At 42.5% G+C, this 110,831-nt stretch overlaps 2 protein-coding genes across 3 annotated transcripts; both read left to right on the forward strand.

The window, feature by feature from the left end:
* Positions 1-4,982: 4,982 nt before the first annotated feature.
* Positions 4,983-44,547, forward strand: LOC127033830 (interleukin-18 receptor 1-like). Of its 2 annotated transcripts, none has more exons than XM_050922079.1 (11): positions 4,983-5,085; positions 11,226-11,310; positions 12,925-13,165; positions 17,214-17,388; positions 19,357-19,510; positions 20,438-20,503; positions 23,783-23,933; positions 31,141-31,277; positions 36,803-36,964; positions 39,739-39,897; positions 42,340-44,547. In XM_050922079.1, the coding sequence occupies exons 2-11, from the start codon at positions 11,253-11,255 to the stop codon at positions 42,741-42,743; spliced, it is 1,707 nt and encodes a 568-aa protein (XP_050778036.1). In that variant the 5' UTR covers positions 4,983-5,085; positions 11,226-11,252; the 3' UTR covers positions 42,744-44,547. The 2 variants fall into 2 exon arrangements, with proteins under 2 accessions (XP_050778036.1, XP_050778046.1); XM_050922089.1 differs by lacking the exon at positions 42,340-44,547 and adding an exon at positions 41,054-41,167.
* An 18,519-nt stretch (positions 44,548-63,066) lies between these two features.
* Positions 63,067-97,196, forward strand: IL18RAP (interleukin 18 receptor accessory protein). The gene is made up of 11 exons (XM_050922040.1): positions 63,067-63,203; positions 69,512-69,691; positions 72,644-72,914; positions 73,171-73,345; positions 74,985-75,159; positions 75,727-75,795; positions 76,061-76,184; positions 82,592-82,746; positions 83,166-83,303; positions 91,475-91,645; positions 96,190-97,196. Exons 2-11 carry the CDS (start codon positions 69,622-69,624, stop codon positions 96,600-96,602), a joined length of 1,761 nt encoding a protein of 586 aa, XP_050777997.1. The 5' UTR covers positions 63,067-63,203; positions 69,512-69,621; the 3' UTR covers positions 96,603-97,196.
* The last annotated feature ends 13,635 nt before the right edge of the window (positions 97,197-110,831 follow it).

Genomic DNA, 110,831 nt, shown 5'->3' on the forward strand with positions numbered 1-110,831 from the left:
TTGTTTAAGATGGGGTGAGGGATGCCCATACAAGGTGTGCTTGGTCACGGAAGGAAGGGGTGGGGATGCACTGTGTGTGTGTGTGGGGCGAGGATGTTTGTGTGAATTTCCTATCTAGCAGGCACCCTGCTGGGAACTTCTCTTTGATGAAGTGCCTTGAGAGTCCTGCCATCGCCCCGATGTGCTAGTCATGGCAGGATCCAGGATGAAATCTATAAATAGCAGTTGTGCATTGCAGGCAGCCATCATGTTGAGAGTGTACATTGTATATCTATTAATGTAAGATATGCATCTATACTCAGCTTACTTGTGGTGAGATAAGTGCCATCCTCAACTCTGAGTACAGATTGGAAATGCAGTAACAAACACTCACATATTGATCAGTTTGTCTATGCATTGGGAAACCGATGTAGTCAAGGGTGCAGTTCAGCAGAACCTCAGGAACTGGTGCACTATGAAGGAGGCAGTGGACTGTGGCCTGGCCTATGAGTCTCTGGAATGGTCCAGTAGCCAGAATACCCAAGGCAGGTGTGACCCTGATGGGCTCTAGGAGTGCCTGGCTTCACTGTATGATGGTGTAGAGATTATCATTGGGCAATTTACAGAGGTCATTGATGAACTTGTGGGTCAGCCTATATCTCTGTATGCAGACTTGCTCAGGAAGCGCAAGGAAGCTGCTGGGATGCTGGTAGGTGTGAGGGTGTGGGTATCTCCGTGCCCCCTCCAGCTCAGCACTGGTCTCCATTTGCACTGTCTCCTTCATCTCTATTAGGAATGGTACTATGGAGCTGTTCCAAATGATTTTCTGCTCTCCAGCCTCCCCGCCTCAACCCAGCAGCTCAGTCCCCTTCTTACTCCCTCTTCCATCCACTGGTGACCCTCCTCACTAGTTCTGACCCAGCCCTTTCCCCACTTCCTGAGGATGCCCTCGCAGCTTCCTGGCCCTAACTGGCTGGGTTCCACCTGCCCCACCTTATCTGACTACCTGAACTTTCCTTACACTCTTCTCTTCCCCTGCTGTGTCTCATTACCCGCCCCCCCGCCCTGATCACCTAACCCAATCCTCATTCCTGAGCAACTAAACTCTGTCAAACTCAAAAATGTCTCCTCACACACATCTGTTTCTCTGGCTCCTGCCGATAACTCTCACATTCACCCTGAAGTTCCTTCCCACCTTGTGTCTTTTGAATGAGCGTATTGCTGTCACTCACCTATTAGTGGCCCACATGTGACTCTTCTGATGCAGGCCATGGCAGGTGACAGGTGTCAGGTTTGATCCCTCTATGCCCATAATGAAAAGTCCAAATAGGCACTCAGGGGATTTTCTTTCAGCAGGGGGACTGAAAGATGGCAGGTGCATCTGCGCACATGTTCTGATGGTTCAGGCTGGGACCGCATCTAGGAATGAGCCCCAGATCCTATGGCTGTGGCCCTTTGCCATGGGGTACTGGTTGTCTTTTGAAATGTCAATAGGTACTGACAGGTGGGAAAATAGGTGCTATGGGGACTTTGGTGTGGCTCTGAAAATGTCAGTAGTGCTTAAGCAGTTGACTTGGGCACCTATCTGCATTTTCAGGTGCCTAAATACCTTTACACATTTGGCTCTGTGCCTACATGGTAACATTTTACCAATTAAACCAATATAGTTATACTGGTATGGTTATACTAGTCTAACCCTCTGTGGGGAAATTCTTTTATTCCGATATATGGGTAGCTTTTTTTTTATTTAGCTTAAACTGCTTCCCAAACGCTGTATGCTAAAACTGGCCATCTTATACTGGAATGTGTCCATGCTGGGAATTATGCTGGTATAATTATATTGGTTTAATTTCATATCTTAGCTTATACTAGTATAACTTTCCTGTGTAGACAAGCCCTGAGTAAGTCACTTACACTGATGCCATGTCTACACTACAAAATTATGTCAACCTCAGTTACATTGGCATACAGCCGCTGCAGTTATTACATCACTTGTACATTTGAACACTTTGCACCTTGTGTCAGCAATGCATGTCCTCACCAGGAGTTATTATATCAATGCAGAGAGCAGTGCACTGTGCATAGGTATTCCACTGTGAAACTTGCCACCATCCAGTTGGCGTTTTGGAAAGTTTTTGCAATGCCTGATGGGGGGGCTGAAACAAGTTGCGCAGGGGTAACTGAAAGCATGCTATCAATTTCCCATAATGCAGTGTTCTCCATCCCATAATTTCATCTGCATACCATAGTATATTACACCTTCTTTTCAAAATCTGCACAAACCTGCATGTCCCTCCCCACTGTTTGCCATTTCTGACAGAATCATGGAGACTGCACAGCTCTGCACTATTGTCAGGAGCATTGCAAGCACAGGGTGCATGTTCCTCCAGTATTTGCAGAGCCACAATAGGAGCCGTGGGGAACATGACGATTCCTTGGAGGCTAGGTTGCTGTGGCACATAGAAAGAGACAATTTCAAGGTTGTTAGTGGCACTCATGAAGCAGCTGGAGATGGAGTGCCGGTTTTGGGCCCAAGAAACAAGCACTGACTGATGGGATTGCATTGTCATGCAGATTTGGGATAATGAGCAGAGGCTGCAGAACTTTTGGCTGTGCAAGGCCACATTCCTGCCAAACTTGCCCCAGCAAAGGGACATCAAAATGAGGGCTGCATTAACAATTGAGAAGCGAGTGGTGATTTCACAATGGAAACTCGCAATGCCAGATTGCTACCGATCAGTCAGGAACCAATTTGAAGTCATGAAATCCACTGCAAGGGACATTGTCATGCAAGTGTACAGGACCATTAATCACCTTCTGTTATGCGGAACTGTGACTCTAGGTAATGTGCAGGACATGGTGGATGATTATGCAGCAATGAGGTTCCTGTCGAGGGATGATAGATGGCACACATATCCCCATTTTAGCACCAGACCACCTCATCACAGAAACGGTTACTTTTCTATGGTAATGCAGGCACTGGTGGATCACCAGGGACACTTTACCAACATCAATGTGGGCTGATCAGGGAAAGTATATGGTGTGTGCATCTTTAAGAACACAGGACTATAAAGAAAGCTGCAAGCAGGGACTTTTTTTCGCAACCGTCAGATTACCATTGGGAATGTTGAAATGCCAAGAGTGATCCTGGAGACCCTTGCTTCCATGCTTCATGAAGCCATATATTGGCCACCTCAACAGCACCAAGGAATACTTCAATTATACAGGCTCAGCAGGTGCAGGATGACAGCTGAATGTGCCTTTGATCATATGAAAGGTCACTGGCATTGTTTTCTTACAAAGTTGGGCCTCAGTGAGAAAAATACTCCAATGATTATAGCTGCATGCTGTGTCCTGGAAAATATATGTGAAGCAAAGGGTGAAAAGTTTCCGCTGGGGTGGAAGACAGAGGAGGAACAGCTGTCTGCTGAATTTAAACAGCCAGATATAGGGCTGTTAGAAGAGCTCAGTGCGGAGCTATCTGGCTCAGGCAGGCTTTGAAAGACCATTTTAATAGTGAGCCAGAGTAGTGTGTGTTGCTGTTGTGTGCTGTACCTGACCTTGGTCTTTTGCAACCTGGTATGAATCTTGCAGTGACTGCTCTGCGTGTAGGAATATAATATTGTTAATGCACCTATTAATATTGTCTGTGAATGATGTAATGGGTTCTGTGTCAAAATGAAGTAATAGCATATTGGTGGGTGTCAGACCAGCTCAGCACCAGACAGCATATAAAGATTAAATAATAATATTATTTAATAATAAAGATTAATTTTTTCCAAAAATAGAATTTAATTCTGTAACATGAACCAGGCAATTAAAAAAAACATTTTAAACTTGATAAATTAAGGGAACAGAACTTATGAAGGGGAAAGAAAAACTCCATTTCAGGTACACATACATCAACAATGGCTTTCACAGGTCACGATATGTGAAGCTGTGATTGTCTTTAAAGTCCCTCTAGGTGGAGTGGTAAGCATGGTGCTCTGACCGCTGAGGTTACATGGAATGTAGACGGGGGTATAGGGATGTCCTAATATTGAGATTTCTATAGGCTGAAGAGGGAGACACACACAGGATTGTTGAACCTGCAGAACCACCAAAATCTCCAGCATCTCTGTTCTCTGTCTGAAAAGTGCAAGCATGTCCTGCTACACATCCCTCTCCTTTTCCTACTCCTTTCTCCTCCCCACTTTATCCTTCTCTAGGCTGTCTGCAAGGGTGATCCTCCAAGCTCTGGTCTCGTTCTCTGATGCAGGACTGGCTTGTTGGATCTCCTGGAACATGTCATCCCAAGTCCTCTTTTTTTTCCTCCGTATCTGGATGCTATGCTACAAGAAAGAGAAACAAATTGGAGCGTCCCAGAAGAGAATAGCAAAAATGATAAAAGGTTTAGAAAATATGACCTATGAGGAAAGATTACAAAAATCTGGGCATGTTTAGTCTTGAGAAAAGATGCCTGAAGGGGGCCCTGATAACAGTCTTCACATATATTAAGGGCTGTTATAAAGAGGATGATGATCAATAGTTCTCCATGTCCACTGAAGTAATGGGATTAATTTGCAGCAAGCGTTTAGGAAAAACTTTCTAAAACACTAAGGATAGTTAAGCATTGGAATAGGCTTCAATGGGAGGTTGTGAAACCTGTCCATGGAGGGTTTTAAGAATGTTAGCAAAACACATATCAGGGATGGTGTGAATTTACTTGGTCCTGCCTCTGCACTGGGGTCGGGCCTTGAGAGGGTTGCCCGGTGTCCAGTTTTTGACAGGTAAGTCCGGTTTTACGGGGTCAGAAGTATTGACTGGACACCAAAAGTCCAGTTACTGCATATCTGTCGTGCCCCTGCTCCCACAAGCCCAAGACCCCTTTAGCCCCCAAGCACTGGCCCCAAGACCAGGGAGGGGCAGAGATGGAGACACCTGAGCCACTAGTCCCCTCCCAGAGGGGCTGGGGAGGACACTTCTACACAGGCTGCTCCCCTGGGCCTGGTCAGACAGGAACCTCCCACAGCTGCAGGAAGCTCCCTGAGAACTCTTTGCCTTGAGCTGCTGCTGGCAGGAGCAGGAGAGCCATGGTCTCTCTTCAGCCTCCCTCTTCTCTTTAGGGTGAGTTGAGCCTTTGAGTCGGGGTGCGTGGCTCTGAGACCTTGGAAAGTTGGCAGCCAGAGGCCTGGATGAGCCCTCAACGTCGCTTCCAGCCCTCCAGCTCCAGGAGTCTGAGGTCAGGGAGGCAGGTCGGTGGCCCTGCCCCTGGTCTCGGTTAGAATAGCTGCTGGGGCTGATACCTAAGCCTGCACTGCCACGGCCAGTCAAGTCAGGGGGCAGCCAGCTTGCCAGGGGGCGCCTGACTGGCCTGTACTCGGAGTGGAGTCCGTGCCTCAGTTTCCCCAGCTGGACGTGGGGCAGTGACAGCACTCCCCCGCGCAGCCCGTCATGTTACTCGGGGAGTGTCTGTAAAGCAAGTGGGGCCGGGCCCCTGTCTACTGAGAGCAGCCGCAGGGGCCAGGGCTCCGCGCAGCAGAGCGCGGCTGGTCCCGGCTGCCCGCGGATGGCAGTTCCCGGGTTAGCAGCAACCCGGCGCGGCGCGGCCGCAATGCCCTGGGCCGGCAGCAGCGCTCTGGCGGGGACCCTGCCCGGTAACGCCGGGAGCGAGACGGCGGAGCTTGGCGGGCGGCTGCTTCCTGGCTTGCAGCCCCGAAGGGAGGCTGCTCCTCTGCCGGCATCTGCTGCCCGGCCCCGGGGCGCGCTCCCTGCCCGGGCGCCTCTGCGGTTCCCGGGGCGCTTCCCCTCCCTGCCCGGGGCGCTTCTTCTCTCGCCCGCCGCGCCCCAGGCCCCGAGTGCAGCGCGTCTCCCCGGCAGGCCGGGTTTCTCCTCCGCTCCGAGGCGCTGCCGCCCCAGGAGCCGAAGAGAGCTGGGCCCTGGGCTGGGTGAAGCACTTTGGTGCTGACTGGGCTCCTCTGAACCTACAATGACACTCACACTTTACAGCGCTGCAACTGGGGTGTGAAAAAACACCCCCCTGAGCGCTGCAAGATACAGCGCTGTAAAGCGTCAGAGCAATCAGGGCAGCAGTGCTGGAAGCGCGACTCCCAGCACTGCACGCTACACCCGTAAGGGATGTGGTTTACATGCAGCGCTTGCCGCTCTGACTACACTCACCCGGCAGCGCTTTGAAATTCCAAATGTAGCCAGAGGAGGCTCTGTCGCTAGGGAATCCCCCCCGGCAGTTCCCAGGCCGGGCGGGCCCAAAGCACCCCAACCCCTCCAGCGAGGCGGTTGCCAGAGCTAGCCCGTCCTCCAGCCCCCCGCCCCGCCAGGAAGGGGGAACCCTGCCGGGCCCCGCCAAGCGAAGACACGCGGAGACGTATTCGCTAGTAAAATCAGCTATGTGGGGGCCTCCTCACTGATTTGAGACAATATGTTACTTAGGGTGAGCAAGGCTTTCGCTGTAGGTGAGCCTGGGGAATCCCCTCCCCCCATCTCACTGTCAGTTTCCTGACTGCTCATTCAGCAATTTAGCAGGCGCAGATTATTCATTTTTTTCTCCTTTTAAATATGTGTCTGCCACTTAAGTGATCGTTTGCCTACATGATACACTACTGAGCAGCGGATAGCTCTGAGACCTCATTGTGACTGTCTTTGCTGATCCTTGGCACCAAAGAAATGTCACAGAATCAAACTGGCTTACAGAAGGGCTAGTTCAGGGGTGGGCAAACTTTTTGGCCTGAGGGCAACATCTGGGTACGGAAGTCTATGGTGGACCATGAATACTCATGAAATTGGGGGTTGTGGTGTGGGTTGCGGCTGGGGGTGTGGGCTTTGGGGTGGGGCCAGAAATGAGGAGTTCAGGGTGTGGGAGGGGGCTCTGGGCTGGGGCAGGAGGTTGGGGTACGGGGGTGGTGGTGCGGGCTCTGAGCTGGGGCTGGGAATGAGGGGTTGGGCGTGCAGGAGGGTGCTCTGGGCTGGGACCGAGGGGTTCAGAGGGTGGGAGGGGCATCAGGGCTGGGGCAAGGAGTTGGGGCATTGGACGGGGTCAGGAGTGCAGGCTCTGAGCAGCGCTTACCTCAAGCAGCTCCCAGAAGCAGCAGCATGTCCCCCTTCCAGCTCCTACAGAGGTACAGCCAGACCGCTCTGTGCACTGCCCCGTCCACAGGAGCTTGGGTCGGGGGCAGTGTGTGAAGCCCCTTGGCTGCCCCTACACACAGGACATGCTGTTGCTTCTGGAAGCCACGCGGAGTGAGGCAAGTCCTGGACCCCACTCCCGAGCAGGATCTTGAGGACCGGATTAAAATATCTGGAGGGCCGGATGCGACACTGGACCTGTACTTTGCCCACTCCTGAGCTAGTTTAATCAGGCCAGCTAATACCATGCAACAAGGAATATAACATATCCCAGGACTCCGGTATGTTATATTCTCCTTAAAAGCATTGTAACGGCAGCAAGAATGGTTGCTTACTAAGAAATTTGGATTGCAGGTCCCTTATTCACCAATTCAGAAATGCTAACATTCTTGACTGCATATCATCCATTGGGCAGTGAATTGGTGTTGATAAAGAGATTTAAACTCCCTTGCCTCTTCTAGTGTTCCCTGCAAGTCAGCAGTTCACACAGAACCGCTGAGCATTCTTCCCTCTTCAGTCTTTAAAGTCTCAATTCAGCAAAATGCTCATGAATATGCGTAATTTTAAGCATATGTCTAAATGCTTTGCTGGATTGAGGCCTGATATAAAGTAATGAGAATTGTTTTTTCCTAGTTTCATCTGGAAACCTGTCATTCCCTATTATTAACATGTCACTTAGCCTGGTGAGTTTTCCTGTATTCTTCAGATATCGGACCTGATGTTTTATTGATAGGAATAGTTCCCTTGGTTTGTTCTAGTACTATTTTTAAAAATAGTTTTTCATTCCTTTCTGAACATCACAACTTCTTTCTCTTTTTTGAAAGAATCTCTTTTTATAAGATAAATTTCAGTGGAAACAATTCCCTCCCACATTTTTCCTGATCATGACACGAAGATGGTTGCAGATAATGTGGCTCAGGTGCTACAGTTTGCTAGCATGAGTGGGAGAAACCCAAGAGAAGCATTTAGATCTAGCAAGCTGAGATTAAGAGTGTGTGTCTTGCCTATGAGTAGCAATTACTAGTCACAAATCCAGATATGATGAAGTATTTTGCATACCACTCTGTACCTTAACCTCTTAAAATATGCTGCTAAGAAGGAAAAAACAACAACAGCAGCAACAAAACTGTGCTACTAAAGGAATGGATGAGAAAGTGAGGTTTAAATAGAGTAGAAATTAAATGGTGCTCCTGAGTCTATACCAGAAGTTAGACTCATCATACTGGTGTGATCTGCCAAAAAAGAATAGTATTTAAGAACCATAAATTGTCAGATTTCAATTTCAAACCTTAGGTAGCTGTCCACATTTTCATTTCATTTTTCAAAGGCTGTCTATGATTTTTGTATCTCACCTGGTCAGGTTGCCTGCCTCTAGAAAAAAGAAGTTCAGCTAGAAGATATGAAACCCAATATAAACTCAAAGAATTAAACAACAAACCAACCTTGCATTAGTTTTTATGCATAATCCCTGAGTCTTTATATTCTATTCAGGATAGATTTTTTATTATTCATGTAACTTTTGTTTTTTAGCTCAGTGGTTCTCAACCAGGTGTATGCATACCCCTGGCGGTATGCGGAGGTCTTCCAGAGGGTACCTCAACTCATCTAGATATTTACCTACTTTTACAACAGGCTACATAAAAAGCACTAGCAAAGTCAGTACAAACTTAAAGTTCATACAGACAATGACTTGTTCTATATACCAGTGGTTCTCAAAGCCAGTCCGCCGCTTGTTCAGGGAAAGCCTCTGGCGGGCCGGGCTGGTTTGTTTGCCTGCTGCGTCCGCAGGTTCGGCCAATCGTGGCTCCCACTGCCCGCGGTTTGCCACTCCAGGCCCATAGGGGCTGCAGGAAGAGTGGCCTGCACATCCCTTGGCCTGTGCCACTTCCTGCAGCCCCATTGGCCTGGAATGGTGAACCGTGGCCAATAGGAGCCGCGATTGGCTGAACCTGCGGACGCAGCAGGCAAACAAACCAGCCCGGCCTGCCAGAGGCTTTCCCTGAACAGTTGGCAGACTGGCTTTGAGAACCACTGCTATATACTATTCACTGAAATGTAAGAGCAATATTTATATTCCAATTGTTTTATTTTATAATTATCTAATAAAAAGGAAAATAAACACATTTTCAATAATAGTGTGCTGTGACACTTCTGTATTTTTATGTCTGATTTTGTAGGCAAGTAGTTTTTAAGTGAGCTGAAGCTTGGGGTACACGAGACAAATCAGACTCTTGAAAGGGGTACAGTAGTCTGGAAAGGTGAGAGCCACTTTTTTAGCTAATTACTGGTTTGAGTGTAGGCAACTGTCAAATTTCTTCCCTAGCTAACTAGACATGAATCAAACAAGAAAGAGCAAGTGCTCCCAGCACTTCAGGAAATTAGCTGCTTCAATGCAAACACTGTGATTTCGCTCATGGGAATAGGACATTTATGTAAGGCTACAAAGTGGAGGTTCTGCCTGGGAATAGGTAGCAGACTTTGGGCCTGCTCCTGATGAATGTAATAGAAGTTTTCCATTGACTTTCAATGGGTGGGATCAAGCTGTCCATGACTAGTAGCTCAGGAGCTGAAGAAGTCACAATAGCCCAGCTGCTGTGGAGATGAATTTGGGCTAGGTATTGTCCTATGGAAATAGGTTTTGTCTTCTTACCAATTCAGTATTTCATTATTACTGGAATATTTTAAAAGACAATAAGCTCATGCTGTCCTCCTGAAGAAGAATCCAGTCTAAGCAGTAGGTAATACTGGCTCTCAAAGATTGGAAAATAAACTTATTTCTTCTTCTTTGTAGGTATGTGTCTGAGGCAGGTGGTGGAGGGGGGGAAGGGACAGGGAGGAGACAGTGAATCTTCATAATGGATCAGAGAGAGCAAGTGAAAGAGGGGGAGAACAATTACATCTATTTGTATTATTATTTTATTTTTAAGAAGTGCTATTTTAATGATACAAGAGCTTGCAGTTTTAATTCAAAATTGTGTATAGCTGTAAATCTCAGTGGCAAGCTTTACAACATGCTTATGCTAAAATTGCAAAAGGTTTAGTTAAAATACCCCCAAACAAACCTGAAATCAGAAATCTGAAATCTGCTTCTGTCAGAGCTGTCCACAGAGTCCTAAATTATACCATGTTCATTGGACATGTGGCCCATAGGTCACAAATTCAGGCATGTCTGTACATGTGGGTTAGGGAGAGGGACTGGGTAAAGTTGCTTCACCTGGCTGTAGAGGTATATATTAGAGTTGGTCTTAGTTTATTATTCTGAGTGCACATACTGTTTACATTAGTAAAGCACAACAGTACAATATTAGAACTGATCCTATTATTAGGTGCTGTGCTGACTACCGTGTGCTGTCCCACTGAACAGTCTCCACTCCAGTCTTATTTACTAATGTTTTACGCTTGCTTTTACTGGTGGAAATGTCAATACATGATGAAAAGCATTGAACTCATGCCTCCTCTGCTCTCAAGTAGTGAATAAGGCAGTTAAAATAATATGGTACCTCTGTCTAAGTGGCATGTTAAAATAAAATCTAATATGAAGAAAACTGAAGACAGCTGGCATGCTTCCTGGTTTGCCAACAGATTTTTGTATTTTTAGCTATAACTACAGATGTGTCCAAACTATGGGCTTGATCTTATGTTCATTGAAGTCATTCACAAAATTTCCATTGACTTTAATGGTCCAATCCTGCAAACACCATAGTCATGATGGAAAGCCCTAGCACACAGTAATTAAGGTTTGCAATATCAGGTCTTTAGTTTGGATGCATATCTAGCTAGAATGAGCAGCATTTTATAATGTACAGTACTTAATCAGATATGAGTCAAAAAGAAATGATATAGAACATCTAACATGAAATATAAATAGTGGAAGGAAAAACAACCGTTCTTTCCAACTGATATGAACCTTGCCAGTAAAACTCCTGGATTATAACCTTTTACATGTAAATACGCTTTGATGATAAAAAAAAATTCTGGTGGAAATCCCATCTTCACTACACATTTGTTATATTACTCATGAACTTAGTTTTAGACAAATTTGTTATATATGTGATGGATCACATATATTTGTTTTTCTTCCAAAACTCTGTCAGTTAAACGAAGAACACTTCCCTTTTTTCCAGAGAAGAAGCTACAAGTAAGTCAAGAAAATGGCTTTTGAAAGTCTGATTATTCCATTTTTAATGTTCCTCAGCAAAGCTACAACTGGTAAGCATAAATCACTTTGACAGTAAGACATGGAATAATTTGGTGAATATTTGGTATACTCTAGCTGGGTGAATTTTTTTTGAATGAATAGTTTATTTGTTGAAAAATGCACTTTTGGGTTGACTGATACTATTTGTGAATTTGGGTCAAATTTGGCAGATAGTTTGGGCCAAAACAATTTTTTTTAATTGAAAATGTCTAAATGTTTCATTTCAAAAATGTCAAAATGAAACATCTCAACTTTTTGTTTAAAAGACATTTTATTTAGAAATTTAGTTAAAGAAACAAAGGGTAACAAATACTTGAAAACAAAATGAAAAAAAAAAGTTGTTTGTTTCAGTCAAAGAAAACATTTTGTTCAACCCAAAGTGAAATTTTGTTGGATTTTCATGTCAGCAAGAAAAACTGAAGAATTTTTCATTTTGGGTTGATTCATTTGGCCACTGAACTGAAAAATCAGTTATTTGCTCAGTTCTAGTGATGCAATGATATTTTGCTCCTTCTCTCCGTTGCGATACTGGAATTTACAGTACATATCAGGAATTAAGTAGAACAGTGGATAGTTATTCTAATTAAGTTAGTAATGGGTCTGACCCAAACACTTCCAACATTTGGTAAAGTTCAGATTCAGTTCCAGACTTTGCAGTTTAGATGGACCCATCTTTAAATAGCAAAATTGTGAAAGGAGAGGAAAAATATTCTGCTACCTTTCCTCACTAAAAGTAGTACCTTAAGTCCTGATCCAGAGTAATTACAGTCAGCAGAACAATTCCAATTGACTAAATGGGATTTGGATCAGGGCCTTACTCTGCAAGTAGCCCCACTGAAATCAAGTATCTATTGGGTTTCCAGGCCCACTGAAATCAAGTAAGGAAGGTACTATCCCAGCTGAATAAGGATTGCAGAATTGGGCTGTGACAGAAAACTGGGAACCAACAGCTGAGCCAGCACTCTGATCACTTGAACACCAATTAAATCCATCACCACCAGGCTGGACCTGAGTATACCTAATTAGTGGATTAGAATGGGCTGGACTAAGAAGGTAATTAACCCATTAACACAGAGGGTAGAAGAAGGAAAATGCTGTGATGTGGCAAATGAGTGGAACCAGAAACAAAACAGGGTCTGTGGATGGAGAGATTTCTCCCCTGTACTTGGCAGAGGAGAAATTGATGCTGTAAATGATGTGGTCAGTAAAAGAGTGTGGGGGGGAGAGCAATGTAAAAAATTATAGGGTGGCGTTTAACAGTAGAAAGTCTCTGACTGATCTATGTAGAAAGAGTAGAAGACAGAGCATGGTCCTGCTCCTATCTCACAGGCCCTTACAGAAGTTTCCTGAAGTCCATGGGGAAAAAACTCCCATTTCCCACCTTCCTCTAGGCATGAAAAGTTTTGCCTGAGTAAGGGCAGAATAAAGACTTGAAAACTGGGTCCTCAGGTTGGGATAAATATTGATTCCCTGATTATGGCCACACTCTTCAGCAGTTATTAGGTCTGCTGAAAGAAAATCTGTTTAGAAAGAAACCAGCTAGACAGCAAGTGTCATTAGAATCAGTCCAGTCTCATTATCTGAAAACAGTGTTTTGCTTCCTAACCATTCTTTTTTCTGCGAAGAAGAGCTGTGCCCCTTGCGTCGCTCCATTGATGTCCTCGAAGGGGAATATTTTTCCCTTTGCTTCCCTGGATCAATAAGAGATCATCTTCGCAGTAAAACATACAAAGTGACCTGGTTGAAAGAAAGCGAAGGAAAGGTGAATTTGATCCAAAAAACACACAGACTTGTTTTAAATGGGAGATTTCTGGAATTTTGGCCAGCTGAACTCAGTGATGTGGGGAATTACACATACACATTCAGGTGGGTACACGTGCCAAGTGGATAATGTAGAGTCTTTGCAACTGTATGAAAATAGGACCTGATCCTCTATTACCAGAACCTTGTGTAGTTATTAGCACTTATGCAAAGAGGCACAGAAAGCTACATTTACCCAAGTAGTATCATGTTACATTCATGTGCACAACTCTAAATAACTACACAGAATGCAAGGCAGTGGAGAATTGAGCTCATAAAATTTACAATTAATTGCAGGTAGACAGAACCTAATCTAAACATTTAAGCAAACCTTTTGTTAAAGAAGACTGGTGGTTGTTTTTGTTCCTCCTGGACACAACACATTGTCTATGCTTAGAAACTGATTAATAGCATACTTCTTTCAACTGATATGGAGAGGCTTACTTGTGTTGAGTAAGTAACTGAGTGTGTGTGAGTGTTCCCATTGAAATCAATGGGACTAATTGTATGTTAAAGTAATACACAAAATGAGTAAGAATGGCATAATTAGGCTCTGGCTTTTATACAGAACTTTACATCATTGGAAGTATTAAAAGCACAAATGGAATGATTATATTCGATTTCTAGCTGAGTATGTCTTTCACCTCAGAATAGTTTTTACAAAGCAGTGACTCAAAGGGAGCTGTAAGACTAGTGCACTCTGAGTTGTTGTATTGTTCAGTAGGGCAGGAAGAAAGTGTGGTTTAAGAATGGCTAAAGCAAGTTTTGAAAAGGTGAAGATGTTTCTATTATAACTGACTTATACTGAAACTGCAGTACATTTCAAGACAAAGGCTAAAAGAAAAATTCCTTTCTCATACTGTATTATGTAAGAAATGGTTTGTGCTTATATTACCGGAAAATTTTAAAGGTCCTTTCCTGTTTATAAAATACAGGGTAGATGTGTGACTGCAGATATATAGCACTGAAAAATACAAAACTCAGTTCTCCAGTAATAAAAAGGGTTAGAATTTCATGGACTACAACTTTATATTAGACTTAATTTATCAACAGCCTCCATTATTTTTTGAAATGCCCAAGAATTGTAATTAGTTTAGAATATGATTTTATTTGATTTTCAAATTAAATTTATTTAAATATGAACTTAAAAATTATAGGAATAATTTTTGGAAATTTTTTTTTGATATCAAAATGGTTATCAATTAAAATGTTGATTAAAAGTATTGACATTTTTCATGAAAAGTTCATTATAGAAAAAAGTCATTTTTGGTTAAAAATTTGCAACTGGCTCTAATGGACAATGTACTAAAAGAAATAGGTGAAATTGATTGAAGTATTTGTTCATGTTATATTCTTTACTCAGCTCTTTTGACCTGAAAGAAAAATAAAAGTTCCTTAGATAAAGCAGAAATGCACCAGTGAAACATTTTCACAACAAATCACAGTGTTCTGATGGGAAAAACAAACAAACAATAAAAACAAAATCAAACAAGCCAAGCCCCCTCCCTCATTAAATAAATAAATGAAATGAGTGAAGATTTGTTTATTGAGTCAGTTTAACAGTTTAGCACAGTTGACCACAGTTAGCCCTATTTCTTGTCATGAAGGTTCCTGCTACATTTGACATGTGGAGTTGACTGACAATCTTTGCCACACATCTGTGTTGTTGTTTGTATGGTTTTGTGCAGCACATATCTTAAATTCCTGTAATTATTGGAAATCAGGTCAAATAAGCTCTTCCACAGTAGTGACCTTGTAACTAGGTAAATTGTAAATACCTAAAAAAAAAAAAAATAAAAATTAGAGGTAGAAGTCAGTGACAAGCAAATGACACACTTCAAGGCTCTGATCCTGCAAACACATATGCCTGTATTTAGCTTTATGCATGTATGGCCCTGTTGAAGTCAATGGGACTATACCCATGCTTGAAGCTGAACCCATGCTTACATGCTTTGGGAACAGAACACTCAGCACTCAACTGTAAAGTGGTAATACTACATCAAAATCTGACCTTGATAGTGAAAAGGCTGAGGGGTGATTTGTAATCTAATATTCAGTGTATTCTAGTATTCAGTGGATTTTTTTAGGTAAAATCTTAATTGCTACTTTATGAATTTTCACTCGCCAATGTGCTTTGCTGAGCCAGACTATATGTTTTGAGTTTTAGCCAAGTAGTGATTTTTGTAATACCATATTCCCCTCAAAGTACAACCAAAGAACTAAAATGAAAGCCAAGACAGAAAGATAAAAGAGTGTAAGAGACCAGGATGTCTCTTAATGCATGTTGACTAAAATCTTATGAGGTAGGCTGGATTGGAGATGCTCCAAGCCAAATTCATAACTCGTGTAAGGCTCATCTTCTGTAGAATTACACCTGTTTATACCAGGTCTGAATTTGGCTCAACATCTTCAGTGTGTTGTACAACTAACTATGAAGTCATTTCACAGAATGTGTTACCACAGAGGCCTCTCATTATGCTGAGGGACTGTCTAACTGGAGGAAGTACGGCCTTGCGGTTGAGAGCTGTGCTAGGATTAAAAAAAAAAAAGTGGGTTCAGTTCCTCATTCTACCATAGGCTTCCCATGTGATTTTGGGCAAGTCAGTTAGTTTGTCCATCTCTATCCCCCATCTGCAAATTCTAGATGATAATACTTGCCTACCTCACAGGATTGTTGTAAGGATAAATCTATTATTAATTCTCAGCTGTTGCTCAGACAAAGGTCATTTTGAGCATATAAATATATAGGTTAAGTGTTCTTGCTTTCTTAGTTTTCCCTTTGTGATACACTAGTAATATTTAGACTGTGCCAAGCGAGTTTTTTTGGATTGGTTTACTCTGACCCCACATACATTTATTAATCAGAACATGAGGTCAATGTTTAATCCACTACCTTCTTCTGAAATGATTGTTATGATATATATCACATATTTGAAAACAGTATCAATGAGTATTTCCTTTAACAGAACTATCTCCAACTCAGTTCAGACTAGATAAAACAAAAGTAGCATATTATTTGTTTTAGGATTCAACAGAGAAATTATATATAAAATAAAGGAAGTTTAACATTAACAGTGTTGTTGAGGGTCATATAGAAGGCTGATAAAACTACAAAACATATTTGGCACACTAGAATTGGGAAAACGTTAAAATATTTGGGAACATTTAATTGAGTAAAAACTGAATTCGCTTTGATGGTTTTCATGACTCTTTTTTATTGCAAATATTTTTATTTGTAATTGTTTTTTGTTATCAAGTATGTTAACATAAAACAAAAGCTTGTGAGTACTCTTGCAAATCAAACTACTTGTTTAGATGCCTTAATGTGTAATTGAGAGCTTCACTTTAGGCACTTTTTTTTGAAATGTTGATCATTGCCTTTCAGTAACATTCATCTTTCTCCAATAATGTAATTACCCTAAAACTCCTCCAGCTCCCTTTGGCCCACACTTATGTACGTGGGAATATTCAACAATGAAAGTGTTTAAATATTTTATCAAAGTAATTAACTCTGCCTTTTGGGTAATATGTAACTATGAAACAAAGTGCCTTTGCTCAGTAGTAATTTGTGCTTCTGCATGAAACCCTCAGGATTTGTGAACATTTTCACAAATACTTTGGTGGCTGTCTGTATGGCAACAAACAATGAATAATGTGACTGCATGAACAACAAGAGAGTGAGCCTGCCAAGTTTATTTGTTCATAAATATTCACAAATCACTTTTTAAATTATTATCTCTACATCAAACCTTAATGAATTAGATGAATATATCTCTAAACCGCCTAACTGATCATTTTAAACTACTTCAGCTCATTATGCTAATTTGTATGTATACTTGCTACCATATATTGTTATATTATTATAAATATGAAACTGAATGGTTTCATGACTCTGTTTTGATATGCTTATCTGTTACTTGAGCTGGGGCGTTACTGAAAATAACATCTAGTTTATGTGGGGAAGTAAAGAAAAGGAAGTAAAAGAAAACGGGGTAATATTATAGGTATGCTTTTTTTTTCTTCTAATGATTGTATTTTAGGTATATATTTTTTATTTTGTTGTAAAATTGGGTGACTTTAAAGAACACCCAAAACTCTTTGTTTTATTTCATAGCAATGGAACATACGTCACATCACAAAAGTGGTTCCTCAATGTACTCAAAAGAAGTAAAGACACTTGTTTTAACACAAATCATTTATCCAGGCAAGTTAAAGAGGCTGGAAGAGCTCATACATTGAAATGCAATGCTGTGCCCCACAATAAAAATATCACCATAATGTGGTACAAGGTAAGTACCAAAAACATCACCACCCAAATTAGAAGTTAAAAAAAAAAGAAAAAGAAAAAGAAATGTTAGACCTTAGGAAAGGTAGATTACAAACTTACAGACATCTAAAAATATCTCTACAGTCATGTAAAAATCTTTAGTAATTCTGGTAAGTGACACAGTTCTTAATACAGGCACACAAAAGAAAACCAATTTGTCTACTTGCACAGATTTGCAATATAAAGTATACTAGCAATCAGGAATTGCCCGTGATCTCAGGGTTTGGGAATGGTAAAAGAGTTGGTGCTTGAACCTACCTGATAAATTGCCCAGCCTCAACTCTCTTTATGGGATCCTGACATTAAAAGGCGTGCGAAGGGACTTACTGAGTGTTGGGATTTGCTTATACAGTAGTTCGCAGCTTGGAAGTTTTGGTGTTTCAGATTATTTATAGCATTAAGTGATGTAAAATAAATTCCATTGTTTAAAGTGAACCATAAATCTCTTCTGTACTTCAAATACACCAGATCAGGGGACCTGGTTACAACACAGTTGCAGTTGTAGTGAACTGTGTTCCGTAACTGGGCTAAAGCCTTGGACACATTCCTTTAGTTTTCCTATCTCTTCACCATGTTGGGTAGCCCTCTCCATTCCTCCATGGATTTAGATGGATGATATTTGTCAGCTCCCAACAGTTGGGATTAGAGATGTCTCATGCTCATGCTCATTTTGTCATACTAGATCAGATCAGTGCTCTGTCTGTCCTGTCTCTTGACAGTGGTAAATTATCATTTGTTTCAGAGGAAAGTGCAAGAAATCCTGAAGTAGTCAGTTATTAATTAACCTGCTCTAGGAAAAGTTTCCTCCTATCCCACACTGGTTAGAGTTGGTGTGTGCCCTGAAACATGAGGGTTTATATCTCTTTCCAAACTCTTATTTACTTCTTAATTTTTATTTTATAACTCTGGAAATATTTATTACCCATATATATGTCCCATCCTCCTTTGAACCCAACTAAGTTCTTGACCTCAGTGGTAACTCTTGACAATGAGTCCAATGGGCTGAGTGTGCATTGTGTGAAAAAGTATTTTCTTTTATCTGCTTTATATATGCTGCCTTCAGCATTCATTGAATGTCCCTTCTTGTATAATGAGAAAGGGTGAATAGCAGTGCCTTATCTACCTGCTTTGTACCATTCATTTATAAAGCACTGGTCTAATTTGGGAATAGTGTTCTACCAAACAGAATTTTTTGTGAAATTCTTCACAACAATTTAAATCTTTTTTTATCAAAATCATTATTGAAATGGTTAAAACTTTTGAAAAAAATAACAAAAGGGTTGTTTTAAATCCTAGAAACAGTTTTGAAATGTTGATTCCCCTCACCTTCCCCCTCATTTTTTTGACAAGTTCTATTTCCATGTGTACGTAAATCATTAATCTTTTAACAAATTCCAACTGAGGCAAGGCTCAGATACACACATGGCACACTAGTGAACAACTTCTTTGAATAATGCATTGGCTAAGCTTGCAGAGCCTAGCCAAATTTTTGAAAAATGAATATTTAAAATTCCATTCCTAAATCTATTTTTAGACCCCTTGAGTAAATGGCCTGATTTCAGAAGTACTGAGCAACCATGGGGGGAAGGAGAGAAGGGGGATTTGAAAATGAGATGATAATTTTTTAAAATCTTCTCTCCAGTTTTCAACATGGGACTCTGTCTGGTGCCCAAATCATGTGATTGAGTACTCAGTTGGGTACTTAATCTCCATGAATATTTTAGATTACTCTGATTTCTTATGTTGTGTGCTATATTGTCATTTGGATGTCCCAATGCTGTATTTGGGTGCCCATGTTTGAAAATTGGACCTCAGCCTCTCTTAGCATTTTCTCCCCAAAGGTTTCATTTTAAAATATTTAATTTCTCATCTGAAGTTTCAGAATGTATCCATAGCATGAAAATCATTTAATTTTTCTTCATTGAAACAGAACTGTAACATCCGTAACTCTGCAAATGAGGAGGAACTGCATTTTCCTAGTTTAACAATTGAAGACTCTGGGAATTACACATGTGTTGTTTCAATTAGTCATGCTGGAAAGGCATTCAACACCACAAGTGCAATAGAGCTGATGGTGAAAGAAGGTAAGATTGTTTTCTTAGGAGTCTGAAGACCATATCATTACATGTTTAATGGAGACTTCCTATGCAAAGTTCATTTTCTCAGACTTTGTGAAGAAGAAAGGATGTAGATCTCTAACTGTAGATATCATTAGGTCATGTAGTTAATTGCATATTGTGATCAGTTAAAATTGGACAATGTTGTTCAGCCTAATTGTTGAACAGGCACCGTTTACCAGTATAGGCATGCTGAATATTTTAGAATTCAACAGAAAAAAAAAATGAAGATGGGCTGTGGAATAGAGAGAAGCTCTTCGAAAAGAAGTAAAATCCTCTGAAATATGCATCATTTCAGAAAAGAGTGAACTTGAAAAATGTTCCAATCTATTGTAGTTCTTGTTATGTACTGTACACTATACCTCTCCTCCCCCATGGAATGCAAAACTCTTCGACTTTGCACTTTGACTTATTTTATAAGTAAGCTTCTTAATTTAAAAAGCAAAAAGAGACAAGCAAAAAAAAAATCTGATTTTATTTAGTCTTATATGAATGTTCTGATTTCTTCTCCCACTTCCACCTCTTCAGTTCTATTAAATTTAGCCACAGTAATTAATGCAACAATTTCAGAAGCGGACTTGGAGGTGAATCTTTGAAGACCTTGTAAACTGAACACTTTCAGTTCATGAAAAAAATTCAACAGGACATACCATTTTGCTGCTTTAAACTACTTGGTAATGCCAGAGCATCAGCCTACTGTTATTGTCATGCTGTTGTTACTTGGATGAAATTATACTGCTGATTCATCAGTGTTCATAAATATATTAGTAATAGACTGAAATCTATATGAAATGCTTAAGCATGAGTTTTTGAAATAGAGCCAATGTATCATTTTACAGAAGTGAGATGTTAAAAAAATAGTATTTTAAAGTATTGCTTTTTTTTTTTCTTTAGGTGCAGCTGAAGTTGTTAAACTGGAGATAATTGAACCTGGAGAAATTTATGTTGAAACACAAATAGGTATCTAATTATATGAGTAATCTTTGTGAATGTATATTGTTTTTTCTGATCTCTCTATGGTGTATGTTCTGGTTGAGTTTAGTGAAACTCAGAACTGTCTGCAAGTTTTCGTTGCTCAGATCCATAGCTCCCTACTGGGCCAAGTGTTGATATGTGGCTTCCCTATTTCAGATGAGCCATCATTGATAGTAACGGGCATAAACAGTCACTGAGTTCAGCCACCCTGTTCAAGAGATGCTCACTATGGCCAGCAAAAGGAAGTTCTAGTTGTGTTTCCTGGTTCTGTAGATCTCAAAGCTCCATGGGATGGCTGACACAAGAGGAATAGGTTGTCAAGTGGATAGTAAGACAGAGCAATCCCTTTAACGTGGTTCAGTGTGTTTTAGGGTATTTTTCTGTACAAAGACATGGGAAGTAAGAAGGTTGGCAAACCTGTCAACACAGACAGGCAGATCTGTCTGAACTGCACAAGAACTACCGTAGTACACCGAGTTAGCTTATTTAAAAACATGTTAGAGCTACACTGTAGGTGAGCAATGGATATACTTTTCAGTCCCAGCAAACTGTGATTCAGTATTTAATGTGTGTAGCTGAGTAAACAGATTTTAATATAGATCCTATAATGAGAATTCTAAGAAAAATTCCATTTGAACCGTGTGCTGTGACAATGGTTCTCAATCTAGGTCAACTTCCTATAGCCATTTATTTAAAATGTGCTGCACAAATCTTACAGACTACCTTATAAAATGTGCAGAGATATTTTAAATGAAGCTACTTTGTGGCTTATGAGGACACAGTACCTCGGAAGTGTGGATGAATACTGACACTATTGCATTCTTGGAATGATGATTTAAGTTAAAAAATAGCTGCAGATCAGGCTTCATGTGACAAATTCCTTAGAAAACTGGGTTTCTAGTAATACCTGAATCTCAGTGGGTTAGAAAATGATCTCCCTGAATTCTTTGAGAACAGCATACGCTGTCCTGTTCTATATGGTGTCCTTGATCCTCTACAGATGGGGGGTGGGGGAAATACTGAGTTGTCTTGGTACAAGAACTGGCTCAGGGACACAATTAACTTTTAGCACAACTGGTCCTTTGATTGCAGTTTAGTCCGGACTCAGTTTAGCCTCATGTACATTGATGCAGAACTTGGTTCATTCTTATTGGCTGCGAAGCTTGGAGGAGGTCAGCAACACATACTTCCTGATCCTGGAGTCTGAGGCCTGGATCCAGAAAAGGACTTAAGTGTGCAACACTGAGCATCACGATGCCTAACTTTTCAGTGCCTAGAAAATTGCAGGAACACCACTGCAATCCACAAAGCCTGAGTTAGGTTCCTAGGCTCCCTGTGCAATGAATGGGGAGATATAGGCAGCTTACAATGTGAGCCACAAAAGCCAGCACACTAGGTGGGTACTACCTAAACTATCCAATAGGAGATGCTGATGAGAGGATGTGTTCTAGGACAGGGAGGCACCAGTCTCTGCTTAATGATCCATGAATGGGAACTCACCACTTGGAGTCAGACAGCTTAGGTACCTAAGGCATTTATTGAGGTAGGTACCTGCCTTCACACCAGATGGCTGAAGGAGTGGTGGTGCCCACTTTATACCATTTGTCCCAATGGTTAGAACACTTGCCTGGGATGTGGGAGTCAAAGGTTCAAATACCCCCATCTCTGCCAGAAGGGAAGAAAAGATTTTAACAGGGGGTCTCCCACCTCTCAGGCAAGTGCTCTAACCATTGGAATATTCTTGTCTGGCTTCTCTGTCTCTCCTATTGAAGCTCTTCCACTGTGTTTAAATGATGATCTCTTTCTCTCTCGCCCAATGACTATTTAAGTATTTACCCACAATGGAACTGCCACTGGGCGAGAGCGAGCGAGAAAGTGAGCAGAACTCTGTAGTTTGGTGGTTAAGGCACCCACGTGGGAGACCCAGGTTCCGGTCCCCTGCTCCAGTTGTTCCTTCATTATTTATCCATAGTACAACAGGAGAGACTGAGAGAACCCCACATCAGCCTGTCTCATAGCTTGGTGGTTAGAGCACACTTCTATGTGATGGGAGACCTGTTTTCAAATCTATTCCCCCCTTCTGGCAGAAGGGGGAATTGAATTCTGGTCTCCCATGTCCTAGATGAGTGCGCTAATCACTGGGCTAAAAGTTACAAGAACCACAGCCACCTCTGTTCAGATTTTGAATGGGGCCCAGTTTCGTAGATGGCCACTAGGCAAGCCTACTGGGTTCGGCCCCACACACGACTTGGGTGGATGAATGTCTGTCTTTCTCAAGTTTGTGAATCGCTCTGTGGCTTAAGTGGGAGATAGGTGTCCAGGTGCCTAGAGAGATGCAGTATGCTCAAAGGCAGAAACTTAGGCACCATGGGAACTTTTACTCTGACATAGGCGCCAAGTGAGTTTAGGCACCTATCAGGTTCGGCAGGAGTTTTGAGGTTCACACTGTTGCCCAAAGTGGAACTTAGGCACCTAAACCCCAAGCCTGTGTGGATCTGGGCCTAAGCCACCAAACAATGCCCTCGGAGTTCTAAAATCAGGCAGCTACTTGACCTCTAAGTTTACGTTGCATACAGTGCATAACAATAGCAAAACCAAGAATGTTTCTCTGAAAATGAAACGCCTGTGCTATTAAATTAACCTTACAGTATTTGAGAGTCTCTAAGCGGATTGCTTTCACAACACATTGGCAAATGTAGTTGCAAAATGTCAGCACCTGGAGCTGACACAGCTACAACGCTTCATCATTGCACAGAAAATAGCTTGTGATGTAGGGATATAAAAATGGGGGAGTATTTCTTCTAGTATGGAAGAATTGTGTGGAGATGTGAGAGAAGACTTTTGTAATCTGGTGGGCCACCTACTCATCACACACCTGGCTTGAATATATATTGTTAGTTACAGAAGAGGGGCATAGAAGGTGTTAAGAAGGAAATGGCTCATCACCCCTCAACTATAAGACATCTGAATGTCTATCAGTTGAAAATTAGCATCAATTGCAGCCATCCAAATTCATTGCTAGTATCTCAGCTGTTAAGGGCTCAAAATGTTTTAAAGAGGACAGTTCAGTCAATTTGCAGTGCACTTGCATGGATACTGTAATACCCAGAAAGGTTGGCTGTATTTCTCGATATGCTGAGAGCCACACTGAAGGTTGTCCTATGACATCCAGATTGCATCTCTGGCAATCAGACGCTCCATTGCCTTGTGAAGGTATACGCTAGTCATATGAGTGGATGTTAATTTTTATATTGTTTTGCCTAGGTAAAGAGGTGATACTCAACTGCACAGTTTTCTTGGGTTACTCGAATGCTGCCAAGCCAGTATACCTCCTGCACTGGATAGACAAAAGTTTAAATTCATGTTCAGAGAACACTAAGGAGGAACAATCAATATGTGAAAAGGAATATAATTTGTAAGTATGTTTACTGCATAATATTTTTCTTCAGTGTTTGTGCAATATAACATACTGCATTTTGTGGACTGCTAGTTAAGTATAACATCTGAGTTTCCTTCAGTCCTGTCTCTTACAATCTACCTATCAGCTGGCCATAGGTTTCCAAGAAGGATGTCTGTGATCATGACTTTTAATGTAGCTTAACATTTTTTTAAGAATGTCTACCATGTTTTCACTGTATTTACATGTGCAATGCCCTAGGCATAATCCAATCCTCCACTTTGTCTAGGTCACTCTGGACTCTGTCCCTACCCTCCAGCATATCTACCTCTGCCCCAAGCTTAGTGTCACCCATGAACTTGCTGAGAGTGCAATCAATGAAGATGTTGAACAAAACAGGTCCCAGGGCTGATCCCTAGTGCACTGCACTTGATACCAGTTGCCAGTTAGACATCGAGCCATGGATCACTACCCGCTGAGCCCAATGATCTAGCCAGCTTTCCACCTTATAGTCCATTCATCCAATCCATACTTTTTAAACCTGCTGGCAAGACTACTGTGGGGACCGTATCAAAACCTTTGCTAAAGTCAAGATATATCACGTCCACCGCTTTCCCCATATCCACAGAACCAGTTATCTCATCATAGAAGGCAGTCAGATTGGTCAGACATGACTTGCCCTTGGTGAATCCATGTTGACTGTTCCTGATCACCTTCCTCTCCTCCAAGTGCTTCAAAATGGATTCCTTGAGGGCCTACGCCATGATTTTTCCGGGGACTGAGTTGAGGCTGTAGTTCCCCAGATTCTCCTTCTTCCCTTTTTTAAGGATGGGCACTATATTTGCCTTTTTCCAATTGGCCAGGACCTCCCCGATCACCATGAGTTTTCAAAGATAGTGGCCAATGGCTCTGTGATAACATCAGCCAATTGTGCTTTGGCCTTCCTGATTACACCTCTGCACACTCAAGCAATATTTTTATACTCCTCCCTAGTCATCTGTCCAAGTTTCCATTTCTTGTAAGCTTCCTTTTTGTGTTTAAGCTCACCAAAGATTTCTCTGTTAAGCCAAGCTGGTCTTCTGCCATATTTGCTATTCTTTTTGCACATTGGGATGGTTTGTTCCTGTGCCCTCAGTAAGGCTTTTTTAAAATACAGCCTGCTCTCCTGGACAACTTTCCTCCTCATATTAGCCTTCCAGGGGATTTCTCCCATCAGTTCCCTCAGGGAGTCAAAGTGTGCTTTTCTGAAGCCCAGGGTCTGTGTTCTGCTGCTCTCCTTTCTTCCTTTTGTCAGGATCCTGAACTCAACCATCTCATGGTCACTGCTACCCAAGTTGCTACACACTTCTACTTCCCATACCAATTCTTCCCTGTTTGTGAGCAGCAGGTCAAGCGGAGCACGATCTCAAGTCGGTTCCTCCAGCACTTGCCCGAGGAAGTTGTCCCTAACACCCTCCAAAAACTTTCTGGATTGTCTGTGCACTGCTGTGTTGCTCTCCTAGCAGATGTCAGGGTGATTGAAGTTCCCCATGAGAACCAGGGCCTGTGATCTGGTTGTCCGAAGAAAGCCTCATCCTCTTGGTCTGGTGGTTTATAGCAGATGCTCATTATGACATCATTCTTGTTGCTCTCTCCTCTAAAATTAATCCAAAGACTCTCAACAGGCTTTTCTTCTGTTTCATACTGGAGTTCTGAGCAATCATACTACTCTCTTACATACAGTGCAACTCCTCCACTTTTTCTCCCCCACTTGTTCTTCCTGAACAGTTTATACCCATCCATGACTGTGCTCCAGTCATGTGAGTTACCCCACCATGTCTCTGTTATTCCAATCACATCATAGTTGCTAGACTGTGCCAGGACTTCCAATTCTTCCTGCTTGTTTCCAAGGCTGCTTGCATTCGTGTACAGGCACCTAAGGTAACTAGCTGATTGCCCTACTTTCTCAATGTGAATCAGGAGGCCTCCCCTCTTGCACCCTCCTCCTTGTGTTTCCTCCTAGTATCCCACTTACTTCAGGGCTTAGGTCTCCATTCCCCGGTGAACCTAGTTTAAAGCCCTCCTCATTAGGTTAGCAAGCTTGCCTGTGAAGATGCTCTTCCCTCTCCTCGTTAGATGGATCCCATCTCTTCCTAGCAATCCTTTTCCTGGAACAACATCCCATGTTAGAAGAATCTAAAGCTCTCTCTGTGACACCACCTACACAAACATGCATTTACCTCCACAATTTGATGGTCCCTATTTGGACCTTTTCCTTCAACAGGAAGGATGGGCGAGAACACAACTTGCACCTCAAACTCCTTTATCCTTCTTCCCAGAGCCACGTAGTCTGCAGTGACCAGCTCAAGGTCATTCTTGGCAATATCATTGGTGCCCACATGGAGAAGTAGAAAGGGGTAGTGGGCCAAGGGCTTGATCAGTCTCCACAGACGCTCTTTCACATCCTGAATTCTAGCTCCAGGCAGGTAGCACACTTCTCAAGTTTCCCAGTTTGAACGGCAGATGGATGACTCTGTCCCCTTTAGGAGGGAGTCCCTGACCACCACCACCCATCACTTCCTCTTCATAGTGGTGGTCTTGGAACCTCCATCCCCCAGGACAATGCATCCCATGCCTTCTGGCCAGTGGGGTCTCTTTCTGATTCTTCCCCTCAGATGACTCTTCCAAACCATTCTCCACCATAGCACCTATTCAGAGAGCTTTAAAATGGTTTCTTACCTCTATCTGCACTGGGTGTACATGCGTTCTCCTCTTTCTTCTTCACATGCTACCAGTTTTCTTCCCCATTCTGCACTGCCCTCTCTGATTCTTCAGCATGCTGTGCCTGCAGTATCAAACGCTGACTTCTATCCAGAAAGTTTTCATTTTCTCTGATGCAACACTGCGTTGATACTTGGGTCTCTAGTCCTTTAAACTTCTCTTCCAGTATGGAGACAAGCTTGCACTTCGTATACACAAAGTCACTTCTATCCTCTGGGAGAAAGAGAAACATGGCACATCCTGTGCAGGTCACAATGACTGATCACTCACTATGCATATTGTCTTCTTTCCAAGAGCCCCTTTAGATATTTTATTTACTGCTCACAGAAGCCTGAAAGACGCAAAAAAAAAAAATCACGGTAACACTGGAACACTATAACAGACTTACCATGGAGGCACAGCCCTTAGACCAGAGATGGGCAAATTATGGCCCACAGGCAACATCCGGCCTGCAGGACCGTCCTGCCCGGCCCCTGAGGTCCCAGCTGGGGAGGCTAGCTCCGACTGGGTGGCGTGGCAGCCAGACATGCTGCTCTGAGCGGCATGGTAAATAGGCCTGGGCTGTGACCAGAGGGTTGGATATGGGGCGGGGAATCTCAGGGGACAGTCAGGAGACAGGGAGCAGAGGGCAGTTGGATGGGGTGGAGACTCTTGGGGGGGTAGTCAGGGGACAGGGAGCAGGGGGGTTGGATGGGGTAGGGTCCCTGGGGGGGGTGGTTAGGAGCGGGGGGTCCTGGGAGGGGGTGCTAGGGGATAAGGAGCAGGCGTGTGCATGTTGATGGGTCAGGGGTTCTAAGGGGGGCAGTCAGGGAGTGGAAAGTGGGAGGGGGCAGATAGGGGGTTGGGGCCAGGCTGTTTGGGGAGGCACAGCCTTCTCTACCCAGCCCTCCATACAGTTTTGTAACCCCAGTGTGGCCCTCGGGCCAAAAAGTTTACCCAGCCCGGCCTTAGACTCTGCAGTCTAGCTTGTCATCCAGGCAAACTAGACTTAGTGATCAATGGTCACTTACACCAAAGATCACAAAATATTCAGGTTGCTTCCAATCTCAAGAGACCAGTCACTTACCCCAGATCAGTTGGTACCCTAGATCTTACACAAAGACGACGCCTGTAGCCACTTCTGTAATAAACTAACTAAAAGTTTATTAACTAGGAAAAAAAATAGTTATTTACAAGTTAAAGCAAGCCAACATATACACACAAATGAGTTGCAATTTAAATTCTAAAAGTGGTAGAGTTCTAGAGATCTGTGCATTCAAAATGCCTTCCAGGCAGACCTAGGGGTAACCTCTGGGGATCTCTGGCTTCAGTTTAGTGTCTCTAGCTCCATGAGAGTTCAAACAGCGAAGAGATAAAATATTTTCCTATGTCTTTGTTTTATTTCCTTCATTCAGCCTCCTAGTCCATAGGATGAGTTTTCTTGCACATAGCATTTCCAAGGTGCCATCGGGCCATTAACCAATCTTTAATATTGTGTCGTTCCTTGATGACTTATCTGATTTTAATAGTCCTGGATGGACAGGAAGAAACACTCCTTCCCATCTGAGTTAACAAGTTTAGAGCAAACATTTTCCAAGTGATACAGCAAAACGTACATATTTTCTTATAGCATGGAATACAGACATTACATTAATACACACAGCAACTTAAAAACAGTCGATAGACTCTAAACACTAAATGCATTCTTATAAGACTAATACCTATTTTGAGCAACACTAATACATAAGTGAACTGGTCTGGTCTCCAGCTATGAGTTTGTCAGCTCTTAGCTAATGCCAGCTACCTTGGCAAGAGCTGGCACTTAGCCTGGCAGCATCAGAACATCTAATAACTTTTTGGCACAATCAGCTCTGGTAGCCTCCATTCCCTGTTCCCTTCCAGATTGGTCGGCAGGATCCAGTGAGGAAGTTGACCTTTTAATTGATCAATAATGCTGTAATAAAGTACGAGGGGAGGATTTTATCCCTGTAGAAGTATTTAAGGAAAACATTGACTAGTGGGCACCTGTTTTGGCTAAACTTTTCCTCTAATATAAACAATACAAGGATGTTCTCCTAAGGTTGGGCTATCAACATTATTATTCCACTTTATAAAAGAGGAGGATAGAAAAGATTCTGGGAATTGCCACCTAGTTAATTTATTGGACTTACACTAGGTGTCCTTTAATGAGCCTAGAGAACTGGGCAGGAAAAAGTAATTAATTTGCTGAGGAAAAAGCTGGTTTCCAAAAGGGCCGCTCCACTACAGATAATTGTTTTTTCTTATTTGATTCACAAATATGTGCCTCCTTCAGGAGAGGAAATTGTATGCAGCTTTGTTGGTCTATAATTGACCTTTGATTGTATTGATGGGGATTGTCTTTATGGCAAACTGGAGATTACTGGAATAAACCCTGGTTACTTTTTTCTTTTAAGAGCTCTTCGCAGACACAGTGACCAAGATTGGCATAGGCCTGTGGATAATTAATTGAAGAATCCAGTTATGAAGGGGGTTCAACAGAGCTGTCTTTTAGCCCCTTTTCTTTGTAATTTTTATATTGATGATTTTGTTCTAGCATTAAAAGGGGCTCAGTATTTTCCCCCATAAAATCATAAATCACACTGTAACTATCTTTTTATATGCAAATATGGTTTTACTGTCACAGACACCTTTGTGACTGAAATGTTTTTTAAATGTTTGGGTTATACTTGCAATGGGAAAGTCTCTTGATAAATTATGCTAAAGTAATTGTCTTTAGTCAGAGACGGAGGTTGCATAAATGGAAGTTTGATGGCATTATATTGAACAAGTTAACTCTTTTGGCTATCTGGGTGTCTGGTTCTCACAAAATGGCTTGTGGGATAAGCATATTCAGGTAACTAAAGAGAAGGTCTCAGATTCAGTGTTAATGTTTTATCCAGACTCCTGGGGTCCATTTAAGTGCACTAGTCCTTAAAGTGTTTGAGGCTAAAGTATGAGCTCAAATTTTCTATGGCACAGAAATGTGGGAGCAGAATGAGCCCTGGGACTGGAAGTGATTCCATACACATTTCTTAGGAAGATTTTTGGTCTGCCAAATAATGCTGCAATCATCCTCCTTAAAGCTGAGACAAATATGAACTCTGTGCTGTCCAAAGTCCTAAATTGTAGTATTAATTTTTGGATTTGAACAGGATGCACCCACAGCATTTGCCAAGGTTATGCTCAGAGGAACAGCTCATCAGGACTCTCTCACTTAAATTTCCTTGGTTAGAGCATTTTCAAAATTCTTTGCATTCTCTAGGTTTCACAGAATGGAAATGATTAGATTTAAGTTTAAAAAGGTGAAATCCCTGATCAAATCAAAAATAGAGGATATTAATAAGCAATTGGATATGGCAATTCTCTATTTCAGATGTCACGTGGTTTCCCCTTGCTAAAAAAAGACTTATGGGTATGCCAGATATTTAGACAGTCTGTGTAATAACACACTGCCTTCACAGCTCTCCATTACCTGTTCATGCAGACAGCTTATTTAGAAGACTGATATGCTGGCATTGAGAAGTGTAACCATCTTTGTCTATGCAGTTTAGGGCAGGTGGAAGATCTAGCCCATCGTTTTATTACACTGTAATTTGAATTGCTACTTGAGATCAAAAAGATTTCTGTATTTTTGTCCTGGATGCCTTGTTCTATGACCTCTCAAAAAATAGAATATTTGTTAGGAACTGATGGTGTGCCTGTGATTCAAGTGGTCAGCCTATTTGCATGGTCAGCCACTAAAATAAAACAAAAGCAAGTGGCATGGTGATCATATACTCACTAATGATGTATGTCCTTTTTAAATCTGCATTTATGAATATTGTAATATATTATAATTTTGGATTTAGTTTTAAGTTTTGTTGTACTACTTTTTTTTTCTGCGTTGGCCTAAGGCCAAGGTGCTATTAATAAACTACTATAGGTTTTAATTTCTAATAAATATTGGATTTTCTCAGGCATAGGGGCCTATGGAGAACACGACCATGCTGACTCTCCTCCACATCTTACTGATAGAGTATATTGTCCTCACTGAAAAGATTAATTTAAGTTTGACAATGAGAAGGAAAAGGGAAGCAATGTAGTTATATATGTCTAATGTGTGAGTTGGCTTATTCATTAACCATTTTTTTTAAGTACAGAACAGCTAGTTTATTTTGATCTGCAGTCATAAAGAATCATAAAAACTTAGTTTCTTATTGTAATGATCTGTTAAACATCAGGTCTTATATCTTAACTGGGAGGGTGAAGAAGACTATCTTGAAAGGGTTATTTGAAAGCTTTGTTAGTCTATTTTTAGACTTATAAAATCCATACTGGGTGTGAATACTAAGTAGGCTATTGGAAACAGCCATCCCTTTAAGACCACATTACATATATTTGTGCCTTTAAATGTCTTTATTGAAATGAATCCTTCGGATATAGTAATGAGGAAAGACTGTTCATTAACTCCGCACCTCTGTTGTAGTGATTCAGGAAACAAGAAGTATACCTCAAAACTATTGTGGATTAAAACAGTTAAAGAGGAGGACCTGAATTGTAATTATACCTGCTTCTTGCAAACTACACATAAGCCGCAATTAAAAGTATTTAAACTGAAGAAAGGTACAGTATGATAAAATACTCTTACTTCTTCTATTTAATGACTTACAAATACTATATGTAGGCTTGGAAGGATTTGATTTTTATTGGTAAATGTCAATTTCACTGTACACACAAATTGATGAAAATATATTTCCATCGATGATAATCAAAATGTATGGATAGGCAAAGTCAGAAAAATGCTGCTTGAGAACTTATTAGAGTTTGATTTAAGGATATGTACTATGTATATATTGACATGTGATGTTGAAAATTTGTATTTTAATGGTTATAAACCTTTGCCTTTTTGAATCTGTCTACTGTTGTTAAAATTTGTCTGAACCCCTTCCAATAATTTCCCACAATTGTGAAAATTTAAATCCATAAAAATAAAAAAAATGCTTAAAAATAGCCATTGATATCATCCATTGAAATTATTTCCCCCCCCCCCCAAAAAAAAAAATTATGCCAAGCCTACTTATATCCTTTAAGAATCAGCACTTTTTAAGTTAAAGCCTGGGAGAGGGATATTTCTCTGCATTCCTATTAGTACCCCTAAAGATCCCATCTCTACCATTTCCTCTGTGTATCTCCTTCCAGCTGAGGAAAACTGGTTTCAACACTACATGGCACACACATTGTCATGTTTACTGGGCTAACTATACCACTGTCCCTTCTCAGGGTCTCTCTGAGTGGGCCCCAACTTAGTAGTTACAGAAGTAGATTTAAAATAAGAGTCATACAGGCATATTCCCTTACCTAAGCATAACCTCTCTATCCATAGCTTAGGCAGACCTGACTTGTTCCCCACCTCTGAGTTCAGAGAAGTTGCCTACACTGCTTGCGATCTTCTCCCTCTGTCTCTGTGGGTATGTCTACACTACAATTGAAGAGTATTATTGCAACTCAAGTAGACGTATCTGATCTAGCTTTAAGATAGCTAGTGAAGCTGCAGCAGCATGAGCTTCAGGACCATCTAGTTCCACAAGAAATTACCCAGGATCCCAGGTGGGTTTAGACTGCCTGTGCAGAAATGCATGCTGCCACAGCTTCACTGCTCTGGTACCCAAGCTATCTAGATTACAGCTAAATTGGGTATGTCTGCTCGAACTGCAGTTATACCTTGTGACTACAATACAGACATACCCAGTGTCTCTCTCATATTGAGAAGGTGGGTGCGTTAATATCTTTTATTGAGCCAACTTCTGTTGGTGAGAGAGACAAGATTTCAAGGTTACACAGAGCTCTTCTTCAGGCTTGTCTCTCTAACCAGCATAAGCTGATCCAATAAAAGACGTTACTTACTATCCAGTTGTGTAGCCAGGTGAAGGGTACAGGGGGAGCGATCAAAAAAAAAAAAAGGCACCACCTGCTGAGGCACTTTTACTGACAGGGCGGTGCTTTTACTCACACAGCGGCGCTCCAGGTCTTCGGCAGCACCTCAGCGGCAGGACCTTCACTTGCTCCACAAGTCTTCGGTGGCATTTTGGCGGCAGGTCCTTCAGTGCCACCAAAGACACCCGGAGCAAGTGAGGGCCTACCGCCGAAGTGCCACCGAAGACCCAGAGCACTGGCTGCATGAGTAAAAATTAAAAAGGCGCCAAGAAATTGACAAGGCACCACTTGTGCTCCATGGGGGAGTGGCTGCTGCCCTGCTCCCACGCTAGCTACGCTACTGTTACCTCACTCACCTAGTCTCTCTAATATCCTGGGACCGATACAACTAAAACAACACTGTATAAAGATATCCGTCAGACTGTCGGCATTTTCATTGACATATCCTGGCTATCAAAACACCTGCCCTGGATAGAGCTAATTAGGTCAGTTCTCCCACCAACTGATGGGCCAGCCATTGTTCTCTTCTAACTCTTTTGAATCTGTGTATGTGAGGCTCACTTATCTCTGTCATCGTCTTATCTTTCCTCCCAGGTTCTGTAATAACCCCTTTTCAACCTCCTGTGGTTTAGCTCTATTCTGTCAAGCAGCATTACAAAGCTGAATGGGGAAACTGAGACACACAATATTCTAGATTGGAATATCCACTATGCTGAAAAATAGAAAGTGAGACATTTTGGGGTTCTCCTAGACCAGTTGGGGGTTCTGTCACTGTCTTCCTTGTGCCTTGTAGCAAGGATTCAATGTCCTGACATCAGTAGCCTGCCCACAAGCATAAAGACTCACTCTAGTTCTTACCAGCCTAGTTTCTTTCTGCAGGGTGACACCAACAACCCTTTCAGTCCTGGGTGTCCCCACATACATCCTCCCTGCATTCTTAATTAGTAACAGTTGGACCATTCCCCTCTGGCTTGTCACTCATGAAGATGTGAAACAGCCTCCCAGTTATCAGGTCATTTTGGCATATACATTCCACATAGTTTGCACAACAGAGACCTGCTTGGGATAAAAATACGAAGTTTATTTCATAGAAAAACAACAAATTCAAAGTTGAAATCAGAAGGGAAAGCAAACATAAAACAGCTCCACAGTCTACCCCCCTGGGAATCCAATGTTCATGAACAGCCTCCCGCCTCCAGACTGTCCTTCCAGTTCTGGATGCTCTTCAGTTCAAACCCTTTTTCCATTTTAAAGGGGTTTTCAGTTTTTTTCCTTCAGTCACTATAGATATTCGAAGTGGGGAAAACTCTCTCCTTTTTTAGGCTATGTCTACACCAGTGTTTCTCAAACTGGGGCTGCCACTTCTGTAGGAAAAGCCCCTGGCGGGCCAGGTCTGTTTGTTTACCTGTCCTGTCCGCAGGTCTGGCCAACTGCAGCTCCCATTGGCCGCGGTTTGCTCCTCCAGACCAATGGGGGCTGCTGGAAGTGGCATGGGCCAAGGGACTTACTGGCCGCTGCTTCCCGCAGCCCCCATTGGCCTGCAGCAGCGAACCGCGGCCAGTGGCAACCGCAGTTGGCCGGACCTGCAGACAGCGCAGGTAAACAAACTGGCCCAGCCCACCAGGAGCTTTTCCTACACAAGCTATGACCCCAGTCTGAGAAACACTGGTCTACACAGTACACACTATGCACATCCGTGCCATTGTAAGGCACACAGTGTAACTGCTCTTTGTTGGCAGGAGAGAGCTCCCAACCAGGGGCGATAGATTTCTCAGTGAGAGAGCATCTCCTGTTGACACAGCGCTGTCCACACTGGCGCTTTTTGTTGGTAACACTTTTGTGTAGACCAGGGGTAGGCAACCTATGGCATGCGTGCCAAAGGTGGCACACAAGCTGATTTTCACCGGCACTCACACTGCCCGGGTCCTGGCCACCAGTTTAGGGGGCTCTGCATTTTAATTTAATTTTAAATGAAGCTTCTTAAACATTTTAAAAACCTTATTTACTTCACATACAACAATAGTTTAGTTATGTATTATAGAAGTATAGAAAGAGACCTTCTACAAACATTAAAACGTATTGCTGGCATGCAAAACCTTAAATTAGAGTGAATAAATGAAGACTGGGCACACCACTTCTGAAAGGTTGCTGACCCCTGGTGTTGACATAGCCTTCATTTCTGAAGACTGGGGTTTTCCTTTCAGTTTCAAGTTCTTACCATTTGTTCTGATGATTCCTCAATGTTTTTTCCTGAGCTGGACAATGGCTAGGTGCTTGAAATCAGTTTTCTCTCATTGGGGAAGTACCTCCTCCCTGCCTGTTTTTTTCACCGTCCTGTTGGGAGGTGATGCTGAAGTTACGCCACAGTTACAATGACAATTTTCAATGTGTGTGTGTGTGTATAATATAATGGAAATACATATCTTCATAACCGTAATCTGGATATATATATATGTATGTCATGATGACTGTTAAGTTCAGTGCATTACAAGCTTCCATAAAAGATCTATCTTGATATACTCTTCCAGTACAATAACATAGTATGAAATCAGTTGGTCTAACTGCTTATTTTAGTGGGTTTAAACCTACTGTTCTCCTTTGGAAACCTGAAAATCTGCAAGAGTAGAAGAAGAGTGTGGAGTCCTAAAAGGCACTTTATAATAAAGGCATAATAGATGGAATATCCGCTATGATGAAAAATAGAATACAAGGAAAATGAAGTGACCAGCTAGCTTCCCAAATAACTGCTGAAAGATATGTGGGTTTAAAATCTGTACTTGGAATGGAAAAAAGGAGGGGAATAACCAAACTAACTATAAAGTCAGGTAGTGTAAGGCTTATATAAGAAAAAGACAATGGCAGCCCTCCCCACCCTCAAAAAAAAGAAAAGGGCAGAATGAGTTAATGCTAGCCAAAGAGATTAAAGGGAATAAGGTGGGCTTTTATGCATACCTTGAGGAGAACTAGGGAGAAAAGTAGAGAGAAAATCACCTATTAGTGTTCGAAATCAGTGCCAGTTCAGAAGTGGCTGTTACTTAATTGCTTAGTTAAAATCTGCCTTTAATTGACACACATGCACACAAAAACGATGTGAATAGCTAGAAAGAAATAAAGAATATTCATAAATACCTATTGATAAAAACAGGTGAGAGGAAACTTGGGAACACAGCCATATTGGCAATTTGGGATGATATGCATCCTAGAGTACTGTGATGGGGCAAGGCCAGATGGCTACAGTAAAGTACTGAGGAACAGGTATGTTAGCCCCAGGCTAAACAAATCCTTAGGACCATGGTAACCAAGTGGCAGTTGCTCCAGGTTAATCAAGGAACCTGGGGCCAATTAAGATCTTTCTAGAAGGCAGTGGAGATAGCTACTTTGATTAGAACACCTGCAGCCAGTCAAGGCAGGCTAGTCAGGGCACCTGGGTTTAAAAAGGAGCTCACTCCAGTCAGGTAGAGAGGAGCCAGAGGAGAAGGAGTGTGTGTGAGGAGCTGGGAGCAAGAAGCAGAGACTGAGAGGGTGTTCTACTGGAGGATTGAGGAAATTATCAGACAATCAAGTGTTATCAGACACCAGGAGGAAGGTCCTGTGGTGAGGATAAAGAAGGTGTTTGGAGGAGGCCATGGGGAAGTAGCCTAGGGAGTTGTAGCTGACATGCAGCTGTTACAGGAGGCCCTATAGACAGCTGCAATCCACAGGGCCATGGGCTGGAACCTGGAGTAGAGGGTGAGCCCGGGTTCCCCTCCAAAGCTCCCAACTCCTGATCAGACACAGGAGGAGCTGACCCAGACTGTGGGTTCCACCAGAGGGGAAGATCACTGAGGTGAGCAAATCTGCCAATAAGTGTAGGACCCACCAAGGTAGAGGAGGAACTTTGTCACAGTACTCAGAGTGAAATTCATTTCACCCAGCTATTGGGCTTTATGTGGGTGAAGTGTGGGGCTGAGGGGGTAAAATACATCTCCTAATTTGGGGCCAAGGGCAAGGTGGCAGCCTACGGAGTAAACCTTAAAAGCTTTGTCCTGTGTTTCATTCCCCATTTCAGTAAAAACTGATGGATTGCCACATGAGACACTACTTCTAGTGTGAATCCTTTCCTGGTAGAGTTCTCTAGTTCTAGCTGTCAGATGATAATGACTTTCACTAAGAAAAATCATGTCATGAGCCACTTGTGTCATGAAGTTGTAATTTCTTGGGATTTTGTTTTACAGGGAACCCTCCAGATCTCCACCCACATGTATTTACTACTGGAATAATCATAGCTGTATTCTTTTCCCTTGTTCCTGTGCTCCTGGTGGTTCTCTCTGTGATATTCAGAGTTGACTTAGTTTTATTTTACAGAGACATCACTGGAAAAGATGACACAATAGGAGGTAGGATTTGGCAAATGCTGCTACTGAAACAAGTTCATTTAGTGATATAGAACTATTAATAAAATAGTGTATTCTGGCTTCAGGTAGGTCCTATAAGATAATGAGATGGAAACAAAAGAAAATCCAGGAGAGGAGGATATTGCGTAGGAACAGATGGAGAGGGGGTAAACAAGGCAAGACTTGGCTAGGAGAGAAGTGTCTAGGAGTGGGAGAAAATAGCAAGGTAACAGATAGCATTCATCATCCTATAATGCTAACAGTATGTAATGTGTCCTGATTTTTTTGTTCTGAAAGTCAGAGGTTGGTTAGTGGAGGAGAGAAAGAAGAGGCAATTCTGAAAAGACAAGTACCCTAGAGCTGCCAAATTCCTTCTGTGCTCACCTGACTTGTGCTCTAGATTCAGGGGCGGCTCCAGGCCCCAGCACGCCAAGTGTGTGCTTGGGGCGGCAAGCCGTGGGGTGCACTTTGCTGGCGCCGCGAGAGCTGCAGGCAGGCTGCCTCCGGCGGTTTGCCTGCGAAGGGTCTGCTGGTCTCGCGGCTTCGGTAGACCTCCCACAGGCCTGCGGAAGGTCTGCCAAAGCTGCGGGACCAGCGGACTCTCCGTAGGCAAACCACTGGAGGTAGCCTGCCTGCTGTGCTTGGGGCAGCAAAATCCCTAGAGCCGCCCTTGTCTAGATTCATGTGCTTTCTGGAGATCACTGGAGAGGTGCTGGTCCAGTGTTAATAAGGGTTGTCAATGTCAACCTTAAGGAGGGCAGGCTATCAAAAAAAAAAAAAGCCATCACTTGATGTTGGCAATTGGCCAACTTGTTTTGGGTCAGATCTTTCCTTTGTGGTTTAGTTTCTGAGAAGTTTTTGGTGAGACAACTCTCAGTATCTGGGTGCCTCAGATTTCCTTAACCCTTGTCAGTCTGTATATACAGTACCTAGACTGCACTAGTTGCATTGGTTGGTAATCTCTTACAATGTATCTTCATGTATTATGTGCCAATATTTTTTTCTATTCTAATTCTATTCTTGATCACAAGGCATTGTTTACTCACTTGAGGACCTCTAAGTGCATGGCTGGAGCTACACTTGAGTAACCTCATTCCCATCTCTTGAGGAGATCCTAAAGAGCCCTTAGGGCCTCTCTCATGTGGAGTTTTACACTGGTTTTCACTTTATGTTCCCTCCTGTTAAACATGTATAGGAGGACATTAGGAGGCTTAGTAACAAAACTTGGGTGGTTATGTTGACAACTAGTTTGGTGTTTGTGTCCTTTGACTCAGATGTCACCGTGCAAAGCTTTTCCCAGTGTCTGGTTGAGATCAAAACATGGTAGAGAGTGAGGTGACTGACCTTTAATCCAGATAAATGAAAACTGATGTTAGTAGGTTGGGGAGAAACAGTGGAACCAGGAAGAGGATTATGTCCATTCCTGTGATTGCAGATGTGTGTCCTTGACTTGCTTCTTGTCTCCACAACTTGGGAGTCTGGTTAGATTCCCACTTTTTCCTGGATGATCAGATTTCATCAGAACTTCTTCTTTTACCTCTGGCTAGGAGGTTGAAGCTTTTACTTTTGGATACAGACCATGCTAGTGTGATTTCATGCTTGGTTTACCTAACTGGTAGATTACTACAGTGTGCTTTAATTGAGTCTTGATCTTAAAGCCTGCTTGTTAAGGGCGAGAATCTCACCAGAAACATGTTACACTGGTGCTTCATAACTGATAAAGGTGGCTTATTGGTTTCTGCATGTACCATAAAGTTTTTGTTCTATAAAGTCCTAAATAACCTAGGACCTGCCTACTTGAGAGCCCCTCTTTCCCCATATCATAGTGCCATAGCTGAGATCAGTTAGAAGGGTTCAGGATGGAATTATCTCAATAGAAATGAGGTGGACCACTTTTTTGTGAAGGCCCCTGAACTCTGGGACTTGCTTCATGGCCCTTAGTCTGAGGTAGCCTGAATTTGTTGAGCTATCCTTTGTTAAGCTATCCTTTTTACAATGGATTTTGGGAGGTGCTGCTTGAGGAAACTATTTCAGGAGCACAGGGTGCTATTTTTTATTGTTCAGTTATAAGGTTTAATTAGTTTCTATATATGGTGGCAGTTGCTGCTGGATTTGTCTTTGTTTTAGAGGGGGTGGTGTGAGAGAGAGACTTACTGTCAACACCACTTACGTTCTGGGAAGGTGCCTTTTTTGTTGTGCTATTATAAATCTAAATAGATAGAATAAAATATCCTGATTTTTTTTGTTCCTTTTTGACAATCTCCACACTGCAACACTACCCAATAGTGGAGTAATAATAATACCTAGCTCTTATAGCACTTTTTCATCAGCAAATCTCAGTGGTTCACAGTCTTTAAGTAGGAGAAGAACTGAAAGAAACCTAGAATCCCACAATGGTATTTTTACAGACTCGCTTTTCAGAGTAAAACCACATTTTAATGATGCAAGTTTCTATCAATAAGTTCAGTTTAACTAGGGATGATTAGTACTGGTCAAGAAACTTCACATTTCAATAATTTTCAACAAAAAAGGGACACAGCTTTTGCAACCTTTGGGAAAACAAAGTGGGTAGATCTTTGTGTCAGATTGAAATTGATCCTGGGTATTTTGTATGAAAGGTGACTGGACAGATGGATAAGAGAAATCTCTTATATCAAAATCGTTGCCAGTGGGGCAGTATTATAAGGGTCAGGGTGAAAGGTCAGCTATCATATGTGTAGAAAGGATCAGATCTATTCAGTCACCAACAGGACAAAAATTGGTCTTTTTTTTTCCAGATGGAAAAGAATATGATGCTTTTGTGTCTTATCTGAAAGACTCCATATCTACCAATGTAGAAGAGAGAAAATTTGCTCTGGAGATATTGCCCAGGACATTAGAAGACCATTTTGGTTACAAATTGTGTATATTTGAGCGGGATGTGTCTCCTGGAGGAGGTAAGCAAATGGAATGTCCTGGATATTAAACTGGTACAAAATTCTCTCTCAGATGCCAGATCTGTAATTAGAAACATCTCTGTAAATGTGGGAGTTTTGCTTAAGTGTCACATTTTCAAAGGGGATTCTATTTTGGAGTGCAAATGACAGAATATACACATCAAACGACATGCATGCAAAATCAGAGGCTGTTTAGAAAGTTTAGACTTATTCTGTCCTTCACTTCAGTGTGTGGAGGTAACCAAAAGAAGTTTGATCCAAAGGACATGGAAATTAATGGTCTTTGGATCATCCATTAGGTACATCTTAGCCACAGTGCATAGAGGAGGATGTGGGAGTACTAGCTCTATGACATGCTCTTTCCCTTCCTAGATCGTGAAAGGCCTGCAGGATTGGGCATCCATAGCTTTCAGAGCAACAAAGAATCCTGTGGCACCTTATAGACTAACAGACGTTTGGGAGCATGAGCTTTCGTGGGTGAATACCCACTTCCTCAGATGCATGTAGTGGAAATTTCCAGGGGCAGGTATATATATGCTAGCAAGCAAGCTAGAGATAACGAGGTCAGTTCAATCAGGGAGGATGAGGCCCTGTTCTGACCAAAGACTGTGAATGGCTTGCCAACTACAGAACCAGTTTCTCCTCTCTTGGTTTTCACACCTCAACTGCTAGAACAGGGCCTCATCCTCCCTGATTGAACTGACCTCGTTATCTCTAGCTTGCTTGCTAGCATATATATACCTGCCCCTGGAAATTTCCACTACATGCATCTGAGGAAGTGGGTATTCACCCACGAAAGCTCATGCTCCCAAACGTCTGTTAGTCTATAAGGTGCCACAGGATTCTTTGCTGCTTTTACAGATCCAGACTAACACGGCTACCCCTCTGATAGCTTTCAGAGACAAGAATGAGAGAGGGTGGAGCATGGTAGCAGCAGCTCTCTGTGCCCATGTTCTTTTCTGCTCTCAGGAATACAAACTGGGACCTGATGCTTCTTCAAGCATCAATAACACCCATAGACTGTCTACTTGGCTGCTACTGTGCAGCTTGAGGGCAGGTCAACCATTGACAAGACAGTCATCAGATTTCCCAGGATTTGCACAGATTTTATAAGACCCACTAGCTTTAGAGGGCTAACACCGTTTTCTCTTTCCAGCAGTGTATGGAATTGGAGCAGATTTTGAGCCCAGATGGAACGAAGACCATAAAATTCTATCAGCTAAACTATGTCACTCTGCATCCCAAACAAGAATAATCTGTGCAGGGTAGAACATTGCTCTTTATCTAGTTAAATGCTGAGATTAATTCAGAGGAGAAAAACAATTTAGCTTTGGTGTTACCACAGAATGAGTGTGAAGTTCTGCTTTTGGCTTTCTTCCTTTCCAGAAAGCTTTCTGCTTACAGCTTCTCAGAAACCTGAGAGATCTTAATGATTTGAAAGTTAAGTTTGCCTTTACAATACAACTGCTTTTGTTGTATCTGTGCTATGAAACACATTTTCCCCATGGCACACTATATTAACTATTTCTGTAATCTTTAAAATGTAGAAGACGAAGCAGCTTTTATTAAAACTGACTCAGAGTTATAACTGACACTATATGATGGGTACTGCAGAAATATTTAAAATAGATGCAATAACTTGGAATTTTGGATATACAAAGTCTATAAATGACCCTTTACAAAGGCTGCACTTCTCAGACAGTACAGTAGGATTCCATGTAGTTCTGAGGTCTATAGGGAAAAAAATCTTAGGTAAAGCTATGGCCCTGCATGAGCATATTGTTACATATTGCTTGCAGGATGTAGGGCTTCTCCATTTAATTTCATTCACTGTTTTTAATAATAAAATTATTCTGCAATCCTTGTTTTAGGAAAGCACTGTTTTTGAAAACCTTTGAAATAATGGTTTGCTAGATGTCATTCTATAGTAATCTATACCATTACATGTGATAGAAGGTGCAAGTCTTACCCAAACTTGGTTATCTGTGGTACTGGTATTACTGAATAAGAAGGTATCTGGTGGTACAAAAGGTAGTAAAGTGAGGGTTAGAAGTTTAGTGACTGTTACAGGAGGTGGTTAGCTGTGCCTGGCTGATGACTTAATTTGGAGGTACTCTGATGCTCAGGATGGACCTTTGTGGATGACCTTATCAGTTAAATAAGGAATAATCAGAGCTGATATGTTGGTTTGTAATTGCTTTCCAACATGAAAGAAATGTATACTGACTACAGGCAAATTAGGATTTGCATAAACTGATGTGAAAAAAACACTCAGATGTTTAATTCTTATTACTTAGTAGTGAGATTAGGAAGGAACAAAACATACAGTAATTTAGTCACTTTGAAATGTGTACAATATTATTACTACTGCTAAAAGATGTCCTGAGTCAATGTATGTACTTTCAACTGATTTTAATAATGACGGTATCTTTCAATTTACAGCTTTTATTGATGATGTCCAGTCATTTATAGACAAAAGCAGAAGATTAATCATTATACTGAGCCAGAACTACGCTTCTGACAGAGTCATGTATGAACTTGAGACTGGACTCCATAAGGCACTGGTTGAAAGGAAGATTAAAATAATATTAATTGAATACATGCGTATAAGTGATTATAATGTGTTGCCAAAATCACTAGAGATTCTACCATCCAGGAGAGTTGTGAAGTGGAAAGAGGATAAGTCTCTTCCTTTGAATTCTAGATTTTGGAAGAACCTTAGATACCTGATGCCAGTGAAAGCTTCCAAGTCAAACATCAGATGTCACAATAATTCTGTGAGCCCTATCTCAGAAGAAGGAACCCAAGCGACAACTATGTGTTGGGAGTCTAAAACATTCTTATAACCAAAAATTGGAAAAGAAACATGCTGCAGAAATGAGCACATGCTGTTACTTAGAAGATATTAAGTGCACGTGTTTTAGGGAAGCAACATGGTCCAGTGAATAGAGCAGCGGCTGGGACTTGAGAGATGAGACAAATCCTCAGCTTGTATAAATTGTCATAGCTCAGAGAGCTAGGTTAACCCTGTCCCTCACCCTTGGGGCTCAGACAGTTTACACAAACTGAGGAACTTCCCCAAGGAATCTAATCTGACTCTGTCTTGGATTCATTGTGTGACATGGGGCAGATCAAAAACTTAGTCACAGTTTCTTCATTTCTCATAGAAAACATTAATTCTACTTGCACACTTTTTTGTAAAGCAATTTGAGTCCTGTGAATAGTCTATATTAGAAATGTGATTACTATTGTTTGTTTATGCTTTCTATTGTGATAGCATGTAAGGACTCCAATCAGGATCAGAGCCGCATTGTACTAGGCACAATACAACCATATAACACACAGACAGTTTCTGACCCTAGGGAGCTCAACATCTAGGATTTGGACAATATAGCACAAGTAAATAAAGTGACAAATGGGAGGAGGGGAGTGATGAGTTGGAAGAAGGGGATGGGGAGGACATGGTAATAGTAGAAATGTGGTGTATCTGCATATATCAATCCTAATAGTAGTCTCAATAGTTATAGGTGGTCACTGCCATGACCAATGTCAGATTGTGGCTTTTTTAGGCATCATGGCAATATTTTAGTCCCTGGATTAGTGGTGGTCAGCTCAGAGTACTCTAAATAACTGTTTAGGTGAAGGGAGTGGGGAATAATGCTTTTTCCAGAGAGGCCAGTAGGAACGACTTGTATCTGAGCTGCTTCCAGGCGAGGGGCCTGAGGCAGTAGAGTTGAGGATCTAAGGTACATAGATAAACAGAGGGAAAAATAATTGCCAATATCTAAGATACCAGCCTTGGTTCGCCAGTGCCTTGGCATTGTGAGTAGTTATTTACACCAAGTCAGACTGGTAGCATTTTATACAGATTTTCACAGATATAAATGGTGACGTAAGTGTGACATTGCACTCCATAATTCTTTATAGAAATATACTTATGAGTGTAAATATGACATAACTGGAATATCTTTTAACTAGATATGCCATGTAACATATCTTTGAAAAGGTTATGGTCTACTGAATATATTCATCCTGTTTGTATGCATGTATCATTTTTATATCTGAAGTTATGAGCATTGGCTCTATGCTTGTATTTAAAGTGTTTTGCTGTAGGAAGAACATAAGGCAGATTTGGTCAACATAGTGTGAAGGGGTTATTCAAGTAATTGTGAGTACTTAACTAGCAATGGACTTTGGGAGACCCCAGTCCACATCTGAGCTTTCCTGGGAACATTCAAACTAACATGTAAACAATGGTACCTGCCTGCGAAAAGCTGAATCATTCATAGACATGTGACTTGTCCAGGTGGCTAGAGACTCATCTTGTGGCTGTGATGTTGCATGAGAGAGAATATAAAAGGCCCTGAAAACCCCTCCATTTTGTCTTCAGCTGGCTCAAAAGATAGCCTCTCCACCCCAAAGAGATGCCTAAAGGAAACTGGAACAAAGGACAGTAACTACTGGGGTGTGAATAATTGCTGGACCCAGACTAGGAAGGAGTCTAGTCTGTGAAAGAAGCTTATTGGAACATCTCTGAGGGTAAAATTTACTTGCATTTAGTTCCCTACTGTATTAAGATTAGACTTTCGTGGTGGTGTTTTATTTTGCTTGGTAATTTACTTTGTTCTGTCTGTTACTACTTGGAACCACTTAAATCCTCCTTTTTATATTTAATAAAATAACTTTTTGCTTATTAATTAACCCAGAGCAAGTATTAATACCTGGTGGAGCAAACAGTTGTGCGTCTCTGTGTGTGTTAGAGGGTGAACAATTTGCGTTTACCCTGTATAAGCTTTATACAGAGTAAAATGGTTTTTTTTGTTTTGGATCCCATTGGAAACTGGGTGTTTGGATTCTAGAGACAGGAGCACTTTCTAAACTGTTTTCAGTTGAATCTGCAGCTTTTGGGGGACGTGGTTCAGACCTGGGTCTGTTTGTAGCAGGCTAGTGTGTCTGGCTCAACAAGACAGGGTACTGAAATCCCAAGCTGCCAGGGAAAATGGGCTCAGGTGGGCTCAGCCCATCAGGTGGCAGTCCCAAGGGGGCCTTTGTGACCCAACCCATCACAATAAGATACAAAACAGTGGTGAATCTAAGCCTCTATTTTGGCTTCTAGAGTAGCAGATCTTCCAAGCTTATTCAGTATTTACAAGATCCAAAGTACGAAGTTGTGCAGTTGCACTTGGTCAAGGTTTCTATGATTGTGTTTTTGAACATGGCTTTCAGATATGCACATAATTTCTTCTTTATGCACATGAGGACTTTTAGGTAAGTCTCTAAACTGATGCTGAATATTATGAAGAGCCCTAATCAAGTGCATAGTTGATAGTAACTCACAACAGCTGGTTTCATGGAATAAGGTGAATTTCTTTTACTTTGTTCAACCTGATGCTCCTAAATCCTGCTGCTACTAGAATGTTCTTGCCCAGGCCTGGTCTACATTATGCGTTTAAACCAAATTTAGCAGCATTAAACCGATTTAACCCTGCACCCGTCCACACAACGAGGCCCTTTATATCTATATAAAAAGCTCTTTAAACTGGTTTCTGTACACTCCCCGACGAGAGGAGTAGCGCTGAAATCGGTATTGCAATGTCGGATTAGGGTTAGTGTGGCCGCAAATCGATGGTATTGGCCTCCGGGCGGTATCCCACAGTGCACCATTGTGACAGTTCTGGAAAGCCATCTGAACTCGGATGCAGTGGCCAGGTAGACAGAAAAAGCCCCACAAACTTTTGAATTTCATTTCCTTTTTGGCCAGCGTGAAGAGCTCACCAGCACAGGTGACCATGCAAAGCTCATCAGCACAGGTAACAATGCAGTCTCCTGAGAATCGAAAAAGAGCTCCAGCATGGACCGCATGGGGGAGGTACTGGATCTGATTGCTGTATGGGGAGAGGATTCCGTGCTAACGGAACGCCGTTCCAAAAGACTAAATGAAAAAACATTTGAAAAAATTTCCAAGGCCATGATGCAGAGGGGCCACATCAGGGACTCAGTACAGTGCTGTGTGAAAGTTAAGGAGCTCAGACAAGCCTACCAAAGAAGCAAACGGAAGGTCCGGGGCAGGGCCGAAAACATGCAGCTTCTACGCTGAGCTGCATACAGTTCTAGGGGGGTGCGCCACCAGTTCCCCACCCCCGTCCGTGGATTCCGAGGTGGGGGGTGGTAATCTCAGCCATGGCTGAGGATTCTGTGGATGAGGAGGAGGAGGAGGACGAGCTTGCAGAGAGCACACAGCACTCCGTTCTCCCCAACAGCCAGGAGCTTTTTCTCACCCAGACGGAATTGCCCTCCCAAGCCACTAGCCCAAGCAATGAAGCCATGGAAGTGACCTCTGAGTGTACCTTTGTAAATATGAAACATGTTTTAAAAGCAAGCTTTTTTTTTTAAATGATTTGCCCTGAGGACTTGGGATGCATTCGTGGCCAGTACAGTCATTGGAAAAGTTTGCTAACATGTCTGGGGATGGAGCGGAAATCCTCCAGGGACATCTCCATGAAGCTCTCCTGAAGGTACTTCAAAAGCCTTTGCAGAAGGTTTCTGGGCAGGGCAGCCTTATTCCATCCTCCATGGTAGGACACTTGACCATGCCATGCATGTAGCAAGTAATTTGGTATCATTGCATGACAAAGCCTAACTTCATATGGTCCTGGTGCTGCTGGCATTCAAGCAACATCTGTTTTTTTATCTCGCTGTGTTACCCTCAGGAGAGTGATATCGTTCATGGTAACCTAGTTGAAATTCAAGAATTTAATTAAGGGGACAGACATGGCCATTCCTACTGGGCTGTTTGCCTGTTGCTTAAAAGAAATCCTTCCTTTCAGATAGCCAAGCCGGTGGGGGGTGGGGATTGGAGCTGAGCTTTTTTTGCATTTGGCTAGCAGTGATCTTCTATGATACCAGCCATGAGGGGGGAGGGGTAAAGCGATCATCCCAGAGAATTGGAATGGGGGGATGGTTTCTGCTGCTGCTGCATGTTAACAGGAAAGAAGCAGCACTATACTGGATTTGCTTGGTATTTGGGAAAGGAGGGCACTGTGTATATGAAGGCTGCAGAAGCTGAAAGGCAATGGCTTACCATGGCCGCATGCAAGCTGGATTCTGCTGAATTCTGCATCTGTGAGATCTTTAACTCCAGAGCCACAGGCACTCAATATTAAGATGCAAAATGCGACCTTGTAGTGAAATCACATCTGCTATGTAAGGTGAATAGTGTTGTTCACTGTGAAAGAGTATAGCATTGTTCTGTAAAATGTATCTTTTTAAATACTTCTCTCCCTTTTCTCCCCTCCCTCATGCAGCTGCAATTTTTTGAAGCCTCCCTACTCCATCCCGCAGGCTATCTCAGATAAGGCGGCGGAAAAAAAAGATGCGAGACGAAATGTTCTCGGAAATCATGGAAGTGACCCGCAATGAAAGAGCTCATCTGAATGAGTGGAAGGACATGGTATTAAATTACAGGAAAGATGCCAGGGAACGTGAGGATAGGAGGGACCAACATGAGGAGAGGAGGGACGCTCAAGATGAGAGGTGGCGGCAGGAAGATCAGCAGTGGCGGGATGCAACGCTGGGGCTGCTGTGTGATCAAACTGACATCCTCTGACGTCTGGTGGAGCTTCATGAACAGCAGCAGGACCACAGAGTGCCGCTGCAGCCCCTGTGTAACCACCCTCACCCAGACTTGTAAGAACGTGTGGAGGAAGGCTTCATGTACCCGCCCACTCCACCCCCCGTGGACAGCCCAACCAAAAGGCTGTCATTACTTTGAAATTTTTTTAGTGGCCTTTTCCTTCCCTCCTATCCTCCTCCCAAACCACACCCAGGCTACCTTGTCAGTTCTCTCTCTCTCTCTCTCTCTTTTTATAATGAAGTAATAAAGTCCCTGTCATTTAAAAATCATGTATTCTTTATTTTCTTAGAAAACAAGCTGGAATCGAAGCAGGAAGGTGGGTTGCTTACAGGGAATGAGTCAATCAAGGGGGGGAGCATTCATCAAGGGAAAACAAACACAGCAGTCACACCGTACCCTGGCCCCTGATGAAACTCACTTTCAAAGCTTGTCTGATGCGCACCGCTTCCTGGTATGCTCTTCTAATCCCCCTGGTGTCTGGCTGCGCATAATCAGCGGCCAGGTGATTTGCCTCAGCCTCCCACCCCATCATAAAGATTTCCCCCTTAATCTAACAGAGATTGTGGAGCAAGCAGCAATAACAATGGGGACATGGATTTGGCTGAGGTTAGAGCGAGTCAGTAATGTGCGCCAGCGCACCTTTAAACGGCCAAATGCACATTCTACCACCATTCTGCACTTGCTCAGCCTGCAGTTGAACAACTCCTGACTGCTGTCCCGGCTGCCTGTGTATGGCTTCATGAGCCATGGCATCAAGGGCTAGGCTGGGTCCCCCAGGCTAACTACAGGCATTTCAACATCCCCAACTATTACTTTCTGGTCTGGGAAGTAATTCCCTTGCTGGAGCCGTTTAAACAGGGTAATGTTCCTGAAGACGCGAGCGTCGTGAACCCTTTCCGGCCATCCCATGTGGATGTTGGTGAAACGTCCCTTGTGATCCACCAGTGCTTACAGCACCATGGAAAACTACCCCTTGCGGTTAACTTACTGGGTCCCCTGGTGCTCTAGTGCCAAGATAAGGTTATGGGTTCTATCTATCGCCCCACCCCAGTTAGGGAATCCCATTGCAGCAAAGCCATCCACTATGACCTGCACATTTCCCAGTCACAACCTTTCGTAGCAGCAGCTTAATGATTGCTTTGGCTACTTGCATCACAGCAGCCCCCACAGTAGATTTTCCCACTCCAAATTGATTCCCGACTGACTGGTAGCTGTCTGGCTTTGCAAGCTTCCAGAGGGCTATTGCCACTCGCTTCTCAACTGTGAGGGCTGCTCTCATCTTGGTATACTGGCGTTTCAGGGCAGGGGAAAGCAAGTCACAAAGTTCCATGAAAGTGCCCTTACGCATGCGAAAGTTTTGCAGCCACTGGGAATCGTCCCAAACACGCAAAACTATGCAGTCCCACCAGTCTGTGCTTGTTTCCTGGCCCAAAATCAGCGTTCAATGGCTAGAATCTGCCCCATTACCAGTAGGATCTCCAAAGTGCAGGGGCCCGCAGTTTGAGAGAATTCTGTGTACGTGTCCTCATCGCTCTTGTCATCGCTCTGCCGTAGCCGCCGCTTCCTCACCTGGCTTTGCAGGTCCCGGTTCAGCATTGACTGAATGAGAATGCACGAGGTGTTTACAACGTCCACGATTGCGGTCTTGAGCTGAGCAGGTTCCATGCTTGCTGTGCTATGGCGTTTGCACAGTTCACCCAGGAAAAACGGCGTGAAACTGTTGTTTGCTGCTTTCACAGGGGGAGGGGTGAGGCTGTACCCAGAACCACCCGTGACAATGTTTTTTGCCCCATTAGGCACTGGGATCTCAACCCAGAATTCCAAGAGGCGAGTAGGCTGCGGGAACTATGGGATAGATATGGGATAGCTACCCACAGTGCAACGCTCAGGAAATTGATACTAGCCTCGGTACATGGATGCACACTGCCGAATTAATGTGCTTAGTGTGGCTGCATGCACTCGACTTTATACAATCTGTTTTACAAAACTGGTTTATGTAAAATCAGAATAATCCTGTAGTGTAGATGTTCCCCCTGTTTTAGGGCAAATGTGGAAATGGTTGGGAATTTTCGGTCAGTGCGATTTGTTTCTTGGCTACAGAGGAACCTGCAGGGCGAAAACAAAATTAACAAGAGGCTTCTAGGCAGGCAGCTGGTGAGACAAAAGTCTTTTGATCCTCTCATTTTTTGATATTTTGTCCCAAATTGGGGTGAAAATGTTTTAAAAAACATATTTTTTCATAGGAAGGGATTTTCATTTTCCAGCCAGCTCTAGTCAGATATCCCACTGGATCTTCACAGACCAAGCTGAGGAAAAATAAATATGCCCTCAGAAATCCATGCAGGTGCTATGATTCAAGATTACATCTATGGTACTGGCATCTGAAAGGGGGTGGGGGTCATATTTTTTAAAAAGCCTCCCCAAAAAACAAACAGTACAAAATTTAATTCCATCTGTAGCTATATTGACTCCATGGAATTACAAAAGAGTTAATTTAGCCCTTGGAATGCAATCTTGTACACCAGGGAACAAGGGGGTAAAAAATCAAACAAAAGTGAAGTGTCGAATTCTCAACTGTACTTCCATTACAAATACTGCAGAAGTCCAATATAAAATAATAAGTCAGAGAGGCCTCACTGATGGTGAAATAAACCGTACTTGTGCCAAAACGTGAGAGAAATTGTTCAAGAGTAGTTCATTATAGGAAATGTTACCTCATTAATGCCCATTGCTGTTAATGAGACTCTGGATTGTTGGCTGCATGCAGCACTGTATAGAGAGTCTAAGAGCATATAGTCACAGCACTGTTTAAGGGATGATAAATAGTTTCCTCATCCCAGCAGGAATTCCAGGATTTTTTTTTTCTGTTTGTAAAATTCTTCCCAGGGCACAAAGGGAGCACAGTCACTGCATTACCACTGGAGAAAATGCTCCATCTGTTTTTCTCTGTACCCAGCTATCTCTGCTGGCCTTATCTTCTCCCTGTTCATTGACCATCCCCTTTGAGGAAGCCAGTGTCAGGAACAACCTAACCCAATGGAATCCTTGTATTCTCTGGGAGGTGTGGGAGCTTGCCAATACTTCTTCTGTCCCCTGTCTTTAATACAGGATTTGAAGAGTTTGAGGACAGAGAGAGAGCAACACTTTGATGCCATTGGAGTTGTACCACCTGCCCATGCTGTTTTGTATATGTTCAAACTTTCTGTTACATCCACTTTATTTGTATCTGTGTTTACAAGGCATTTCTTACTTCCTAAGTGTCCAAACTACATCTGTTTAAAGGCAGATTTCTAAATGGAATTCAATACCTCAGTCATATTGGAAACATCATTCATTTAATTCAATCCCTCATTTATTAATGACAGTACCTTCTCACTAGTCTTTTCCTTTCTCCCTTGATACCTTTGTAAAAGCCCTTCTTGTTTTTCCTACCAACAGACCTCTCAGATAGCAGAGATGGAAGCTGAAGTGTGGCTGTAGTGCAAGGGACTACATTTTGAAGTTACAATCACTTTTGATGAAAGGGAATATTCTGCTTGTTGTCTGTCAAAGTTAAGTGAAAATAAGATCTGCACTTCTTATGGATGGAATCTATTCAAAATAAAGATTATTGTAATCTCCTGGGGCTTTTTAAATTTTGAATTATTTTTAAAAGTTTTAAATATGGATACATGATGTAATTCCTGATCCTGTTCATAATAACTCAATGTTAGCAGCATGGCAGAAGATATGGCATATGTTTTGGTGTTGTATAGTTATTTCCCTTTCTTTTCTTCCCAGTTATACTGAATTTATTAAGTAAATGACTGTTTCTTGCTATGAAATACATGTATGATTTAGATCCAAAGTTTGTGTCTCTTCTACAGCTATACAAGTAGTTAACCTTTCAATGTACAGTGCCTGTTTTATTCTTTCTTATAGCACCATAAATTTATGTAACACTTTAAAACCGTAGGATCAAAATTCGTCTTGTCTTTAGTGATGGCAACATTGGCATCTGTAGAATAACATCCATTTCCTGCACCAAAGAGGTTACAGTATAGCACAGATTGTAAAAGAAGGAAAACTTAAAAATGAAATCTGATAATAAGAAAATTGAATTTGATGCACCAAAACAGAGAAGCCAGGGATGGGATCCAGGAGGGGAATGGTGGGGTCAGAGCATTTGGGAGCAGCATTTTGAACAGACTGGAAGGGATATAGATGGGAAGCTGGAGCAGGGAAAGGTACCAAGGAAAGATTAGACTAAAATGTGGACAAGGAATTTATCAGTGGGCAAAGTGATCAATTGGTGGATCTGAGTTATTTAAAGGATTTAGAGAGTTGGTGTAGGGGAGAAAAAGTGAGAAAATTCAGAGATGAACCTGAAGTTGTTAGGCTGCGTCATGGGAAGGGTAATGAAACTGGCAACGGTAATACAGAAGGAAGTGATGTTGAGAGATTAGAGAGGAAGATGGCATGTTTGCTATTGGAGAGAATGACTTTCAGATGCCATTGAGTCATCTGAGAGGTGATGTTTATAAAACAATTGGAGATGTGAGAACAGGTAGCAGCTGGCGGTCCGGAGATGGGAGAGAGATTTGAAAGTAATTGGCATAGAAGTGGTAGCTGAATCAGCACAATCCTCTGCTGTTGGCTGTTTTTCAACCAGCTTGTAGAGTGATCACAATGTTTGGAAAATTTGAAATTGAAATGAAAAATTTTCAACATTTTTTTACAAAAACGTACCTGCATTTATTGACCAGCCCTAAAATTCAGTAGCTTTATACATGGCAGCCCCTCAGAACAATGGCAAGCATAGGAGTGAAGCAGTGTGTAACTAGCATTATGATGACTACAAACAACAGGTAAGATACTGAGCTGCAAGAGTTCAAAACTAGAAATTCCAATTGTGACAAACTTAGCACAGCTGCCTGTGGGTCAGCCAGGGGAGCTGCTTCTTCAGCTTGACTGAAAGTGGCTGCAGATAGATCATGAGGATCCTATGTTTGCATTTCAGCTTCAATATAGGCTAGATACATGGATGAAGTCTTCAGCTAGGGAATTCCACTGGTTGCTCTAGTGTCTGGCCTCTGGTGGGCAGAGAATATAAGCACCATTTGAAATGTAACTGCCATATTAATTATTGAAAAAGGATTCCCACCATAGCACAGAATATAATAGACTCATGGCTCAGTGTATTCTGTAATTCTTGAGTCCACTGACATGCTTAAAACTTTGTGTCACTCTTGTGGAGGAGACTTTGGCAGGTCTGTGGCAAAATTTCAAAAGGTGGTTATAATAAGGTTCACTTTACTGTACCTTGCAAGACATCACTGTGCTTCAACTGCATCGAGAGACTCCCATGCTGTGGAAGCCTGGCTCAAAACAGTACTTGCCACCCTGTAGCTGGGACTTAATGACTTTTAAAAACTGAGTGGCTGAATTTAGATCTGGTGTAGCACGCACAATGCCATCCGAGGCAAAATATGGATGAACATTGGGGTTAAAGAAGTTGCTTCTGCTTAGAAAAGTGATTTTTGAAAAAGCTAGTATAAGTGACAAAGTTAAAAATAGTAGAAGTAAATGTTTTAAAAAAATTCATCTCTGAAATATCTTTTTAACACTCCAACATGTCGGGGATATTAGCTTTGTTCTGTCCCCACCTACAGACTTTCTTTACATTACTATATCTAGGTACTTATGTGGCAATGATGGCCTTTTATCTCAGTACTTACAACACATGTAGCAAAGATGACGGAAATTCCCTAACTCCATGGCAGATTGTACTTTACTGCAGCAAATTAGAACAATCTGCACTGAATAAAGTGCCTTCTACTGCCATACAAAGGGCATTTAGTTCACTGGGCTAAATTCTGCTCTGTTATATGCATGTAACCTCTCTGACTTCACAGTCTGCTAGGTGTGACTTTTCCTCTCAACCACCTCAAGTTTTGGTGCCTACTGCTAGCTCTGACTCATGCTAGGAAACAGAGTTAAGGGTTGGAAAATTCTTTACCTACTCTGTGAGTGTGTGGCATTAACCAGAGTCCAGGGTGGGAGTGATGTGCAGCTACATCACCCCACTGGGGATTCACAAACCTACGGAGGCACAATCCCTCCTAGCGCTCTAGGCACTGCCTGCTAAATGTGCACTGTTTTCCCCTCTCCTTGGTCATTCAACTTCATAAGCCAATGTGGGGCAGAGGTGGTGGAGCCTGTTATTCATACAGGAAGCAATCACTGTGCTTTCCTGAGCAGAGGGACTGTAATTACCTTTGGGCATGGCACTAGATATGCTAGATGTGGTGGGCAGCAGGGGAGAGAGGGGAAAACTCCTTGAACTTGCCTTTTTCCCTCCTCCTGTGTACTTGCTTTAGAGATGCAGCTAATCTGATCCTGTAAAATAGAGATGGGTGGAGACAGTGATTTTACTATCTGGCTTACTTTTAAAACATCGATGGAAGCTAAGGCTTGGGTTTGGATTTGACATTATTGAAATCTGATAAGATTTTGAGGTAAAATGATGGAAATCTCATTAGATCAGCTGATCTTGTGATAAGCTTTGATCCAGAACTCTATGAGGCCTGCCTTCCCAAGACTTCCACTGTGTCTGAACTGGTACCATAAAAAACCAGGTCCTTTCCAACCGGGGCCGGATTTCTAATTAGGCATAGTAGGCATGTGCCAGCATTCTAGGGGTGCCAGCATTCTAAGGGTGCCAGCATTCTAGGGGTGCCTAAAAGTTAAAAATCGGCTAAAAGTTTCATTTTTTTATGGAAAACACAAATGTTGGCTGTAGGCATGGGGGGCACTGAAGATGCTGTGCCTAGGAGCACCTAAGGTGTAAATCCAGCCCTGTTTCCAGCCTTAGATCTGTTGTAGAATCAAATCTCTAGGGCCTGGTGCAGCTCAAATGTGACCTTCGTGGCTAATATTCAAAGGGATCAGGGTTTGAGTTTTGGACTGTTCTTTCCTATACGTTGGAATGTAACAAATACATTATTTGGAGATTATTACACTTACCGTGTAAAAGTGTGTATTGTGGGTGGGGGGATATCCATTGCATGCGATGGTATCAGCCATGGCTTGACTACTCTTGTCCATGTTGTGCTCCATAGTTCCTCAGGAATTCATGCCCCAAGGAGGGAGTGAGACATGGCTTTGCTTTTAGATGGTGTTTGTTGACCTGACCTGTGTGTCGGCTGGTAAAGAGGAAAGTTTGGGGGGGTCATCGTAGAGAAGCGTTTCAATGTACACGTTTCTGACAAGTGTGAATGACCATAAAATTAAGGAATGAAAGAGCCCAGAACTAGAACCAAGTGCTAGAGAGGAAGAATGGCCTTGTGATCGAGGTGCTGGCTTTAGGCTAATAATACCTGGCTTCAGTTCCTGTTCAGAGTTCTGTTGTGAGCTAGGGCAAGTCACTTGATCTTTCCATGCCTCAGTTCTCCATTTATTAAAGGAGGATAACTATTACATTCCTTTCCCCCAACCTACGTCTGTTATGTCTTTTTAGATTGCAAGCACATTGGGGCAGGGACTGTCTCTTCTTACTATTTGTATGTACCGTGCCTAGCACAATGGGGCTCTGATCTTGGTGGGAGGGGCAGATATGTTTTTCTTGAACATAAAAAATAATAATCAGATGCTTTTGACTTATTATGGCTGTCCTTGTGTTGATAGGACTAATTTTCACTTGTAGGGTTTTGAGCACCAGTAGTTTGCAGTGAACCATTTGTTTATAAGCTTTGAGAATCAGTACAGGTGATCAGTAAGGATCCTTGTAAAGTGCTGAAAAGAGATTGTTTGAATAATCGGAAAGCTTTACTTTTAAAGGAGTAATTTTTTAATTTAATAAAACTAAAGAGGCAGCAATCAACCTCCTGTTGCCTACAGCATAAACCTTTTCACAGATGCCAGGCATATTGTAGATGAGCACTAAGAATAATAATAATAAAAAAGTAAAATAACAAAACAAAATGCCCCCCCCCCATCTTTGACTGTCTGAGGGGTCAGTTCTGCAAAGTGCAGCAGACCTCCTGTGAAGTGCTGCACCCCACCAAACCCTCATTGACTGCAATGGAGGACGCTCAGCATTTTCCAAAAAGTGTTCAGTACCTTGCAGGACTGAGCCCTAATCTTGGCCATTGGCCATGGGAAAGTGTGTGTGTGTGTGTAAATCTATGGCAATATTGGACTGACTTTTTAACCCTCTTAGAGCAAAAAGTCCATATTTTACTCCTCATGATGGCAAGATCCTGAGCAAAATGTGCATCCAACAGCCAGGGAAGCCATTGTGGCAGTGAGAAAGAGGTGCATATGTCCTCTTTCCTAATGTTTTTGATAGACGAGTTCATTCGGCTGGACCTCTGGACCCATATGGAGCCACACGGAAGCCAATGAAGTTGTATGAAGGGTGTTCAGGGCCAGGCCTATGTGCTATCAATATGCCTTACTGGAAGGGAGAGAACAGGTCAGAGCAGGATCTGGTAGACCAGGATTTATGGCACAGAAAATATGACTCAAGAAATATGGCATATACTGCTATATTGAGGAGTGGGTGTCAGGCTGTCTAGAGTGGCTCGTGAAACGTGGGTGCCAACCTCAGGGCAGACTATGAAGAAGGAAGGCACAAACCCCAAACTGTCTGTGAGTTCTATACTTAGATTTCACCAACTAAGTATCAAGTATGAATGCCTCAAGCACTACAACCCCCTTACCATGGAGTCACAGACAGTCTATCTTGCCACCCAGGAATGCCTGCCTTTGTGATTAGATGTTCCCTTACATGAAAAATACAATATTCACATTACTCCCAGCCCTGGGGCTGACTTTTATTTTTCCCCTGGGTGCTCCACCCTACTGTGCCCAGAGGCCCCTCTCCTCCCCGAGGCTCACCCTTGCTCCACCTCTTCCTGCCCCTACTCTGCCTCCTCCCCCGGAGGCCCTGCCCTCACCTCGGCTCATTCTGCCCCCGCTCTGCCTCCTTCCCCGAGCGCCTCCTGCCGGCCACCAAATAGCAGATCGGCAGCTCATTGGTGGCCCTGCCAAACAGCTGTGGCTGGTGGGTGCTGAGCACCTCCTATTTTTTTCCTGTGGGTGTTTGAACCCCAGAGCACCCATGGAGTTGGTGCCTGTGCTTCCCTGTGTTAAAGGACCAGTCATTTACCTGAGGTCAATTGTACTCTAGATCTCTCACCACAGACAATGCTTGCAGCCCATCCTGTAATAAAGTAACCAAAGATTTATTAACTAGGAAAGAGTTATTTAAAAGACTAAAATAGATAAACATGCATACACAAATGAGTTAGTCTTAAGTTTCAAAAGTAATAGAAGTTACTGTGATATGCAAGCTCTGTATGGCCTTAAGGTTAACCCAAGCTAAGCAGCTTGAGGATTCCTTGCTTAAGGTTAGAAATATTGCCCACTCCAAACTCCAAGCAGCACAGTGATACAGTTCCTTCTGGTCAGGGATTTTTATTCTCTTCCTCCAGAGTTCAAACGGTGATGGGACGAGTTTTTGTGCACTTTCCTTCTTCGTGGGTGTGGGGGGAGCAATCAACAAAGTGGCTCGACAACTGATGTGCCAAATAGTTCACGTGGTGTCTATGGGCTTTTTTTGTTGGTCAGGGGATGGCACCTCTTGTGGTAAACTAGTATTTCACACTTCTTAATGCTTCTCTCCTGCCTGGGCGGGGTGTGTGGTGTCCAGTTTAACAGCAAATACTTTTAAAAAGACAGAACAAACATTAAAATATTGGTTTAATATTCTATATCCCTTATAACATGGGATACAGATATTACATGAGATTAATGCATGTAGTAACTCACAAACATTTCATAAAGTCCAAACACTAAATGCTTTCTCATAAACTTACCACCTATTTTAACACACAAGTGAGCCATGCTGGTTTCCAGCTATTCATTTGTCAATGTTCATTGAAGCTTAGGGGCCTTGGCATGAGCTGGTACTTGATCTGCCAGTGTCACAATGGGATCCAGCAGTTTGAAGTTGGTTAAAAAAATGTACCTATTTTGCTGACAGATATGTTTAATCATATGAGCATGCTAATCTTTTATATATTGAAACTTTGGAACTTTAGAAACAGATTATTTTATAAAGTAAATTTTATGAAACATTATCAGCATTTTGGCAAACCTCACCCCCCGAAAAACTTTGTTTGTTCTTCCTGCTGTGAAATGAAACAAAATAGCCCATAAGCTTTTTGTGTGGCTAACGATAGATTTTAAAGAAATAACAGGCTGTTGTCTTTCATCAAAAGGTTACACAGTTTTTGTTCTGTTTTTACGAGAAAACTAGCAGGAAATTGAGTCTGAACATTTTACAACTAAGTTGAGAAAGGAAGGGATGATGACTTTGAGGTAAAGGAAATTCCTGTAAAGGAAACAGATTCACAGCTAGAGCTAACCACAATTTTTATCATGCATGGTAGGATGTGCAGGTAAGATTTTTAGATATTACTTCTTTCAAGTAAGGTTTTTAACTGCTATTTCCAAACACTGTCTTCCCTCCTGCTTTTGTCTACTTTATTGGCTGGTTGGTTTTATTTTAATTATATATATATATATCTTCAGTGCTTATGCAACTATGGAAGTAAGTATATTTTAGTAAGTTGTTTTGCAACATTGTCTAGTTTTTGCTTCTTTCACGGATGTATCTGGTTTTTCTCTTCTCTATGTTGCTATTGTCAATCACCTTCTTGCACTTCACATCTGATTCTGCTCTACTTTACATCAATGTGCATCAGGAGTGACTCTCTTGAAGTCAGTGGCACTGCACTGATGTGAAGCTGCTGTAAATGAGTGAGATCAGACTCAGGACAATAAACTCTCTGCACTAGATCTTCAAGGGCTATCCTGACACTGAATCTCTCATGAACTGGATTGTCATTTCTTTGGATCAAAGATGCTATATAAATAAACAATATGTAGTGTACATAGGCTTGCTATTATACTGCAAGAAACCTTGAAGATCTGAAATACTGGTAGGGTAATATGCTTCATTCACTTTTTGCCTTCATTCCTTTACCACAGGAAATTAAGATAAGATTGTGATAATTATTTTGTATCTGAAAGGCTCTCCACAAATTGAATCAGTATCTTGGCTGGTGGGTAAGAAAGTTTGTTTTCTTCTCAGTGAACTGAAGTAGGGAAATTTTTCCCCTTACAGTGAATATTCACTACATATCCAGAGAACACTAGCTCTGCATAAAAAGGATGGATTGATAAAAAGAGGTTGCTTACTTTGTCCCCTGCACTCAGATCACCACTATGAGTCTGTGTGCACTGCCATCAGGGCCGGCCTTAGGATTTATGGTGCCTTAGGCGAGATTATTAAACTGGTGCCCCTGTGCCTGATCTGCTCTTAGCAACACAAACATAAGCTTATAGTATTGGAAAACTTGCCACATTCACATTATTAAAACCAGTTTAACTTAATTAAGCACACTGTAATGCTGATGGACTAGCACTAAAGAAGCAGCACTATAGAAAAAATTCTGATATGACAGACTGATGCAAATAATATATTTTTTTTAATTTATCAAAATTTTATTGGAAATTTATATGAAGAAACAAAGATTTGTTTTTAATTAAAAGCAATCTTTCTGGCTTTTTTGGCTGCAAAATCAGTAATAATGTCAACATATGACAAAGACAAAGTCGTGTCTTGTTCGATCGCAAGAATAGCAAGACCAGTCAAGCGTTCCTGACTCATTGTAGAGCGGAGATAGTTTTTAATGAGCTTTAGTTTTGAGAAACTCCGTTCTCCTGATGCTACTGTTACAGTAATTGTCAGTAGAATATGAGTGGCAATGTACACATTAGGATATATGTCAACAAGTTTGCGGGTATGAATAAACTGTACAATGTCCATCACCGATTTTGCATGTGGCAACATTGATGACAGTGTACTCAATTCTTTGTACAGTTCAAGTCCAATTAAATCAAAAGTATCACCATGCTTCAGGAGGCTTTCTAGATTCTTGCACTTTGTCATTAGTTGCTCTTGTTTTCCTATTTCGTTGAATTTAGTTATGTCATACAACAATCCAAACTGTTCATGGTGTACTTGCAAGGTATTAAACCTTTCATCAACAGCAGATACTGCTTTATCCATCACAACATTAAAAAATTAAACCTCAAATTTCTTTTCTGGATCATCTATGGGCATGATCTGCTGTACAGATTCTTCATAAAGAAGTGTTCCTGGCCTTTTTAACTCATATTAACTATGTATTTACTTTATGAAAGTTGGAGAAAACATTGTGAAAACGTAAAACATTGGCTGCCCAACTTCTGGGCTGGCAAAAGTTATACTGACTTACAGGGAAAAAAAAAAGCAGGAGAATCTTAGTACAACATATGGTCTCTCTATACCAGGGGTCAGCAACCTTTCAGAAGTGGTGTGCCAAGTTCACTGTAATTTAAGGTTTCTCGTGCCAGTAATAAATTTTAATGTTTGTAGAAGGTTTCTCTCTATGTCTATATTATATAAATAAACTATTGTTATTATCTGAGGTCTTGGCCACCGGTCCTGCTCAGGCCACTGCCAGCTGAGTAAATGAAACCCCAAACCGGCAGTGGGCTGGTGGCTGGAACCCTAGACAAGGATCCCAGGCCCTGCTCAGCCCGCTGCTGGTCTGGGGTTCTGACCACCAACTCCTGCCAGCCAGGATCCCGGCCGCCAACCCCCCCTCAGCCCGCTACCAGCCTGGGATTCTGCTCACCCAGGCTGGCAGGAGGAAGAGTGGGGCTGGCGGCGGAGCTCCTGACTGGCAAGGGGCCGGCAGCCGGAACCCCGGAGTAGCAGTAGGCTGAGTGCTGCTGGCACCCCAGACTGGCAGCAGACTGAGCCACTCAACCCCTCACCGGCCCTGCTCAGCCCACCACCAGCCCACTCAGCCCGCTGCCGGCTGAGTGAATGGAACCCCAGGCTGACAGCAGGTTGAGTGGTTCAACTGGCCTGCTCAGCCCACTGCCAGCCTGGGGTTCCTTGGGGGTCCCCAGGCCAGCAGTAGGTGCTGAGTGGGGCCGATGGCTGGTTTTCCAGCTGGCAATAGGGCAGCAGCCGGAACCCCAGAGCAGTGATGGGCTGAGCCGCTCAGCCTGCTGCTGCATACCATCAAAAATCAGCTCACCTGCCACCTTTGACACGTGTGCCGTAGGTTGTCGACCCCTGTTTTATACACTAGTAAGGAGATGAGCATATTACAGTTGTTGGAGGGCTCTTATCAGGAGTAACAGGCTATAGGAAAGTCAGTCAACATTTTTTGTTTCTCTGATGAAAACTGACTCACTCCCTGCCTCAAACCAAACCTGTCACTAATAATTGTCAACAACTTAATTTTCTGTTTTTGGCTAAGATATTGATTTTTTAAAAAAAAATATTGAAATTGGATTCAGGATTGTTAGCAAGAATTTTTGGCAAACAAAGTTGTTAAATGACAATCTAAATGGCAACACAGTACTGCTTTCATGCTTGGCTCACCCCCCAGCCTGCTGGTCCAACAGCTGCAGTAGAGGAGGAGATAGGTGGAAAACTGCAGGACCCCAAAATCTACCTCTTGGGGTGCAGAGTGCCAACAGCAGCAGCAAACCCTCAGGTCCAATCACACGCCAATGGGCACCGCCGCCAGCTCAACAGACCATGGTGAAGTTAGCACAGTATCTGATCTCAGAGACGGGGCACCCATGGAGCCACAGCAGCTCGTCCTGCCCTGTGCAGCTCCCCCCGGATGAGATGGATCGCTGGCAGCTGCCAGCCCGGGGAAGAGGCGCTCCCCAGCTAGGGTGGCCAGATCCAGATGTCCTGATTTTATAGGGCCAGTCCCGATATTTGGGGCTTTGTCTTATATAGGCACCAATTACCCTCACCTAGAGTGACCAGACAGAAAGTGTGTAAAATCAGGACAGGGATGGGTGGGTAGGGGGGTAAAAGGAGCCTATATAAGAAAAAGACCCCAAAATTGGGACTGTCCCTATAAAATAGGGATATCTGCTCACCCTACCCCAATCCCCTATCCTGATTTTTCACACATCTGGCTAACCCCAGCCAAGCCCTGTGTGACATTCCAATCCTGGCTCACTGCTAGGGAAGTGAGTTACTTTCACTTTCATTCCTCAGCGCGCAGCCAGCCAGCCTCCCCTCCCCCCCCCAGCACCTCACTCAACCCAGCCTTGACGGAGGGGTGCTCCTGGGGAGGAGGGTGAAAGGAGGAGGTGCTCCGTGGGGCGGAGGGGAGGTGAGCTCCTTTCCCAACCCTTACCCCCTCCCCTTCCCAGAGACCCCAGCAGCCAGTCCCCTCCCTCAGACTGTGCTGCATTCGGCTCTCTCTAGGACCCAGCAGCCCTGCTTCTACACTGTCTAGGCTGCCTGGAGAGTGGTGCCCCCAGGGAGAGTGAGGCCCTACGCCGCTGCCTATTCTGCCTATGCCTAAGGACGGCCCTGACTGCCATGCAGGAACAGAACCCACTTCAAAATAGTTAGCCATTACGGGAATGCATACAAGCCCATCTGTTCCAGTACCCTAGAACCTAGACTAGAAAAGCCTCACCTTCCTAATTGCCCCCTGGTTCCTCTCTCTCTCTCTGGCATCTCATTTAAACCACCCGAGTAGCTGGATCTTCATGGATCCACAGAGGCAATGCATTGGTAAGTATGCTCTTTTTCTCCTCCGTTGTCCTGAAGACTCTGTCTTTGAGAGACTAGGTAGCAATAATAATCCTCAGGAGCATTAATTGAGAAGGGACTTAAATACTGCCTAAATGGACCATTCTTTCTGAGCTGAGCTCCAAGAGTAAAAATGTAACATTTTGTAAAGGTATGAATCAAAGTGCAAGTAAGAACCTCCACATGCCGTGTGAGAACCAAGAGTCAATCCCCTGTATTCCCTGGTTACTATTTTCAAACCATACTAATACAAATCCCCAGCAGAGAGAGGACTGGATTCTGTTTTCACTCAGGCTGGTGGAAAGAGAGGAACCAGATGCACAGTTTCAGGAGGTGGGAGGACAGGACTTGTGTACTCTGGATTCTAGAATACTAGAACAAAGGGTAATGCAGCCCAATTGCTAATTGCTTTCAAATGCAATCCATCATTGTACGGCAGGGCATGCAGTCTCTGAAGGGCGCTCTCCAGAGGCAATGTTATAAAGGAGATGAAATTAATACATTTAGAGATGGTTGAAATGTATAAGTATATTTCATGAAAATTTTCATGAGAAATGTCTTTTTTTTTGTCTGTAGAATTTAAAAATACATATTTTTTCAACCAGCTCTAAGTACGTTCCACCAAGTTATCTCCATGAATGCTGAAACTTCAGCATTGCTTCATGCTTCTCTCCAAATTCTCATTCAAGTGATGGGATTATTTTTCCATAGGAAGTTTCACCTGCAAGCAACCTGTACTGACAGGGCAATAGACAAGATAATGTATTAAGTTGTTTTAATCATGAATGGTCTATGATTTTCTTCATTAATTTAGATGCTTATGCTTCTCAGTCTAGTTATTTAGCCCATTGTCCTTGGAAAGCTTTATCTAGCCAGATGTGGCAGAAGCAGAATTAGCCTCTGGACCTCATGAAGACTTTGGTGATGGACTCCTGTGATCTGGGGAAACAGGCAAAGTGAAGAAGAATCTCAGTTTTTATTTATTTATTTTTAATAAAGGTAAGTCTCTGGCCCCTTCCCTTGTGAAGACAGCCTCGAATTAGAAATTAATGCAAACCAATAGGTAGCAGTGAAAGGAACAAACGGCTGGGCTGTACTTCAGCAGCAAGAGACTTCAGTCTCTTCCTGACACACCTCCCAAAGTTAACTGATTAATATTGTGTATCTCAAAGAATCATCCTGCTGACCCTTCCCCAAGCTCCTCAAACCAGCCTCCTGTCAAGTGGTGTGATTGTGGTGAAAATGCATCTGTTTTCTTTGCAATGTGTAGGCTTTGTTAGCTGACTCCCAGGCCCACCCCAAAAATGCTAAATCTGGCTTTGGACAAAAGTGTTAGAGAGTGTATGATTTCTTCCTCGCTGCCTTCTCAGCAGGTCAGCAAGAGAGACCTTCCTCCCCATAAGAAGGGGGCTGGATATTGGCTGTTAGGAGGAGGAACCTGGTGGAAGGAATGAATGTCTTTTGGTTACTGGAAATTTGGTATGGGTGCATGTGTGTGTGTGATGGTTAAGATACACATCAAAAGAGTGTCCTGGTTATGATTTTACCCAAAATACAGAAAAAGTACCATTGACTTAGAAATGACAAATACAGTATGGGACGTCCTCACATGAAGTTTTGACCTAACCATGGTCCAAATGCTTTTCTGCTGCACTTTCTGGCACTGGGATGGCTGTCTTTTGAATTAATACAGCATAAAACAAAGGCAGCCCTGCCTCCTGATTCAGAGTATCCCAAGACCCCCGGAATGGCAGCTTCATGATGATTTTAAAATCCATGAGAAAAGGGCAAGATGAGCAGGTGCTAATTTAGTATCAAAAGACAGGAGGGAAATGAGAACCATATTTGTCAGGAATAAAGACAAATAGAAAGCCTTTTTCAGTTTCTGGCATGTGACTGCAGATCACCTCTCTGTGTAGAATAGTTGCCCCAAAAGCTGCAAAATGGAAGTATGTTCATTAATGTCGCTGATGTAAAATAAACTGGGTGACGTACATCCCTCTGCTTGTGTGAGTGGGACCTGATTTGCATAATGTGCCCACAGCTCAAAAAACTCACCCAGGGATTTTTCTTGAGTGTGAGTCAGAGCCTGATACACAGCTTTGCAAGTGCAGTGTCACTTGGTGGGCTGATGAAGGGGTTCAAAACCAGTTTATATAGCCGAAGTTCACCCAGTTCAAGGGTAGCTAATGCACAGTGTTTGATCAGCTGTACTGAGAAGCTGAATAGCTCAGTCCAAGCCTTGTATGATGCCTAGGCACAGCAGAGGTAGACACCGTATTCATGCTAAAAATGTTATTAATTATTATGCTGAATGTCACACTGAACAACTGGCTCGCTTGGTAGAATTATAGCCGCAACTATGAGAACATGTTTGGGGTTTTTTTACATTATATCTGCAATGGCTATTGGAAACTCTGTTCCTGCTGCAAATCTGTGCTTCTTTGTTGGTGCAGATAACTCACACTGCTTGGAAGGCTGTGCTAGCCCAGAATTAGCCTAGGAAGGAGGCTACATTAATTTACAAACCAAAAAGTCACTTTATTAGTCATCTAAATCATTTGATCAGATGGACGCAAAACAGTCATCTGGGACATATAAATGAGATGGGAATTTAATTTGCACATAGGTGCAATTCTAGCAAAACTGTGGTCTAAAGCCTCTTAGGAGAGGCTGGGTAAGAGGTGGGACTGAATGAAAACAGAGGTTGCTGTAAACTGACAACTCAATTGACTTCAATGGAGCTACAATGATTTACATCAGTTGAAGATCTGACCCACAAGTGTCTAATTAGTGCCTAATTCACCCTTTGGGGGGGCTATCAGGCTAACTGCATGCACAAATGCTTTTGAAAATATGGCTCTACATCTATCACTCCCTATACAACTTGTTTTAATTAAAGTTTACAGTATGTGTATATGGTCCACCATGGATCTGCACAAAATGCTCTGCATGACCAAAACATGGCACATATCAATTTTTTAAAAGACACAATCACTTGGGGGGAAATGCTGTTTACCATTTTTATTAAGGCTTTCAAGCGATTAAAAAAATTAATTGCTATTAATCACACAATTAATTGTGCTATTAAACAATAATAGAATACCATTTCTTTAAATATTTTGGATGTTTACAACATTTTCAAATATATTGACTACAATTACAACACTAGAATACAAAGTGTACAGTGCTCACTTTATATTTATTTTTGATTACAAACATTTGCCTCGTAAAAAAACAAGAGAAAAGGCATTTTTTCAATTCACCTAATACAAGTACTGTAGTGCAATCTCTTTATCACGAACTTACAAATATAGAATTATGTACAAAAAAAACTGCTTTTAAAAAGAAGAGTGTAAAACTTTAGAGCCTACAAATCCACTCAGTCCTATATCTTGTTCAGCCAATCGCTAAGACAAACATGTTTGTTTATATTTGTGGGAGATAGTGCTGTCTGCTTCTTGTTTATGTCACCTGAAAGTGAGAACAGACATTTGCATGGCACTGTTGTAGCTGGCGTCGCAAGATATTTATGTGCCAGATGCGTTAAAGATTCATATGCCCCTTCATGCTTTGACCATTATTCCAGAGGACATGTGTCCATGCTGATGATGGGTTCTGCTGTATAATGATCCAAAACAGTGTGGATCGATGCATGTTCATTTTCATCATCTGAGTCAGATGCCACCAGCAGAAGGTTGATTTTCTTTTTTGATGGTTCATATTTTGTAGTTTCCACATTGTAGTTTTGCTCTTTTAAGACGTCTAAAAGCATTCTCCACACCTCATCCCTCTCAGATTTTGGAAGAGACTTCAGATTCTCAAACCTTGGGTCGAGTGCAAAAGCTATGTTTAGAAATCTCACACCGGTACCTTCTTTGCATTTTGTCAAATCTGCTGTGAAAGTGTTCTTAAAACAAACATGTTCTGGAACATCATCCAAGTCTGCTATAACATGAAATATATGGCAGAATGCAGGTAAAACAGAGCAGGAGACATACAATTCTTCCCCCAGGAGTTCGGTCACAAATTTAATTAACATGTTATTCTTTTAATGAGCATCTTCTGCATGGAAGCATGTCCTCTGGAATGGAGGCAGAAGCATGAAGGGGCATATGAATGTTTAACATATCTGGCACGTAAATACTTTGCAATGCCGGCTAAAAAGTGCCATGTGAACACTTGTTCTCACTTTCTGGTGACATTGTAAATAAGAAGTGGGCAGCATTATCTCCCGTAAATGTAAACACACTCGTTTATCTGAGTGATTGGCTGAACAAGAAGTAGAACTGAGTGGATTTGTAGATTCTAAAGTTTTACATTGTTTTGTTTTTGAGTGCAGCTAAGTAACCAAAAAAAAATCTACATTTATAAATTGCACATTCACGATAAAGTGATTGCACTACGTACTTGTATGAGGTGAATTGAAACATATTATTTTTTTTATCATTTTTACAGTGCAAATATCTGTAATAAAAATATTATAAAGTGAGCACCGTACGTTTTGTGTTCTGTGTTGTAATTGAAATCAATATATTTGAAAATGTAGAAAAACATCCAAAAATATTTAAGAAATTTCAATTGGTATTCCATTGTTTAACAGTGCAATTAAAACTGTGATTAATCACAATTTTTTAAATTGTGATTAATTTTTTTAGTTAATCAAATGAATTAACTGGGCTAATTTTAAAGAGTTAAGGAAATTAGTTAGGGAAGTGGATTGGACGGAGGAACTAGTGGATTTAAATGTGGAGGAGGCCTGGAATTACTTTAAGTCGCAGCTGCGGAGACTGTCGGAAGCCTGCATCCCAAGAAAGGGGAAAAAAACCATGGGCAGGAGTTGTAGGCCAAACTGGATGAGCAAGCAACTCAGAGAGGGGATTAGACAAAAACAGAAAGCTTACAGGGAGTGGAAGAAAGGCAGGATCAGTAAGGAAAGCTACCTTGGTGAGGTTAGAACATGTAGGGATAAAGTTGAGGAAGGCTAAAAGCCGCATTGAACTGGACCTTGCAAAGGGAATCAAAACCAATAGTAAAAGGTTCTACAGCCACATAAATAAGAAGAAAACAAAGAAAGAAGAAGTGGGGCCGCTATATACTGAGGATGGAATGGAGGTTAAGGATAACCTAGGCATGGCCCAACATCTAAACAAGTACTTTGCCTCAGTTTTTAATAAGACTAGTGAGGAGTCTAGCGATGATAGAGGGATGATAAATGGGAATGTGGATATGGAAGTGGATATTACCGCACCTGAGGTAGAGGCCATACTTGAACAGCTCAATGGGATGAAGTCGGAGGGCCCGGACAATCTCCATCCGAGGATATTAAAGGAACTGGAGCGTGAAATTGCGAGCCCGTTAGCGAGAATTTTTAAGCAATCGATAAACTCGGGGGTTGTGCCGTATGACTGGAGGATTGCTAATGTAGTTCCTATTTTTAAGAAAGGGAATAAAAGTGATCCAGGTAATTATAGGTCTGTTAGCTTGACGTCTGTAGTATGTAAGGTCTTGGAAAAAATTTTAAGGGAGAAAGTAGTTAAGGACATAGAGGTCAATGGTAATTGGGACGATTTGCAACATGGATTTACTAAAGGTAGATCGTGTCAAACCAATCTGATCTCCTTCTTTGAGAAGGTGACGGATTACTTAGATAAAGGAAATGCGGTAGATATAATTTACCTAGATTTCAATAAGGCGTTTGACACGGTTCTGCATGGGGAACTGTTAGTTAAATTGGAAAAGATGGGGATGAATATGAAAGTTGTAAGGTGGATAAGGAACTGGTTAAAGGGGAGACTCCAGCGGGTCGTATTGAAAGGTGAACTGTCAGGCTGGAAGGAGGTCACTAGTGGAGTCCCTCAAGGATCGGTTTTGGGACCGATCTTATTTAACCTTTTTATTACTGACCTTGGCACAAAGAGCGGGAATGTGCTAATAAAGTTTGCGGATGACACAAAGCTGGGGGGTATTGCTAACACGGAGAAGGACAGGGATACTATTCAGGAAGATCTGAACCACCTTGTAAACTGGAGTAATAGAAATAGGATGAAATACAATAGTGAAAAGTGCAAGGTCATGCACTTAGGAATTAATAATAAGAATTTTAGATATACTTTGGGGGCGCATCAGTTGGAAGCGACGGAGGAGGAGAAGGACCTTGGGGTATTGGTTGATAGCAGGATGACTATGAGTTGCCAATGTGATACGGCTGTTAAAAAAGCAAATGCGATCTTGGGATGCATCAGGCGGGGTATTTCCAGCAAGGATAAGGAGGTGTTAGTACCGTTATATAAGGCGTTGGTGAGACCCCATCTGGAATACTGTGTGCAGTTCTGGTGTCCCATGTTCAAGAAGGATGAATTCAAACTGGAACAGGTTCAGAGACGGGCTACTAGGATGATCCGAGGAATGGAAAAACTGCCTTATGAAAGGAGACTCAAAGAGCTTGGCTTGTTTAGCCTGGCCAAAAGAAGGCTGCGGGGGGATATGCTTGCTCTATATAAATATATCAGGGGGGTTAACGTTAGGGAGAGAGAGGAATTATTTAAGTTTAGTACTAATGTAGGCACGAGGACGAATGGGTATAAACTGGATATTAGGAAGTTTAGACTTGAAATTAGACGAAGGTGTCTAACCATTAGGGGAGTGAAGTTCTGGAACAGCCTTCCGAGGGAAGTAGTAGGGGCAAAAGACTTTTCTGGCTTTAAGACTAAGCTTGATAAGTATATGGAGGGGATGTTATGATAGGATCGTTAATTTGGGCAATTGATTTTGGATTACCACCAGATAGGTCTGCTCAATGGTCTGCGGGGAGATGTTGGATGGGATGGGAACTGAATTACTGCAGAGAATTCCTTCTTGAGTGCTGGCTGGTGAGTCTTGCCCACATGCTCAGGGTTTAGCTGATCGCCATATTTGGGGTCGGGAAGGAATTTTCCTCCACGGTGGGTTGGCAGGGGCCCTGGAGGTTTTTCGCCTTCCCCTGCAGCGTGGGGCACGGGTCGCTTGCTGGTGGATTCTCTGCAGCTTGAGGTCTTCAAACCAATTTTGAGGATTTCATTAACTCAGTCCTGGGTTAGGGGTTGTTATAAAATTGGATGGGTGGGGTTCTGTGGCCTGCCTTGTGCAGGAGGTCAGACTAGATGATCATATTGGTCCCTTCTGACCTATGAGTCTATGAGTCTATAATTGACAGCCCTAATTTTTATGCTGCAGTTTTGTGCACCATGTGAAATAGCTTAGCACTTCTCACTCCAGTGTAGTGTAGACTATCATTCAAAACAAATGGCCATTTTCCTCTTTTACAGCAAAGAAGATGATGCTAACAGAGAACATCTCTGATCATCTACTTAATAGTACTTCACAGGCCAACTAAGAACACATTTTTCCAGAGTGAATCAAAGTTGCAAAGGAAAAAATGTTCACTTTTTGCTGGATCCTACTATTGTTTATCAAAGGAGCAGAGGTTAGAGAGTTTAATCTGACAGGTAAGAGATTGTTTCATGTCTTACTGGAAATGTTTAAAAAATATTTTTATTGGTTGGTAAAAATCAATATACATCCCATCATCATTTTATGAGTTTTCACGGATTCTGTGTAAGACTTTTTATAAATTATAGTTTTTATGCATTTTTTTTGTTAAGTACTGGTGTGCCTGGAACTATATAAAATACAAAATCCATAGTCCAAGAGTTAGCACTGAAAGGAGATGGACACTTTCAATATAATGGAAAAATAAAAACTGGAATTTTGAGACCATAATGGAACAAATTCATTGCTGCTATAACACCACTGAATAATACATCAGGAATAGATGGCTTTCTCTCCATAGATTCTCCCTTGTAATCTCATCACCAAAACTCCTTTCATTATTTTGTTTTGCCCTCTCCTATATTTTATTGGTCCTCATGTGCTATGTATTAGTGGAATTTCACAGAGGTCTAATTAATTTCAGTTGGGAAAGTTGCAAGGCGCCTGCTCTGAGTCCTTTGACATCTTCATCCAAGCCAAAACATTGCTTCATAAAAAAATAGAGCACTAAAATTAGAGCTTTTTGTGACTTTTCTGTCAGAAAATCATCCTGAAAAAAATTCCCTTTGCATAAAATCAAAATTTTCCATGGGAAAATGTCTGCTTGGAAGGCTCCTGTCATTTTCACTTTCTGCGCGCAGGGAGAAAATGAAACTGACAAGAGCTTGGAATTTTTGTCCTGTGAAAAATTTCAAGGTTTTCACTTTTTGTCAGGAATTGGGACTAATTTTTTCTGAAAACTTGATAATTTCCCATCTGGCTGGAAATTCTGTTCTTCAACCAGCTGTAACTGCAATAGCCCATTATCCAAAGTGATTCAATACCAGATTTAGCTGGAAGAGAATATAAAATAATCAGTAAATTGTGTGGAGATAATGTGTCCCTCTGATATGGTAGAACAGAGAGATAAAGGAAAATGTATGGATGTGAATTGTTGAGAGCAGTTGGCTATAGAAGGCTGCCATTGACACATGAAGTCAAAAGACAATGGCAAGGTATTAAACAAGTATACAGATAACATAATTATAATACTTTGCATGTATTCAGCACTTCTCACAATAGGATATGAAGATGTTTCAAAGCATTGTTTTATTAGCATTGCTTTAACATAGGTGAATATTATTATATCCATTTTGCAAATGAAAAAACTGAGATATAGAGAGACAAACAACTTGCCCAAGATCATACAGTTAACTCAGTAGTAGAGTTTGGATGAAACTCTCTTTCTTTAAGCTAACACTCCACCCACATCTCCTGGATGCCTCCTGTGTGGAGTGAAATTTAGTTAATGTAAATTAACTCTTGTATTAAACCCATAAAAATAAGGATGCTTGGAGAGGAGTCTGTAGTTTAATCATGATAATCTGTCTATGGCAGAGGATAGCACCACTCTGTCGAAGACCTGGGACTTTGGAATGCTTTGTATTTGTTACTGTACATAGGAAAAATCAAAACATCTGCAACATATTAGTTGGTGTTTAAAGACATGTAGCCAGATCCTCAGCTAGTGTTATCAGCATTCTCGTCAGTGGAGCTACTCCAATTTACACAAACTGAAAGTTTTTGGTCCTCAGAGCCCAATCCAACTGCTATTAAACTCAATGGAATGTCTATTTGTTTCAGTGGGAGCTGAATCAGACCTATAAATCCCAGACACTCATTGTTAATTTATACTTAGATATTAACTGTTATTGGGCTAAATTTTCAAAAGTGACTAGTGTAGTTGTAGCTGTGTTGGTCCCTGGATATTAGAGAGACAAGGTGGGTGACGTAATATCTTTTATTGAACCAGATTTTGTTGGCAGAAGATACAAGCTTTTGAGATATATAAAGCAATTCTTTGTGTTCGGATGATTCTCAGAGTCCAGGTTCCTGCCTTATCAGGGACATCTACAGAGCTATTTTTAGCCATGTAGTACAAGCCCCATGAGCCCAAGTCAACAGACCAAGCTTGGAGACTCACTCCTATGGGTTTTTTTTTTTTCAATGTAGACATAAGCTAAGAGACAATGCCTGAGCTATTAGCTGGGACAATGCTACTTCCAGGCTCCATCCAAAATTATAAGACTGTTCTGCAAAGACTAGGAACCAAAAGTTCTTAAGGACATTAAACAGTTAAAAAGTCACTCTCTAGAGAGAAGGGGAAGGCAGTTGCCAGGGGTAAGACATAGAGACTGATTCTGCTGGAGAAACTGAAGAAGCAAAATCTTCCTGCTCCACTCCCACATGGAACTTAAAGTAAGGTAGATGTGTAACCGTGCTGTATGAGGAGCCGGGGAAGAGGATGAGGCAAAAGCCCAAGACAGGGTAAGGTAAGAAGTGGTGCAGGGAGACAGAGACAGCAAGGGGTCTGTGTAGTCAGGCCTTGACTGCTTGTTTAAGGGTCCCAGAAAAGGGAGGAGATGGGTTCCCCTATCAGTCCACTAAGGAAGATGAAGCAGAAATGCCCCTAAGACAGGTAAGGTAAGGACTACTGAAACTCCCTGATACCAGGGGCAAGGACTGGTGGGTTCAAAGTTGGTCTGAGGGTCCAACGAGAAATTGAAGGACTATCAGTTGTTGGACTGCTGGTTCTACTCCAGAAGGGGTGGACCTATATGTGACCGGCCAGAGTGCTGAGCTGCAAGAAAAAGCAAACCACTGCATGGCTGGCATGGCTGTCACAGGAGGTGCTAAAGGAGGAGAGCCTGCTATACCACACTTAACCAGTGGGGGGCAGGGGAGGTGCTGGGGAGTCACGTTCTTACAGACCCTTTAAGGCACCCCCTAAAATATACCCCAAATCACCAATCATGTTAAAAATCTTGGCCATTTTCCCCTCTCTCTTTCTTTCTCTCTCTCTCAATATAATGAAATCTATGCTATATTCATGTCAGATTGCACTGATATGTTTGTTGCCTGCCTTTCAGAGTGTCTTCATAAAGAACCTGAAAGGATTTATCATGCAATTACTGATGAAGAGTTTATCTTGGAATGTGTTTTGCCATCCCAACACCGTACCCACATGTACAACAACTCATTTCTCTATAAAAGTAAAATGCTGTGGTTCTGGCAACAAAAAGATGGAGAACCACTGAAGATTATCAGCAGTGAAAGCACTAACCCCACTCAGGAAGGGAATGCACTTTGGTTTAGACCGATAGGGATTAATGCTTCTGGAGTATATATCTGTACGATAAGGTATGTCAGTGTGTCAAAATGCCTTCCTTGATGTACACTTTCACTGATAGCTGAAAATCATAGAATCATGTAAATAAAGGGCTGGAAGGTCAAGTGGCCATCTAGTCTATCCCTCTGCACTAAGACATGATTACGTATCCCTGACAATAGTTTGTCTAACCTGTTCTTAAAAACTTCCATGTCACTAAACTCTTCCTTTGGTCTGATATGTTTGATTGTTTTCACTTGACCTTGGTTTCTTTTCTTTGCTGCACAGGGAAGAAATCTCATGTCTCTCAAACGTCATAAAGGTTCAAGCGAAGAACAATACAAATTGTTTGGATAATGGCAGAAATGAGCTGTCTCTTCTCATTGAAAAGGGACATTCAATTTCTTGTCCTGGGATACACTGTTACAATCATTTACAAAGGTCACCAGTGACATGGTACAAGGTAACAGTCACTCTGTTCCAATTCTGCGAAATAAAATCAGTGCTGTTACAATTTTAGGCTAAATTCTGCACACTTACACGTTTGCCCACAGCTTTTACTGAAGCAAATGCAAACTGTGCACAACTCCCTGAGGGGGAATATTTTAGAGGTTTTTAATTAGAGCTGAGATGGAAATTGATTTTCTATTTTGTGGGAAACTTCATGATTTGGAGAAAAAAAATTGTTCCAAAGTGGAACAAAAGCAGAGAATTCTAAACTTCCCATGAAGAAAAATAAATTACATCAAAAATTTCTGCTGGATCAAAACATCTTGTTTCAATAAAATTGAAGCATTCCATTCTGATTTCAACCCTTTAAACTTTTAAAAACATTTGTATAAATTAAAATATATTAAGATTTCATTTTCAAAAGTTATTTCAAAATGAAACATTAAAATGTTCCATTTTTAAAATGTAAAAATGTTTCATTTATTTTCTAAATGAAATTTCATTGAAATTGCCATTTTTCAAAAAATTTCTACTGAGATGAAAATGGCATTTGATTGAAAAATGATTTGGTGAAAATTTTCTGACAAGCTTTACTTGTAATGGCCATAAAATTGGCTCCAAGTTAAAGTTTGGAAGACAAGGAAGGGATGTTCTTTCTTTTTTACATAGTTTAAAAAAATTGATCAGTTCTGTATAAGGTTAAAAAAGGTCAATAAATGGAAATTACTATTTTGAGATTTCTTTGCATTCAGATAATACCAAGTATGAAGTCTAGTCAATTTCCTAACTAGACTTACCTGCTATACAGGAATAACTCTTGATATATTGTACCTAACTATGCATTTATACCATCTAGTGTTACAGAACCAACCATATGTTCAACCAAGACTGGAACCATTTTTGTAGCCAAAGTAACTTTTGAATTTCCTATAAAAGATGTACATCTTCTATGGCAATTTTTTTTCTGGTTTCTTTTCTGCACAAACTGTGAATTTCCTTGCTCTGTTCATTTAAGACCTGGTCCAAAACCTATTGAAGTCAATGAGAGTCTTTCCATTTACTCTAATGGGCATTGGATTGGCCTTTATTGAAAATCTTTAATCATTCTAGAGGATATGTGTATATTTAAGATGTTAAGAATGTCTGGAATTTTCAAAAGCATTTAGTATTGCTCTGTGCTCACAGTGAAAGCAATAGCCGTATTGCCAACCCCAAGCATTCAAAATTTATAAGTCAGACCTCAAGAAATCATGAGATTTATTTAAAAATCATAACATATGAAAAGAAAAAACCAGTTTTCCTTATATTTGGCTTCTGATTTCTAAGACTTCAGGACCCACTTCATTCATATTTGCAGAGTTTTTGCCACAATTATGAGTGTTAGAAATTTCCTTTTTTAAAAAATATGAAAGCTAAGATTCTCATGTACTCCGCTGCCTTCAGAAGCTAGGGCTTGCAAAAGCAAGCAAACACACACACCCTAAATCTTATGAAACTCATGGTATAACAGACACCGCTATTGACTTCAGTGGGAATAGAGTTAGGTCTGCATTCAGCTCTCTTGACAATCCCACTCTAAGATTTTAAAAGAGAATTTAATTAGTCGCAAAGAAAAAAAATCTAATTGCTTCATTTTCCTTTCTTTTTGTTAGAATGGAGTTCTAGTAATGTTTAAGGAGATTAGACCAAGTCTAAAACTTAAGGACGATAAAATCAACTTGTCTCGTACCTATGAGCAAGATGCTGGTATTTATGTATGTGATTACATTTTATTTGACAACAGCATTCAGTGGACAATGAGACGAGTAGTTAGAGTAAAAATCATTGGTAAGTAACATATGAACTCAGAATAATAAAATATCTGTAGTAACAACTTATTTTCCATAGTAAATTAGTATCTCGTTCCTCCCCTGCACTGTTTTTCTTTGTGCTCACATTCTGAAAATCTTTGTCCTCTCTCACGTTGACAATGCTGTCCTCTCCTGGTTCTAGTCCTGCTTCTCCAGCTGTTTCTTCAGAAACCTTTAGTGGGTCTCCTTCTCCTTCCATAATGCAGTGAACCCTTGGCCTGATAGCCTGAGGCCACACTTACAAAATGACTATATGTTAGGAATGTTCAGACAGGCCATCAGGCTAAACATCATTAAAGTCCTCATCCCAAGTCCATTAAAGTCAATAGAGAGATTGCCATTGACTTCAGTGGGCTTTGGATGGAATGTTAAATGTTCAGTAATAACTTATAATAGACAGTCTGTAACCTAGAATAATCAATAACTTTATCAGAGCTGGTTCCATCTTGGGTTTACCACAGTCTAAGACACTACAGGAACCTTTTCACTACACATAATATAGTCTTATCAGTTATTTTATTTTATTTTTTATTTTGTATTGCAGCACGAAACACTCTCCACAGCCCAAACATCTTGTCTCCCAGTGGCATGAAGACCCTTGAAGTAGAAGTTGGTAAGTGGGAGTTTTTTGTGGTTCTTTTTCTGGCCTGGAAGGACATTACAATTTCACTGGATGATAGAAACCAGTTTAAAGACATGTATGGATCTTAGGTCCAATGTTTTGTATGGATTAGGTCAAAAACTGAGACAGTGTATGCCTTTATTGGCATCAAAGGGGAAAAATGCATCTCAACCCAGCAATCACTTTCCCATATTAATTAGGAGAAAGACTTTCTAGTGATTTTTGTAAACAATATTTCTCTGTTTCCTTTTCACAGGAAAACCTCTTAAAATTGAATGCCAAGTATTTTTTGGCTTTGAAAGCGATTTTTTGCCCATGATAACTTGGTACAGAGACAACAAAGAAAGTAAAAGTGAGCCACTTTTGCAGAACACAACACGGTAAGGGGAAAAAGCAAACAAACAGAAAAACCCAGCTTGGTTACAGTGCAAGCAAATGTAGAGTCTTCAATATCTACTTTAATGTACTGTCTTCTTATCTGGAGTCACTGGAAGATCACTAACAAAGTGTCAGCTAATGTAAGAAAAGTCCACTGAGGATTTTTAGACACACATATTACATACTAATGTGTGTGACACACACATGTTCTTTCTGATATATATTTTATACACGTTAACATGCTACTATGTATGTATGAATATATGTATGTGTCTATAATTACATACAAAAAAATACGTTAAAAGAACATTAAGGTTCTACAGTGAAGCAATGAAAATTTAGCAAATACCAGGTGTGACAGACTCAGGCCAGTGTGGTACTGGAGTCTGGTAGAGGGCAAATATACTAGTTACTGGCTGAGTATTTTCTGTTCCCTGAGTGACTAGCGCAGGGGCTGCACTGGAGTAATCAGGAACCTGCTAGAACCAATTAAGGCAGATAGGCTGATTAGAACACCTGCAGCCAATCAAGGCAGGCTAATCAGGGCACCTGAATTTAAAAAGGAGCTCACTCCAGTCAGGGAGAAAGGAGCTAGAGGAGAAGAAGTGCATGTGAGGAGCTGGGAGCAAGAGGCACAAGGAGCTGAGAGTGAGAGGCTGTGCTGCTGGAGGACTACGGAGTACAAGTGTTATCAGACACCAGGAGGAAGATCCTGTGGTGAGGATAAAGAAGGTGTTTGGAGGAGGCCATGGGGAAGTAGCCCAGGGAGTTGTAGCTGTCATGCAGCTGTTACAAGAGGCACTATAGACAGCTGCAATCCACAGGGCCCTGGGCTGGAACCTGGAGTAGAGGGTGGGCCTGGGTTCCCCCCAAACCTCCCAACTCCTGATCAGACACAGGAGAAGTTGACCCAGACTGTGGGGAAGATCACTGAGGTGAAAAAATCTGCAATAAGCGCAGGACCCACCAAGGTAGAGGAGGAACTTTGTCACACAGGGTTAGGTTGCTCATGCAACTCTAATTCCGCCCCCTTGTGCTTATGTATTAATATACAGAATTACAGTCTTTAATTAAATGCTCACATAGTATTTTGTCCACAGAACGCTGCCTTCCTCAGTGCACAGAATAGATCGGGGTAGGCAACCTATGGCACACATGCCAAAGGCGGCACACAAGCTGATTTTCAGTGACACTTACACTGCCCGGGTCCTGGCCACCAGTCCAGGGGGCTCTGCATTTTAATTTAATTTTAAATGAAGCTTCTTAAACTTCTTATTTACTTTACATACAACAATAGTTTAGTTATATATTATAGACTTATAGAAAGAGACCTTCTAAGAACGTTAAAATGTATTACTGGCACGCGAAAGCTTACATTAGAGTGTATAAATGAAGACTCGGCAAGCACTTCTGAAAGGTTGCTGACCCCTGGAATAGATAGTGCTCAATTAATGAGAAGCTGTTTAATAATTTGTTTCTCTTCATACTGAGGTGGCCTTAGGCCTTGTTTACTGCCCATTATGCAAACCTTGCTCTAAAGAAAAAATGATCAGACACTTTCTGGGCTTTTCTATAGCTCCCATCTTTTATTTGTGTCACAAGCAATGTATTTGTCTTCACAGCCTCTAGTATTATCCACATTTTACAAATGGGATTTGAGGCACAAGAGAAGTTAAGCTCAAAAGTGTCCACTAATTTTGGCTGCCCAATTTGAGACACCCACCAGTTGATTATTCAGATTACTTAGCATTATATAGCTCTGTATATGTTCAAACAATATATTGCTTCACATAAGCTTTATATGTAGGCACAACTCCCATTTACTTCAGTTGCAGCTCCCAGTGCTAATCAAGCACCCAGAAAATGAGCGACACAATTAGTGACTACCTGTGAAAAGTTTGCTTTAAGTGACTTGCCCTGCATCACACAGGAACTCTGTGACAGATGCGGAGACAAATCCAGTTCCTCATGGTAGCGTTCAACTATGTTGACCATCAGACCCTCCTTTCTCTTCTTGCAATCCCCTGCTTCAGTCACTACATACCTTTGAATTCTGCAACAAATGAAGCAGGGGTCCTACAGAAAATGGTCTCATTTACTACACAGCCCTGGTTAATCCACAGAGAGGTCCATCCTGAGCACTGAATGAGACAGGGGTCATGTGGGAAAAATTGTATGTGATCATGCCATTAAAGACTGTATCATAATTCATATTGACAAGGGGACTGAATTAAGGTTGCACGGGAGACCTTAATTTGGGTATTAACTTCTGAATGCTTGACTTTTCAACCTTAATGTTCTTTTAACATTTATATCTGTGTCTGTGTGCACATGGGTGCGTGCATGTGTGATCTTGGCTTAAAAAAAAGTAAAAAAACCAGATATCCCACCAGATGGCATCATATTGACACCTACATGGGACATCAGCATGGTTGGAACTTATAGATCCACCACACACCTCTGCCACTTAGGCTAATGGAATACCTGAAAGCAGTAGTAGGTTGTCATTGTCTATGTGGGCTAGCACTAGAGGGAAATGAGATGCACACTTTGCCAGTGAATTTCACAGATATTTGCAGACAGCAGAGGAGTAGTGAAACTCAGAAATCTTGGGTTCCATTCCAGGGTCCAGAGGAGAGTAGTTAAAGACTCTTCTGCTTGTTCTCCCTCAAGCTTAATCCTGGCCACTTTATCCCAGCCAGCTTGTCCTGGTCCTATCTCTTCTCTGTCCCTGTCTCCCTATCCCAGTCCCAGTATCCTTTCCCAGCCAGTCCTATTTTTCTGCTCTGGGTTCCCCATCAGATTCTCACTCTCCCCCCAAATGCCAGTCTCTTCCTCCCACACACACTTCCAATCCCAATCTCCTTGCTCTGCTAGTCCTATTTCCCCTCCTCCCCCAGTTCCTTGTTCATCTCTCTCCCCTCCCCACCTCCTGGCAACCAATCCCAGGGGCTCCTCATCCAATCTCAGTCTCTGTCTCCCTCCCTACCCCTTCCCTAGTTTCTTGTCCCAGTCTCTTTGCCAGACCAGTTTCAGTTTTACCCTTGCACCCTGGCTCCTCATTAGAACTTTCTTTCCCTTGCACAACCCCATTCCCACCCCCGCGGTGCCCGGTTCCAGTCTCCTTGTGCCAGTGTCCCCTCAGCTCCACATCCAATCTTAGTGTCCCTCTCCCCGCTTATCTGCCAACTGGCTCTCTGCTGCCTCTCACATTTCCCTCACTGGGTGTCCTTCACTGGGTTGTTCCCAGTTCCAGCTTCCTCTCCAGCTTCCAGTCTCGGTCTTCTTGTGTTACCTGTCCCAGCCTCCCTTGATAAGTCTGAGTCACAGTATGGACCTCTTGGTTCCTAATCCTACTGCCCGCCTCTCCAACTCCTAGTCACAATTTAACCTCTCCTCATTCCCGATCTGACCAGGCTTCTTGTCTAAATCTACTCTTTCAGTCTGGCTTTTGTCCCCTCAGCATTCAGGTCAGAAGGCTTCCTTCTGAATGCTGCTTGGGCAGAAGTAAGGAGAATCACTGAGAGCACAAGAAAGACAGGCCCTCTGCTCTCAGTTACAGTGCCTGGCATCATCCCAGCACCTGGAAGCAGCAATTCTAGAGAAGGTCTGGCATTGCCCCTGCAACTCTGGGATAGAGCATGCACAATCACTATGTGGGGATGGCATGTGTAGTCTGGTCACACACCAGATGAAATATGCTCATTGAGGACAGAATGGTTGGAGATTTTAGCTGATATACTCAATAGAGATTTCTTAGAGTTTGTGCAAACTGAGATTTTTTCAAAGACTTCTAGCTTGGCCAAATTTGGGTAGTTTTTCATAGAAACAGCAATAAGCACATCGGTAACACAACGACCAAATTTCAAATCCTTGGTCTGAACTATGGGACTGCGAGAGCGTCTCAAAGTAAAGGTCACCAGTCAATTTTTAACAGGCAGATATCTGGCATGGAAAATTTCTGCCCAATGGTTAAAGTTTGGCAAAGCTGTAAGCAACTGAAAACAGGGTCTTATAATAGAAAGTGTTGTGCAACCTTAATATTAGACTGTGTTACCAATGACACCTATAATTATATATATTTATTATTATATAACAGAGTGAACGAATAAAACAAATGGTATCAATACAGACAGCTCTGGACAGAGATTTACAATACTTTATGCATAAATTTGATTTATTATGATCAAAGCCACTCACTGGCACGTGTGGTATTACAAAGAACAGTAGTATTATATCAGCTTCTGAACAGAGTAGTGCAAAATGGTTATAATGAGCATTGTCTTTTTCAGAATTCATTAGAAACGTAAATTTCAGACAAAGCGTATTGAAAGATTTTTTAAAATTGGGCAATACTGCTCAATTTTGGGTAAACGGGGATCCACTTTCAAGAAAATCAAGTGTTATTTATGGATTTGTGTCAAAATAGTATGATTGCATGATTTCACCATGTGATTAGGTGTAACTTGGTGGATTACATGAGCGTCACTTCATCTGAAATGCTAAGTGAACCTTCAGGTGTGATGCCACATAGTCTGAACCAAAATATGAATGAAATTCTAAAAAGCAAACCCCACTAGTTTTCACACTGCTTTGTTCAGGTGACCTCAGCTGGTGGTTGGGAAATGACCGTGAGATATGGGATATGATTCTTCAAATTCCTAGTGTCCTGCAGCACCTGAGAATTTTGCTAGCATGAAATTATTTTAAGATCTTTCAGAGCAAGGTCCCTTGCCACTGCTAAAGAGTCTGATTTTTAAGGCTGCAATTCAGCTATGTACTTATGTAGGTACCTAACTTTAAATACATGTCAATGGGACTAAGCATGCATTTAAAGTTAGGCATGTATTTAGATCAGAACCAAATTGAACTTTCATACAAGGACATCATTTTTCTTCTGCGACATTGTCATGGATCCACAGGATTGGTGCTACACCTCCAGCTTTGGAGCAGTCTCTAGGAGAAACCCCTTCAGTATCTCAGCCCCCCCATGGGTCCCAGCCCCCCCATGGGTCCTTGTTATCCATGTGGCTTCACTGCTTCCTTAGACTGACTTATGGGCTTTCGGTGCTCTTGCTTCACACCATGAGCTCCATTCAGCAAGTCCAACTGAGACAGACTGCTGATGGAGAGTTGTACACTCTTCGGGGATTAATGCACCTCACCAAGTATTTGCAGTGATTCCAAGAAATGTTGTCAAAACAGGCAGGTTTATTAGTTAACTGGAATGCAGCATAGGAAGTCCTTAGGGTAGTATAGAGAATGGAAAATTAAAGCATAGTCCATTCTGGTTAGCCCAGAGCCCAACCAAGCTGTAATGAACCTCTTGGTTTAAGCTCTGTCTGACCTCCTTCATCTGACTCCTGGGAAGAGCTCTGAATACTTCCAGCAGCCACCTCTAATTCCCCCACTTCACACTTCTCCAGTCATTTGTTCTTTGCTGGGGAATGTTGCTCAACCTCCCTGCTGAGAGGTGGAGAGATCAAAATCTCTCTGGATCGATGGTTGTTAGGTGTCTATGGGCTGGTCCACACTGGGGGGGGGGGAATCGATCTTAGATACGCAACTTCAGCTACGTGAATAACGTAGCTGAAGTCGAATATCTAAGATCGGATTACTCACCCGTCCACACCGAGCGGGATCAATGTTCGCGGCTCTCCATGTTGATTCCGGAACTCCGTTGGGGTTGATGGAGTTCCGGAATCGATATAAGCGCGCTCGGGGATCGATATATCGCGTCTAGATTAGACGCGATATATCGATCCCGGAGCAATTGATTTTAACCCGCCGATACGGTGGGTAGTCTGGACGTGGCCTATGTCTGAGCAATTGGATTTGCCATTGTCTTTTCAAATGTTCCACTGATATGGGGACCAAGTGTCAGGGCTGGTCTACACTGGGGGGGAAGAAGGAGGGGGAATTGATCTAAATTACACAACTTCAGCTCTGTGAATAACATAGCTGAAGTCGACATACTTAGATCTACTTACTGCGATGTCTTCACTGCGGTGTGTTGTTTATTCCCCTTGTACTTCTCGTTGAGGTGGAGTACTGGAGTTGACGCTAGAGTGATATACTAGACATGAAAAATCAACCCCTGCTGGATCGATCGCTGCCTGTTGATCTGGCTGGTAGTGTAGACAAGCGCTCAAACTGCTAAGCCATACCCAGACCCACATCTCTTAGCTTGCCCTGAGAGTAAACAGTCCTTTTCTACGCCCTGGGTAACAATGGAGCATATAAGGGAAAATAAGGCAAAAACAGGATGCCTAAAAATACTCCTACTCCTACACAGACATCACAAGTGAATGACAAGAATGTTAACATCTCTTTATTTGTACAATCATGGGCTTTTGTGACTTGTGTGAATGAATAGTAGATGCATGAAAGGAGTGTTTCTTTTGTTTAGGATTCGTGTAGAAGAACTTGAAGGCAAATCATTTGTTCATGTTGCCACACTCAGGGAAGTTACTGAAAGGGACCTGAACAGCAACTTCATCTGCTTTGCTCAGAATTCTGTGGGGAACTCGACAGGAGTGCTCAAGCTAAAAAGGAAGGAAAGAGGTAAATCCAGAGAAGGTCTAGCTATTCCCCATAATGAGAGAGGTTTTGATCACTGTCACTAATATGCTTGTGGTCATCATTGCCGTCTACTTTTCAATAAGTTAGAGGGATTCCTTGAAACTGAACGGAAAAGGTTTTGTTTGAAAACTGCTAGAATTGCTCTGTGTTCCAACACAGATCTGCTTTTTACACTGTCAACAAGACACTATCTATTTTCTTGAATTCCCATGCTAGGCCTGAGTCACAATATTCAGAACTGGACTTGGATCCAGTTCCAAACTTCCTTAAAGTTTGGGAGACAAGCAGGAGTGAATCTTGTGAGTCAGTTTAGTCCGCATCCCTGGTATTAGCATTTCTTGTAAATGTCAGTATTATTATGGAAACACTGAATTTTAACAGGAATAATTTTGTTTTAACAGCACTTTTCATATTCATATTATATGGTGCGATTGCAGTTCTAGTTGGACTCCTGGTGGGCAGCGCTTTTGTTTACCAGCATTGGATCGAAATAGTGCTGATGTATAGAAATTACTTGGCCAAGGACGAAACTATAGGGGGTAAGAAAAATAGAACCATGATAGACTTTTGTTTTACTTCAGTTTTTCTATTGTCATTTGCAATTTCTATTAACCATTTACTTTAATATCTTCAATCACATTAAGGCCTAATCTAAAGGTGTCTGAAGCCAATAGTTGACTTTCCACTGACTTCAGTGGTCTTTGATTCGGGATCTTAGAGAAGCCGGAATGCATGGGGCAGTACATATTTACTGACTGAAGTCTTATAACGAGATATTTACAATAGCAGTAATTTAGCCAGGGAAAATCAGAGTAGGAGACAGAGGTTAGGCAAAACCATGTAGACCAGGGATCAGCAGTCTTTGGCAGGTGGCCCGTCATGGAAATCCATTGGTGGGCTGGGATGGTTTGTTTACCTGCAGCATCCACAGGTTCAGCCGATCGCAGCTCCCATTGGCTGCAGTTCGCCGTTCCAGGCCAATGAGGCTGCGGGAAGCGGCGTGGGGGATGTGCTGGCCACCCCTTCCCACAGCCCACATTGGCCTGGAATGGTGAACCATGGCCAGTGGGAGATGCGATCAGCTGAACCTGCAGATGCTGCAGGTAAACAAACCATCCCGGCCCACCAGCGGATTTCCTGGACAGGTCGTGTGCCAAAGGTTGCTGATCCCTGCTGTAAACAGAGGAGTGAGGTATTTCCAATATTTGAACAAGAAGTTCCCACAACAGTTCCTCCCTTAATCTGTGATAAAATCTGTAGACTAGAGGTGCATGTGCTTGCAGAGTGATGGGTGAGGAAATGGAGACTTCTATAATCATGTATTTTCCTATTTAATCAACATGATTTCTCATAAACATAACCAAGGATGGAGACAATGTCACTTGGCAAATCAACTTATTGGAAATATTTATATTTTCTTCCTAAAAAAAATACATGTTGATCATAGAGATCAACTTCTATTCATGAAAAGTGCAATAACACCCATTGGCCTCTACCAGGTTGGGGATCCCAGGTGCTAAGCTCTGTAAAAATGTACAGAAAATGGCAGACCCTACCCCAAAGTGCTTACAAATGTACTTGGAGGTGCAGGGGGTGGAGGAGTCTGGTGGTTTTTACCTTTAAGACTTTTCTGAAACACACTTGGCCCTTGATGCAAGCTGCTATATTTCAAAAGAAATTGCTCTTCAGAAAGTGTATTGGTGAGCCTAGTGATAAGTCGTGTCTGGCCAGGGTGATTTGGGAAATCCCCCATTTACTTTGGTGACAAAGTTTTCATGAGGGCTCTGGAAAGTCCCCTGGAGGTTTCTCTAGATGATCCCTGGGATAAAGAGGTGTTAAACCAGATCATTCCTGGAGAGGTAAAGCAGCATCAACTCTTTGTTCATCTTGTCCATTTAGACTGTGAGGTCTTTGGCCCAGAGACTGTTTGTAGCGTGTCTAAGGGTATGTCTACACTTGCAGAGTTTTCGCACTGTAAGTTTCACCGGTGATAGGGAACTAATGAAAGAAAAGCACTAGTTTGTGTACTCACTTAATTCCTTAGGCGTCAGAGAGTGTTTACACTAGCAGCACTTCCATTGCCGATGAGAGCAGCCCTATAGGGCAGTTATCCCACAGTGCAGCTCTCTCGATAGGTCTTATGGTAAGGGAGGGTTAGCGGAAGGCATTCTGGGTCCCTGCTCAGTGCCCCATGATGCACTGTTTCATGTCTCAGCAGCCTCATTACTTCCACATTTGTTTTGTGGCATTTTTTTAAAAAAACCTGCCGTTGTCTGGCTGCTTTCCCTGCCACCGTAGGCACCAACTTTTCCCCAGCGCTGGTGGGTGCTTGATCCCACCCCACTCTCAGCCCCGCCCCTGCCCGGCCTCTTCCTAGCCTTGCCCCGCCCCATTCCAACCCCTTCCCCAAAGTCCCACCCCAGTTCTGCCTGCTCCCTGCCCCTATTGGACTCCTTCCCCAAATCCCTGCCCTGGCCCCACCTCTTCCCAAAGCTTGCTGCGTTCCTGCTCCTCCCCGCTTCCTCCCAGCGTTTGCCACCATAAAACAGCTGTGGGGAGCTGCTGGTGGGTGAAGCACCTGTGCCCGCCACATCTATAAGCAAAGGCAAAGGGAGTTTCAAACTTCCTGGGGCTTACAGGGGGAGGGGCAGAAGTCCCTTTACCTGGCATCAGAGCAGCAGAGATGCTGGCCAGAGTGGTCACTTTTGGAACTGTGGGATATCCTCTGGAGGCCAAAAGGTGTTTACATGAGCAGGGCCGTCCTTAGCCATAGGCAGAACAGGCAGCCGCCTAGGGCACCTCTAGGTCTGGGGGCACCACTCTGCCGGGAGCCCGGACAGATGGGAAGCAGTGGAGCATGTAAGAGCAGGGCTGCTGGGTCCTAGAGAGAGATGAATACAGCACAGTCTGAGGGAGAGGATTGGCCGCTGGGGTCTCTGGGAAGAGGTGGGGGAAGGAACTCACCTGTAGGGTGACCAGATGTCCCGATTTTATAGGGACAGTCCTGATTTTTGGGTCTTTTTCTTATATAGGCTCCTATTCACCCCCACCCCCATCCCGATTTTTCACATTTGCTGTCTGGTCACCCTAGGTCGGGGTAATTGGTACCTATATAAGACAAAGCCCCAAATGTCGGGACTGTCCCTATAAAATCAGGACATCTGGATCTGGTCACCCTAGCTGGGGAGCATGTCTCTCCCCCAGGCTGGCAGTGATCCATCTCATCCGGGGGGAGCTGCACAGGGCAGGATGAGCTGCTGTGGCTCCATGGGTGTCCCATCCCTGAGATCAGATGCTGTGCTAACTCCACCATGGTCCATTAGGCTGGCAGTGGTGCCCATTGGTGTGTGATCAGACTTGAGGGTTTGCTGCTGCTGTTGCCACTCTGCACCCCAAGAGGTGGATTTTGAGGTCCTGCAGTTTTCCACCTATCTCCTCCTCTACTGCAGCTGTTGGACCAGCAGGCTGGGGGGTGAGCCAAGCATGAAAACAGTACTGCCTTGCCATTTCGATTGTCATTTAACAAATTTGTTTGCCAAAAATACTTGTTAACAATACTGAATTCAATTTCAATATTATTTTTTTTTAAATCAATATCTTAGCCAAAAACAGAAAATTAAGTTGTTGACAATTATTTGTCACGAGTTTGGTATGGGGAAGGGAGTGGGCCAGTTTTCATCAGAGAAACAAAAAACATTGACTGACCTTCCTATAGCCCTGTTACTGCTAAATAGAGCCCTCCAACAACTGTAATATGCTCATCTCCTTACTAATGTATAGAGCAGGGGTCAGCAACCTACGGCACATGTGCCAAAGGTGGCACTCGAGCTGATTTTTGATGGCATGCGGCGGTGGGCTGAGTGGCTCAGCCCGCCACTGCTCTGGAGTTCCGGCTGCTGCCCCATTGCCACCTGGGGTCCCGGCCACCGGCCCCACTCAGCACCCACTGCTGCCCTGGGGACCCCTAAGGAACCCCAGGCTGGCAGCAGGCTGAGCAGGCCGATGGCTGAGACCCTAGCTGAGCAACTCAACCCACTGTCGGCCTGGGGTTCCATTAACTCAGTTGGTAGTGGGCTGAGCAGGACTAAATTCAACGAAATAGGAAAACAAGAGCAACTAATGACAAAGTGCAAGAACCTAGAGCAGTGGTCCCCAACCTTTTTCATCTGTCAGTCACCAGACGAAGGACCATGGCAGTGGAAAAGCATCTGCCGAAATGCTGCTGAAATTCGGCGGCATTTCAACGGCGATGCCTCTGGATGACGCTGCTTACACTGCTCTACAGCCAAAATGCTTCTGAAATAAATGTAGTCCAACTTTACTAATTCAGGGTCACTGAGAACGAAAATGATGCTTAAAATTGTTGATTGGCTCTAGTTTTCAAGATATGCTATTGGGTCAATATATATGACCCTTGACTTGGGAATGGCGGAGGATAAGTGAGTTATAAAGGGAAGGGATCTCAATTTAAACCAGAAATGACTAAAATACATCTTTGACTGGATCTATGAATAAATCTATGACTGGGTTTGGACAGTACTTGCTTTTTAGGCAAAACAATGAATGATGCAATCTGAAGCTGGTATTGCATCATACATGATATAAATTGCATCATGTTATTCCTAGAAGTCATGGATGATGCAATCATAAGGAAGCTTACATCACTCTGCTGAACAAATTGCCCTATATCAGCTCTAGAAATCATAGTGTCGTGCTCTCTTATTTGTCAGTGTTTGATTTTGCAAAGGGACACATTTCTGTTTAGCCAAAGTGAGCAGAGATGCCTCGTATTGTGTGAACAGTGCAGATAACTTCTGCTATGTTTGTGGTGAAGAGACTTTTGCATCACAAAAGCGCAGTATAACCACAATGGTTAAGAAAGCCTATAACCTTTCTTTTGGCTGCAAAATTGGAGATCAGGACATGAGGTGGGCCCCACACGTATGCTGCAACACTTGTGCAACAAATCTTCGCCAGTGGTTGAACAGGAAAAGGAAATCTATGCCTTTTGCAGTGCCAATGATTTGGAGAGAGCCAACAGATCATACCAGCAATTGTTACTTCTGCATGGTGCCTGCAGTGGGGAAAGGTGTGTCAAAGAAGAAAAAGTGGACTGTGCATTATCCAAACATTCCATCAGCTATACGCCCAGTACCCCACGGAGGAGGACTGCTGGTTCCTGATGCACCAGAATCATTCTCACTTGAGTCAGACGAGGAAGAGGAAGAGGATGAAACTTCTGGTCCTGAACCATCAATGTCACAGGACCCACATTTTCTCCCATCCTCCTCCTCCAAACCACACCTCATAACACAAGGTGAACTGAGTGACCTTGTCAGGGATTTGGAACTACTCAAGAGTAAGGCAGAGCTGTTGGGCTCCAGACTACAGCAGTGGAAACTCCTGGCAGGCTATCAGGGCAAATGGAGCCCATCAATGCTTGCAGACTATTGCTGGACAGTGACAAGAGATGCTCCATTTAATGAATACAAAAGACAAGCCAAGAAGCACCGAGTAGACACTGAATAGGACTAAACTATGTACATAATAGTTTTTTGCCTTTTGTTTCCTAATAAATTTTATTTATATAACCCTTTTGCTGATTTTGAAAGTGTTACATAAACAGGACAGGTGAAATATTATCATGTAAAGCAACCATAAACACATGAAAAAACCTAGGTTTACAATTTATGATTAAATCTCTACTATCTACACAATATACATAGACATAAAATGTAAAAACTTAAATATCTTAGAAATAGTAGCCAATCAGTTGTTTTAATTGTCATATTTGAATTCAGCACATCAAAATACATAATAAATATCACATTTTATCTCTGAAGCAGATGACTTCTCAAAAATTGTAGATCAGTGTTATCGGTGGCAAGCGGCGTCATCCAGAGGTGTCACCGCCAAATTTCGGTGGCATTTTGGCGGATGCTCGTCCGCTGGCCAGTATGCTGGTGCACTGAGAGGCCCCTGCGGGCACCATGGCACCCACGAGCACCGCGTTGGGGACCCCTGACCTAGAGAGCCTCCTGAAGCACAGCAATCGTTTTGATTTAAATGGACTTGAACTGTATGAAGAATTGAGTACACTGTCATCAATGTTGCCACATGCAAAATCGATGATGGACGTTGTACAGTTTACTCATACCAGCAAACTTGTTGACATATATCCTAATGTGTACATTGCCACTCGTATTCTACTGACAATTCCTGTAACAGTAGCATCAGGAGAAGGCAGTTTCTCAAAACTAAAGCTCATTAAAAACAATCTCCGCTCTCAAGGAGTCAGGAACACTTGATTGGTCTTGCTAGTCTTTCAATCCAACAAGACATCACTTTGTCTTTGTCATACGATGACATTATTACTGATTTTGCAGCCAAAAAAGCCAGATTGTTTTTAATTAAAACCAAATCCTTGTTTCAATACCTCTGCATAGAAATTTCCAGTAAAATGTTGACAAATTTAAAAAATTATATTATTTGCATCATTCTGTCAAATCAGAATTTTTTCTATAGTGCTACTTCTTTAGTGCTAGTCCATAAGCTGATCACCATATTTGGGGTCGGGAAGGAATTTTCCTCCGGGGCAGATTGGCAGAGGCCCTGGAGGTTTTTCTCCTTCCTCTGCAGCATGGGGCATGGGTCACTTGCTGGTGGATTCTCTGCAGCTTCAGGTCTTCAAACCACAATTTGAAGACTTCAATAACTCGGACATAGGTTAGGGGTTTGTTGTAGAAGTGGATGGGTAGGGTTCTGTGGCCTTTGTGCAGGAGGTCAGACTAGATGATCATATTGGTCCCTTCTGACCCTAAACTCTATGAGTCTATGAGCATTACAGTGTGCTTAATTAAGTTAAATTGGTTTTAATAACATGCTTGTGGCAAGTTTTCCAGTACTGTAAGCTTATGTTTGTGTTGCTAAGAGCAAGACAGGCACAGGGGCACCAGTTTAATAATCCCACCTAGAGCACCATAAATCCTAAGGATGGCTCTGTACATAAGTAGAATGTGTCTTCACTTTATACAACAGCACAAAAAGAACAGTAAAAAGATCTGTGTACCTCTCGTGAAGGTGTTTTTTTTCTGTGATGAAACTTCTGAGTTTCACCGCAAAAAGTCATTAACAAATGTAGAGGCTCCCACGGTTTTAGCACAAAAAAGGGACTTCTGGGGCTTTAAATGGCAAGTGTAGACATAGCCTAAAACAGTGTGGCCATGATCTCACTTGCTACCATAGTAATACCACCATCACCACCACCACCAATAATTGTAAGGAGTGGTGGTTTATAATATGGTGACAGTAACCTCCACTGATGAAATGAGGAAATGCAAACTTTTAGTGCAAAGGATTCTTTATCATTATTAGTACTTAACATTTTCGAAGGGACCACAACTCAACCTCCAAATCTGCAAGTTGAAATTTGCATACCTACATTTTTTTGATGCACACTTTCTGGGACCTAAGTTTTTGAACACGCTAAACTTAGATGGGGACTTACACAAGCATGCGCATAGAGTTTTCTGGTGATGCTGACTGTGCCTCAGGTAGGACAAGATCACATAAGGAACTATCACCTAACTCACAGGTTAGTATTGATAACGATTCTTATAGTGCTAGGTATTGCAAGTTGCTGAGCACTCTTGCCTTAATTCAGTAAAGCAGTTAAGTGCATGTTTAATTTTAAGCATGTGAGTAGTTCTGTAGACTTCAGTGAAGCCAGCATCTTGCAGAACTGAGCCCCTATCCAGTACTTTTGCTCTGAGTACTAGGCAAGACAGCCTGTTCACAGCTGTCCCCAACATCCATTACTTCCTTGTTCATATTTAGTCATTAACCTGTTCAACATTTAACCCCCTGCAAAAGTTTTTTTTTTAATGGAAATACTTTTTACATGTTTATTTAAAAAACAAAAATATATCAGTGTATGCATTATACACCCAAAGATGGGTCCAACTAGAACCCTGGACCCAAACTTTCTTCTCAAAGTCTGGGAAAATTTGGGTCTGCATTTGAAATCCACAGCTCAGATCTATTTCTTTAACGGGACAGAACCAGAACTCAAGAAGTGGACGGCTCCAAAGTTTGAGGTGGTGTTTGGATCCTGACCTGAACTTTGCATCTTTCTCTCATCTCTATTTATAACACATGGATTTTTCTAGTATTCTATTAAATAAATAATATGTGTGTTTTTATGACAACATGGTGTGTAAGAGAGATGGGTTTTTACTTGCAGTAAAATGCACTGCATTTTAGAAGCAGCTTGTGCATTGGAAATGCCATGTTTTTCTTGAGTAGCCGCATTGATATGATATAAATGCAAGGGCCAGATCTTCAGCTGGTCATGCAGCAAAGGATATTACTTATTTTCTGCATGCTTTCTGATATGAAGCAAAGGGCCTGATTTTCCACTGCTTTCCATCTTGTGAAGTGGTTTACAGAATGGTAGCATTTTATACTCATTTTGACTGTGAATGTCTACAAAAGTTGCAAAGTAATGGAGAAGCAGGCCTGATCTTGAACTACTGACTGACTCCACTACATGATTTGACAATTGTTTGCTATTAATCAAGTGTATTCAGGTAAATAAAATATTTATATACTGACTATAACGAGAATTTACCATTACATTAAATTAAAGGTGATAGGTACTTCAGAAATTAGATTAGATGATCTGCACAATTTAAATTTCATTTTCTTTTAGATCGCAAAGAATTTGATGCATTTGTGTCCTATGCAAAACAAGACTCCTTTGAAAGGGATTCCACTTTTCTTAATGAGGAACAGTTTGCCCTGGAGGTCCTTCCAGAGGTGTTGGAAAACAAATACGGATACAAACTGTGTCTTCTTGAAAGGGACATTCTTCCAGGAGGAGGTAAGGTCCCTCCTGATACATGAAAAACATCAGGAGACAACCCTTCGCTCCAATAGATTTTAATTTTCAAAACCCTTATCCATCAAAACTGCCAACCATGTGATTTGGCCATGGAGCTTCTGCTCATCTCACTAGGTCACAACCCCTAGAGTCTAAGGCTATGTCTACACTACCGACTATGTTGGCAAGAATATTCCACCCCCCAAGTGACATAAGTTACACTGACATAAGTGCTAGTGTGCGCAGTGCTAAATTGACAGGAGAGCTTCTGCCACTGTCATATAGTGGTGGACTAGCCACTGGGTGCCCAGCGGCCTGGGCCAGTTGGGATGTCCCTGCATCCCCACCTGCTCCACCCACCCGGAGCTCCTGCCGGGGAACAGGGGAAACCCCACTTCCCAACCTCACTCCTGGCAAGAGTGCCGGGCAGGGAGGTGTGGGGGACTGATGGCGGAAGGAGTGAGGAGGGGCACCCATTTGCTCTGGCCCAGGGCTCAACAACCCCCTAACCTCCCTCTGCCATCATAGTTTATGCTGCTCACATTTGGGGGGTTATGCCGATGGGAGATCTCTCTGTATGTGTAGACATGGCCTAAGATATCCCATTCACACAGAACTTCAGTGTTGTCACTGGGGACATATTAGATTGGGGTAAAGTTCTTTTTCAGCATTCTTAAAGGACTAATACACTTTTGTATAAGCATTTCTGTAGCTAGAGATTTGCTTGACAGTAAAGCTAGAACTTTTCATAAATTTTCCAATGGAACAGTTTCCCGCTGGAAAATGCTGATTTTTTTGTCAAAATTTTCAATGGGAAATTATTTCAATGTTTCATTTTAGTGAGGTTGAAACAGTGCATTTTGACTTCTCTTTACCTTTTCTGTTATAATTTGTAAAAGTCAAAATGTGTAGACCCTTATTTTATATATTATAGATTACAATATAAAAATCACAATATAAAGACAAAATAAAATATTTTGGAATATTTCGTTGCACCAAAAAAATTCAAGATTTTGCTATTTCATCCTCATTTGGGATTAAATGAAATTTTGAAATCTCGGAATTTGCTGTGGAACAGAAATTCTGTTTTTCAACCAGCTTTTACTAAAACCTCTATCTGTTTCTATACCAGAATGTCAGAAGAATGCCTCCCTCCACCTTTATATTACAATTTACTTATATTACTCATTTATCCACATTAAACATGTTCTTAGCATGTATTAAGTATGTTTTGCTATCTGTCGGATGCTCCTTTTTTCAATAAAAAATAAAATTATCTCAGAAATACTGGGTCAAACTCTCCACTGACATTGGTAGACACAACTCATTGATGAATTAGGCCCACTGTAAGTAGCTTTAAAAAAAATCCTATCTTAATTCTGCTTATAGTTAAACTAAACAGGAAAAATCATTTGCCTAGACAGTGTTTCAAATCTTCAGATGACTTGTTCTGGCATTTTTCAAGGGTAAGTTTTCTTTATATAGAACCAATACACAGTAATTCACAGATCCCATTTTTCTGCTCCCAACAAATTCATAACTTCAAACCTTGGTGACACATAGGGAGGTGGTGTGGGATCAAGTGCCCTCCCAGATTTTGGCAAGTGCCAAGTTGCCCTTACAGGGCTTGCTCTGTTCAGCCTGCTGCCTGGGGAGGGTGTCTCTGCCATCCTCCTGCTGTGCCTCTCCACCTGGCACTTCCAGCTCGCTTGTCCCCCCCGTCCCGGCAGTTGGGCATTGGTGGGGAGCAGAGGATGGGGGACAAAGCCAGTTCTCATGCTGGCAAGTATCAGAGAGGTAGCCGTGTTAGTCTGTATCCACAAAAACAACAAGGAGTCTGGTGGTACCTTAAAGACTAACAGGTTTATGTGGGCATAAGTTTTTGTGGGTAAGAACCCCACTTCTTCAGATGCATGCAGTGAAAATTACAGATACAGGGATACATATAAATTGGCACATGAAGGGGCTGGCTGACTCCGCTCAGGGTCGATGTCTGCGAGAGAGCCTGGCTGCAGAGGTGGCAGAGGCTGGCTCCCAGCCTGAGCCCAGCTGCCAGGGACAGGGGCGGAGCGAGCTGGAGGACTTGGGGGACTCCGGCTCACTTGGCCCCTGTCCCCGGCAGTTGGGCCCGGATGGGGAGTGGAGGAGCCACCTCCTCAGCTAGGGTTTCACTGATCTGCACAAAAGGAGTGACCCTGATCAGAGTCAGCCAGCATGAGAAGCGGCTCCACCCCACCCAGGGAGGCCTGGCTGCTGGCAGGAGGGGCTGAATGAGCTGGAAGTGCCAGATGGGAGGAGAAGGATGGAGCCCTCTCCCTACCCCCGCAGGTAACTTGAGTGGGGCAGGGAGAGCACGGTGGCCTGGGCTGGGCACAGAGTGGGGGGTTGCTGTGGAAGGAGCTGGGAACAGGCTTCTGCTGCCCAACCTGAATTAGGGGTGTTGCCTGTGCCCCTCCTCCTGCTGAGGTGTCCACGATGACACTGGAGCTGTGAGTAAGCCGGGGGTTGGAGGACCCAGCTTGGGGGCATGTGCTCCCCACTCCTGTGGCCCCAGCCTCCCAGGACCAGGTGGGATTGGCTCAGGCCTAGAGGGATGGGGATGGAAGGTTCCTCCAGGGGCCACCCATGGGGTGGTCATGTGGCCCCCTTTTTAAATGGTGCCCCCCCTGTATCATCAGGCATAAGTCATCTATGCTTCAAGAGCTGGCTAGAACTTTCTAGAACCTTCCAGAATCTCCCAAGTGAAGCAGGAGACTAAGGGTACGTCTACATTGCCCACGTTACAGCATGGCTGCAACAGCACCATGACGTGGCCAGTGTAGACACACTTTATTGCGGAGAGAGAACTCTCCCAGCGATTAAAAAAACAAAAACAAAAAAAAACAACCCACCCCAAATGACTGATGGTAGTTTTATCGCTGGGAGGGTGCCTCCTGGTGCTAAAGGGTTGCCTATAGTGGCGCTTTTCAGCGCTAAAACTTTAGTCACTCGGGGTGTGTGTGTGTGTGTGTGCGTTTTCACACCCCTGAATGGCTAAAGTTTTAGTACTGAAAGGGGCAGTGTAGACATAGCCTAACACAACTTTACACATTCTGTCACATTCTTTTAAACATCACCATAACTTTCTCTTATGTTAATTAAGATATCTTCCAATGTCAAAGGGAAGTGGAGAAAATATTCATCTGTGGAGATCTCCCATGCATCACAAAGCAATAGAATAAAATACCTGTAATAAGTAGAATAATAGAATCACATAATCATAGACATAGGACATCAGGAAGTCATCTAGTTCATCCCCCTGTGCTGAGGGATGAAGTATAAGTAGTAGAATGGGACCATTTAGAGAATTATTTTGAATTAATAAATAATTAGGTTAACTGTAATGAAAACAGAAACTTTTAAAGCAGCTTTTTGGGGAAAACAGCCATTCTAAGTATCTCCTAGATGTGTGCTAGTACATCACTTCTGACTGTGCACTCATTAGCTCTGACAAGTTAAACAGGCTTGTGTTTAGTCAGCACATGAATGGGACACCTCCCAGGGAAATCGCCAAGGTGCTGAAGTAAGTGGTGTTGTTGAATCAGTAAAAGGGTAAAACTCTTCCCTTTGGGGAAGAACTGAACAATGCCATAGTGTTAGGGGATGCTGGTTGAAAACTGGGTTTTTCGTCATGTGGGAGGCAGGATGAAATATCAAATTTTTTTGCAGAAGGGAAAATTCAGAAATTTTTATTTGGAAATTTCAAAACATCCTGGACTGCTTAGAGGGCTCAGGTGTATGCTGAAAGAACTCTCCAGAGTAGTGTAGAAACTGAGACAGGAAAACTATGTTTATGTATGTTTATTATTTTGTCTAGATCCATTTATCTTTCATGCTACATAAGGAGAAAACTGTGTTTTAGAATGCTGTGCTAAAACTGTGTGTGTGTGTGTGTCTGTTGTCTTCCATGCATACCCCTGAAGAGGAAAAGCGGAAACCAGAAGGCTCACACCTTCAGTAGGATCCTGGGGAAAGTTCAAGAACAGCTGGGGAGGCCTGTGGGAGATGGCACTAGTTTCAGGGCCTAGGCCATTGCTGTGCGAGGTCCCCACTGCCATGAGGGGGATCACTGACATGAGATCTGCACAAGACTGCGTTCCTTAGAGGCCCAAAGCCAGGGACAGTACCTACATTCTGCCCAGCCCTAGCAAGCTAAGAGTATGTGGGATTCAGCATTGGGATCCCTGTACAGCAATCTGGGGAGCATCCAGAAGGGGCACTTAACCAGGTCTTTGACTGTACTTATCAGAAGAATGTTAGCTCAGGTGTCATTGCCAAATTAATTGGGTAATGGCTTTCTAAATGCTCCTGTGGTTTCTCTTCTTCTCATGATGTAAGGGACATTGCTATGTGCTGTTACGTGTACTTCTGGCGTTTTTACTACAGCGGTGGCTGCATTTACATGGTTGTTAACATGATTATTTTAAATTTTTTAAAATGTTTTCAATGCCTGTGGCTGAAAAGCCCAAAGTGTAAGCTAGTACTAATCATTACTTCTTTTTCAGCGTACACTGATGATATCGTCACAGCTATTCAACAAAGCAGGAGAGCTATAATTATCTTGAGTCCTGGCTATGTCAATGGACCCAGCATCTTTGAACTGCAGGCAGCAGTGAACTGTGCTTTAGAAGATAACATGCTAAAACTGATTTTAATTAAGTATAAGTCGTTCCAAGAGCCAGAGTCTTTACCTGCAATAGTGAAGAAAGCTCTTAAAATTTTACCAGTGGTTACCTGGAAATCTTCTAACTCTAACTCACCAAACAAACAATTCTGGAAATATATGCGATATCATATGCCAGTGAAAAATATCGGGGGGCTAGGGAAAAACAGTCTAAAGTTTTTTTTCCATAGGTTATTTAGCATGGTTATCAATAGCAGAAAGGCCACTGGGAGAAGTCAGCAGACTAAGAAATAGTGAGGTGATTGTAGAGGAACTTCCTGTATCTGCTACCACCTGACCACAAATTTAAGAGCATCTCATTGATAGCTGACTCTAACATAAAGTGAAAAAAACCCAACCTCCTGTAGTGTGACAACCCTAAAGTCTTCAGTAGAAGCAAGCGGGACTGGATGCAGCTGTGATATGATGTCTTTCTTTTATTATTTTATTTAATATTTATTATTTTCAGCAAAGTTGTAGCCAGAGACCCCAGTCAGAATTTGGGCCCCATTGGTGTATAAACCTAAGACAATAGAGCGATTACAGTCCAACTGTGTAATTAAGAATAATAGTAATAATATCATAATTCTATTTCTAACTAATGCGCACCGTGTACACAGGCTTTCCTATGTGAAAGGAATTAAAAGCATAAAGAAATACGGATGGGATTTTCATTTTTATTTGCCTAGTTCTGCTGTCATTAAGTCATTGGTAAAACTCCGATGGATTTCAGTGGGAACAGAGATAAGCCAAGTTTGAGCATTTTTGAAACTCCAATCCGACTCTTTTTTGTTTGTGTTCTTTTGCCCTGGTGCTGATAATAACGATACCCCAGTTTGAATGTCTTGCTCGTTGCATTGTGTTTTCATTTGATGTTTGCTTTTCTATTTTTCTTGAAAAATTAAAAAATTAAAATAGCAAAATTCCTTTGTATTCTTTTTTAATGTAACTTTTCCTATGCAATCCAGAGGGAGCAGCTCTAAATTCTTAGCCCAGATTGTTCTTTTCTGTGGGAAAAATCCATGAGAGAGGGCCTGTTGAGAGGAAAACTCTGCAAGGATCCCCTCACATGGCTATGTTGGGATGACAGAGTTGAGGTTCTCCTCACCCATAGAATGGGGAGAAGTTCCATCCTGAATGTTGAGGATCCCCCAGAATATCTTCCAGTTGCTTCCACCTGCCAGCATCACCTTATTGTCTGAATTTTGCTTCAGTCTGCTTGGTCTCATCATGCCCTGGTCTCACGCAGACATGGACAGCCTGATAACTATAGAGCTGGGTGTCAACAGCATAATGAAAGTATTGTAGTCTGTACCACCTCACTAGCAAACCCATATATGCATTGAACAAGAGGGGAGACAAGTTGAAATCCGGTGGTTCTAATAGGATACTATTTTCTTAGGGGATTGAACCCAGGCATCCTGGTGATTCTTGGAATGGGGAAAAGAGCATTCTACTAGCTTGGAAACCTTTCACTCACACAGACATGTATACACCACTGACTTGATTTCCAGAAGTGCTGTACACTCACTGACGTTGGTGGGAGCTCTGGGTACTCAGCAGCTGTGCCAATAAGGCCACATACCAACATCCCTATTGTCACAGTTACCGGGCTAACTGTACCACTGAACCCTCCTGTTCTCTTTGAGTACACCCCCTTTCAGGTGTCAGGCTTCAAGCTGCTACTTTCTTGGGGTGCAATCAAGTGAGGCTCCCACTCTCACATGGCCTTGGGCAGCAGTCACCTAATGCTAATCATAATTACCTCAGCAGAACTGAGTTATGTTCAGTTCCTGCAGTTCTGCTCCCTCTGGGATAATGACTGTGGTATCCAGTGGCCAGATAACCTCCCTAAAGCAGAGTATCGTTTATTTAGAACCAAAGCATTTAAGAGAAAACACATCTTAAATCAATAAACAGTCTCTACACCTGCCTTCCATTCCTGGGAAGGGCCCAACTGCTTCAGCCACTCCTACAGGAGAGTCTGTATTCCATGACAATCTCTTCTCAACAGAAACAGCTCAACTCACAACTTCCTTCAGAGTCCCTCTCTCTCTAGAGAGTGTCCTTATAACTGGTTAGCATCCCTTTGGTGCCCATTGTTGGCAAAACAGCTGTGTAACTTTGGGCTGGAGCCTAGGGTTGCCAGGTGACTGGGCCGCTAAAAGTCCGGTCAGCGATGCAATGGAGCTAAGGCAGGCTCCTTGCCTGCTGTGGCTCCGCGTAGCTCCAGGAAGCAGTGGCATGTCCCCCTGCCCGGCTCTTACACGTAGAGGCAGCCAAGGAACTCTGCACACTGCCCCTGCCCCTGCCCCAAGTGATGGCTCTGTGGGGGCAGTGCCTGCGAATGGAGCAGCGCCTGCGAATGGAGCAGCATGCAGAGCTGCCTGGCCACATCTCCGTGTAGGAGCCAGAGTGGGGACATGTTGCTGCTTCCAGGAGTTGTTTGAGGTAAACGCCACCCAGATCCTGCACCCTGGACCCCATCCTGCTCCCCAACCCTCTGATTCCCCTCCCACCCACCGAACCCCTCAGTCCCAGCCCAGACCACCCTCTTGCATCCCAAACATCTCATCCCTAGCCCCATCCCAGAGCCTGCACTCTCAGTCGGAGCCTTTATCCCCCCCACACCCTTACCCTCTTCTCCAGCCCTGATCCCCTCCCACCCTCTGAACCACTTGGTCCCAGCCTGGAGCACCTTTCTACACTCCAAACCCCTCATCCTCAGCCCCACCCCAGAGTCTGCACCCCTCAGCCAGAGCCCTCACAAGCCCACTGCAGCCCTACCCCAGCCCAGAGCCCCCTTCCACACTCTGGACACCTTAGCCCCAGTCTGGAGCACCCTCATCCCCCCCACCCCACTCCAACCCCCTCCTCCAGCCTGGAGCCACCTCATTTCTGGTCCCAATCTGGAACTTGCACCTCCCAGCCCAGAGTCCATACTCCCCTCCCACACTCCAACCCCCTGCCTCAGCCTGGAGTTCCTTCCCATACTCTGAACCCCTTGGCTCCACCCTGAGCCCCCTCCTGCACTCCAAACCCCTCCTCCCTGGCCCCACCTCGAGCCGTAGCCCTCACTCCCTCCTGCATCCCAGCCACTGCCTTAGCCTGGAGCCCCCTCCTGCATCCAGAACTCCTCATTTCTGGCCCCATCCCAGAGCTGCTTCCCCGCACCCCTGCTGGACCCAGGCTCACCCCATCACACACCCAACCCCCTGAGCCAACCCAGTGAAAATGAGCAAGTGAGTGAGGGTAGGGAGAGCAAGCTACAGAGGTGGGGTGGAGTGAGTGTGGGGCAGGACCTCAGAGGGGTGGGGCGGGGGATGGGGCAAGGGTGTTCGGTTTTGTGCAAATAGATTCGGTTTTGTGCAAGTAGTGCAAGACTGGAGCCTGGAAATCACCTTCACCATTAATAGCTCAGCCATTGTCTTATAATGGCCTTGTGAGTGTTTTGTTGGAAAACGTCTTAGCTACAGACATTGTATTGCCTTCTTGCTTTTGCTCCCAGCAGCCCCCTATTACGCTAAATGAATATGTCCATACAGGAAAGTCTAATACCTCAATATAGGTGTGTACAGTAACTCTGCCTCACTGACCAGGGCACATACCATGTACATAAAATGATCATAGGTCAGTATTCTTAGATTATTACAGAGCAACTCTATGGCCACCACACCTACTACCTAGATAGGCTTCAAGCAAGTCTGCTGCTGTAGCGAGCCAGGAATTTCAAGCCTCTGGCAGACAGTTTTTCCAGTTGAAGCAGGGTTTTTCAAACTGGGGTTGCCTCTTGTGTAGGGAAAGCCCCTGGTGGGTCAGGCTGGTTTGTTTACCTGCCCCATCCTCAGATCTGGCCGATCGCGGCTCCCACTGGCCATGGTTCACTACTCCAGGCCAATGGGAGCTGCTGGAAGTGACGCAGGTCAAGGGACTTACTGGCCGCCACTTCCAGCAGCCCCCATTTGCCTGCAGCAACGAACTGTGGCCAATGGGAGCCGCAATTGGCCGGACCTGTGGACGGGGCAGGTAAACAAACTGACCTGGCCGACCAGGGGCTTTCCCTACACAAGCGGCGACCCCAGTTTGAGAAACACTGAGTTAAAGGATGCCTCAAAATGGATGTCCATAGCATTCCATAACCCAAATCATTAGCCAAAATTACCATAGATTCCATGGTAGTAGTAAGCAGTACCAAAAGGACAGGGAAGAGATGTTTACAAACTATCACGCTTTTTTTTCTCTCCCATACACACTTTTCTCCTCATGTTCCTACTTCACCATATCAAGCAGGAAATAGGAACTGCAGGGCATGTTACTCCGGCAGTTAGGGTCATGCACAGGACCGAATAAAATGGTTCCAGTGGAACTGGGCCTAGGCCCATAAAAGGTCTGAGGTTTTGTGTGTTTTTTTTTTAACTTCTTGCTCTTTTCCTCTTAACCTTCTCTGTTCATTGTCCCAACTTATATGTTTGGAAATCCTGTCCACTGCCCTAAGTGGACAGTTTGGGGCCTCAATTAGTGTTTCATGCAGTATATTTGGAGCTGTGTTTAGTGCCCTGAATGCATCATCTGGAGCCCCGTTTAGTGCCCCAAATGGTGTATTCAGGGCCCCCTTCAATGCTTTGTAGATTTCACTGATAGCCACATCAGAACAGGGGAAGGTATTACAGAGGTTATTTTTGAGACGTTGAAAAAAAGATGGCTGCAAGGGACAAAGCTATGCTAATGAAGCTAACATGACTGCAGCATATAAAGGTGTTCTGAGTTGACTTCAGCAGTCTTTCATCTTATGTGCTGCCCACTCTCTGAGTCTTGTTGGAAAAGCTGCTGCAGTGCTTGTGCCCCAAGTTTTTCTATTTTCTGGACTTGTTCAAAGATTGTATAGCCAGTTTTCTGCTTCTGCTAGTTGTTGGGATGTTGTTGGGATGTGTTTAAAGAGCATATTAGTGTTACAGTAAAATGCCAAAGCATGCCAAGATGGCTAGGAAGGGTAGCGGCAATGCATCTACTACGAAAGCATGTTGGGGGAGTTTGTGATCCTTTAGCCAATGATAAAACTTCACACAATCTTATGCCAGAATTTAACCTGGAAACTGATAGCTTGCAAATGAACATTTCAGAGTTTTCAGTTTCCGGCTTGGTTGAGGTGTGGTGTATTCTCTTGTCAGAAATTAACATTGCGAGCCAAAGAATTGCAGATTCCAGATCTTGACATTCAAATGACTCGCTGGTTTAGTTGGTGGCCTTCAACACCCTCTCTTAGAATTATAGTGTCTGACCCATAAATCCCTCAATGGCAACTGGTTTACAAGACTATCCTGCTCCTGGTGTGTACAGATTGATTCACCAAAGAATATCATGTGAGATCTTAAATTAAAGTCAGGTTTTGCTGGTCATTAATCTCATTGTGAAATATATTCACAGTTACTACATGAAGCGTTATATATGTATGTTGAAAGTATGTTTCTAAAGTGTATGTTAAGGCAGAAGTGACACACAGGTTGCTGCCAGACAATTTATTCACCAGTCTCTTTCAGGTCACATGTAAATTAAGCATTGTAAGCCCCATAGAGGAAGCCCCATTTACATATTAATTCAATGGGGGAGTGTGAAATCAACAGGAGTCCACTCACCAGAAAATAAGCCAGGAGAGGGTCTTCCTTACTCTGACGACAAAAAATGAACGTTGGGGGTTATACAGAGAAGGCAAAAGGATGCCATTTTTCTCCTGCATCTAGGAAGTAAACGGACAGTTCATTTGCATTCATGAAAATGGGATCTCAATCATACATGGTTTAAAATGCTGCAGAAGATGTTTGAGGTGAAATAAACTTATTTAGACTGGAGGATAGCCTGCTAAGTTTAGTCTTGAAAAAGTATGTTATATTTTTGTTTTATATGTAACCTGTTGTTTCCATTAGCCCTACTCACTCTCTCTTGAATCTTGAACCTTTGATAATAAAGTGAATATTGTTTTCACTATAAGTATATCTCAGTGCTGTGGTATTATACAAGGAGTTGTTCCTGAGTTAAATTGTTCAAGATGGTGTGTACACTTTTCCCTTGGAGGCAGCAGACCTGGTATTACTGTGAGTGTTCAGTGGAGATGGGTTTGGGAACTACAGGGGAATGTTTCAGAGTTGTTCGGGGACAGGACTGCACCTATTGTTAATCTTCAAGGCAAAGAAACATCTGGCAGAGCCCAGAGGAGAGTGTTCGGGTGGCTAACAGACTGGAGGTGTCAGCCAGTTAAGCACCAGCAAGTCTCATTCTCCCAGTGGAGGCAAGAGCGTAACAAGGTGACTCACAGTCCTGAGTCACACACTGAGAATCGTCACATGCGCGTCTAGGTTCATTACATTTAGGGAAGCTGCTGCTTCCCAGGCTGAAATGTTAGGAATATTCACATGGTTCAGAGAGCAGTGATTTCAACACAGGAAATTAATGCCAGGAAAACTCGCAAAGAACAAAAAGGCCTCAGTTCACCCAAAAGTTCTTAGATGCGAGGTTTTTAACCCCATTTTAGACACCACATTAACACAATTGGAAGATAAGCTGCGGAGTCAAAAGAAAGGTTCTTTTTGACAGGTAAGAAGCTGAAAAGTCCTACAAGTGAAGACCTAAACAGGCACGCTTGAAACTTCACAAGCAGCTGCCTGGAGGATTTAAACTTAGAGAGTTTAAATGCAATTGAGCTATTCACTAGTTTTTGCAAGCGAATCTTTAAGGATGACTTGGAAACGGAGGAGCTCAATAATCCCCTTAGCTACATTCGCAAGATGTGATTTTCTGTAACACAGAAACCAGCACTGTGTATTTTTTGGGGCTTATCTGCTCCTGAGCACTTTTAGCCTGGTTACACAGTCAAGCCTGATAGCCAGGCATTATTCTTCATTCTGTCTCTCCTCTGAGTCACATTTTCTCCAATTCACCTAATCTCATTTTGATTTTTCTCACCTGTAGAAGAAACAGACTTTAGATCAGCCCTGAACACACCTTTGTTCAGAGTTAACGTTTCTGTTATTGTGCTGCTGCCACAATGCCTATGGTGACCCTGGGGTTGGTATCTGTTTATTAATGGGAGACAGAGGTGGATAAGGGGTATGTGGGGCCCTGGACCAGAGCAAGTGGGGGCCTCACCCCATTCCTTCCACCTGCAGTCCCCTCCACACCCCTGCCCAGTGCTTCTGCCGGGGAGCAGGGTCAGGGCACACGGGCTTCCCTTGCTTCCCTGCAAGAGTGCTGGGCAGAGGGGGTTGGGGCAAGGGGGTGCCCATTTTTCCAGGGGCCCCTCCAATTGTCCGGGGCCCCGGGTACAGGCCTTGTTGGCCCAAAGGCTAATCCGCCACTGATGGGAGACATTTCAGGCTAGGTCCACAAAGGGGACTAGACTCATCAAAGCAAGTCCTAATGTTTAGATGCTCTGCTGCTTGGTGGAATCCATACCCCCAACTTAGGTGCCAAGGGGCCCTATAGAATGTATGGGAAGAGTTGGGCACTGAAGAAGGGGATCCACAAAAGCCCTCAAGCTGAATGGGGAGCCATCTAAACTAGCCAATCGGAAATGCCAAGGAACAGGATGGGTTCTAAGCCCTGCCCTTTAAAGAGATTGAAGGTCCTAAATCCAAACTGAAGGGTGAGGGGGCTGCTTCTGGTTGGGATTAATAGCAGAAAAATCCTCTCCGGGAGCTAGGCACATTAAACTCGCTCTTGCAAAAATTGAGGAGGGGAAAGTGAGGGTGCCACCTCCCTTAAACCTTTAGCCCCCGTGGCTAGAACACTCACCCAGGATGTGGGAGACAGGTTCAAATGCCTCTTCTACCTGATGTGGAGCAGGGCTCTGATGTGACCCCATCTTGAAGGTGAGTGCCCTTGCCACTGGGCTATGGGGTATTGTGACTGAGTCTTTTTTAGTCTCTCCTGTTGAAGATGTTCCATGTATGAAATATTAAAGCATTCATTGGGCCAAGAGCATGTGAGGATGACTCTATAGTATGGTAACTAGGGTACTTACCTCTGATGTGGGATACCCAAGTGCAAGTCCCTGCTTCTGTGCACATTTTGTACAACATGCAAGAGCTTCAACCAGAAGGATGGATTCAGAGAGACCCACCTTCATATACCAGAGATCTACTAGCTAAGTACTTGTGCTAAATGCCAATTTTGTGTCTGTGATATCATTACTATCTACTGTGTTAAGCTTATTGCCAATATATTTAATGGATGTAAAAGAAACAGCAAATTTTAGTGATCACTTTATTATAATTTAAGAGTACAGTCTTTGTGGATGTCCACTAGATGTCACTAATGGAATCTCTGAAGAGTCTATTTACATCTGAAGTGGCTGATTACCAGTGAAGTGAGTGAATACAATTAATCAGATACTTCAGCTGCCAGGTGCCTTGACCACACAGAGCACATGAAGGAGAAAGAGAGGGCAGGAAGAGGAGGCACGGAGCTGGCAATCCTACCTGTTCAGCATGCTGGGATCTGCACCCTGGGATTCTTTTTACTCTTGTGGTCTTTGTTGAATGAGTTCTGTTCATTATTGCCTGGTTTTCTCTGGCACAAGGAAAACTATTGAGCCAAGAGCAAGTAAAAATCTTATGGGGAAGTGACACTATTCCTGAACAGTGCAAGGCTGCTGAAGATTTTTATCTAGATTTCAAAAGCCTGCAAATACTTATGTCTTCATCTGTACTCCAGATCCTTGTGTAATTCAAAAACAGAAAGACACATTGATGTTCGGTTTTTTAAAGTGATAACATGACAGATAATTTCCTGAAGGAATCTTGATGGCTAGGGTCAGTGCAGACTAAAAGCAGATATTACATACATTCATGCATACAGTACATGCTACACATAGTATAAAAGAAAGTTTCAGCCCCAATCATGGGCTCTCAGATATTTAGGCGTGTTAATTTTTTGAACTGGTTGCTGTTGCTATTGTCTCTGGAGTGTCCTTTTGCTGCTACTTATTTTGAGTTATCCACCTTGAGCAGTAATTCAACAACTCAGTACAAGCCTGACCATCATGATGCTGAGGGCTCTGTTCAGGATGAGAGACTGAATGTTTTTACAGTGGATTATAACTACGTGCAAATTCCCTGTGAAGTTACACTTTGGATACTTCTTGCATCTCTTGCAAAAATAGGTAAGTAGAAATGGCAAGGTAAGGTTTTTCTTTTTTGGAAAAAAAATCTTTTGTAGGTAAGAAGTTAAAGCAAACAGTAAAACATGTTTATGGCGAAAGTATTTTACAAATGGATTAGAGAGTTTTTAAATGATTGAGCCTGCTTTTTGTATGTACCCTTCTGGAAAAACTAGATGGCTTAGTTATCATAAAGCCAACTGTGTAGGCATCAGAGAAACATGTAAGACCTGTGAAACTGTCCTAAAATCGCTTTTCCATTAATAACAATGTCACACTTTAAAGTTTGCTAACCCAGGACCTTTCTAGGCTACAAGAAAGTACTGTCTGTCTCAGGGGGAAGCTAGCAGTCTCCCCTCTTCAGCTGTTTCTAACCTTTAAATGTCACAAGATAGCCATCATAGATTCAGCATGCAGGATTGAGTATTGCATATACTGACCTTCAGGCCTGTTTAATTTCACTCAAGCTCGGGGGAACTAAAGGAAACATTTCCTTGGAGATATTTTGAAATTGAAATTGCTCAGATGGAATTTTACAGGTTGTCCTGGAGGAGATGGACAAATGGGCAGAATGTAGGTTAGCGGTCAGGGTACAAGATACATGTAATTTATCACATGAATATAAACACACATTCATACTGTATTATTCAAACACACACACACATATTCTACAAGTGTATACATGTATATGTAAAATGAGAGTGACAGAGAGCATATTATTTGTCGTTTTGGAGCCATATTTATAACAAATATTAGTCATCATGTATCCTATATGTAATATTTTATTATTATTAAATTAGTATTTATATAGTAGTTCCTCAAGTCCACAATCATGTTGGGAACAATTGTGCTAGGTGCTGCACAATCATCTAGTCCTGCCCCAAAAGTTCACATATAATTTCTGAAAATTCCTATAGAATAGTTCATAGGTGTAAAACCATCATCAAAATCAGTATCAATTTGCATCCTTGTTTGTTCATAGATTCATAGATTCCAAGGCCAAAAGCACTGTGATCATCTATTCTTCCTTCCTGTATAACACAGGCCATAGAACTTCCCCAAGATAATTCCTAGAGCAGAGCTTTTAGAAAAACCTCCAATCTTGATTTAAAAAGTGTCAATGATGGAGAATCTATCACCAACCATGGTAAATTGTTCTAATGGCTAATTACTGTCACATAAAAATGTATGCCTTATTTCAGTCTAAATTTGTCTAGCTTCAACTTTCAGACATTGGTTCAGCTTGTACATTTCTATGCTGGATTGAAGAACCCATTATTAAATATTTGTTCCCCATGTTGGTACTTATAGACTGGAATCAAGTCATCCCTTAACCTTTTCTTTGTTAAATGAACTAGATTGAGCTCCTTGAGTCTACCACTATAAGGAATGTTTTCTAATCCTTTAATCATTCTAATGGCTCTTAGTCTGTCCAATTTATCAACATCCTTCTTGAATCGTAGCCACCAGAACTGGGTACAATATTCCAGCAGCGGTCACATTTGGGCCAAATACAGAGGTAAAATAATCTCTCTGCTCCTACTCAGTGGTGCAAGTAGAAATCATTTCTTGCCAGTACTGCACTCATGGGAGGGACACAAGGGAGGGCACATGACCTCCCCACATAACCCTCTATGTGACTCCACCCCACCCCCCAGCCTAGGGCCCCCACGCTCTCCCTGTCCCCTCCAACACCTCCCTTACCTGTCTAAAATGATGCTTTGGGCCCTTGGTGCCACCTGTATTTCCAGGTCTCATTGAGGATCCAGCAGCACCCCAAATTGAAAACTTCTTAAATGAAGAGATAGGAAGAACAATCACCCCACTTTCCCTTAACACACTGTCAGTAACCCCCTTATGTCCAAACTAAGCTTCTGCCAGCTTGCTTTTATCTCAGGCCTGGTCTACACTAGGGGGTGGAATCGATCTAAGATACGCAACTTCAGCTACAAGAATAGCGTAGCTGAAGTCAACGTATCTTAGATCAACTTAGATTGACTTACTTTGCATCCTCATGGTGCGGGATTGACGGTCGCTGCTCCCCCATCGACTCCGCTTCCGCCTCTCACCCTGGTGGAGTTCCGGAGTCGACAGGGAAGTGCATTTGGGGATTGATTTATCACGTCTAGACGAGACAGCAGGTAGTGTAGACATACCCTAAGTATTGCTCTCTGCCAGGCAGTAAGAAAGCAAAGATGCTGCGCCATGTGGGTTTGATGGAAAAGAGGCATAGAACTGTGTGTGCCATGTACATCTTGATAGAACTACAGCCCAAATTGTTTTATTATTTTCCTCAGCGTGATATGCAGAAAGGGCAATCAAAATCATCCTGGCAGAATATGCATGAGAACTGTATCTAGACAGATAAGCAATTAATCAAAATCACATTCTCTGATCTCTTGGGGCCAAATCCTGTTCCCACTGAAATCAAAGGAGTTTTGCTATTGAGTTCAACGGGAACAGGCTTTGACATTTGGAGAGGAAAGAACAAAACCACTCAAGCAACGGCTATGTTGCTTATACCACAGGCACCAAAGGCTGCTGACTTGTAGAAAGTCAGCAGACATCTGATCTTTATCCATTGCAAGGGAGAAATCAGCACTCAATGAGGCTAGAACAGTGTGTGTGCCATAACCAACTCATAATCCATCTGCAAAGGATCAAGGAATATGAAGGCTCTAGATTACCTTAAAGTCCTCAGGCCCTTGGTTAGAATGCTCCCATTAGTATATGTTCATAGTCCAGAGGCTGGAGCAGGAAAAAGGCCAGAGCAGGAAAGAGGGACAATGGATATGTTTCCAGGCCAAGGCCTTTTAGCTTCTGCCAAGTACCAACTAAAGGGAAATCTGTTCTTACTGTGAAAGATGATGTTTGGAATCACATGGGCAAGTTACATGTCCATCACCTCCCCCTCCCCCATAGTCTAGTTAGAACATTCACAAAAAGTCCATTAAGTGTAGACAGGCATTTTCCAGGGTCCATTGTGAGCTAAGTGTTCCTTAATGGACCATTCAACTTGTCTTGTCCCTTCATATGCTGGCTAAATAGCTTGTGGGTGTTACCACAGGAGCAAACATGTAGGAAACATAGCTAATATTCGTAACTTCAGATACCAAGATGAATATACATGCATAAAAATGGCATAATCATAAGTACTAGCTATTTCACCTACATGACTATTCCTAAAAGAGATTCTGAAAAATAACACCATGTACCTGAGATCCTATTTGCCAGCACCAGGCCCCACTGGATTTTGTTATCAGTTATGTAACAACAGAGATGGCGCCAGTGACATGACTCCATTTAACCTAAAAGGGCAAGGTTAATTTTTAGCTGTTCAGGTATGACTGCACCTTTAGTCAGTGATGGCATACTGGCTAGCACACATGCAGGTTAATGGGCTTCAGTGTTCTTCTGCAGTTAACTTTTTAATGTTCATTAACCTGGTATGTGCTGAGGTGGTTTAAAGCGTAACACAGGTTTTTAGGTTTGCAAATCTGGGAACCTCTGCCTTTTTGAAATTTTATTATTATTATTATTTTGCTGGTCATAATGTGGGAGGGTATCCTTTCCACTCTCTGCTTATTGGTTATGTTTGTGTCTTGTAGCACTCTTCTGAACACCAGTTGGAAGAATTTTTTTTTCAGTAAGTGTGGACTGATTCTATTCTCTTAAAAGACATGTAATTTTTTCAGGTTCACACTGATTAACACAGAAAACAATTGGGGCTGTTAAACTTCCTTCAAATTCCATAGAAAATTAAGCTCAGCTATCTTTTCCAGTATAGTGATGAAGTGGGTGTTTGTATATACAAACATCAACATGCTTAACTACTCACTTTTTCCCAAAATATGTAGTTTTTCAGTCTGTTTATATGAAATATGGGAGTTGGGGGAGGAGCCATTTCAGCATATGTATGACTTATAATAAGACAAATTTTAAGTAGAACTGTACTCTAAACTGCATTATGATATTGTACCCAAACATTGCAATTCAATGGGAGATTCAACATCATTTATAGGAACAAAACAGACTCTTGAAACTCTTACCACAAAAGCAATCCATAGTCTTGCAAATAGTCCCATTGTCATCAGTGGGATTGATCAAATGATTAAGGGTTTAGAGGATTAGATTCCAAATTTGTAAATTATTCTGGATGAAACTGACAATGCCTGAGTTGTCAGATCAGAAGGAGCTTCATTCGAATAAAGGTGGGCAGATGTGTGATAAGTCTCAGCTCTGTTGCTAAGATGAGGAACATATTTTCAGCAAAGTTCTTGGCAGATTCCTGAGGTAGCTGGTTTAAGGCCATCAGTGTCCAGCATTAAAATCTTCACTTATAGTTCTCTCACCCGTAAAGCTGGAAATGAGGCATTTGTTTTCTTTATTTTACTGCTCCAGTTCCAGTTAACAAAATGCATGTTAGACTAGTTTGGCTGCAAAGAAGAATTCTGTGTACACCGGGGACAACACCTGATTCCTGTAAGACTGCAGAACTGGGCTGACATCAGAATCCAAACATCCTCTGGTCAGTGCAGGCAGAGGCATTCCTCTAATGATTTGGACTTGATGTGATGCAGTATGAATGTCATGGATAATTCAGACAAATGGGGAGAAACAGAATAGAAAACACTGTTTAAACACCTTCTGTGTCCCCCTCTCCTCTTGAGGACTCCTGACCAATTTAACAGCAGAATACATCTGCTAATAAACTTAAACAAAGCCTTTGTTTAAGTTTGTTAGCATACGCATTATGCTGTTAAAGCCATATAAAGAATGAATGCCCTCCCTACCCATATTTTGCTTCTTTAAGAAGCAGAGCGCAGCACCACCCGCATCTCTGGAGGGGGGAGCTAGCTCCAAGTCTTTCCGGTACCCCATACCTGCTAAAAAATCTGTTGCCGGTACTGCATACTGGAGAGTACCGTCATATTTGCACTACTACTCCTACTTAAGATTCCCCTGTTTATCCATCCCAGGATCACATTAGCCATTTTGGCCACAGCATTGCACTGGGACCTCATGTTCAGCTGATTATCTTGTCATCTTAGCAGTGAGTGAGGTCAATGACTGCTAGATATGGAGACCAATTTCTCTGTTCCACATATGTAGAAATTACTGTACTAGACACATATCCCAACTAATCCAATCTTCTGTCTCTGTCAGCAAACAGAACAGGATATTTCAGAGGAAGGGGCAAGAAATCCCAGACTGTACAATATGGAATTACCTGCTTATAGTTCATTGGTTGCTATCTGACTTCTATGGTTGTAAATTGTCCACATCAGAAATGGAAAATAGTGAAACCATGGTCATAAAAATTGCTATTTTTG

This window comes from Gopherus flavomarginatus, chromosome 1 (genome assembly GCF_025201925.1).
Source record: "Gopherus flavomarginatus isolate rGopFla2 chromosome 1, rGopFla2.mat.asm, whole genome shotgun sequence".
Lineage (NCBI taxonomy): Eukaryota > Metazoa > Chordata > Testudines > Testudinidae > Gopherus > Gopherus flavomarginatus.

Bases quoted from the DNA above. Each gene is read 5' to 3' on its own strand.
- LOC127033830 (XM_050922079.1), top strand. From the start codon at position 11,253: ATGGCTTTTGAAAGTCTGATTATTCCATTTTTAATGTTCCTCAGCAAA. The intron at 11,311-12,924 runs GTAAGCATAAAT...TTTTCTGCGAAG, and splicing joins CCTCAGCAAAGCTACAACTG to AAGAGCTGTGCCCCTTGCGT. The intron at 36,965-39,738 runs GTAGGATTTGGC...TTTTTTTTCCAG, and splicing joins AAAAGATGACACAATAGGAG to ATGGAAAAGAATATGATGCT.
- IL18RAP (XM_050922040.1), top strand. From the start codon at position 69,622: ATGTTCACTTTTTGCTGGATCCTACTATTGTTTATCAAAGGAGCAGAG. The intron at 69,692-72,643 runs GTAAGAGATTGT...CCTGCCTTTCAG, and splicing joins TAGAGAGTTTAATCTGACAG to AGTGTCTTCATAAAGAACCT. The intron at 91,646-96,189 runs GTAAGGTCCCTC...CTTCTTTTTCAG, and splicing joins GGACATTCTTCCAGGAGGAG to CGTACACTGATGATATCGTC.